The sequence below is a fragment of the Zea mays genome, chromosome 4 (assembly GCF_902167145.1).
Source record: "Zea mays cultivar B73 chromosome 4, Zm-B73-REFERENCE-NAM-5.0, whole genome shotgun sequence".
Classification (NCBI taxonomy): Eukaryota; Viridiplantae; Streptophyta; class Magnoliopsida; order Poales; family Poaceae; genus Zea; species Zea mays.
Window position 1 is genome coordinate 248,408,743 of NC_050099.1, and position 142,462 is coordinate 248,551,204.

A 142,462-nucleotide genomic window follows, 5' to 3' on the forward strand; every position below is an offset into this window, starting at 1 on the left:
CGATTGTTGCTTGCCCACGTAGTCGAAGCGAAGGTGATGCAGACAGGTATGAAGCGAAAGTGGATGCGAACGGGTACTCATCAAAAGCAGTGGAAACTAACATGCTATTTTTTAGAAGAATGTGAGATTTTATCTTTCGCTTGCAAATCCCACAAACCCCATATCTCAAAAAAATCAACATGTTAAACATGGTGGCTGTTAATATTGATCTTGCATCGAACAAATGAGATAATAGTGAAAAGCAATTAGAAGGGTGCAAATGAATCCAGCGTAGGCCCCTTTTCTACCTCGGGAACATATCTAGTTGAAAGGGAATTAGGCTTACACCTAGTTCCTAAATTATTTTGATGGTTGAATTGCCCAACACAAATAATTGGACTAACTAGTTTGTTCTAGTGTATAAGTTATACAGGTGCCAAAGGTTCACAACAAGCCAAATAAAAAGACCAATATTGGGTTCCAAGTAAAGAGCCAAAAGCATACCGAAGTGTGCACTGGTCTGGCGCACCGGACATGTCCGGTGCACCAGGGGACTCAGCGCTGAACTCCTCAGCTTCGGGAATTTTCAGAGCCGGCGCGCTATAATTCACCGGACTGTCTGGTGTACACCGGACAGTGTCCGGTGCTCCAAAGGGACGCGGCTCTGGAACTTGACAGCCTCGGGAAAATCAGAACGGCTGCTCCGCTATAATTCACCGGACTGTCCGGTGCAACTGCGGAGCAACGGCTACTTCGCGCCAACGGTCACCTGCAGGCGCATTTAATGCGCGCCAAAAGCGCGCAGAAGTCATGCATGCGCGCACTGGCACACCGGACATTGAACAGTACATGCCCGGTGTGCACCGGACATCGAGGCGGGCCCAGAAGACAGAACTCCAATGGTCAAATTCCAACGGCATTGGTGACGTGGCTGGCGCACCGGACATGTCCGGTATACACCGGACTGTCCGGTGCACCATACGACAGACAGCCTCCACCAACGGTCATGTTTGGTGGTTGGGGCTATAAATACCCCAACCACCCCACCATTCATTGCATCCAAGTTTTCCAACTTCCAACCACTATACAAGAGCTAGCATTCATTGCAAAGCACACCAAAAGAGATCAAATCCTCTCCCAACTCCACACAAAGCTTTAGTGACTAGAGAGAGTGATTTGTAGTGTTCATTTGAGCTCTTGCGCTTGGATCGCTTCTTTTCTTTGGCATTCTTTCTTGTGATCAAACACTCCATTGTAATCAAGGCAAGAGGCACCAATTGTGTGGTGGCCCTTGCGGGAAGTTTGATTCTCAAGTGATTTGAGAAGAGAAGCTCACTCGGTCCGAGGGACCGTTTGAAAGAGGGAAGGGTTGAAAGAGACCCGGCCTTTGTGGCCTCCTCAACGGGGAGTAGGTTTGCGAGAACCGAACCTCGGTAAAACAAATTCGCGTGTCACACTCTTTATTTGCTTGCGATTTGTTTTGCACCCTCTCTCGCAGACTCATTTTTATTTCTAACGCTAACCCGGCTTGTAGTTGTGTTTATATTTGTAAATTTCAGTTTCGCCCTATTCACCCCCCCCTCTAGGCGACTATCAATTGGTATCAGAGCCCGGTGCTTCATTAGAGCCTAACCGCTCGAAGTGATGTCGGGAGATCACGCCAAGAAGGAGATGGAGACCGGCGAAAAGCCCACTACAAGCCACAGGAGCACTTCATCGGAAGAGTCCCGCACCAAGAGGAAGGAGAAGAAAGACTCCTCCAAAGGGAAGGAGAAGAAATCTTCTTCACACAAAGAGAAGAAGGAGAAGTCTTCCTCCCACAAGCCGCAACAGAGTGGGGACAAGAAAAAGAGGATGAGGAAAGTGGTCTACTACGAGACCGATTCTTCATCAACCTCCACCTCCGGCTCCGACGCGGCATCCGTCACTTCTAAGCGCCAAGAGCGCAAGAAGTATAGTAAGATCCCCCTACGCTACCCTCGCATTTCTAAACATACACCTTTACTTTCCGTCCCATTAGGCAAACCACCAACATTTGATGGTGAAGATTATGCTAGGTGGAGTGATTTAATGCGATTTCATCTAACCTCACTCCACAAAAGTATATGGGATGTTGTTGAGTTTGGTGCACAGGTACCATCCGTAGGGGATGAAGATTATGATGAGGACGAGGTTGCCCAAATCGAGCACTTCAACTCTCAAGCAACAACAATACTCCTCGCTTCTCTAAGTAGAGAGGAGTATAACAAAGTACAAGGGTTGAAGAGCGCCAAGGAGGTTTGGGATGTGCTCAAAACCGCACACGAAGGAGATGAGCTTACAAAGATCACCAAGCGAGAGACGATCGAGGGGGAGCTCGGTCGGTTCCGGCTTCGCAAAGGAGAGGAGCCACAAAATATGTACAACCGGCTCAAGACCTTGGTGAATCAAGTGCGCAACCTCGGGAGCAAGAAATGGGATGACCACGAAATGGTTAAGGTTATTTTAAGATCACTTATTTTTCTTAACCCTACTCAAGTACAATTAATTCGTGGCAACCCAAGATATACACTAATGACCCCCGAGGAAGTAATCGGGAATTTTATAAGTTTTGAGTGCATGATCGAAGGCTCGAGGAAGATCAACGAGCTTGATGATCCATCCACATCCGAAGCTCAACCCGTCGCATTCAAGGCGACGGAGGAAAAGAAGGAGGAGCCTACATCAAGTAGAACACCCATCGACGCCTCCAAGCTCGACAATGAGGAAATGGCGCTCGTCATCAAGAGCTTCCGCCAAATCCTCAAGCAAAAGAGGGGGAAAGACTACAAGTCCCGCTCCAAGAAGGTTTGCTACAAGTGTGGTAAGCCCGATCACTTTATTGCCAAATGTCCATTATCAAGTGACAGTGACAGGGATAACGACAAGAAGGGCAAGAGGAGAGAAAAGAAGAGGTACCACAAGAAGAGGGGCGGCGATGCCCACGTGTGCCGCGAATGGGACTCCGACGAGAGCTCCACCGACTCCTCCGACGACGAGGACGCCGCCAACATCGCCGTCACCAAGGGACTCCTCTTCCCCAACGTCGGCCACAAGTGCCTCATGGCAAAGGACGGCAAAAAGAAGAAGGTTAAATCTAAATCCTCCACTAAATATGAATCCTCTAGTGATGAAAATGTTAGTGATGAGGAAGATAACTTGCGATCTCTTTTTGCCAACCTTAACATGGAACAAAAGGAAAAATTAAATGAATTAATTAGTGCTATTCATGAAAAGGATGACCTTTTGGATTCTCAAGAGGACTTCCTAATTAAGGAAAATAAGAAACATGTTAAGGTTAAAAATGCTTATGCTCTAGAAATTGAGAAATGTGAAAAATTATCTAGTGAGCTAAGCACTTGCCATGAGACAATAGACAACCTTAAAAATGAAAATGCTAATTTGTTAGCTAAGGTTGATTCTCATGTTTGTAATGTTTCAATTACCAATTCTAGAAATAATGATGATGATTTACTTGCTAGGATTGAAGAATTGAACATTTCTCTTGCTAGCCTTAGGATTGAAAACGAAAAATTGCTTGCTAAGGCTAAAGATCTTGATGTTTGCAATGCTACTATTTCTAACCTTAGAAGCGAAAATGACATATTACATGCTAAGGTTATAGAATTAAAATCTTGCAAACCCTCTACATCTATCGTTTAGCATGTATCTATTTGTACTAGATGTAGAGATGTTGATATTAATGCTATTCATGATCACATGTCCTTAATTAAGCAACAAAATGATCATATAGCTAAATTAGATGCTAAAATTGCCGAGCATAACTTAGAAAATGAAAAATTTAAATTTGCTAGAAGTATGCTCTATAATGGGAGATGCCCTGGCATTAAGGATGACATTGGCTTCCAAAGGGGAGACAATGTCAAACTTAATGCCCCTCCTAAAAGATTGTCTAATTTTGTAAAGGGCAAGGCTCCCATGCCTCAGGATAACGAGGGTTACATTTTATACCCTGCCGGTTATCCCGAGGACAAAATTAGGAGAATTCATTCTAGGAAGTCTCACTCTGGCCCTAACCATGCTTTTACGTATAAGGGTGAGACATCTAGCTCTAGGAAACCAACCCGTGCTAAGTTGCCTAATAAGAAAACTCCTAGTGCATCAAATGAACATAGCCTTTCATTTAAAACTTTTGATGCATCTTATGTGTTGACTAACAAATCCGGCAAGGTTGTTGCCAAGTATGTTGGAGGCAAACACAAGAGCTCCAAAACTTATGTTTGGGTTCCCAAAGTTCTTGTTTCTAATGCCAAAGGACCCAAAACCGTTTGGGTACCTAAAATCAAGAACTAAAATTGTTTTGTAGGTTTATGCATCCGGGGGCTTAAGTTGGATACTCGACAGCGGGTGCACAAACCATATGACAGGGGAGAAGAAGATGTTCTCCTCCTACGAGAAAAACAAGGATCCCCAACGAGCTATCACATTCGGGGATGGGAATCAAGGTTTGGTCAAAGGTTTGGGTAAAATAGCTATATCCCCTGACCATTCCATTTCCAATGTTTTTCTTGTTGATTCATTAGACTACAATTTGCTTTCTGTATCTCAATTATGCAAAATGGGCTACAACTGTCTCTTTACTGATGTAGGTGTCACTGTCTTTAGAAGAAGTGATGATTCAATAGCATTTAAGGGTGTGTTAGAGGGTCAGCTATACTTAGTAGATTTTGATAGAGCTGAACTCGACACTTGCTTAATTGCTAAGACTAACATGGGTTGGCTCTGGCACCGCCGACTAGCCCATGTTGGGATGAAGAATCTTCATAAGCTTCTAAAGGGAGAACACATTTTAGGACTAACCAATGTTCATTTTGAGAAAGACAGGATTTGTAGCGCATGCCAGGCAGGAAAGCAAGTTGGAGCCCATCATCCACACAAGAACATCATGACAACCGACAGGCCGCTTGAGCTACTCCACATGGATCTATTCGGCCCGATAGCTTACATAAGCATCGGCGGGAGTAAGTATTGTCTTGTAATTGTGGATGATTATTCTCGCTTCACTTGGGTGTTCCTTTTGCAGGAAAAATCCCAAACCCAAGAAACCTTAAAGGGATTCTTGAGACGAGCTCAAAACGAGTTCGGCTTAAGGATCAAGAAAATTAGAAGCGACAACAGGACGGAGTTCAAGAACTCTCAAATCGAAGGCTTCCTTGAGGAGGAGGGCATCAAGCATGAGTTCTCTTCTCCCTACACTCCACAAGAAATTGAGAAATGTCAAAAATTATCTAGTGAGCTAAGCACTTGCCATGAAACAATAGACAACCTTAGAAATGAAAATGCTAATTTGTTAGCTAAGGTTGATTCTCATGTTTGCAATGTTTCAATTCCCAACCCTAGAGACAATAATGATGATTTGCTTGCCAGGATTGAAGAATTGAACATTTCTCTTGCTAGCCTTAGAATTGAGAATGAAAAATTGCTTGCTAAGGCTAAAGATTTTGATGCTTGCAATGCTACCATTTCCGATCTTAGAAATAAAAATGATATTCTTCATGCTAAGATTGTTGAACTTAATTCTTGCAAACCAACTACATCTACCATTGAGCATGTCACTATTTGTACTAGATGTAGAGATGTTGATATCAATGCTATACATGATCACATGACTTTAATTAAGCAACAAAATGATCATATAGCTAAATTAGATGCTAAAATTGCCGAGCATAACTTAGAAAATGAAACATTTAAATTTGCTAGAAGTATGCTCTATAGTGGGAGACGCCCTGGCATCAAGGATGGCATTGGCTTCCAAAGGGGAGACAATGTTAAACTTAATGCCCCTCCTAAAAGATTGTCAAATTTTGTAAAGGGCAAGACTCCCATGCCTCAGGATAACGAGGGTTACATTTTATACCCTGCCGGTTATCCCGAGAGCAAAATTAGGAGAATTCATTCTAGGAAGTCTCACTCTGGCCCTAATCATGCTTTTATGTATAAGGGCGAGACATCTAGCTCTAGGCAACCAACCCGTGCTAAGTTGCCTAAGAAGAAAATTCCTAATGCATCAAATGATCATAACACTTCATTTAAAACTTTTGATGCATCTTATGTTTTGACTAACAAATCCGGCAAGGTAGTTGCCAAATATGTTGGGGGCAAGCACAAGGGGTCAAAAACTTGTGTTTGGGTACCCAAAGTTCTTGTGTCTAATGCCAAAGGACCCAAAACCATTTGGGTTCCTAAAGTCAAGAACTAAACTTGTTTTGTAGGTTTATGCATCCGAGGGCTCAAGTTGGATACTCGACAGCGGGTGCACAAACCACATGACAGGGGAGAAGAGGATGTTCTCCTCCTACGAGAAAAACCAAGATCCCCAACGAGCTATCACATTCGGGGATGGAAATCAAGGTTTGGTCAAAGGTCTTGGTAAAATAGCTATATCTCCTGACCATTCTATTTCCAATGTTTTTCTTGTAGATTCATTAGATTACAATTTGCTTTCTGTATCTCAATTATGTCAAATGGGCTACAACTGTCTCTTTACTGATATAGGTGTCACTGTCTTTAGAAGAAGTGATGATTCAATAGCATTTAAGGGAGTGTTAGAGGGTCAGCTGTACTTGGTAGATTTTGATAGAGCTGAACTCGACACTTGCTTAATTGCTAAGACTAACATGGGCTGGCTCTGGCATCGCCGACTGGCACATGTTGGGATGAAGAATCTTCATAAGCTTCTAAAGGGAGAGCACATTTTAGGACTAACCAATGTTCATTTTGAGAAAGACAGGATTTGTAGCGCATGCCAGGCAGGAAAGCAAGTTGGTACTCATCATCCACACAAGAACATCATGACGACCGACAGGCCACTAGAGCTCCTACACATGGATCTATTCGGCCCGATTGCTTATATAAGCATCGGCGGGAGTAAGTACTGTCTAGTTATTGTGGATGATTATTCTCGCTTCACTTGGGTATTCTTTTTACAGGAAAAATCTCAAACCCAAGAGACCTTAAAGGGATTCTTGAGACGGGCTCAAAACGAGTTTCGCTTAAGGATCAAGAAAATTAGAAGCGACAACGGGACGGAGTTCAAGAACTCTCAAATCGAAGGCTTCCTTGAGGAGGAGGGCATCAAGCATGAGTTCTCTTCTCCCTACACTCCACAACAAAATGGTGTAGTAGAGAGGAAGAATTGAACTCTATTGGATATGGCAAGAACCATGCTTGATGAGTACAAGACATCGGATCGGTTTTGGGCCGAGGCGGTCAACACCGCTTGCTACGCCATCAACCGGTTGTATCTACACCGAATCCTCAAGAAGACATCATATGAACTTCTAACCGGTAAAAAGCCCAACATTTCATATTTTAGAGTTTTTGGTAGCAAATGCTTTATTCTTGTTAAAAGAGGTAGAAAATCTAAATTTGCTCCTAAGACTGTAGAAGGCTTTTTACTTGGTTATGACTCAAACACAAGGGCATATAGGGTCTTTAGCAAGTCCATTGGACTAGTTGAAGTCTCATGTGACGTTGTGTTTGATGAAACTAACGGCTCTCAAGTAGAGCAAGTTGACCTTGATGAGATATATAGGTGATGAAGAGGCTCCATGCATAGCGCTAAGGAACATGTCCATTGGGGATGTGTGTCCTAAGGAATCCGAAGAGCCTCCAAATGCACAAGATCAACCATCCTCCTCCATGCAAGCATCTCCACCAACTCAAAATGAAGATGAGGCTCAAGTTGATGAAGAAGAAGATCAAGCAAATGAGCCACCTCAAGATGATGGCAATGATCAAGGGGGAGATGCAAATAAGGAAGACAAGGAGGATGAGGAACAAAGGCCGCCACACCCAAGAGTCCACCAAGCAATCCAACGAGATCACCCCGTCGACACCATCCTCGGCGACATTCATAAGGGGGTAACCACTAGATCTCGTGTTGCACATTTTTGTGAACATTACTCTTTTGTTTCCTCTATTGAGCCACACAGGATAGAGGAAGCACTCCAAGATTCGGATTGGGTGATGGCAATGCAAGAGGAGCTCAACAACTTCACTAGGAATGAGGTATGGCATTTAGTTCCACGTCCTAACCAAAATATTGTAGGAACCAAATGGGTCTTCCGCAACAAGCAAGATGAGCATGGTGTGGTGACAAGGAACAAAGCTCGACTTGTGGCCAAGGGATACTCCCAAGTCGAAGGTTTGGATTTCGGTGAAACCTATGCACCCGTAGCTAGGCTTGAGTCAATTCGCATTTTATTGGCCTATGCTACTTACCATGGCTTTAAGCTTTATCAAATGGACGTGAAAAGTGCCTTCCTCAATGGACCAATCAAGGAAGAGGTCTATGTTGAGCAACCTCCCGGCTTTGAAGACAGTGAGTATCCTAACCATGTCTATAAGCTCTCTAAGGCGCTTTATGGGCTCAAGCAAGCCCCAAGAGCATGGTATGAATGCCTTAGAGACTTTCTTATTGCAAATGGATTCAAAGTCGGAAAGGCCGATCCTACACTCTTTACTAAAACTCTTGAAAATGACTTGTTTGTATGCCAAATTTATGTTGATGATATTATATTTGGGTCTACTAACGAGTCTACATGTGAAGAGTTTAGTAGGATCATGACACAAAAGTTCGAGATGTCTATGATGGGGGAGTTGAAGTATTTCTTAGGATTCCAAGTGAAGCAACTCCAAGAGGGCACCTTCATTAGCCAAACGAAGTACACTCAAGATATTCTAAGCAAGTTTGGAATGAAGGATGCCAAACCCATCAAGACACCCATGGGAACTAATGGGCATCTCGACCTCGACACGGGAGGTAAGTCCGTAGATCAAAAGGTATACCGGTCGATGATAGGATCTTTACTCTATTTATGTGCATCTCGACCGGATATTATGCTTTCCGTATGCATGTGTGCAAGATTCCAAGCCGACCCTAAGGAAGCTCACCTTACGGCCGTTAAACGAATCTTGAGATATTTGGCTTATACTCCTAAGTTTGGGCTTTGGTATCCTAGGGGATCCACATTTGATTTGATTGGATATTCGGATGCCGATTGGGCGGGGTGCAAAATCAATAGAAATAGCACATCGGGGACTTGCCAGTTCTTGGGAAGATCCTTGGTGTCTTGGGCTTCAAAGAAGCAAAATTCGGTCGCTCTTTCCACCGCCGAAGCCGAGTACATTGCCGCAGGTCATTGTTGCGCGCAATTGCTTTGGATGAGGCAAACCCTGCGGGACTACGGTTACAAATTAACCAAAGTCCCTTTGCTATGTGATAATGAGAGTGCAATCAAGATGGCGGATAATCCCGTCGAGCATAGCCGCACTAAACACATAGCCATTCGGTATCACTTTTTGAGGGATCACCAACAAAAGGGAGATATCGAGATTTCCTACATTAATACTAAAGATCAATTAGCCGATATCTTTACCAAGCCTCTTGATGAACAAACTTTTAACAAACTTAGGAATGAGCTCAATATTCTTGATTCGCGCAATTTCTTTTGCTAGATCGCACACATAGCTCATTTATATACCTTTGATCATGTCTCTTTCATATGCTATGACTAATGTGTTTTCAAGTCTATTTCAAACCAAGTCATAGGTGTATTGAAAGGGATTTGGAGTCTTCGGCGGAGACAAAGGCTTCCACTACGTAACTCATCCTTCGCCGTCACTCCAAGCAACTCTCCATTCTTGGGGAGAATGTAACACGAGGGCTCTAATGATTCCGTTTTTGGCGATTCATGCCAAAGGGGGAGAAAGTAAAAGCCCAAAGCAAAAGGACCGCACCACCACCAATTTCAAAAACTTAGTGTTGAATATTTTCAATTGGTATCCTATTATGTTCAAAAGGGGGAGAAAATAGTATTTCAAAAAGTATAGATCAAAACCCTCTTGAACACTAAGAGGTGGATCTCATTTAGGGGGAGTTTTGTGTAGTCAAAGGAAAAGCATTTGAAACAGGGGGAGAAAATTTCAAATCTTGAAAATGCTTTGCAAAATCTCATTCATTTACCTTTGACTATTTGCAAAAGAACTTTGAAAATGATTTACAAAAGAATTTGCAAAAAAAAACATGTGGTGCAAGCGTGGTCCAAAATGTTAAATAAGAAAGAAACAATCCATTCATATCTTGTAAGTATTTATATTGGCTCAATTCCAAGCAACCTTTGCACTTACATTATGCAAATTAGTTCAATTATGCACTTCTATATTTGCTTTGGTTTGTGTTGGCATCAATCACCAAAAAGGGGGAGATTGAAAGGGAATTAGGCTTACACCTAGTCCCTAATTTATTTTGGTGGTTGAATTGCCCAACACAAATAATTGAACTAACTAGTTTGCCCAAGTGTATAGATCATACAGGTATAAAAGGTTCACACTCAGCCAATAAAAAGATCAAGTTTTGGATTCAATAAAGGAGCAAAGAGGCAACCGAAGGCACCTCTGGTCTGGAGGCACCGGACTGTCCGGTGTACACCGGACAGTGTCCGGTGCGCCACCGGACAGTGTCCGGTGCACCAGAGGACTCCAACTCGAACTCGCCACCTTCGGGAATTTCTCAGGCCGGCGCGCTATAATTCACCGGACTGTCCGGTGTACACCGGACAGTGTCCGGTGCTCCAAGGAAGCGCGGCCTTCGGAACTCACCAGCCTCGGGAACGCGCAGCAGCCGCTCCGCAATAATTCACCGAACTGTCCGGTGTGCACCGGACTGTCCGGTGTACCAGCGGAGCAACGACTATTTCGGCGCCAACGGCTACCTGCGGCGCAATTAATGCGCGCTCTGCGCGCGCAGAAGTCAGGCGCGCCCATACTGGTGCACCGGACAAGGAACAGTAGATGTCCGGTGTGCACCGGACATCCAGGCGGGGCCACAAGTCAGAAGCTCCAACGGTCAGAATCCAACGGCAGTGATGACGTGGCGGGGGCACCAGACATGTCCGGTGTGCACCGGACTGTCCGGTGCGCCATCGAACAGACAACCTCCCAACGACCACTTTTGGTGGTTGGGGCTATAAATACCTCAACCACCCCACCATTCATTGCATCCAAGTTTTCCACTTCCCAACTACTACAAGAGCTCTAGCATTCAATTCTAGACACACAAAAGAGATCAAATCCTCTCCAAATTCCACACAACGCCATAGTGACTAGAGAGAGTGATTTGCTTGTGTTCTTTCGAGCTCTTGCGCTTGGATTGCTTTCTTCGTTCCTGATTCTTTCATTGCGATCAAACTCACTTGTAATTAAGGCAAGAGACACCAAACTTGTGGTGGTCCTTGTGGGAACTTTGTGTTCCAAGTGATTGAGAAGAGAAAGCTCACTCGGTCCGAGGGACCGTTTGAGAGAGGGAAGGGTTGAAAGAGACCCGGCCTTTGTGGCCTCCTCAGCGGGGAGTAGGTTTGCAAGAACCGAACCTCGGTAAAACAAATCCGCGTGTCACACTCTTCATTTGCTTGCGATTTGTTTTCCATCCTCTCTCGCGGACTCGTTTCTTTATTACTAACGCTAACCCGGCTTGTAGTTGTGTTTATATTTGTAAATTTCAGTTTCGCCCTATTCACCCCCCCTCTAGGCGACTATCAATAGTGAGTACCCTAACCATGTTTATAAACTCTCTAAGGCGCTTTATGGGCTCAAGCAAGCCCCAAGAGCATGGTATGAATGCCTTAGAGATTTCCTTATCGCTAATGGCTTCAAAGTCGGAAAGGTCGATCCTACTCTATTCACTAAAACTCTTGAAAATGACTTGTTTGTATGCCAAATTTATGTTGATGATATTATATTTGGGTCTACTAACGAGTTTACATGTGAAGAATTTAGTAGGATCATGACACAAAAGTTCGAGATGTCTATGATGGGGGAGTTGAAGTACTTCTTGGGATTTCAAGTAAAGCAACTCCAAGAAGGCACATTCATTAGCCAAACAAAGTATACTCAAGACATTCTAAACAAGTTTGAGATGAAGGATTCCAATCCCATCAATACACCCATGGGAACTAATGGGCATCTCGACCTCGACACGGGAGGTAAGTCCGTGGATCAAAAGGTATACCGGTCGATGATAGGTTCTTTACTCTATTTATGTGCGTCTCGACCGGACATTATGCTTTCCGTATGCATGTGTGCAAGATTCCAAGCCGACCCTAAGGAAGCTCACCTTACGGCCGTAAAACGAATCTTGAGATATTTGGCTTATACTCCTAAGTTTGGGCTTTGGTATCCTAGGGGATCCACATTTGTTTTGATTGGTTATTCGGATGCCGATTGGGCGGGGTGCAAAATCAATAGGAAGAGCACATCGGGGACTTGCCAGTTCTTGGGAAGATCCTTGGTGTCTTGGGCTTCAAAGAAGCAAAATTCGGTCGCTCTTTCCACCGCCGAAGCAGAGTACATTGTCGCAGGCCATTGTTGCGCGCAACTGCTTTGGATGAGGCAAACCCTGCGGGACTACGGTTACAAATTAACCAAAGTCCCTTTGCTATGTGATAATGAGAGTGCAATCAAGATGACGGATAATCCCGTCGAGCATAGCCGCACTAAACACATAGCCATTCGGTATCATTTTCTTAGGGATCACCAACAAAAGGGAGATATCGAGATTTCATATATTAACACTAAAGATCAATTAGCCGATATCTTTACCAAGCCTCTTGATGAACAAACTTTTAACAAACTTAGGCATGAGCTCAATATTCTTGATTCACGCAACTTCTTTTGTTGATATGCACACATAGCTCATTTATATACCTTTGATCATATCTCTTTCATATGCTATGACTAATGTGTTTTCAAGTCCATTTCAAACCAAGTCATAGGTGTATTGAAAGGGAATTGGAGTCTTCAGCGAAGACAAAGGCTTCCACTCCGTAACTCATTCTTCGCCATCACTCCAAGCAACTCTCCATTTTTGGGAGAAACCATGAGCACCAAGCAAAAGGACTCCATCTTTGGTATAATCTTCACTCATTTATTTATGACCAAAGGGAGAGAGAGTAACAAGAGGGCTCTAATGATTCCGTTTTTTGCGATTCATGCCAAAGGGGGAGAAAGTATGAGCCCAAAGCAAAAGGACCGCACCACCACCCAATTTCAAAAACTTAGTTTTTTCAAAGAGTATTTTCAAATTGGCATCTTATTGTGTTCAAAAGGGGGAGAAAGTAGTATTTCAAAAATGATATATCAAAACCCTCTTGAACACTAAGAGGAGGATCTCATTTAGGGGGAGTTTTGTTTAGTCAAAGGAAAAGCATTTGAAACAGGGGGAGAAAATTTCAAATCTTGAAAATGCTTTGCAAAATCTTATTCATTCACCTTTGACTACTTGCAAAAGAACTTTGAAAAGGATTTACAAAAGAATTTGCAAAAACAAAACATGTGGTGCAAGCGTGGTCCAAAATATTAAGAATGAAAGAAATGATCCACGCATATCTTGTAAGTATTTATATTGGCTCAATTCCAAGCAACCTTTGCACTTACATTATGCAAACTAGTTCAATTATGCACTTCTATATTTGCTTTGGTTTGTGTTGGCATCAATCACCAAAAAGGGGGAGATTGAAAGGGAATTAGGCTTACACCTAGTTCCTAAATTATTTTGGTGGTTGAATTGCCCAACACAAATAATTGGACTAACTAGTTTGTTCTAGTGTATAAGTTATACAGGTGCCAAAGGTTCACAACAAGCCAAATAAAAATACCAATGTTGGGTTCCAAGTAAAGAGCCAAAAGCATACCGAAGTGTGCCCTGGTCTGGCGCACCGGACATGTCCGGTGCACCACCGGACATTCTATAGTACCTGTCCGGTGCACCAGGGGACTCAGCGCTGAACTCCTCAGCTTCGGGAATTTTCAGAGCCGACGCGCTATAATTCACCGGACTGTCCGGTGCTCCAAAGGAACGCAACTCTGGAACTTGGCAGCCTCGGAAAAATCAGAACGGCTGCTCCGCTATAATTCACCGGACTGTCCGGTGCAACTGCGGAGCAACGGCTACTTCGCGCCAACGGTCACCTGCAGGCGCATTTAATGCGCGCCAGAAGCGCGCAGAAGTCAGGCACGCGCGCACTGGCACACCGGACATTGAACAGTACATGTCCGGTGTGCACCGGACATCGAGGCGGGCCCAGAAGACAGAACTCCAACGGTCAAATTCCAACGGCATTGGTGACGTGGCTGGCGCACCGGACATGTCCGGTGTACACCGGACTGTCCGGTGCACCATACGACAGACAACCTCCACCAACGGTCATGTTTGGTGGTTGGGGCTATAAATACCCCAACCACCCCACCATTCATTGCATCCAAGTTTTCCAACTTCCAACCACTATACAAGAGCTAGCATTCATTGCAAAGCGCACCAAAAGAGATCAAATCCTCTCCCAACTCCACACAAAGCTTTAGTGACTAGAGAGAGTGATTTGTAGTGTTCATTTGAGCTCTTGCGCTTGGATCGCTTCTTTGCTTTGGCATTCTTTCTTGTGATCAAACACTCCATTGTAATCAAGGCAAAAGGCACCAATTGTGTGGTGGCCCTTGCAGAAAGTTTGATTCCCAAGTGATTTGAGAAGAGAAGCCCACTCGGTCCGAGGGACCGCTTGAGAGAGGGAAGGGTTGAAAGAGACCCGGCCTTTGTGGCCTCCTCAACGGGGAGTAGGTTTGCGAGAACCGAACCTCGGTAAAACAAATTCGCGTGTCACACTCTTTATTTGCTTGCGATTTGTTTTGCACCCTCTCTCGCTGTGGGGGATAGATATCCCCTGGGTCCACTAAAGAAGTAAAAGGCCTCACGAAAGGCCCAAGGGCCCAATAATTCGTAAGGTCATTCTTTCGTGGGCCTAGGGAAAGACAACCAACAAAGAAGAGAAGACGTGAGACCCGGACGGCCCACAACGTCGAACGAATGAATCACAACAGAGACCCGACTTTCCCGCGCTGAAGCCCCCATGCAGCAGAGCCATGCGAGGATAAGTCGGCGAGGGTTACGTAGGGATAAACTCAAGAGGTTCACTATCTTTTAGCTACTTGTTGTTATCATATCACATGTACTGCCCCACGGTCGAGTATATAAGGCCTAGGGGGCACCCCTTCAGAACGATCGACCCTGTTCTACTTAGCCACCCACAAAAACTCTCTGCGCCCTCTATCCAGAGAATTCTCTTGTAACCACGCTCATAAACTCACCAGGACGTAGGGTGTTACGCACTTCTAAGCGGCCCGAACCTGTAAATCTTGTCCATTGTCCCTCGTGCGATAGGCACGAACCATTTTGCTACAGTCGTTGACACCGTCCTACTCCTAAAAACACCTTGAGGGGCAACCCCGGGTGTGCGGTCGGACCCAAAACACCGACAGGCTTGTGGGGGATAGATATCCCCTGGGTCCACTAAAGAAGTAAAAGGCCTCACGAAAGGCCCAAGGGCCCAATAATTCGTAAGGTCATTCTTTCGTGGGCCTAGGGAAAGACAACCAACAAAGAAGAGAAGACGTGAGACCCGGACGGCCCACAACGTCGAACGAATGAATCACAACAGAGACCCGACTTTCCCGCGCTGAAGCCCCCATGCAGCAGAGCCATGCGAGGATAAGTCGGCGAGGGTTACGTAGGGATAAACTCAAGAGGTTCACTATCTTTTAGCTACTTGTTGTTATCATATCACATGTACCGCCCCACGGTCGAGTATATAAGGCCTAGGGGGCACCCCTTCAGAACGATCGACCCTGTTCTACTTAGCCACCCACAAAAACTCTCTGCGCCCTCTATCCAGAGAATTCTCTTGTAACCACGCTCATAAACTCACCAGGACGTAGGGTGTTACGCACTTCTAAGCGGCCCGAACCTGTAAATCTTGTCCATTGTCCCTCGTGCGATAGGCACGAACCATTTTGCTACAGTCGTTGACACCGTCCTACTCCTAAAAACACCTTGAGGGGCAACCCCGGGTGTGCGGTCGGACCCAAAACACCGACAGCTGGCGCGCCAGGTAGGGGGTGTGTCGACGATCCAAGCTAGCTCAATGGCCGTCACCTTCCACAGCAAGATCACCATGCGTCCCGGATCCATATTCTGCTTCGGGACAATCTCATCCGTGGCGGACGAAGAAGGAATCCTACACCGCCTCGCGGATCTACCGGAACAGAAGTCTCCTCCAACAAACTCCGAAAATGCTGGAAAGACGATACCTCCGGCTCTTCGGAAAAAGATCGTCTCCGGGGAGGCTGGGGCGAGAAGCTCGCTGACCCGGAAGACTCCGCTGTCTACTTCCCCGACGAAAGAATGGACACGGGTCGTGAGAAAGAAGGAGACCAGGGGGAGGCCAGTCGTTCTTCCCGTTCCTCCGACCTCAAAGGAGAACGGAAAGAAAGTCGCCGCGGCAGCAATACCGTTCTACCCCGACGTCCTCTTCATCGGGAGAGCAGAGTCGCCCGCCATCTCCGACGATGAACCGACCGCGCCTGGAGAAGAACCGCCTCAGCGAGAATCCCGCCGACGAAGGAATCGATGCAGGAACGTTCGACGACATCACGCAGCTGGAGAACGGGATCCGGAGCAGCCTGTCTCGCGAGACGAGGTCTCAGAGATAGGAGAAACTCCGGAAGAACGCGTCTTCAGGGAACGAAGGAACTCCCGACGACGAGATCGCCGTCGGACTCAGGAGCAAGCCGAGCAAGATGCAAGGCAACGACGCGAGAATCCGCTCTTCGGGCGCAACCTGAACCCCGACTTCGCCCGAGCTATGAATACGCCGAGCGAAGTCGGAGGCGTTCTAGCCCGGATAGCTGACGGACTTCCTCGGACCCCCGACGCCGAGGGATACCGACGCCTGTTCACTCAGGCAGCCAACCATCTTCTACCGCTCGCTCACCCGCCGAACGATCTGCGACACGCCATCAACAGTCGCCGAGACGCGCGAAGCTCTATCAATGCTTCGCGCGAACGACGGCACGAGAACGAAATTCGCCGTCGGGAGGAGTATGATCGAGATCATGGCTTCCCGACTCAAAGCCAGGCCACCCGAACTGAGTCGGCAACAGCTTCAACTGGTGGAACCACCCGGGGACGGTCGAGGAACCACCACCGCCACTCCCCTCCCCGGGACAGACGACATCCTCGACGACAGGAGGACACGTGCGGAGTATCTGCCCTTACTCCGCGCCTTAGGGCCATCCAATGGCCTCCCAACTTCAAGGTATCCAATGTCGACAAATATGAACCTAAGCAGGACCCAGGGGGCTGGTTGGCCGTCTACACCACCGCTGCTCGGGCTGCCGGGGCATCCGAGGACGTCATGACTGCGTATCTGCCCATCGTCCTCGGGCAAGACGCGCTGCAGTGGCTACGACATCTACCCCGACACTGCATCGACGACTGGGGAGACTTCAGTCGACGTTTCACCGCCAACTTCCAGTCTCTCTCCGACAAGCCAGCGCAACCATGGGACCTCAAATCCATCAAGCGCCGGGGGGATGAGACTCTCCGGTCATACCTTAAAAGGTTCCAGACCATGAGAAACTGCATCCCCGAGGTCACGGAGGCGGCCGTGATCGAGGACTTCTACAGAGGATCTAACGACTCGGCTTTCGTCCGAGCCATACTGCAAAAGGCGCCGACTACCTCCGAAGAGCTGTTCCGGGAAGCCGACCTCTACATCACCGCTGACGAGCGGGCCCAGGACCTCATCGGAGGAGCAAAGCCCGCACCGGCGGCACCACGACGCGACGCGAACCAGCCGCCCGACAAGCGCTGGGAGAAGAGGCCTCGCGAAGAGGTACACGCCGCCGGACCACCCGCCTCTCGCGCCCGAGGAGGACCTCGTGGAGGCGAACGCACGCTGGACGACATCCTCGACGCCCAGTGCCCGTACCACAAAGATATGCGCCACACTCTCCGCAACTGCCGGGATTTCAAGCACTCCGTCGGGCATGGCCGACCCTTCCAACCTCTACCACCTCCTCCGCCGAGGGGAGGACCAGATGAACCACGACAGCCCCATCAGCCGGAGGAGGGGGGAGGAGGAGCTTTCCCGCGCGTTGACAGGGAGGTCAACGTCATCTTCGGCGGACATGGGTCGCAGGAGAACAAGAGACAACAAAAGCTCAACGACCGCCAGATACTGGTGGCGACCACCGGCCCTCCCGCCCCGTACCGGTGGTCGGAGCACCCAATCACGTTCACTCGGGAGGATCAATGGCTCAACTTCGACCACCCGGGCAAATACCCGCTCCTCGTCGATCCGGTGATCCGAGAGAGCCGGGTGAAGAAGGTGCTAGTGGACGGGGGGAGCAGCATCAACGTCACCTTCCCCCGTACGCTTCAAGGCTTGGGAGTTCACCTCAAAGAGCTCCACGAGTCAGACACTCCTTTCTTCGGCATCGTGCCGACGGAAGGGGAATACCCGCTGGGCCACATCTACATGCCGGTCACCTTCGGGACTCCGGATAATTACAGAACCGAGTTCCTGAGGTTCGAGGTGGCGAACTTCGACTGCGGGTACAACGCCATCATCGGAAGGCCAGGGCTGGCCAAGTTCATGGCCATCCCACACTATACGTACATGACACTGAAGATGCCAGGACCACAAGGAATCATAACTGTGCGCGCCGACTTCCAAGGCGCCGCAGAATGTTTCCGAGTGGCCATCCAAGCAGCCCTCACCACCAAACCGTCAACGGTTCCTTCTACACCGGCGAACTCTAAGCCTGAAGAAGACCTCGCCGTGCCGGCAAACGAAGCTCAGGCCGCGACCTCTATGCGGCCGACTGAGGACACCAAGCGGATCAACCTGGGGTTCGCTGATGAGCGCAAGACGGCCATCATCAGCTCCAGTTTGAGCGACAAATAGGAAAGCGCGCTCGTCCAGTTCCTGCAAGATAACCGAGACGTATTCGCATGGCAACCTGCGGATATGCCAGGAGTCCCGAGGGAATTGGCCGAGCACAAATTGAAAGTCTATCCTCAGGCGAGGCCGATCCGGCAAAAGCTGCGTCGTTTTACGCCCGACAAGAGAGAGGCCATTCGTGCCGAGTTAGCTCGCTTGGTCGCGGCCGGATTTATTAGAGAAGTATTACACCCCGAGTGGTTAGCCAACCCTGTTCTTGTACTCAAAAAGAATAAAGTGGATTGGCGCATGTGCGTCGACTATACTGATCTCAACAAACACTGTCCGAAGGATCCCTTCGGGCTCCCGAGGATAGATCAGGTGGTGGATTCCACCGCTGGATGTTCGATGTTGTCTTTCTTAGATTGCTATTCCGGGTATCATCAGATTAGTTTGGCAAAAGAAGACGAGGAAAAAACGGCGTTCATCACCCCGTTTGGTGCTTTCTGTTATACCTCCATGCCGTTCGGCCTCAAAAACGCTGGAGCGACTTATCAGAGAGCTATTCAAACATGCTTAGCCGATCACTGGGGCAAGCGTGTGGAGGCTTACGTAGACGACGTGGTGATTAAAACGGAGAATCCGGAAAACTTCATTGAAGATTTACAGCTGGTTTTCAATAGCCTGAGAAGATATAGATGGAAGCTCAATCCTGAGAAATGCGTCTTCGGGGTACCAGCAGGAAAGTTACTCGGATTTATTGTCAGCCACCGGGGAATTGAAGCTAATCCAGATAAGATTGAAGCTATCATGAAGATGGAAGCTCCTCGATCGCAAAAGAAGGTTCAGCGACTCACTGGATGTATGGCAGCCCTGAGCAGATTCATATCCAGGCTGGGAGAAAAAGGTCTGCCATTTTATAAACTGCTGAAGAAGGTGGATAAGTTTCAATGGACTTCAGAGGCACAAGAAGCTCTAGATGCACTGAAGAAATTCCTGACAACACCGCCAGTATTGAAACCGCCCCGGCGAGCTGCGCCGACTCAGCCGGCTGAAGATCTGCTGTTATATATCTCTTGCACGACTCACGTGGTGAGCACTGCGTTGGTAGTCGAGCGAGCGGAAGAAGGGCATGCCTACCCGGTACAACATCCTGTCTACTTCATCAGTGAAGTTCTAGGCCCATCGAAGAAAAAGTATCCTCAAGTTCAGAAGCTATTATATGCAGTACTTCTAACTGCCCACAAGCTGCGCCACTACTTTGACGACCACAAAGTCATAGTAGTTACTGGTTTTCCAATAGGGGACATTCTTCACAACAAGGAAGCCATTGGCCGAATAGCCAAGTGGGCTTGCGAGTTGGGGTCCCATGATATCGAGTTTCGACCTCGCACTGCCATCAAAACTCAAGCACTGGTCGATTTCGTATCAGAGTGGACAGAACAGCAAGTGCCGGATAATCCAGAAACCGCAGAAGTATGGCGAATGTATTTTGATGGCTCGCTGAAGCTGCAGGGAGCAGGAGCAGGAATTCTTTTCACTGCACCTGGAGGCGAGCACCTCAAATATGCTCTCCAGTTGCTATTCCCGGCCTCTAACAATGCTGCCGAGTATGAAGCTTTGATACACGGATTAAACATCGCCCTATCACTGGGTGTCAAGAGACTGATGGTGTACGGAGATTCTCTGGTAGTCATCAGTCAAATAAACAAGGAATGGGATTGCTCAAGTGATTCAATGGGAAGATACTGCGCCGCCGTCCGAAAGCTAGAAGATAAATTCGAAGGTCTGGAGTTTCATCATATAGAAAGAGATCGGAACACGGCGGCTGATGTACTGTCCAAGCTTGGATCCGGTCGGACTCAAGTCCCGCCCGGGGTCTTCGTGCAAGAAATTCTCCAGCCAAGCATCTCGACGGATCAAATAGAAGAGTGCATTATCATAGATCAACCCGAGTCAGACTCTGATGACTGGAGGCAACCGATTATTAAATATATAAAGAATGAAGAAGAGCCAGATGACAAGAACTCGGCAGAGCGCATTGCCAGACAATCAGCTCACTATACACTCATTGGGGAGGTATTATACAGGAGGGGCGCGTCAGGCGTCCTCATGAAGTGCGTTCTCCCGTCCACCGGGAAGCAACTTCTGGAGGAAGTCCATGCAGGGTAGTGTGGAATACACGCAGCATCCAGAACATTAGTCGGGAAGGTTTTCAGGTCAGGATTCTATTGGCCGACGGCGAAGAATGATGCAGCCGAGTTAGTTCAGAGATGCGAAGCTTGCCAATACCTGTCAAAGCAACAACACATGCCAGCACAACAGCTACAAACCATACCAGTAACTTGGCCTTTCGCATGCTGGGGATTGGATATGATTGGACCTTTCAAGAAAGCTCAAGGAGGATACACCCATGTATTAGTGGCAATTGACAAATTCACTAAATGGATAGAGTTCTAGCCCATTGCCTCTTTAACCTCTGCTAAAGCCGTGGAATTCATACAAAGCATAATATTCAGATTTGGGATACCAAACAGTATCATCACTGACTTGGGATCCAACTTCACCAGTTCAGAATTCTTTGACTTCTGCGAGCAAAAAGGCATTCAGATCAAGTATGCATCTGTAGCCCATCCAAGAGCCAACGGGCAGGTTGAGCGAGCCAACGGAATGATATTGGAGGCACTTAGAAAAAGGGTCTTTGATAAAAATGAAAAATTCGCAGGAAAATGGATAAGAGAATTGCCTTATGTTGTTTGGAGCTTGAGAACCCAACCTAGCCGGGCCCTGCATGGAAACACTCCTTTCTTCATGGTCTATGGGTCGGAGGCAGTGCTACCTGCTGATCTCAAGTTTGGGGCGCCAAGATTGACCTTCGAAAGCATAGCAGAAGCCGAGGCCACTAGGATGGAGGATATTGACGTACTTGAGGAAGAACGACTGAATGCAGTGATTCAATCAGCACGATACCAGCAGACTCTAAGGCGCTACCACGACAAAGCTGTGCGGCAACGTTTCTTTTCGATGGGAGACCTCGTCCTCCGCCGAATTCTAACGGGGGAGGGACGGCACAAGTTATCGCCCTTATGGGAAGGACCTTTCATAGTAGCAGAAGTCACTCGTCCCGGATCATATCGCCTCACCCAAATGGATGGCACGGAAGTTGGGAACTCCTGGAACATAGAGCACCTCCGAAAGTTCTACCCCTAGCTGTATTTCAAAACAGTCGGAGCGACCATGTATTCTGTATAATGGAAATATGTCATCAATAAAGAGAGATTTCAAAGATACTTGGCTCATTTATGATTGATTCTTACTTAACTCGGGGTGACCACTATGCCCTACAAACGGAGCAATCGACTTAAGTCGGCAACGACTTAAGGCGGTGCAACATGCTCACGCTTACTCAACTCGGGGTGACCACTATGCCCTACAAACGGAGCAATCGACTTAAGTCGGCAACGACTTAAGGCGGTGCAACATGCTCACGCTTACTTAACTCGGGGTGACCACTATGCCCTACAAACGGAGCAATCGACTTAAGTCGGCAACGACTTAAGGCGGTGCAACATGCTCACGCTTACTCAACTCGGGGTGACCACTATGCCCTACAAACGGAGCAATCGACTTAAGTCGGCAACGACTTAAGGCGGTGCAACATGCTCACGCTTACTTAACTCAGGGTGACCACTATGCCCTACAAACGGAGCAATCGACTTAAGTCGGCAACGACTTAAGGCGGTGCAACATGCTCACGCTTACTCTACCGGGGGTGACCACTATGCCCTACTAACGGAAGTTACCGGCTAAAAGTAATTGACGGCTTAAACCAGAATAGCATACTCGCGCTTATGCAGTTCAAGGGATGATCTCCATATCCCACAAACAAACTTCATAATCATCGTGCAGCGTTACCACAAACTTGCGAACTAATAAAATCTGATACAATAAGGGAGTAATCATGTCATTCGAATGATAAGCCGATAACCTCTAGCGAGTACTTGATTATGCTAACTGCGCGCTCAGAGCACGCGAACTGTTTCTTTATTTCCCAATGTCTCTTTCAGGAACGACTGATGAAGAGGGGCGATTCGAGGAATCAGGGGCAGCATTCACGTCGGCTCTTATATCTTCGGGGACAACCACGCCGGGTCTTCTCATCAAGATTCGTCCCGCCCGAATGGCTTTGTCCAGGGCCTTATCACGTTGAGCTTTGAAAGTGACAGCAGCTTCTTCAGCAACTTTAACAGCCTGCTGAGCAGTTTCTAACTCCTGAGCAATGGATTTCTTAGAAGCTCGGAGTCCCTTGATGGTGGCATCCTTTGCCGATAGCAACTGTGTAAGGCGGGCCACTTCCTCCGAGGATTCTTGCAGTTGACGGCGCTGGTTGTCAAGCTCCTCCATCGTAAAACGGTGGCTCCTCTCCAAGATGGTCAGCGAGTTGCTGGAATCTCGGTACAATCTGTCCAAGTTGTCGCGAGAAGCAGCAAGGATGCGTTTTTCTTCCTACAAGCAAAAACCAATTCATTCAGAATCCAAGAGCATGATAAGGCGAAGCACAGGTTCAAAAGCTACCTTCTCAGAGTCAAGCTGAGCATGAAGAGAAGAACTCAGAGCGTTGGCATCATCCAAAGCCGCAGAGACCTGACTCAACTCGATCTGACTTTGAGAATACTTCTCCTCGAAGTCAGCGCGTCGTCGAGCCATTTCAGCTTGATCTTGAGAGTGTTTTTCTTCAAGAACTGTGATCTGCCGAGTCATCCCTATCAAGAGGTATCCAAACAAAATGAGGTCAGAAGGTAAAACAACCCACGGGCAAGAACAAAGAAGAAGAAAGGACACTAACCAGCATTGGTGGCCTCCAACTCAGATACACGACCCCGAAGCAACACCGGATTCCAACGCTCAAGAGATGAAGCCACCTCCGGGATGGAAGCACCCTGTGACTTCAGCTGGCCGACCATTCCATCCACCAAAGCCTGATAAGAAGAGCGGATGAGCATAATGGCAACAATTCATGCAACATAAAGATCAAACTAAAGCACAGCACAGCACCTGGAGGTTGGAGAAAAGCGAAGGGATCCCCAAGTCAGGAGAAATCAGCTGATGATCAGGTGCCAGACCACCGCTCGAAGCAGCTTGCAGCAGACCGGCAGGAACGAGCTCAGTACATTCAGCAGAGCTTAACGCCAGACCAGTGGGGATGCTGCCCTCCAAAGCGACCCCCTGATCCGGAGTTTGAGCCACCATCATGCCGCCAGAGTGTGGAGGTGAACCCACATGAACATCCATGGAAGTGCAGGAGGGAGACCTCGCTCGGACACCCTCGGGGGCTGGGTCAAGGTTGGCACTGCCCACTCGAGCCGGGTCACCCCCGGCAACACCCTCGGGGGCTGGGTAGTGGCCTACACTCCTCACCTGAGCTGAGTCCTCCCCGGCGACACCCTCGGGGGCTGGGCACATGTCAGCGCTATTCAAGGGATCCAAGCTCTCTGCCGTGACCACCTCTAAGGTTGACGGGCCTTCAGTTACTTCCATAGGATCAGGACGATCCAAATCATCATCCCGACCCTCGAGATCGTGCTCTAAGGTCGACGAGGCACGGGACGACCTCAACCCAGCATCTGGCACGGCTGCACAAGTTTCTGTTGCATCAACGTCTGCAGGTTCCAACAACAAGTTCTCAGGGACCATATCCTCTAGAGCTTGATCAAAATTGGCCATGGACAGTTCTTGCAGACCAATAAGAGCAGACAAGGCAGGAGAAGGAACCCCACTACTACCACCGCTAGCGACGAACTGCCGACTGTTTTTCCGAGTTAATGGAGTTTCATTCTCTTCCTCCTCATCTTCCACAGCAACAGCACAAACAGCATCCTCATTGGGGTCAGCAGCAGGCGGAGCACACCCATTGGGATCAATGTCAGCAAGGCCAGTTGCAGTCATTTCTTCGGCAGCGGGAGCTAAGGTGCTGGCATCCTCGTCAAAGCTGGACACTCGCCGGAGGCGTCTTCTTTTCTTCTTCTGCTCATCAGCAGAAGGCTCGGGCTGACTGGTTCGGCTAGGACGCCTCGGGCGAGTATTGACAGGTTTCGAGACATCCAAGGTCGCATCAACCTCTAAAAGGGGCACCACTGCCAATGTGCCACCCGGAGCAGTATCAGATGAATCCTCAGCTAGCAGATCGAGCATGTCATTTATGTCTGCATCACTGGGGTTCAGGGGCACTTCAAAATAAACCTGCCGTTCATCATCAGGTATTTCCCCGAGCGAAGCAACTAAGGAACGGACCTCTTCAGCAGAAGGTCGCACTCTAAGACCCAAATTGCTATCTGTCACGGGCGGATTAGACACAAAAAGAGTGAAATCTTTGGGAGAAGGCAGGTTCCAAGCCGAGTATGCCACTGGAGCTCCAACGTTTGAAACTTTACCCCTGAGGATCATTTCGAGTCGGCTCACCAAATCAACCCTTAAGGGATATTCTTGAGCCAAATACCTTTTCAAAAGTGCCCAGTCACCACCCGGCGGTCATCTCCGAAATCCCAGCATGCCACGTGGATATCCAACAGTTATTTCCAAGAAAGCCAATGTGCCACCTCATCACTCGGTCATTTTCCTCAAAGTAACTTGAGAAGCTGGCTATCACTCGGCGCTGCCTCTAAAACGCCGACCACGTGCTCACTCGCTCGGCATTACTTCTAAAATGCCGACGCTGACCTTCAATCACTCGGCGCTGCCCCTAAAACGCCGATCACGTGCTCAATCGCTCGGCATTACTTCTAAAATGCTGACGCCGACCTTCAATCACTTGGCGCTGCCTCTAAAACGCCGACCACGTGCTCAATCGCTCGGCATTACTTCTAAAATGCCGACGCCGACCTTCAATCACTCGGTGTTGCCTCTAAAACGCCGACCACGTATTCAAACGCTCAGCATTACTTCTAAAATGCTGACGCCGACCTTCAATCACTTGGCGCTGCCTCTAAAACGCCGACCACGTGCTCAATCGCTCGGCATTACTTCTAAAATGCCGACGCCGACCTTCAATCACTCGGTGTTGCCTCTAAAACGCCGACCACGTGTTCAAACGCTCAGCATTACTTCTAAAATGCTGATGCCGACATTTAATCACTCAGCATTATTTCTAAAATGCCAGCCGCGTATTTTGTCGCTCGGCATTACTTCTAAAATGCCGACGCCGACCTTCAATCACTCGGTGTTGCCTCTAAAACGCCGACCACGTGTTCAAACGCTCAGCATTACTTCTAAAATGCTGATGCCGACATTTAATCACTCGGCGTTATTTCTAAAATGCCAGCCGCGTATTTTGTCGCTTAGCATTACTTCTAAAATGCCGATGCCGACCTTCTATCATTCGGCATTGCCTCTAAAACGCTGGTCTTGTGTTCGATTGCTCAGTGTTACTTCTAAAACGCTGATGTCAATCTTCACATCGCTCGGCGTTGTTCCTACTATATCAAAAAGAATCAGTTCAACATTCAGCAAAAGCAATGACAAGTCATCAATAAGAGGGGATAAACGACAGATGTTGGAGACTTGTTCTCAAGTGCTATGAGTTAAGAACAAGGCAACATAACAAATGTTAATCGTTAAAGTCCTTCGTCCTCCGAAGCCTTATTTCCCTTAGGATGTAATGGCTTGCGGACGAAGGTTATGAAGGACATACCTTCATAAATTCATCAAACAATGACGAAGGATGAAATATAAAGAATGTAAAAGATAACTTGCACAATCATATATTATTATCAAGCATAAACGAAAACATCGTTGAATTACAAATGTACCTTCAATCGGAAGGAGATTACAGTACAAGCGTGACACAAAGAGTGAATGCCAAGTCAACGTGAACAGTACGGGGGTACTGTTCACCTATTTATAGGCACAGGGTACAACCCATACAAAATTACATACATGCCCTTTGCATTTGGTGATAATTCTATAGCAATCTATCGAGGTTTAAATGGCCTTTTCATCTTTAAGTCGGTTCCCTTTTCTGCGAACATGCCGAAGCTTTCCTGCTTCACAGCTTCGGCGCTGTGTCAACCTTCGTATCTTTTGAGCTTCTCCCTTTCTGATACGAGTCCGAAGATACCTGCTCACACATTATACTCTAAAAACACTGTTAAATCATGTTTTTGAGGACCTTCGGAAGCCGAAGGCCCCCAACAGTAGCCCCTCGCAATATTAATTTGTTAAAATAATAAATTTAGATTGCGACATGGACGAAGGCTTTACGCCGAAGGTCCGAAAAAACACCTTCCCTTTGCTAGAATAGCAACATTCACTGACAAGTGGGGGCTTTGAATTTTCAACGCACTGAGCGTATAAATACGGCCATACCGCAAACTCATTTAGCACGCTTTCTGGCCAACTACTCCCGCTCACTCAATTTTTAGCTCTTGTGCACTGTGATTTGCTAAGCTTTTAGCTTTGAAGCTTCGGATTTGAAAACAGTTTTTTAGCGTTTCCGAAGATGTCTGAAGCTGCTAAGAAGGCTGCTGCTGAGATGAAGCTGAGTCTTGATGAAGAGAAGAACTTGGGATTTCTTATAGCGATGTCGAAAACCAACACAGAAAAAATTACCAAGGAGATTTTGGAAGGTCTGTCTGAAGATACTGGTGACAGTGAAAGTTATGATGTGGACAGTGGTGGCGAAGACTCCGAAGATCGCCCCTGGCGACCAAGCCACTCAGTTTATGGTAAATCAACTATCAAAGAGAATCATCTTGTTAACATGAGAGGAAGGTATTTCCGGGATTTGTCCGTTGTTAGGGCCGACGAGGGGGAGAAGACTTGTCCACACCCCGAAGAGAATGAAGTCGTAGTGTTCCGAAGCTTTTTGAAGGCTGGGCTGCGATTTCCCTTGAACAGCTTCGTCGTGGAGGTGCTGAAAATTTTCGAAGTCTACCTTCACCAACTTACCCCCGAGGCAATCATAAGGCTGAACATCTTCGTGTGGGCCGTGCGAAGCCAAGGTCTGAAGCCTGATGCAAAAAGTTTCTGCAATATGCACGAACTATTATATGAAACAAAGCCTTGGGGCAAAGAACAGTACCATAATAACTTTGGCTGCTACAGTTTCGTTTCTCGGTCCGGGGCAAGCTGTCCCGTACCAACCTTTCGGAAAAGATGGCCCGGGGATTGGATGACAGAATGGTTTTATGTGAAGAATGACCTATCAGCACGAGAAGACATCAAAGGTATAATTATGCGTCCTATTTGGCAAAGCTTCGGCCTTCGGAGGCCGAAGGTTGAAATAAATGAAGCTGCCGAAGAATGCCAGAGAGCCTTCGGCGTTGTCTGCTCTTTTATAGGGACAAGGGACTTAGTACAAGAGCATATCGCCTTCAGGGTGTGGCCGCTTGCGGAGAAATGGGAAATGCCACAAGATACCATAAAAGAGGCCGACGAAGGTGGACTTATCAGGTTTAAGTACACTTTCAAATTTGGAGATAAATTTATTGAGCCAGATGATGAGTGGTTGAAAAGCATTGACAATTTAAGTGATGAGCTGCTTGGGACCTATTCGAAAGCCGAAGACACTGCAATGTCAGCAGCCTTCGGAGGCCGAAAAAAGAAGAGGCTGAATCGGGTATTTGATGCAATCGGGTTTGTCTACCCTGACTATTGCTATCCCATCCGAAGGCAAAAGAGAAAGAACACAACCTCTGTGATGGAAGAAACTGCAACTGCTCCTAGTGAGCCAGAACCGAAGAGAAAGAAAATAAAGGTTCTTACGCATCGGCCGCGCTATATTGAACCAGCTTCGGTGCCCGAATTTACCGGAGAAACTTCTTCGGCCACCGAAGCTGAAAAACCAAGTGAGCCAGCCTTGTTACCAGAAATCGCAGAAACGGCCGAAGTGCCAACAAAGATAGAATTGAAACAATCAAACATTTTGTTGTCGGAAACAAAAGAGAAAGCCGAAGCGCCGTCCACAGAAAAAATTGAAGAGGTAAAAGAAGCAACTGAGGGCTCCAAAACATCCGGAGTTTTGAGTCCTTCAGCAAACATTGAGACAGTAAAGAATCAAAAAGTGCCAGCCATGACTCCGAAAAGAAAAAGGATGGCCAATGTGCTAGATGTACTGGAAACAATCAAATCTTCAAGCACACCTCCAAAGAAAGCTGCTGTCACTCCTGAAATAGCAACTAAAATTTCTGGTTCTATAGCTCCAGAGCAAGAGATTGAAACCAAAGCTGGGCCCTCAGAGCCCGCAAAGATAAAACCCTTGGAAAGTGCGGCCGAAAAAATAACAAAGCCAGCTTTTGTTGAAGAAACTGGTGTTGTTACCCCCGAAGCATCCCCCAAAATTCGTGATTATATTTTTCGTCATGCTTCGGGGAAAAAATTATCAGAAAAGGAAGAACAAGAGGCCGAGCACTATGCCCAAAAATTGAAATATCCAAAGGGGGCGTTGATATTTAATGGCAGTGGAGAAGAAGATTTCTTGTATTGTCTTCCCGACAGCAAGGAGATTTCTGTCTGCCGGGAGATGAGCAAGAGCTTCGGATTCCCAACCTTAGAAGACGGGCTCTCGGTACTGTCGAAGAACGATCTAGCTGACAGCTTGGCTTACAATAGCTTAAAGGTGCGACAAATGAAATTTTTGTATTTTTTGCTGAGTCCAAAAATTTTTCGTTTGATAAAACCTATTGACGCACACATATTTCTTTTTGCAGGGCCTGATACTTAGCAATGCCCTCAGGGCACAGAAAGATGCTGAAGACGAAGGGTGTACTATAGCCCTGAGCAACCTTCGTTCCGAAGTAATTGAACTGAGGAACGAAGGTCTCGAAAAAGATAAAATATTATACTCATTGATAAATAAAATAAAGGAAGACGAAGCTGCTTTTAAAAGTCAAGCTGAAGCTCAGAAACGCGAAATTGAAGACCTTCGGAAACAACTGGCCAGAGTCAAGGAAGAACGCATACTTGAAGAAACAAAGCGTGAACTCAGCGATCAATGGGCAGATCACCTAGAAGTGACTTTTGAAGAGCTTCGTTCGTCCAAAAAGAGATGCTACAACAAATCTATAGATTGTGTTAAAAAATTAAAGGCTAGCTTCGCCAAGGTCGGCGCATTCTCAAGTGAGGAAAACTTTTCGAGAGGCAATCCCGAAGGTGTCATTGAATGGATTGACCACGAAGCTGAAGCCTTCGAAGAAATTTTAAATAGCCGAGGAGATATATGTGCCTTCTCTGGCGCCAGAGGGATTGCCACCATCTTAGAGAAGAAGGGCTGCGAACATGTAAAAATTTTAGCACAGTCCGAAGCTGCCTTGTCCTTTGAAGATACAAGAGATCCTTCGGCCGAAGCTAGCATAATTGGTGGAAAGTTTTTTACCGATATCTGGGATAATGGTGGCCGAGAAATGGCCGGAGAAATTATTCGAAGAAGTGAAAAGGGCATCCACGATGCTAGAGAAGTAGCTGAGGCTACTGAAAAGAGCGCAGAGGCCGAAGGTCAATTAGGTATTAAATAATAGTTTTTATCGTGTTGTAATCTTAGGCTTTTAAGATTTGTTTGCGATTTGTAATAGCGATGTAGCCGTGTCCTGTCCTTCCTCAGATCCTACTGAAGTATCTCCGGGTGCACGGCCTAAGGGTGACGATGAAATTAAAAAGATGGCTGAAGCTATTATGGATGAAGTTGTCGACCGACTGTTGAACGAAGCTGCAGAAGTGGTACTTAGGGAAGACTGAATGCTATTGTAAAAACATTTTAAATGTAACATGTGTACTATCTTGCAATCCTGTATGTAATATATTTGTTTTATTTTTCTTTATGGTTTAATTCTTTACGATGCATGAAACTTTACATACGTACCGTTTTTGAGTCTTTGGCGAAAAAACACCTTCCCTTCTTTTCATGCTTCGTGAAGAAGAATTACCATTTATCACAACAATATCCGAAGTATCCTGAAAAGTGTTGAAGCTTCGTAGAAACATTCTTCAAGGCTATACTTCAGAGATCAATATTGTTTCTCCTTGTAACTTGGCATGATTTGCCCCTTTTTCAAAGCGTTTTCCCAAAAATTGATATCATATTTCTTTCTTATGCCACATGTAGTATGATGTATGATGCTTATGTTATGCAAAGATGATGTGATGATGTTATGCTATGTAAGGTGATATTCCGAAGATACACGCATATCTGCACGATAAAACACATAATCTTTTTGTGAATCAGCGTTGACTTTTCGCTGTAAGCTCTGCATTCCCTTAGGAACGTCTTTGGAGCTTCTTCGCCTTTTACTTAGGCGGTATCAGCGTTGACTTTTCGCTGTAAGCTCTGCATTCCCTTAGGAACGTCTTTGGAGCTTCTTCGCCTTTTACTTAGGCGGTATCAGCGTTGACTTTTCGCTGTATGCTCTGCATTCCTTTTGGAACGACTTTGGAGCAGAAAACTTACACTGCGCTCCCTTCGGAACGACTTTTTGTGACTTCGTCAAACTTACTCTGCGTTCCTTGGAACGACTTTTCGTTGCTTCGAAGAATTTTTTCGATAATTCGAAGGTCCTCTTTGCTATGACAAATCTTTAAACTTCAACAACTGAAGCCTGTGAGAAAAATATATGTCCTTTATTTTCATGACAAATCCTTAAACTTCAACAACTATTTGCATGAAATCTAAACAATGTCCTTTATTACACGAAAAAATAAAACTGAATGAAAGAGATTACTATCAAGGTAGGATATTTGTCAATAGATGTGCTTTGATTCTGGCACAGTGCTGTTGACCGTGCGAGCTTCGGACTGTTCTCTGAAGTCCCTTTGATGCGGAGCATATTGGCTCCCTTCTGGCTGCTGGCCTTGTTGCAACGGAGGTGGAGGCGGAGGCTGTTGCCAGGAAGCTTGAGGCTGACTCGCCGAAGCGGCAGAGACTGCAGGATGGTTGCCCACATATTCTGGGATGTAGGGTGAATGATACGAAGCTGTATGCATGACCTGCTTTGGCTGGGCTTGTTGTGCTGCTGCTTCAGCTATTTCCTTTTGCTTCTGAATAGTAACATGGCACATCCTGGTAGTATGGCCTTTGTTCTCACCGCAGAATAAGCAAAAGATTCTTCTCGGTTGATCGCCGAATCTTCCTCCGAAGCCCCTGGCGCCTCTGCCTCTTGGAGCTGGTGGTCGGAAGGAGCTTTGCTGTTGTCCAGAAGCCTGCGAGGAGCATTGTGGCCTTTGCTGTTGGCTTCCTCTGTCATCATTTTGTGTAGAATTGTGAATTGATCTCACATGCCTCGGGTAAAACCTCCCTCCGAAGCCCCTGGTCATTTCAGAAAACCTGAAAGCCTCCTCCCTTCTTTGGCGAAAATCATTGTCGGCCCGAATATATTCATCCATTTTCTGGAGAAGCTTCTCCAAAGTTTGAGGAGGCTTCCTGGCGAAGTACTGAGCTGACGGACCTGACCGAAGCCCCTTAATCATGGCCTCGATGACAATTTCATTGGGTACCGTTGGAGCCTGTGCCCTCAAACGCAAGAACCTTCGGACATATGCCTGAAGGTATTCTTCGTGATCCTGAGTGCACTGGAACAGAGCCTGAGCGGTGACCGGCTTCGTCTGAAATCCTTGAAAGCTGGTTAACAACAAATCCTTCAGCTTCTGCCATGAAGTGATCGTTCCTGGTCGAAGGGAGGAATACCAGGTTTGAGCAACACTTCTGACAGCCATAACGAAAGATTTGGCCATGACTGAAGCATTGCCACCATACGAAGACACTGTTGCTTCGTAGCTCATCAAAAACTGCTTCGGGTCTGAGTGGCCATCGAATACGGGGAGCTGAGGCGGCTTGTAGGACGGGGGCCAAGGTGTAGCCTGCAGCTCAGCGGACAGAGGAGAAGCATCATCAAAAACAAAATTCCCATGATGGAAATTGTCATACCAGTCATCTTCGTTGGGAAAACCCTCCTGATGAAGATCTTGATGCTGAGGCCTTCGGTGTTGCTCATCCTGAGCAAGATGACGAACTTCTTCAGAGGCTTCGTCTATCTGCCTCTGCAGTTCAGCTAGCCTGACCATCTTTTCCTTCTTGCGTTGAACCTGCTGCTGAAGAATTTCCAGATTATGAATCTCCTGATCTAGATCATCCTCCGGAGGTGTTGGACTGGTAGCCTTCCTTTTCTGGCTTCGTGCCTCCCTAAGAGAAAGGACGTCTTGATTGGGGTCCAGCGGCTGCAGCGTGCCAGCCCCTGGTGCTGAAGCCTTCTTCGGCGGCATGACGAAGGTGGTGCTTTCCGAAGGTGTTGAAAAGCTCAAGGAATGGAAGTGAGTTCACCGGAGGTGGGCGCCAATGTTGGAGACTTGTTCTCAAGTGCTATGAGTTAAGAACAAGGCAACATAACAAATGTTAATCGTTAAAGTCCTTCGTCCTCCGAAGCATTATTTCCCTTAGGATGTAATGGCTTGCGGACGAAGGTTATGAAGGACATACCTTCATAAATTCATCAAACAATGACGAAGGATGAAATATAAAGAATGTAAAAGATAACTTGCACAATCATATATTATTATCAAGCATAAACGAAAACATCGTTGAATTACAAATGTACCTTCAATCGGAAGGAGATTACAGTACAAGCGTGACACAAAGAGTGAATGCCAAGTCAACGTGAACAGTACGGGGGTACTGTTCACCTATTTATAGGCACAGGGTACAACCCATACAAAATTACATACATGCCCTTTGCATTTGGTGATAATTCTATAGCAATCTATCGAGGTTTAAATGGCCTTTTCATCTTTAAGTCGGTTCCCTTTTCTGCGAACATGCCGAAGCTTTCCTGCTTCACAGCTTCGGCGCTGTGTCAACCTTCGTATCTTTTGAGCTTCTCCCTTTCTGATACGAGTCCGAAGATACCTGCTCACACATTATACTCTAAAAACACTGTTAAATCATGTTTTTGAGGACCTTCGGAAGCCGAAGGCCCCCAACAACAGACTTCATTAAAGGGAAGTTAACGAGCTTACAAACCAACTCTTTACGAGTTGGTACTTCCCTAATTCTACTCTACATTACCACTACTACTAAATTACACTAATTACTACTACATTATTCTAGCTATACTAAACTATACTAATATCTAAGAAGACCAGTGGCGTCTAGCCACTGGCCCTGCCCCTGCCGCCGCCGCCGCCCTTGGTGCTGCCCCTGCTGCTGCCCTTGGTGCTGTCCCTGCTGCCGTCGCCGCCGCCCCTGCCACTGCCGTCGCCGCCGCCCCTGCCACTGCCGTCGTCGTCGTCGTCGTCGTCGTCGTCATCTTCACCCTCGTCGCCGCCGTCCGAGTCCTTCTCATCCGAGGAGTACTCCGACTCATCCGAGCCTTTGAGCCCGGCGCGCTCGACGGCCCGGATGTACGTCCAGACCTCCGCGGCTATCCCCTGGGAGTCGTCCGAGTCATCGGACGACGCCGGGGGAGAGACGGGAGCCGGAGACCCCTCGGGCTCGGAGGAGAACTCCTCCTCCGAGTATTCCGAGTCACCAAACTCCTCCGATGGAGGAGTCGGCTCACGCTTGCGCTTGTTGTTCTTGCCCATGGTTGAAGCTTTGGAAGAGAAGAAAGGGAAGAGGCAGTAAGGAGCAGCGAAGAGATGTGAAGAAACCAGAGAAGCAAAGGGGTTTATTTATAGAAGGGAAAGGCAACCGCTCACTTCTAACCGCGGTCACTGAACAGTCGCAAGGCATTCAATAAGCACTTCCACCCACCCGAAGACACGTCGGACGACAGACGCCGTTTCATGCAACACTACACCCATTGGGACTCCAGTCAACAGCGCAAAGGATATGATTACACTAGTCGTCCCATCGCATTACTACTCAGAGGCAACCGGCTAAAACACTCAGCGTACCAAGCCGTCCCTTGCCCACACCCATTGGGGGGGGACGCCCAGGAATTATCAGTATATTTTTCAAACGGTCACATCCGTGCAGGGCATGCAGTGAATACCTCAAGACAAAAATGAGATATCAGTAAGGATCAGAGGAAAGCCAAATATAACCAGCAAAGTACAAGATATGGCCGACAGAAACGACGTGAAGACTAGACAGAGAACGTCCGTCAAACGTCCAATCAATCGCAGAAGCAAATAAATTGCACTACCTAGCAAGATATGGATGGATCGCGAACTCGGCTGCTAAAGACAAAATATACGCTGACCTTTGCAACAAAATATTGATGACATAATGCTGACCTCTAAAGCGTAATGCAAGATAGCCTCATGCCAGTTTCCACAAGCGAAAGAAAGACCTTCGAATGGATTATCCTTAAAAAATCCATTTGAAGGTCGGGGGCTACACCCATTGGGTGCACCTCCGGTGCACCCCATGGAATATTGTTCTAAACCGACATAGCGCCGACTTCTAAGGCGTAGAGCAAGATTGAAAAGATTAATCCTCAACCGAGATGCAGGAGCGCGAATGGAGATAACCTTTGGAAGAAGACCTTCGAGTAGATTATCTTCTGAAATCTACTCAAAGGTCGGGGGCTACACCCATTGGGTGCACCTCTGGTGCACCCAATAAAATCCAGGGTCTTACAATCCAAAAATGCCGACCTCTAAGGCACAAGCACAAAACCAAACTTTGGTCGGACGAGCGATCAGAGTCAAAGAAAACAGCAGGAAGTCATTTTTTTGGACCTTGGATCTTTGGGTTGATTACCTCTAAATCAACCCAAAGATCGGGGGCTTGTGGGGGATAGATATCCCCTGGGTCCACTAAAGAAGTAAAAGGCCTCACGAAAGGCCCAAGGGCCCAATAATTCGTAAGGTCATTCTTTCGTGGGCCTAGGGAAAGACAACCAACAAAGAAGAGAAGACGTGAGACCCGGACGGCCCACAACGTCGAACGAATGAATCACAACAGAGACCCGACTTTCCCGCGCTGAAGCCCCCATGCAGCAGAGCCATGCGAGGATAAGTCGGCGAGGGTTACGTAGGGATAAACTCAAGAGGTTCACTATCTTTTAGCTACTTGTTGTTATCATATCACATGTACCGCCCCACGGTCGAGTATATAAGGCCTAGGGGGCACCCCTTCAGAACGATCGACCCTGTTCTACTTAGCCACCCACAAAAACTCTCTGCGCCCTCTATCCAGAGAATTCTCTTGTAACCACGCTCATAAACTCACCAGGACGTAGGGTGTTACGCACTTCTAAGCGGCCCGAACCTGTAAATCTTGTCCATTGTCCCTCGTGCGATAGGCACGAACCATTTTGCTACAGTCGTTGACACCGTCCTACTCCTAAAAACACCTTGAGGGGCAACCCCGGGTGTGCGGTCGGACCCAAAACACCGACAGCTGGCGCGCCAGGTAGGGGGTGTGTCGACGATCCAAGCTAGCTCAATGGCCGTCACCTTCCACAGTAAGATCACCATGCGTCCCGGATCCATATTCTGCTTCGGGACAATCTCATCCGTGGCGGACGAAGAAGGAATCCTACACCGCCTCGCGGATCTGCCGGAACAGAAGTCTCCTCCAACAAACTCCGAAAATGCTGGAAAGACGATACCTCCGGCTCTTCGGAAAAAGATCGTCTCCGGGGAGGCTGGGGCGAGAAGCTCGCTGACCCGGAAGACTCCGCTGTCTACTTCCCCGACGAAAGAATGGACACGGGTCGTGAGAAAGAAGGAGACCAGGGGGAGGCCAGTCGTTCTTCCCGTTCCTCCGACCTCAAAGGAGAACGGAAAGAAAGTCGCCGCGACAGCAATACCGTTCTACCCCGACGTCCTCTTCATCGGGAGAGCAGAGTCGCCCGCCATCTCCGACGATGAACCGACCGCGCCTGGAGAAGAACCGCCTCAGCGAGAATCCCGCCGACGAAGGAATCGACGCAGGAACGTTCGACGACATCACGCAGCTGGAGAACGGGATCCGGAGCAGCCTGTCTCGCGAGACGAGGTCTCAGAGATAGGAGAAACTCCGGAAGAACGCGTCTTCAGGGAACGAAGGAACTCCCGACGACGAGATCGCCGTCGGACTCAGGAGCAAGCCGAGCAAGATGCAAGGCAACGACGCGAGAATCCGCTCTTCGGGCGCAACCTGAACCCTGACTTCGCCCGAGCTATGAATACGCCGAGCGAAGTCGGAGGCGTTCTAGCCCGGATAGCTGACGGACTTCCTCGGACCCCCGACGCCGAGGGATACCGACGCCTGTTCACTCAGGCAGCCAACCATCTTCTACCGCTCGCTCACCCGCCGAACGATCTGCGACACGCCATCAACAGTCGCCGAGACGCGCGAAGCTCTATCAATGCTTCGCGCGAACGACGGCACGAGAACGAAATTCGCCGTCGGGAGGAGTATGATCGAGATCATGGCTTCCCGACTCAAAGCCAGGCCACCCGAACTGAGTCGGCAACAGCTTCAACTGGTGGAACCACCCGGGGACGGTCGAGGAACCACCACCGCCACTCCCCTCCCCGGGACAGACGACATCCTCGATGACAGGAGGACACGTGCGGAGTATCTGCCCTTACTCCGCGCCTTAGGGCCATCCAATGGCCTCCCAACTTCAAGGTATCCAATGTCGACAAATATGAACCTAAGCAGGACCCAGGGGGCTGGTTGGCCGTCTACACCACCGCTGCTCGGGCTGCCGGGGCATCCGAGGACGTCATGACTGCGTATCTGCCCATCGTCCTCGGGCAAGACGCGCTGCAGTGGCTACGACATCTACCCCGACACTGCATCGACGACTGGGGAGACTTCAGTCGACGTTTCACCGCCAACTTCCAGTCTCTCTCCGACAAGCCAGCGCAACCATGGGACCTCAAATCCATCAAGCGCCGGGGGGATGAGACTCTCCGGTCATACCTTAAAAGGTTCCAGACCATGAGAAACCGCATCCCCGAGGTCACGGAGGCGGCCGTGATCGAGGACTTCTACAGAGGATCTAACGACTCGGCTTTCGTCCGAGCCATACTGCAAAAGGCGCCGACTACCTCCGAAGAGCTGTTCCGGGAAGCCGACCTCTACATCACCGCTGACGAGCGGGCCCAGGACCTCATCGGAGGAGCAAAGCCCGCACCGGCGGCACCACGACGCGACGCGAACCAGCCGCCCGACAAGCGCTGGGAGAAGAGGCCTCGCGAAGAGGTACACGCCGCCGGACCACCCGCCTCTCGCGCCCGAGGAGGACCTCGTGGAGGCGAACGCACGCTGGACGACATCCTCGACGCCCAGTGCCCGTACCACAAAGATATGCGCCACACTCTCCGCAACTGCCGGGATTTCAAGCACTCCGTCGGGCATGGCCGACCCTTCCAACCTCTACCACCTCCTCCGCCGAGGGGAGGACCAGATGAACCACGACAGCCCCATCAGCCGGAGGAGGGGGGAGGAGGAGCTTTCCCGCGCGTTGACAGGGAGGTCAACGTCATCTTCGGCGGACATGGGTCGCAGGAGAACAAGAGACAACAAAAGCTCAACGACCGCCAGATACTGGTGGCGACCACCGGCCCTCCCGCCCCGTACCGGTGGTCGGAGCACCCAATCACGTTCACTCGGGAGGATCAATGGCTCAACTTCGACCACCCGGGCAAATACCCGCTCCTCGTCGATCCGGTGATCCGAGAGAGCCGGGTGAAGAAGGTGCTAGTGGACGGGGGGAGCAGCATCAACGTCACCTTCCCCCGTACGCTTCAAGGCTTGGGAGTTCACCTCAAAGAGCTCCACGAGTCAGACACTCCTTTCTTCGGCATCGTGCCGACGGAAGGGGAATACCCGCTGGGCCACATCTACATGCCGATCACCTTCGGGACTCCGAATAATTACAGAACCGAGTTCCTGAGGTTCGAGGTGACGAACTTCGACTGCGGGTACAACGCCATCATCGGAAGGCCAGGGCTGGCCAAGTTCATGGCCATCCCACACTATACGTACATGACACTGAAGATGCCAGGACCACAAGGAATCATAACTGTGCGCGCCGACTTCCAAGGCGCCGCAGAATGTTTCCGAGTGGCCATCCAAGCAGCCCTCACCACCAAACCGTCAACGGTTCCTTCTACACCGGCGAACTCTAAGCCTGAAGAAGACCTCGCCGTGCCGGCAAACGAAGCTCAGGCCGCGACCTCTATGCGGCCGACTGAGGACACCAAGCGGATCAACCTGGGGTTCGCTGATGAGCGCAAGATGGCCATCATCAGCTCCAGTTTGAGCGACAAATAGGAAAGCGCGCTCGTCCAGTTCCTGCAAGATAACCGAGACGTATTCGCATGGCAACATGCGGATATGCCGGGAGTCCCGAGGGAATTGGCCGAGCACAAATTGAAAGTCTATCCTCAGGCGAGGCCGATCCGGCAAAAGCTGCGTCGTTTTACGCCCGACAAGAGAGAGGCCATTCGTGCCGAGTTAGCTCGCTTGGTCGCGGCCGGATTTATTAGAGAAGTATTACACCCCGAGTGGTTAGCCAACCCTGTTCTTGTACTCAAAAAGAATAAAGTGGATTGGCGCATGTGCGTCGACTATACTGATCTCAACAAACACTGTCCGAAGGATCCCTTCGGGCTCCCGAGGATAGATCAGGTGGTGGATTCCACCGCTGGATGTTCGATGCTGTCTTTCTTAGATTGCTATTCCGGGTATCATCAGATTAGTTTGGCAAAAGAAGACGAGGAAAAAACGGCGTTCATCACCCCGTTTGGTGCTTTCTGTTATACCTCCATGCCGTTCGGCCTCAAAAACGCTGGAGCGACTTATCAGAGAGCTATTCAAACATGCTTAGCCGATCACTGGGGCAAGCGTGTGGAGGCTTACGTAGACGACGTGGTGATTAAAACGGAGAATCCGGAAAACTTCATTGAAGATTTACAGCTGGTTTTCAATAGCCTGAGAAGATATAGATGGAAGCTCAATCCTGAGAAATGCGTCTTCGGGGTACCAGCAGGAAAGTTACTCGGATTTATTGTCAGCCACCGGGGAATTGAAGCTAATCCAGATAAGATTGAAGCTATCATGAAGATGGAAGCTCCTCGATCGCAAAAGAAGGTTCAGCGACTCACTGGATGTATGGCAGCCCTGAGCAGATTCATATCCAGGCTGGGAGAAAAAGGTCTGCCATTTTATAAACTGCTGAAGAAGGTGGATAAGTTTCAATGGACTTCAGAGGCACAAGAAGCTCTAGATGCACTTAAAAAATTCCTGACAACACCGCCAGTATTGAAACCGCCCCGGCGAGCTGCGCCGACTCAGCCGGCTGAAGATCTGCTGTTATATATCTCTTGCACGACTCACGTGGTGAGCACTGCGTTGGTAGTCGAGCGAGCGGAAGAAGGGCATGCCTACCCGGTACAACATCCTGTCTACTTCATCAGTGAAGTTCTAGGCCCATCGAAGAAAAAGTATCCTCAAGTTCAGAAGCTATTATATGCAGTACTTCTAACTGCCCGCAAGCTGCGCCACTACTTTGACGACCACAAAGTCATAGTAGTTACTGGTTTTCCAATAGGGGACATTCTTCACAACAAGGAAGCCATTGGCCGAATAGCCAAGTGGGCTTGCGAGTTGGGGTCCCATGATATCGAGTTTCGACCTCGCACTGCCATCAAAACTCAAGCACTGGTCGATTTCGTATCAGAGTGGACAGAACAGCAAGTGCCGGATAATCCAGAAACCGCAGAAGTATGGCGAATGTATTTTGATGGCTCGCTGAAGCTGCAGGGAGCAGGAGCAGGAATTCTTTTCACTGCACCTGGAGGCGAGCACCTCAAATATGCTCTCCAGTTGCTATTCCCGGCCTCTAACAATGCTGCCGAGTATGAAGCTTTGATACACGGATTAAACATCGCCCTATCACTGGGTGTCAAGAGACTGATGGTGTACGGAGATTCTCTGGTAGTCATCAGTCAAATAAACAAGGAATGGGATTGCTCAAGTGATTCAATGGGAAGATACTGCGCCGCCGTCCGAAAGCTAGAAGATAAATTCGAAGGTCTGGAGTTTCATCATATAGAAAGAGATCGGAACACGGCGGCTGATGTACTGTCCAAGCTTGGATCCGGTCGGACTCAAGTCCCGCCCGGGGTCTTCGTGCAAGAAATTCTCCAGCCAAGCATCTCGACGGATCAAATAGAAGAGTGCATTATCATAGATCAACCCGAGTCAGACTCTGATGACTGGAGGCAACCGATTATTAAATATATAAAGAATGAAGAAGAGCCAGATGACAAGAACTCGGCAGAGCGCATTGCCAGACAATCAGCTCACTATACACTCATTGGGGAGGTATTATACAGGAGGGGCGCGTCAGGCGTCCTCATGAAGTGTGTTCTCCCGTCCACCGGGAAGCAACTTCTGGAGGAAGTCCATGCAGGGTAGTGTGGAATACACGCAGCATCCAGAACATTAGTCGGGAAGGTTTTCAGGTCAGGATTCTATTGGCCGACGGCGAAGAATGATGCAGCCGAGTTAGTTCAGAGATGCGAAGCTTGCCAATACCTGTCAAAGCAACAACACATGCCAGCACAACAGCTACAAACCATACCAGTAACTTGGCCTTTCGCATGCTGGGGATTGGATATGATTGGACCTTTCAAGAAAGCTCAAGGAGGATACACCCATGTATTAGTGGCAATTGACAAATTCACTAAATGGATAGAGTTCCAGCCCATTGCCTCTTTAACCTCTGCTAAAGCCGTGGAATTCATACAAAGCATAATATTCAGATTTGGGATACCAAACAGTATCATCACTGACTTGGGATCCAACTTCACCAGTTCAGAATTCTTTGACTTCTGCGAGCAAAAAGGCATTCAGATCAAGTATGCATCTGTAGCCCATCCAAGAGCCAACGGGCAGGTTGAGCGAGCCAACGGAATGATATTGGAGGCACTTAGAAAAAGGGTCTTTGATAAAAATGAAAAATTCGCAGGAAAATGGATAAGAGAATTGCCTTATGTTGTTTGGAGCTTGAGAACCCAACCTAGCCGGGCCCTGCACGGAAACACTCCTTTCTTCATGGTCTATGGGTCGGAGGCAGTGCTACCTGCTGATCTCAAGTTTGGGGCGCCAAGATTGATCTTCGAAAGCATAGCAGAAGCCGAGGCCACTAGGATGGAGGATATTGACGTACTTGAGGAAGAACGACTGAATGCAGTGATTCAATCAGCACGATACCAGCAGACTCTAAGGCGCTACCACGACAAAGCTGTGCGGCAACGTTTCTTTTCGATGGGAGACCTCGTCCTCCGCCGAATTCTAACGGGGGAGGGACGGCACAAGTTATCGCCCTTATGGGAAGGACCTTTCATAGTAGCAGAAGTCACTCGTCCCGGATCATATCGCCTCACCCAAATGGATGGCACGGAAGTTGGGAACTCCTGGAACATAGAGCACCTCCGAAAGTTCTACCCCTAGCTGTATTTCAAAACAGTCGGAGCGACCATGTATTCTGTATAATGGAAATATGTCATCAATAAAGAGAGATTTCAAAGATACTTGGCTCATTTATGATTGATTCTTACTTAACTCGGGGTGACCACTATGCCCTACAAACGGAGCAATCGACTTAAGTCGGCAACGACTTAAGGCGGTGCAACATGCTCACGCTTACTCAACTCGGGGTGACCACTATGCCCTACAAACGGAGCAATCGACTTAAGTCGGCAACGACTTAAGGCGGTGCAACATGCTCACGCTTACTTAACTCGGGGTGACCACTGTGCCCTACAAACGGAGCAATCGACTTAAGTCGGCAACGACTTAAGGCGGTGCAACATGCTCACGCTTACTCAACTCGGGGTGACCACTATGCCCTACAAACGGAGCAATCGACTTAAGTCGGCAACGACTTAAGGCGGTGCAACATGCTCACGCTTACTTAACTCAGGGTGACCACTATGCCCTACAAACGGAGCAATCGACTTAAGTCGGCAACGACTTAAGGCGGTGCAACATGCTCACGCTTACTCTACCGGGGGTGACCACTATGCCCTACTAACGGAAGTTACCGGCTAAAAGTAATTGACGGCTTAAACCAGAATAGCATACTCGCGCTTATGCAGTTCAAGGGATGATCTCCATATCCCACAAACAAACTTCATAATCATCGTGCAGCGTTACCACAAACTTGCGAACTAATAAAATCTGATACAATAAGGGAGTAATCATGTCATTCGAATGATAAGCCGATAACCTCTAGCGAGTACTTGATTATGCTAACTGCGCGCTCAGAGCACGCGAACTGTTTCTTTATTTCCCAATGTCTCTTTCAGGAACGACTGATGAAGAGGGGCGATTCGAGGAATCAGGGGCAGCATTCACGTCGGCTCTTATATCTTCGGGGACAACCACGCCGGGTCTTCTCATCAAGATTCGTCCCGCCCGAATGGCTTTGTCCAGGGCCTTATCACGTTGAGCTTTGAAAGTGACAGCAGCTTCTTCAGCAACTTTAACAGCCTGCTGAGCAGTTTCTAACTCCTGAGCAATGGATTTCTTAGAAGCTCGGAGTCCCTTGATGGTGGCATCCTTTGCCGATAGCAACTGTGTAAGGCGGGCCACTTCCTCCGAGGATTCTTGCAGTTGACGGCGCTGGTTGTCAAGCTCCTCCATCGTAAAACGGTGGCTCCTCTCCAAGATGGTCAGCGAGTTGCTGGAATCTCGGTACAATCTGTCCAAGTTGTCGCGAGAAGCAGCAAGGATGCGTTTTTCTTCCTACAAGCAAAAACCAATTCATTCAGAATCCAAGAGCATGATAAGGCGAAGCACAGGTTCAAAAGCTACCTTCTCAGAGTCAAGCTGAGCATGAAGAGAAGAACTCAGAGCGTTGGCATCATCCAAAGCCGCAGAGACCTGACTCAACTCGATCTGACTTTGAGAATACTTCTCCTCGAAGTCAGCGCATCGTCGAGCCATTTCAGCTTGATCTTGAGAGTGTTTTTCTTCAAGAACTGTGATCTGCCGAGTCATCCCTATCAAGAGGTATCCAAACAAAATGAGGTCAGAAGGTAAAACAACCCACGGGCAAGAACAAAGAAGAAGAAAGGACACTAACCAGCATTGGTGGCCTCCAACTCAGATACACGACCCCGAAGCAACACCGGATTCCAACGCTCAAGAGATGAAGCCACCTCCGGGATGGAAGCACCCTGTGACTTCAGCTGGCCGACCATTCCATCCACCAAAGCCTGATAAGAAGAGCGGATGAGCATAATGGCAACAATTCATGCAACATAAAGATCAAACTAAAGCACAGCACAGCACCTGGAGGTTGGAGAAAAGCGAAGGGATCCCCAAGTCAGGAGAAATCAGCTGATGATCAGGTGCCAGACCACCGCTCGAAGCAGCTTGCAGCAGACCGGCAGGAACGAGCTCAGTACATTCAGCAGAGCTTAACGCCAGACCAGTGGGGATGCTGCCCTCCAAAGCGACCCCCTGATCCGGAGTTTGAGCCACCATCATGCCGCCAGAGTGTGGAGGTGAACCCACATGAACATCCATGGAAGTGCAGGAGGGAGACCTCGCTCGGACACCCTCGGGGGCTGGGTCAAGGTTGGCACTGCCCACTCGAGCCGGGTCACCCCCGGCAACACCCTCGGGGGCTGGGTAGTGGCCTACACTCCTCACCTGAGCTGAGTCCTCCCCGGCGACACCCTCGGGGGCTGGGCACATGTCAGCGCTATTCAAGGGATCCAAGCTCTCTGCTGTGACCACCTCTAAGGTTGACGGGCCTTCAGTTACTTCCATAGGATCAGGACGATCCAAATCATCATCCCGACCCTCGAGATCGTGCTCTAAGGTCGACGAGGCACGGGACGACCTCAACCCAGCATCTGGCACGGCTGCACAAGTTTCTGTTGCATCAACGTCTGCAGGTTCCAACAACAAGTTCTCAGGGACCATATCCTCTAGAGCTTGATCAAAATTGGCCATGGACAGTTCTTGCAGACCAATAAGAGCAGACAAGGCAGGAGAAGGAACCCCACTACTACCACCGCTAGCGACGAACTGCTGACTGTTTTTCCGAGTTAATGGAGTTTCATTCTCTTCCTCCTCATCTTCCACAGCAACAGCACAAACAGCATCCTCATTGGGGTCAGCAGCAGGCGGAGCACACCCATTGGGATCAATGTCAGCAAGGCCAGTTGCAGTCATTTCTTCGGCAGCGGGAGCTAAGGTGCTGGCATCCTCGTCAAAGCTGGACACTCGCCGGAGGCGTCTTCTTTTCTTCTTCTGCTCATCAGCAGAAGGCTCGGGCTGACTGGTTCGGCTTTGACAGGTTTCGAGACATCCAAGGTCGCATCAACCTCTGAAAGGGGCACCACTGCCAATGTGCCATCCGGAGCAGTATCAGATGAATCCTCAGCTAGCAGATCGAGCATGTCATTTATGTCTGCATCACTGGGGTTCAGGGGCACTTCAAAATAAACCTGCCGTTCATCATCAGGTATTTCCCCGAGCGAAGCAACTAAGGAACGGACCTCTTCAGCAGAAGGTCGCACTCTAAGACCCAAATTGCTATCTGTCACGGGCGGATTAGACACAAAAAGAGTGAAATCTTTGGGAGAAGGCAGGTTCCAAGCCGAGTATGCCACTGGAGCTCCAACGTTTGAAACTTTACCCCTGAGGATCATTTCGAGTCGGCTCACCAAATCAACCCTTAAGGGATATTCTTGAGCCAAATACCTTTTCAAAAGTGCCCAGTCACCACCCGGCGGTCATCTCCGAAATCCCAGCATGCCACGTGGATATCCAACAGTTATTTCCAAGAAAGCCAATGTGCCACCTCATCACTCGGTCATTTTCCTCAAAGTAACTTGAGAAGCTGGCTATCACTCGGCGCTGCCTCTAAAACGCCGACCACGTGCTCACTCGCTCGGCATTACTTCTAAAATGCAGACGCTGACCTTCAATCACTCGGCGCTGCCCCTAAAACGCCGACCACGTGCTCAATCGCTCGGCATTACTTCTAAAATGCTGACGCCGACCTTCAATCACTTGGCGCTGCCTCTAAAACGCCGACCACGTGCTCAATCGCTCGGCATTACTTCTAAAATGCCGACGCCGACCTTCAATCACTCGGTGTTGCCTCTAAAACGCCGACCACGTGTTCAAACGCTCAACATTACTTCTAAAATGCTGACGCCGACCTTCAATCACTTGGCGCTGCCTCTAAAACGCCGACCACGTGCTCAATCGCTCGGCATTACTTCTAAAATGCCGACGCCGACCTTCAATCACTCGGTGTTGCCTCTAAAACGCCGACCACGTGTTCAAACGCTCAGCATTACTTCTAAAATGCTGATGCCGACATTTAATCACTCAGCGTTATTTCTAAAATGTCAGCCGCGTATTTTGTCGCTCGGCATTACTTCTAAAATGCCGACGCCGACCTTCAATCACTCGGTGTTGCCTCTAAAACGCCGACCACGTGTTCAAACGCTCAGCATTACTTCTAAAATGCTGATGCCGACATTTAATCACTCGGCGTTATTTCTAAAATGCCAGCCGCGTATTTTGTCGCTTAGCATTACTTCTAAAATGCCGATGCCGACCTTCTATCATTCGGCATTGCCTCTAAAACGCTGGTCTTGTGTTCGATTGCTCAGTGTTACTTCTAAAACGCTGATGTCAATCTTCACATCGCTCGGCGTTGTTCCTACTATATCAAAAAGAATCAGTTCAACATTCAGCAAAATCAATGACAAGTCATCAATAAGAGGGGATAAACGACAGACTTCATTAAAGGGAAGTTAACGAGCTTACAAACCAACTCTTTACGAGTTGGTACTTCCCTAATTCTACTCTACATTACCACTACTACTAAATTACACTAATTACTACTACATTATTCTAGCTATACTAAACTATACTAATATCTAAGAAGACCAGTGGCGTCTAGCCACTGGCCCTGCCCCTGCCGCCGCCGCCGCCCTTGGTGCTGCCCCTGCTGCTGCCCTTGGTGCTGTCCCTGCTGCCGTCGCCGCCGCCCCTGCCACTGCCGTCGTCGCCGCCCCTGCCACTGCCGTCGCCGTCGTCGTCGTCGTCGTCGTCGTCATCTTCACCCTCGTCGCCGCCGTCCGAGTCCTCCTCATCCGAGGAGTACTCCGACTCATCCGAGCCTTCGAGCCCGGCGCGCTCGACGGCCCGGATGTACGTCCAGACCTCCGCGGCTATCCCCTGGGAGTCGTCCGAGTCATCGGACGACGCCGGGGGAGAGACGGGAGCCGGAGACCCCTCGGGCTCGGAGGAGAACTCCTCCTCCGAGTATTCCGAGTCACCAAACTCCTCCGATGGAGGAGTCGGCTCACGCTTGCGCTTGTTGTTCTTGCCCATGGTTGAAGCTTTGGAAGAGAAGAAAGGGAAGAGGCAGTAAGGAGCAGCGAAGAGATGTGAAGAAACCAGAGAAGCAAAGGGGTTTATTTATAGAAGGGAAAGACAACCGCTCACTTCTAACCGCGGTCACTGAACAGTCGCAAGGCATTCAATAAGCACTTCCACCCACCCGAAGACACGTCGGACGGCGGACGCCGTTTCATGCAACACTACACCCATTGGGACTCCAGTCAACAGCACAAAGGATATGATTACACTAGCCGTCCCATCGCATTACTACTCAGAGGCAACCGGCTAAAACACTCAGCGTACCAAGCCGTCCCTTGTCCACACCCATTGGAGGGGGACGCCCAGGAATTATCAGTATATTTTTCAAACGGTCACATCCGTGCAGGGCATGCAGTGAATACCTCAAGACAAAAATGAGATATCAGTAAGGATCAGAGGAAAGCCAAATATAACCAGAAAAGTACAAGATATGGCCGACAGAAACGACGTGAAGACTAGACAGAGAACGTCCGTCAAACGTCCAATCAATCGCAGAAGCAAATAAATTGCACTACCTAGCAAGATATGGATGGATCGCGAACTCGGCTGCTAAAGACAAAATATACGCTGACCTTTGCAACAAAATATTGATGACATAATGCTGACCTCTAAAGCGTAATGCAAGATAGCCTCATGCCAGTTTCCACAAGCGAAAGAAAGACCTTCGAATGGATTATCCTTAAAAAATTCATTTGAAGGTCGGGGGCTACACCCATTGGGTGCACCTCCGGTGCACCCCATGGAATATTGTTCTAAACCGACATAGCGCCGACTTCTAAGGCGTAGAGCAAGATTGAAAAGATTAATCCTCAACCGAGATGCAGGAGCGCGAATGGAGATAACCTTTGGAAGAAGACCTTCGAGTAGATTATCTTCTGAAATCTACTCAAAGGTCGGGGGCTACACCCATTGGGTGCACCTCCGGTGCACCCAATAAAATCCAGGGTCTTACAATCCAAAAATGCCGACCTCTAAGGCACAAGCACAAAACCAAACTTTGGTCGGACGAGCGATCAGAGTCAAAGAAAACAGCAGGAAGTCATTTTTTGGACCTTGGATCTTTGGGTTGATTACCTCTAAATCAACCCAAAGATCGGGGGCTTGTGGGGGATAGATATCCCCTGGGTCCACTAAAGAAGTAAAAGGCCTCACGAAAGGCCCAAGGGCCCAATAATTCGTAAGGTCATTCTTTCGTGGGCCTAGGGAAAGACAACCAACAAAGAAGAGAAGACGTGAGACCCGGACGGCCCACAACGTCGAACGAATGAATCACAACAGAGACCCGACTTTCCCGCGCTGAAGCCCCCATGCAGCAGAGCCATGCGAGGATAAGTCGGCGAGGGTTACGTAGGGATAAACTCAAGAGGTTCACTATCTTTTAGCTACTTGTTGTTATCATATCACATGTACCGCCCCACGGTCGAGTATATAAGGCCTAGGGGGCACCCCTTCAGAACGATCGACCCTGTTCTACTTAGCCACCCACAAAAACTCTCTGCGCCCTCTATCCAGAGAATTCTCTTGTAACCACGCTCATAAACTCACCAGGACGTAGGGTGTTACGCACTTCTAAGCGGCCCGAACCTGTAAATCTTGTCCATTGTCCCTCGTGCGATAGGCACGAACCATTTTGCTACAGTCGTTGACACCGTCCTACTCCTAAAAACACCTTGAGGGGCAACCCCGGGTGTGCGGTCGGACCCAAAACACCGACACTCGCGGACTCATTTTTATTTCTAACGCTAACCCGGCTTGTAGTTGTGTTTATATTTGTAAATTTCAGTTTCGCCCTATTCACCCCCCTCTAGGCGACTATCACTAGTGCAAATCAACCCCTCCATACAACCGTGTAAACTTCTAATCTGGACATGGTTGTACGGAGGCGTCGGCCCCTTTCTATCTTTCATCTCTATTCTTTTTACAAGAATGATGGAAGGGAAGGTTTTTATTATTTCTCATGGTGAAGTTTGTATTTACAAATGGCCCTTAATCATCATTTCACATGCCTCTTAACTATATAGTTAGAGTCTGAAAGCTACTAACATGCAATACACCCTAACATCGGACTCAAAGCAAGCATACATTGAATTATGTGATAATTTCTCAAAAGATGTTAGAAAGGAAAAAATAAAAAAAAGGATAATATGGACTTTTATTTGTTGGCCCATCTAAAAGCCCACAAACCCAAATTGCACCAGACCCACATGTTTCTTTAACCTAACCTTTCAACTGCTGCAGCGAAGGCACACAGCCGCCACCGTTTCTTCATCTCCCAGCATCTTCTTCCTCGCAGACTCGCAGTGCCGGCGCTCCATCTTCCGCTCCCTCCCTTACACGTGCTCGGCACGCAGGCGACGGCGGCTACGTTCGGGCTCGGGCTCTCAGCAACCGCGTCAGCAGCTGCCCCTCCCGCTTCTCGCCAGTCGCACCGTGCCCTCGCCTCCGGTCCTCAGCACACCAGCCGTGACCCTGCGTGCGTGCCTCTCTCTCTCTCTCCTCCCGCCTCCTGTGGATCGTGAACGACACCCGGCCCCCGCTGCTGCGCCGCGTGCGGCCTGAGGGCAGCGGGAGCTAGCAACCGCAGCTCCACCAAGGTGGTCGCGCCGCTTTGGGAGCGCTTATGCCCCAAAGCTCAAGCGTTACCCGTCCTCTTAGCGCTTCAGCCCGCTGAAGCGTGCGCTTAGTGCCGCATTTTTGGAACCCTGATCAGCCCAGTACCAATACGTGTATCCGTATCTATGCTGCGCAAGCGCAAACATTCACTTGCAATCGTATGCTTCTTCATTGGGAACAGGTCATAACAGCGGTACAAGGGTGAACAAAGAACATCGAGAGGAAGACAATATGCCGAAGAAGGGGACTAAATCTAAGAAGGAGAAGGTGGACGATGTGCCCAATGAACAAGAAAATAAGCTTCCAGACTACCTGGAGCTCCAGCGCACACGTGTCGTCTGCAATGCTGATGCCCCCATTCATGTAGACACATTTACTACTCTTCTTTCGTGTATTTGCTGATCACCTTCAATATTCACTGATTTTCGCATGAAATTAGTCTTGCATACGGACTTAATTTCTCATAGATGCACATATATTTTACGTTATGCATCTAATTGATTACTTCACAGGATATGGAAAGTGGTTTTTTACAATTAATTTTGTGTGCAATTTTTTCTTCTGATAAAGGACTGAACATGTTACTCTTTACCAATACCTTTTTTGCCATCTTGTTAAGTGCACTGTTGAATTTTCTGCTATTCATACAAATTTTCTGTGAAAAATAATCATTTTGGTTCTTACTGTTTTTTTAGTTTGATTTTTTTTGTGTACTCGTGTAAATTGTTTATATTGTTTTGTTTTATTATTTTTTGGAAGAATTTTCTCTTTGTTGATATTGAATTTCATTCATTTCTATTATTGGCCTCATATATCATATTTTATGTTTCTCTTGTATCTTTAAAAGACTCAAGGTTTCCAATACTCGGGTGCATTTGCTGCTATGGGAATTGATAATAGCGTGTCAGTGGATAAATTTTGCAAGAATTTCAAAATTGAAATAAATCGTCTCACTGAAGATTATATGGAGTTCGATATGATTGGTATTGATGCATCAATAGCCAATGCTTTCCGGAGAATCCTCATTTCAGAGGTATTTGCATGTTTTCGTGTGTACAATGAGATAACTGAAATTTGTCTATTTTAGCACTTCATATATATTAGAGTCAATTATTTAGTTTAATACTTCCTCTGAACTAATAGGTTCCAACTATGGCAATTGAGAAAGTCTTCATGGCTGACAACAACTCAGTTATAGCAGATGAGGTTCTTTCACATAGACTAGGACTTATTCCACTTGATGCAGATCCAAGACTCTTTGAATATATCTCAGGTAAGTACCTTCAATTGCTTTGGCTTCACCTTAATATATTTAACACAAGAGACATTTTATTGTTCATTTTTCTTTTCACAGAAAACGATGTCCCAAATGAAAGGAATACTATTGTTTATAAACTGCACGTTTCTTGTCCAAAGAATTCTCAACGAATTACAGGTATGCCTTATCTTCCTGCAATGTCTGATGATTACAGATTCCTGCCATCTTTCAAAATGAAACGTCATGCCCTATGTTAAAATTGTAAAGATCTGTTAAGCTCTTGTGGACTTATGTGACATCTATTAAACGATTTACTTTTGTAAGTGTACTGTGGTGACAAGTTTCCATTTGTACTTCCCTTGTTGATGGATTTTACTTACCTCAAGTTGGCATCCTATGTGCTTTGTCAATATAAAATTATTTTTAAAGTTAAAAAATATATCTGTGATAATTGAACTTTATGATCCTTTGCCTCTTTATTTCTCTTTTTCTTGTCAGCACAAACCAGATTTTCTCGTTGACTGTTTGGTTGTATGTGACAGTGAAATCTAGTGAACTAGAGTGGTTACCAGAAGGTAGCCAATTAAGCATGTCAGCCCCTGCACAGTCTGGAGACAAACAGAAGACTTTCACTTCCTTCAGTCAAAGCCAAAAGGAGATCTTAGAAAAGCCTCTTGGTGTGAAGTATAAAGATATTACTATTGCCAGGCTTGGGCCAGGACAGGTAGCTGTTTAACTTGTTTCCTTGGCACCATTATGATATGAGTAGGTTTACCTACAATCTACATTGATTCAATATATGGGTTAAGACACTTTGTTTTAATTTGTGCAGACAATACCTTTTCCTTAACTCATGTCATAGAAATACACTACTTTGGTGAATTCATTGTGTGACGTTGTGTGAATGCCAGATATAAACTTTGTAAACATAACTTGGCTATTATACCAGTTCTTTTTTCCTCGAAGGATCTATTATTTCCATTGGGGTAACTGTACTTTGTAATTTGATTTGTTCTTCTTTAGGCTATCGAGCTCGAGGCACATGCTGTTAAGGGAACTGGGAACGTTCACGCCAAGTGGTCTCCAGTTGCTACAGCCTGGTACAGAATGCTCCCTGAGGTAACATTGTTTCACTACCCGCATTTACCACAAGATGGTTAATAACTGTATATATGTTGCTCGTGTCCTGATGCTATATTATCAAGTAGGTTGTTATTCTTAAAGAAGTTGAAGGCCCTCAGGCAGAGGAGCTGGTGAATAAGTGCCGGGTTAATGTTTTTGACATCGAAGACCTGGCTAACGGTAATTTCTCTTTCGCTTTCTTTTTAAAGAGGTTGAAGTCAGTAGTATTTAGCTGTAGGGGCAGTCATCGAGATGTTATACATATATATATCGATTGCTGGAGCAAGTTGATTGTTCAAAAGCATTGTTTTAGTAGAAGTTTATGACGATTATTAGCTGGAAGTTTGAACAACGAAAGCAAGGAGAAATAGAAATGTAATATCCTAGTTTTTTCATTAAGTTCTCATTTGGAAACTGTATTAGGACATGGTTGATACCATTGGGGTTTTAGTCTTCTACAAATCGGACTCTAAGCTTTCGTTATGATAAATCTGCCATCCACATTAACCCTTCCATTGTTTTTTTGTTTTTGTATAAAAAACACAGGTGGAAAGAGGGCTGTTGTTGCGAGGCCAAGGGCATGCACGCTCTGCAGAGAATGTGTGATGGGACCAAATGAGAAACAAGTGGAGCTACGGCGTGTCAGAGACCATTTCATATGTAAGTAAAGAACAGTACCCAATAGAACAGAAGAGTGTTGTACTTCCGCTGCAAGCAACATTCTAATCCCTCCGTGTGTGTTTGCTCGCTAGTCACCATCGAGTCCACCGGAAGCATGCCCCCGGAGGTGCTGTTCACAGAAGCCGTGAAGATTTTGGAAGAGAAGTGCGCGAGGGTCATATCTGAGCTATCCTGAGAGGCCGGCGGCACTGTGCAGCACTGGAGTTAGAGTAAACCAGCTCAGGCTGCAGTATCTGCTGTTTTTGATGGAGACTAGTGTGCGCCATTAAACATTTTTTTTGTGGTGTTGGATATTTGGGTCAGCAAATGTAAGCTGTTTATATCATGTAACGCAGTGTAATGTTAGATTAAACTGTGGCAGGTGATCGAAATGGCAGCTGTATCAAAGGTAGACGTCGGCTGTTAGTCCGCAAGCACTGTATTTTTGCGTTTAGGTAGGTGACTCGGCCCAGGTTACATGGAAAATGAATTATTTTTTTCTTGAGAAAAATGAAAATTGCTTGAAAAAACGGGGTTGTCAAAATAGCCTTAAGTGAGAAACTTTGCAGATGTGTGGATAAATTCTATATCGATTAAATAAGGATCTGTTTGGTTAGAGACGGAATAGAGGAGATTAAATCCCTTACTATTCAAGTTTGAATAGAAATTATGTGTTCTGAAAAAGGCATTACAAAAGCAAGACGCTGGAAGCAAGAGTCCCAGCGTCGCAGTCAACATGCGTGTTGCTGCCGGGCGAGGTTAGATACTTGTGCAGACATTTGGCGCAGGTGCAAGCATCGCCACTTTGACTCGATGCACTTGTTAGGGCATGTCACGATGATCCGCTTCAGATTTTTGATAGATCCAGCAACGATAAAGTCAACACGTTCAGCACAAGATCTTCTTCAGTATAAACTCGTCGTCCTTTTCCCCCCACCAATGGTTAACAGAAAAACAACAACACATACACAAAAACCGTCCTCTTCCTTTGTTCCTTTTGCGAAAAGAAAAACACGTTTTTGATTGAATGGTTATTCCTTTCTTCTAGCACTTTTTTTTAACTATTACACTATTGGCTACAACTTACAACAACAGCGGCCGCCATGCAAGAACAGCACGCGAACCAGGCCAAAAAAAAAAAGACGCCATTTACATGAAGAATCGTCACCACCCTGCCGGAGCGTCATCGCGCGGGCCTGGCGTTGTGGCCGTTGGCGGCGGGCCTGGACGCGGCACGGGCACCGCCACCGACGCGCGGCGACCGGTGGTGCGCCGCGGCACCGGCGCGGCCAGACCCGGACCCGGACCCGCCGCCGCGCGCCCGGCTCTTCACCGCCTCCACCCGCTCCAGCGTCTCCACCACCTCCTTCATCGAGGGCCGGCTGCGGGGGTCGCCGGCCAGGCAGCCGAGCGTCAGCTGCGCCGCCTGGAACGCCTGCCTGGAGTTGTACTGGCCCTCGAACCGCGGGTCCATGAGCCGCGCCAGCCTCCGGCGGTCCGCCAGGTACGGCTTCGCCCAGTCGGCCAGGCTCAGCTGCCCGCTCGGCCGGTTCGGGTCCAGCGCTCGCTGCCCCGACAGCATCTCCAGCATCACCACGCCGAAACCGTACACGTCGCTCTTCACGTACAGATGCCCTGTTCGCCAATATGGATGGACATGGCGGTTTCTTTCGCGGTCAGTCAGCAAACATCAGCAGCTATTTCTAGGAATTCAGAATTCCAGATGTGCTTCAACTATATAGGAGTATATATATAAAAAAAAACAGGTTGCCCATTTTCTCTTGGAAAGTGACAAGGCACTGGAATGGCCGTTCATGATTCTTGTGCGATATTTATCCACTTGGCCGCAGCAACTGCTGGTGCAGGTCGTTTTTACTAGTGCCCCACTACTCTAGGAATTCAGTGACAGCAAATCGACTCTGCTCCCTCCCCTTCTACTACTAGCAGTTAAGAGTATGAAACACATCAGTTCTGCAATCCGGATTCTGTTCCTACACCCAATGCCCATTGTCCAGTGTCTGCATTTTCCAGCTGCTCACGTTTTCAGTGTCCGCTCTGTGCACACTGAAAACGTGAGCAGCTGGATGGAGACTACCAAAGGTGTCAATATAACTCAAAGTGACGTGAACGATGCATATGCCTGCTGTTTCACACAATCAAGTGTGGAAAGGTCTGCAGGGCGAGAACAACCGCGTTATACTGATTGTGGCGGACAGACAACCGAGTCTGCGTCGCGGTGTATGTTTCTGCTTCGAAACGACTAGCGCGTGGAGGAAGCGTTGACAGTTCATTATAAGGAAGAAGGGTATGATCATACCAGCTTGTTACGTGGGAGAAATGAGGACACGTACCGGTGGCTACGTACTCTGGAGCTGCATACCCATATGTCCCCATCACCCTGGTTGTGATGTGCGAGTTGCTACCAGTTGGCCCCAGCTTAGCAAGGCCGAAATCAGAGAGCTTTGCGTTATAGTTCTGCCTCCCCACACCAAAAAAACACTGTCAACATTTGACCTCAGTAGCGAATTGATATACTAAAGGTACATTGCATATCATCGAACTTACCGCGTCTAAAAGGATGTTAGACGCCTTGAAATCACGGTAGATTACTTGTTTTTCCGATGCATGCAAGAACGCGAGTCCTCGAGCTGCACCAATGGCTATCTTCAGCCTCAGCTCCCAGGACAGGGGGGCACATCCTCCTGAAGGGAAATGCAATTGATTGGCTCCACAATATCAGTGTTTTTTTTTCAGTCAAGTATATGCCCCATGAGATTCAAGTGTAATGAAATGTATTTACGTGTATGCAGTTTCAGATTTGAACCTCTGGAAAACTATGCGACCACATGGATCCTACATCCCTACTACTACAAAATGTATTGCATAGGCAAAAAATATGTGGAGCGCATAAGCAAGGTGATTTCCAAAACTTGTTAAGTGAAACGTGCACGGAGCTTTATCCGTAAGAACTCACTCCTGAATAGGTGGTTTTCCAAGCTCCCTTTGGCCATGAATTCGTACACGAGAAGAAGTTCCTTGTCCTCCCAACAGTAGCCCAAGAGCTTCACTAGGTTCGGATGGGAGAGCCTTCCTAGAAAATTTATCTCCGACTGCAGGTAGGCATCGAGAAGTCTCCATTAGATATGTTTACTAACATTTAGCAAAACAAAGATAAGCCACAATAATTTGCAAGAATGTGTGGCACGTTGCTGAACTTGTTGTGTTTGCTGAAGACGACACAGCTCAGAAAACAATTTTTTTCCCTTCTCAAAGGCATGGCAACAAACAAAAAGTAACTGCGTTGTGATAGACATGTGGCTAGTTGTAATATTGTACAACACTTCCAACAATATGTTCCTGGTCAGCATTGGACCATCGGCACTACCGAGTAATCGTAGCTGAATTAAACAATCAGCCATCACACATGTACCAAACTGACAGGTCATCAGCATTAAAACAAAGCATAAAGAACCATAAAGGGTGCAGTGGTCAGGAGAACCTTCAAAATCTTTGTGCTCCTTTTAAGCTCTCTGCATTAGTGCTGTATGAGCAGAAATTGAACTGCATCTGTAGCTAACAACAAAGCAATTGTTTTGCTTGTACTACCATGTACCATCATCAGGAGCAATCAAAACCAAGTCAAGGCCCCGATCTTATACTAATCTTATACTAGGCACCCTCTATTGCAAGATTATTGTCATTGTTATTTAATACGTAGTACTAGATCATATAGAAGCGAAAAAAGGAGCAGGATTTTGTTTACCTGCCATTCCTCAAACCCCTGCATGCTCTCCGAGTTGAGCTTCTTGACCGCAACAACCATGCCGGTGCTGTTCCTGGTCGGCGCCATGGTCTTCTCATCCACCCACCCTTTGTAGACTCTCCCGAACCCTCCTTCGCCAAGGACGCTGTCCGGCCGGAAGTTCTTGGTGGCCGTCTTGAGCTCTACGAATGTGAAGGTGCGGAGGTTGGGCGCCTCGAGGATCTGGCCGTCGGAGTACTTGGCCCCCTCGTCGAACCCGCCGCTGGTGCTGCGGCTGCTGGCGGACGCCATGAAGCTGCTGCCCACGGAGGAGAGCTTCCCCGTGGTGCTCAGGCTGGTGGTTATGCTGCCGCTCGTCTTGGAGGTCATTGTTGTCCCTGTCACACGATTAGGAAACGATTCGTAAGCGTGGTTACTGATTAGGGTGGGGATTAGTGAAGAACGTAGAGAGTTCAGGAAAAAAAAGCTAGCCTTTTCCCACCCTTGCTAGTGGATAAAAACCGCGAATCTCTGATGAAATAAATAGAAGTGAAGAACAAAAATTGAGACCGGAGAAGTGCTGCCCCGGCCTCTAAACAAGCCATGATACATTCAAGGGACAAGAAATCTTAATCTAGGATCTAAACAAGGCATGCATCTTTAGCTAGTGGAACTTCAGAATGAAACTTGCAAGAAACAAAATTTAGCAGAAGGCAGGAAAGCTTCCTCGACCAGGACAGGCCGCCCCAGCCTCAGGATCCATGAATCGGAAGAATCGGATGAAAAGCTAGAGGAGAAAGAAGACGACAAAGAAGGGAAAAACAAAACAAAGCGGCCGGGTGCTTGATTGATGCAGGCCCTCACCTGGGCTAGACGGCCTGAAATCCTCGGCCACCCGATCCTTCCCGGAGCCACCGCAGATGTTCCCCATCTCCGGTTCTCTCAGAGCCCGCTCCCTCTGGACCCTCTCTCTGGGTTCTCTCTCTGTACAGGGGAGGAGGAAGAGGAGGCAGCCAGGAAGAGCCCAGAACAAAGCGTAGCAGAGGGGGATGGCGAAGTCAAGGAGGGGGATATATAAGTATATGCAGGGAGAGTGACTGACGAAGAGAGTGCAGCTGACCGACAAGAAACCGAGCTCTCGCCGCTCGGCCTCGGCGAAGTCTCCGCCCCGTTTCAGTTGCCTGCCTGCACTGCACTGCCGCATGTGGCTGGCCTACCCTGGACCGGAAGTCCTGAACTGAACCCAGTTTCAGCTGTCATTTTTTTTCCTTCTTCTCCTCCGTTGTCACAAACTGCAACCTAATTTGAAACGTTTGTTTAGAGCTTTAGCTCTAAGAAAATTCAAACAAGGACTAAAAAGACCTGAAATATCCTATTATGCTAGATCTGGGCGCTTTCGTGTACAATTTACGTCCCTTTTGAGCTAGGCAAAACCCTGCTTCTCCACCATTGGGTATAGTTTTGACAAAACTCTTGCCAAATTCACGTTAAAAACAAAAACAATCTGTCCAAAAGTCAACTGTTAGGTCAGGACCCAAGAGGGCCTGCCATAGTAACGCCGGCACTGTACCACGGTATCAGATTGCTTTGGTAAAGATAGACTAGTTTAGATAAGATTAGAATTAGAGATAAGATTAGATTTAGTACTTAGGGGTCAAGTAACCCTCTCTATAAAAAGGAGAGAGATTGTATCAATTGAAGGTAAGCAATAGACTAGAAGAAAATCATTCTTCTCTTGGTGGCCATGGGTAAAGCCATGCGTCAGGTCTCCCCAACGCCTCCTAACCCTAGCCGTAAACATTGGCAAAGCCTTGCGGCCGGTCTCTTCAACGCCTCCTAACCCTAGCTGCAAGTTCTCTCTAGACCGGCCCGTGCATAGCCCCCTCGCTTTCGTCGATGACAACGCAACCATTACCTCCTTCTAACTTCCCTCGCTTGCAGCCCTAACCCACCCTTATCACTCCCCTCGCTTGCAGCCCTAACCCATGTACCCATGGATACTGTAGCATAGGGTATTGCATCACAGAATAGTATGGGTGGTACTATAGCATCGGTAGTGCCCCATCCATCTATAACATCAATGGTGTCATTCATTTGTGAACGGAGATAGTCATATGTAATACGATAGCTTAGACTGTGTCAAACACAACACCTGTACTCATGTTTTTTTTTATAAAAATCTCTCGAGTATCAGAGTGTGGAACAGTGCATTGTGATTGGTCCTTGAGTGTGAGTATAGACAAATCTAAAACCACGATGTTCAGTCATTGCCATATCTTTTCTCTTCAAGGTGACGGAAAAAAAAAAAGAGGATGCGTCGCTATAGACCTGGGCTGTGCGTACAACATTTGACTTGATCTTATCTTTACCATTCTCTTCTCTGTTCGAGGCGAATGTTGGCGGTGGTAAATATGGAATAGAACTGTCAAGTGTGTTTAAATAGGTTCACCCCTTTTACCATCTTGGAGATCTGGAAGAAACGGAATGCAAGAATTTTCAGAAAGTGCGGAACGAGCTCTCTGTCTGTCTGTCTGTTTTTTTTTGGTTGCACAAATAAAAGCCGATCTATAGCAGGAGAAAGAAAGAAGTAGCGATTCTTTATTTGTTTTATTTTCTTTCCTTTCCCCGTTAAAACAGGATATCTGTTCATCTCTTCTACATCAACGAAACATGCACACACTCGTAACTCATTTGATTTTTTTCTTACAAAAAAAAAACTAAAGCCCCCCTTCCCCTATAAAAAAATTAGTTTGGTTTTTACGAAAAGGCGTAATATTAACCTAAGATAGTCACTAGTACACACGGCCTCTATAGTGGCGGTTCTAGAGACGTTTTCACTGGCGCTTTTCAGTGCCGCCATTTCCACTGGCGGTTATTCAAGAACCGCCAGTGGAAATGCTATTTTCACTGACGGTTTTCTTAAGATCCTATTACACCAACCGCCAGTGGAAACATCCTATTTCTACTGGCGGTTGTGTTAAGATAACCGCCAGTGGAAATAGGTTTCCACTGGCGGTTCCCAAGCCGGGCCCACCTCGTTTTTTTACTGGCGCGCGATAACTGAAACCGCCAGTGATAATTTATGGGTGCCGTAGTGAAAGTCGCCTAGAGGGGGGGGTGAATAGGGCGAAACTGAAATTCTCAAAAATAATCACAACTACAAGCCGGGTTAGCGTTAGAAATACAATAGAGTCCGCGAGAGAGGGTGCAAAACAAATCGCAAGCGAATAATAAAGTGAGACACGCGGATTTGTTTTACCGAGGTTCGGTTCTCTCAAACCTACTCCCCGTTGAGGAGGCCACAAAGGCCGGGTCTCTTTCAACCCTTACCCTCTCTCAAACGGTCCCTTGGACCGAGTGAGCTTTCTCTTCTCAATCACTTGGAACACAAAGTTCCCACAAGGACCACCACAAAATTGGTGTCTCTTGCCTTAATTACAAGTGAGGTTGATCGCAAGAAAGAATCAAGAAGGAAGAAAGCAATCCAAGCGCAATAGCTCGAAAGAACACAAGCAAATCTCTCTCTCTAATCACTAGAGCGTTGTGTGGAATTTGGAGAGGATTTGATCTCTTTGGTGTGTCTAGAATTGAATGCTAGAGCTCTTGTAAGTAGTTGGGAAGTGGAAAACTTGGATACAATGAATGGTGGGTGGTTGGGGGTATTTATAGCCCCAACCACCAAACTAGCCGTTTGGTGAGGCTGTCTGTTCGATGGCGCACCGGACAGTCCGGTGCACACCGGACATGTCCGGTGCGACAGCCACGTCACCAAAGCCGTTGGGATTCGACCGTTGGAGTTCTGACACTGGGCCCGCCTTGATGTCCGGTGGCGCACCGGGCATGCACTGTAGATTGTCCGGTGCGCCTGTTCCCGCGTGCCTGACGATTGCACGCTTCTGGCGCGCATTAAATGCGTCGCAGGTAGCCGTTGGCGCCGAAATAGCCGTTGCCTCGCTGTTGCACCTGACAGTCCGGTGAATTTTAGCGAAGCAGCAGAAGTGAATTCCCGAGGCTGGCGTGTTCCGGAGGCCGCTCTTCCTTGGAGCACCGGACATGTCCGGTGTACACCGGACAGTCCGGTGAATTATAGCGGAGTTGCCATCGAAAATTCCCGAAGGTGAGCAGTTCGGAGTTGGAGTCCTCTGGTGCACCGGACATGTCCGGTGGCACACCGGACAGTCCGGTGCGCTAGACCAGAGGTGCCTTCGGTTGTCCCTTTGCTCTTTTGTCGACCCCAATACTTGGTCTTTTTATTGGCTAAATGTGAACCTTTTGCACCTGTATAACTTATACACTAGAGCAAACTAGTTAGTCCAAAGATTTGTGTTGGGCAATTCAACCACCAAAATTAATTAGGGACTAGGTGTAAGCCTAATTCCCTTTCAATCTCCCCCTTTTTGGTGATTGATGCCAACACAAACCAAAGCAAATATAAAAATGCATAATTGAACTAGTTTGCATAATGTAAGTGCAAAGGTTGCTTGGAATTGAGCCAATATAAATACTTACATGATGTGCATGGATTGTTTCTTTGTTTTTAACATATTGGACCACATTTGCACCACATGTTTTGTTTTTGCAAATCTTTTTGTAAATTCCTTTTTAAAATCCTTTTGCAAGATAGTCAAAGGTAAATGAATAAGATTTTTCAAAGCATTTTCAAGTTTGAAATTTTCTCCCCTTGTGTCAAATGCTTTTCCTTTGACTAAACAAAACTCCCCCTCAAATAAATTCTCCTTTTAGTGTTCAAGAGGGTTTTAAGATATCAAGTTTTGAAAATACTACTTGCTCCCCCTTTAGAACACAAAGAGATATCAATTTTGAAATTTTCCATCCAATTGAAAATCATTAATTTTAAAATTAGGGAGGGTGGTGCGGTCCTTTTGCTTTGGGCTCATACTTTCTCCCCCTTTGGCATGAATCGCCAAAAACGGAATCATTAGAGCCCTTCGAATCACTTTCTCCTCCTTTGGTCATAAAATAAATGAGTGAAGATTATACCAAAGTTGGAGAGATGCTTGGAGTGACGGCGAAGGATGAGTAGTAGAGTGGAGTGGAAGCCTTTGTCTTCGCCGAAGACTCCAATTCCCTTTCAATATACCTATGACTTGGTTTGAAATACACTTGAAAACACATTAGTCATAGCATATATCAAAGAGACATGATCAAAGGTATACTTATGAGCTATGTGTGCAAGTTTAGCAAAAGAAGTTCCTAGAATCAAGAATATTGAGCTCATGCCTAAGTTTGGTAAAAGTTTGTTCATCAAGAGGCTTGGTAAAGATATCAGCTAATTGATCTTTAGTGTTAATGTACGAAATCTCGATATCCCCCTTTTGTTGGTGATCCCTAAGAAAATGATACCGAATGGCTATGTGCTTAGTGCGGCTATGCTCAACGGGATTATCCGCCATGCGGATTGCACTCTCATTATCACATAGAAGAGGAACTTTGGTTAGTTTGTAACCGTAGTCCCGCAGGGTTTGCCTCATCCAAAGCAATTGCGCGCAACAATGGCCTGCGGCAATATACTCGGCTTCGACGGTAGAAAGAGCAACCGAATTTTGCTTCTTTGAAGCCCAAGACACCAAGGATCTTCCCAAAAACTGGCAAGTCCCCGATGTGCTCTTCCTATTAATCTTACACCCCGCCCAATCGGCATCCGAATAACCAATCAAATCAAATGTGGATCCCCGAGGGTACCAAAGCCCAAACTTAGGAGTATAAGCCAAATATCTCAAGATTCGTTTTACGGTCGTAAGGTGTGATTCCTTAGGGTCGGCTTGGAATCTTGCACACATGCAAACAGAAAGCATAATGTCCGGTCGAGATGCACATAAATAAAGCAATGAACCAATCATCGATCGGTATACCTTTTGATCGACGGATTTACCTCCCGTGTCGAGGTCGAGATGCCCATTTGTTCCCATGGGTGTCTTGATGGGCTTGGCATCCTTCATTCTAAACTTGCTTAGTATATCTTGAGTATACTTCGTTTGGCAAATGAAGGTACCCTCTTGGAGTTGCTTGACTTGGAATCCTAGAAAATATTTCAACTCCCCCATCATAGACATCTCGAATTTCTATGTCATGATCCTACTAAATTCTTCACATGTAGATTCGTTAGTAGACCCAAATATGATATCATCAACATAAATTTGGCATACAAACAAATCATTGTCAAGAGTTTTAGTGAATAAAGTAGGATCGGCCTTGCCGACTTTGAAGCCATTAGCAATAAGGAAATCTCTAAGGCATTCATACCATGCTCTTGGGGCTTGCTTGAGCCCATAAAGCGCCTTAGAGAGCCTATAAACATGGTTAGGGTACTTACTATCTTCAAAGCCGGGAGGTTGCTCAACATAGACCTCTTCCTTGATTGGTCCATTGAGGAAGGCACTTTTCACGTCCATTTGATAAAGCTTAAAGCCATGGTAAGTAGCATAGGCCAATAATATGCGAATTGACTCAAGCCTAGCTACGGGTGCATAGGTTTCACCGAAATCCAAACCTTCGACTTGGGAGTATCCCTTGGCCACAAGTCGTGCTTTGTTCCTTGTCACCACACCATGCTCATCTTGCTTGTTGCGGAAAACCCATTTGGTTCCTACAACATTTTGATTAGGACGTGGAACTAAATGCCATACCTCATTTCTAGTGAAGTTGTTGAGCTCCTCTTGCATCGCCACCACCCAATCCGAATCTTGTAGTGCTTCCTCTACCCTGTGTGGCTCAATAGAGGAAACAAACGAGTAATGTTCATAAAAATGTGCAACACGAGATCTAGTAGTTACCCCCTTATGAATGTCGCCGAGGATGGTGTCGACGGGGTGATCTCGTTGTATTGCTTGGTGGACTCTTGGGTGTGGCGGCCTTGGTTGTTCATCCTCCTTGTCTTGATCATTTGCATCTCCCCCTTGATCATTGCCGTCATCTTGAGGTGGCTCATCTCTTTGATCTTCTCCTTCATCAACTTGAGCCTCGTCCTCATTTTGAGTTGGTGGAGATGCTTGTGTGGAGGAGGAAGGTTGATCTTGTGCACTTGGAGGCTCTTCGGATTCCTTAAGGCACACATCCCCAATGGACATGTTCCTTAGCGCGATGCACGGAGCCTGTTCTTCACCTATCTCATCAAGATCAACTTGCTCTACTTGAGAGCCGTTAGTCTCATCAAACACAACGTCACAAGAAACTTCAACAAGTCCTGAGGACTTGTTAAAGACCCTATATGCCCTTGTATTTGAGTCATATCCAAGTAAAAAGCCTTCTACAGTTTTAGGAGCAAATTTAGATTTTCTACCTCTTTTGACAAGAATAAAACATTTGCTACCAAAAACTCTAAAATATGAAATATTGGGCTTTTTACCGGTTAGAAGTTCATAGGATGTCTTCTTGAGGATTCGGTGTAGATATAACCGGTTGATGGCGTAGCAGGCGGTGTTGACCGCCTCGGCCCAAAACCGATCCGATGTCTTGTACTCATCAAGCATGGTTCTTGCCATGTCCAATAGAGTTCGATTCTTCCTCTCCACTACACCATTTTGTTGTGGGGTGTAGGGAGAAGAGAACTCATGCTTGATGCCCTCCTCCTCAAGGAAGCCTTCAATTTGAGAGTTCTTGAACTCCGTCCCGTTGTCGCTTCTTATTTTCTTGATCCTTAAGCTGAACTCATTTTGAGCCCGTCTCAAGAATCCCTTTAAGGTCTCTTGGGTATGAGATTTTTCCTGCAAAAAGAACACTCAAGTGAAGCGAGAATAATCATCCACAATAACTAGACAGTACTTACTTCCGCCGATGCTTATGTAAGCGATCGGGCCGAATAGGTCCATGTGTAGGAGCTCCAGTGGCCTGTCACTAGTCATGATGTTCTTGTGTGGATGATGAGTCCCAACTTGCTTTCCTGCTTGGCATGCGCTACAAATCCTGTCTTTCTCAAAATGAACATTTGTTAGTCCTAAAATGTGCTCTCCCTTTAGAAGCTTATGAAGATTCTTCATCCCAACGTGGGCTAGTCGGCGATGCTAGAGCCAACCCATGTTAGTCTTAGCAATTAAGCATGTGTCGAGTTCAGCTCTATCAAAATCTACCAAGTATAGCTGACCCTCTAACACACCCTTAAATGCTATTGAATCATCACTTCTTCTAAAGACAGTAACACCTACATCAGTAAATAGACAGTTGTAGCCCATTTGACATAATTGGGATACGGAAAGCAAATTGTAATCTAATGAATCTACAAGAAAAACATTTGAAATAGTATGGTCAGGTGATATAGCAATTTTACCCAATCCTTTGACCAAACCTTGATTTCCATCTCCGAATGTGATAGCTCGTTGGGGATCTTGGTTTTTCTCATATGAGGAGAACATCTTCTTCTCCCCTGTCATGTGGTTTGTGCACCCGCTGTCGAGTATCCAACTTGAGCCCCCAGATGCATAAACCTACAAAACAATTTTAGTTCTTGACTTTAGGTACCCAAACGGTTTTGGGTCCTTTGGCATTAGAAACAAGAACTTTGGGTACCCAAACACAAGTCTTAGAGCCCTTGTGTTTGCCCCCAACAAACTTGGCAACTACCTTGCCGGATTTGTTAGTTAAAACATAAGATGCATCAAAAGTCTTAAATGAAATGTCATGCTCATTTGATGCATTAGGAGTTTTCTTTCTAGGCAATTTGGCACGGGTTGGTTGCCTAGAGCCAGATGTCTCACCCTTATACATAAAAGCATGGTTAGGGCCAGAGTGAGACTTCCTAGAATGAGTTCTCCTAATTTTGCTCTCGGGATAACCGACAGGGTACAAAATGTAACCCTTGTTATCCTGAGGCATGGGAGCCTTGCCCTTAACAAAGTTAGATAAATTCTTTGGAGGGGCATTAAGTTTGACATTGTCTCCCCTTTGGAAGCCAATGCCATCCTTGATGCCAGGGCGTCTCCCATTGTAGAGCATACTTCTAGCAAATTTAAACTTTTCATTCTCTAAGTTATGCTCGGCAATTTTGGCATCTAATAATGCTATATGATCATTTTGTTGTTTAATTAAAGCCATGTGATCATGAGTAGCATTGATATCAACATCTCTACATCTAGTGCAAATAAAAGTGTGCTCAACGGTAGATGTAGAGGGTTTGCAAGATTTTAATTCTACAACCTCAACATGCAATATATCATTCTTAGTTCTAAGGTTGGAAATAATAGTATCAAAATCTTTAGCCTTAGCAATCAAATTTTCATTTTCTATTCTAAGGCCAGCAAGAGAATCGTTCAATTCCTTAATCTTAGCAAGCAAATCATCATTATCATTTCTAAGATCGGGAATTGAAGCATCACAAACATGAGAATCAACCTTAGCAATTAATTTAGCATTTTCATCCCTAAGGTTGGCAATAGTGTCATGGCATGTGCTTAGCTCACTAGATAATTTCTCACATTTTTCTACCTCAAGAGCATAAGCATTTTTAACCTTAACATGCTTTTTGTTCTCCTTAATAAGGAAGTCCTTCTCATGAATAGCACTAATCAATTCATTTAATTTTTCCTTTTGTTGCATGTTAAGGTCGGCAAAAAGGGTACGCAAATTATTTTCCTCATCACTAGCATTATCATCACTAGAGGACTCATATCTAGTGGAGGATTTGGATTTAACCTTCTTTCTTTTGCCGTCCTTTGCCATGAGGCACTTGTGGCCGACGTTGGGGAAGAGGAGTCCCTTGGTGACGGCGATGTTGGCGGCGTCCTCGTCATCGGAGGAGGAGTCGGTGGAGCTCTCGTCGGAGTTCCACTCGCGGCACACGTGGGCATCGCCGCCCTTCTTCTTGTGGTACCTCTTCTTTTCTCTCCTCTTGCCCTTCTTGTCGTTATCCCTGTCACTGTCACTTGATAATGGACATTTAGCAATAAAGTGACCGGGCTTACCACACTTGTAGCAAACCTTCTTGGAACGGGATTTGTAATCCTTCCCCTTCCGTTGCTTGAGGATTTGCCGAAAGCTTTTGATGATTAAGGCCATCTCCTCATTGTCGAGCTTGGAGGCGTCAATTGGTTGTCTACTCGGTGTAGACTCCTCCTTCTTCTCCTCCGTCGCCTTAAAGGCCACCGGTTGTGCCTCGGACGTGGAGGGTTCATCAAGCTCGTTGATCTTCTTTGAGCCTTTAATCATACATTCAAAGCTCACAAAATTCCCGATTACTTCCTCGGGAGTCATTAGTGTATATCTAGGATTACCACGAATTAATTGAACTTGAGTAGGGTTAAGGAAAATAAGTGATCTCAAAATAACCTTAACCACCTCGTGGTCGTCCCACTTCTTGCTCCCGAGGTTGCGCACTTGGTTCACCAATGTTTTGAGCCGGTTGTACATATCTTGTGGCTCTTCCCCTTGGCGAAGACGAAAACGACCGAGCTCCCCCTCGATCGTTTCCCGCTTGGTGATCTTGGTGAGTTCATCACCCTCGTGCGCGGTCTTGAGTAGGTCCCAAATCTCCTTTGCATTCTTCAACCCTTGCACCTTGTTGTATTCCTCCTTGCTTAGAGAGGCGAGGAGTATGGTTGTAGCTTGAGAGTTGAAGTGCTCGATTTGGGCCACTTTGTCCGTATCGTAGTCTTCATCCCCTACGGATGGTACCTGTGCTCCAAACTCAACAATATTCCATATACTTTTGTGGAGTGAGGTTAGATGAAATTTCATTAAATCACTCCACCTAGCATAATCTTCGCCATCAAAGGTTGGCGGTTTGCCTAATGGAACGGAAAGCAATGGAGTAGGTCTAGATGTACGGGGATAGTGTAAGGGGATCTTACTAAACTTCTTGCGCTCTTGGCGCTTAGAAGTTACGGACGGCGCATCGGAGTCGGATGTCGATGTTGATGAAGTGTCGGTCTCGTAGTAGACCACTTTCCTCATCCTCTTGTGCTTGTCGCCTTTCCGATGCGACTTGTGAGAAGAAGATTTTTCCTTCTTCTCTTTGTGGTGAGAAGAGGAAGATCTTTTCTCCTTCCGTTTGGAGGAGTCCTTCTTCTTCTCCTTCCTCTTGGTGCGGGACTCTTCCGATGAAGTGCTCCCTTGGCTCGTAGTGGGCTTGTCGCCGGTCTCCATCTCCCTCTTGGTGTGATCTCCCGACATCACTTCGAGCGGTTAGGCTCTAATGAAGAACCTAGCTTTGATACCAATTGAAAGTCGCCTAGAGGGGGGGGGGGTGAATAGGGCGAAACTGAAATTCTCAAAAATAATCACAACTACAAGTCGGGTTAGCGTTAGAAATACAATAGAGTCCGCGAGAGAGGGTGCAAAACAAATCGCAAGCGAATAATGAAGTGAGACACGCGGATTTGTTTTACCGAGGTTCGGTTCTCTCAAACCTACTCCCCGTTGAGGAGGCCACAAAGGCCGGGTCTCTTTCAACCCTTACCCTCTCTCAAACGGTCCCTTGGACCGAGTGAGCTTTCTCTTCTCAATCACTTGGAACACAAAGTTCCCACAAGGACCACCACAAAATTGGTGTCTCTTGCCTTAATTACAAGTGAGGTTGATCGCAAGAAAGAATCAAGAAGGAAGAAAGCAATCCAAGCGCAAGAGCTCGAAAGAACACAAGCAAATCTCTCTCTCTAATCACTAGAGCGTTGTGTGGAATTTGGAGAGGATTTGATCTCTTTGGTGTGTCTAGAATTGAATGCTAGAGCTCTTGTAAGTAGTTGGGAAGTGGAAAACTTGGATACAATGAATGGTGGGTGGTTGGGGGTATTTATAGCCCCAACCACCAAACTAGCCGTTTGGTGAGGCTGTCTGTTCGATGGCGCACCGGACAGTCCGGTGCACACCGGACATGTCCGGTGTAGAGATGGCAATGGGTAAATACCCAACGGGTATTACTACCGCATACCCATACCCACGACAAAAAAATAACCCCAACGGGTCACCCATATACATTGGTGGGTATGGGTTTATCCCCATACCCATACCCACGTGGGTATGGGTCACCCATCGGGTCACCCGTACCCACAAAAAATAAATATCTATCAAAATATTATATTATACAAATTAAGTATATCTATCTAAATAACATTATAAAATTTCCAGCATCATTTAACCATCCATTCAACACACATTGGGTGAATTACATGTTCCATTACATGGTCATTAAATTATCATTAAGCCTTCTATGATATAATGGTCTAAAAGGTTATTAAATAGTAAAAAAGATGGATGACTAAAGTCTAAGTTCATGATTGGGCTAAGTTTATATTGGGTATTTTATACCCACGGGTTAACGGGTATGGGTGAAGGTGGAACGTTCTAATACCCGTTTACCCATTGGGTGAAGATTTTTGCCCAATAACAGACCCACGGGTAGAATATTTAGCCCATATACATACCCTAATGGAGTAAATACCCATCGGGTATCGGGTCGCGGGTACCCATTGCCATCTCTAGTCCGGTGCGACAACCACGTCACCAAAGCCGTTGGGATCCGACCGTTGGAGTTCTGACACTGGGCCCGCCTTGATGTCCGGTGGCGCACCGGACATGCACTGTAGATTGTCCGGTGCGCCTGTTCTCGCGTGCCTGACGACTGCACGCTTCTGGCGCGCATTAAATGCGTCGCAGGTAGCCGTTGGCGCCGAAATAGCCGTTGCCTCGCTGTTGCACCGGACAGTCCGGTGAATTTTAGCGAAGCAGCAGAAGTGAATTCCCGAGGTTGGCGTGTTCCGGAGGCCGCTCTTCCTTTGAGCACCGGACATGTCCGGTGTACACCGGACAGTCCGGTGTACACCGGACAGTCCGGTGTACACCGGACAGTCCGGTGTACACCGGACAGTCCGGTGTACACCGGACAGTCCGGTGAATTATAGCGGAGTTGCCTCCGGAAATTCCCGAAGGTGAGCAGTTCGGAGTTGGAGTCCTCTGGTGCACCGGACATGTCCGGTGGCACACCGGACAGTCCGGTGCGCCAGACCAGAGGTGCCTTCGGTTGTCCCTTTGCTCTTTTGTCGACCCCAATACTTGGTCTTTTTATTGGCTAAATGTGAACCTTTTGCACCTGTATAACTTATACACTAGAGCAAACTAGTTAGTCCAAAGATTTGTGTTGGGCAATTCAACCACCAAAATTAATTAGGGACTAGGTGTAAGCCTAATTCCCTTTCACGTAGGCTATGAGCTCTTTTCTACTGGTGAGTCTAGCTGAGCGAAATTGAAATGGGCAGCGCGAAGTGTTGCAATTATGCATTTTTTTTCTTCGAGAGACTGCCGGGTGTCACGGGCAATCTGGTATATAGTCTAAATAGCTATAAATATTTATCCTCTCTCTAGGATCGCGAATATGTTTAGATCATAGCTAGAGGGGATTATTAAAGATTTAAAATTGTTAGCGCTATCAGCGGCAGCAGCAGTTTGTTCGGCCATTTATTTGGTGACATAGAAATGACATTGTGTGTAAATGTAAACATGTGACAAATTCTTTGCAGGTTCTTCATCTGGCTATTTACTGGCTTCATTCCTAGGCTGTGCTATAGAAGCCTATATTCTTTCAGGAGTTGGTTTTAACTACCTATTAACGTTTGGATCAAGTTGTCAGAGAGTTTTTTTTTACCTAGACTCATAGGTGGCGATCTAGTTTAGAATTGACCACTACTAGCGAAGGTGTCCGTGGTTGACATTAGCCTCATAGGTTCTGAAAACACTCCATATTATAGTGAAGATGTTCATGGTTTTTCTCTTCGTATTAAAGAGTTTTCTATGTAAATCTGTGTGTCATGCTCTGTGATTTATTGATTGATTTACTTCGTTTTGCCTGTTGTTTCTGCTAATAGTTAGTAGAAGTTGAATGTGTGCAAAGACAAAGCGTAAGCAGCCAAGCAATCACAAGCAGCGTGATGCAAGCAAGCGAGCATCGCTTTATCTGCTGCCTGAGAACTGCACTGCACCCCACTTGTACCTACCCAGCCGCTGGGAACAAGAACAACAGTGGTAGCTAGCTCCATCACTTGCAACCCAGTGGTTGACATTCTGTCTTGGCATCACACTACACACCGATCATTTCATACATGTGTATATATAGCAAAAGGACAAACCTAAAAGCCTAGCATATTTAGTGCTTCTTATACTGATCCATATATGATCGGTAGGAGAGCCAGACGAGATCATGTATGTTTATATAAATGGGTAGCTGTGACTGCCTAACAGCACGTAGTTGAAGCCTGCATGCAGAAACCGCATGCTAGCTAACGATTTGACTTGGCGCAAACAGGTCAGACGAGGAGATGTGAAGATATCTATATATAATTTGGGCTGATTAAACTCCACTAGCAGAAAGCGTTTTTGCATATCTTATCTCCTGATGTTGATGCTTTACATTACCCATTGGAAATGATAACTTTTCCCTTTTTTGTTTTCTCTTTTGCTCTTTTCGAACACAAGTTGCCCTCTTGCGGTTTAGGTTTTGTTTGGATACTTTAGGTGTATACTATATTATCTGAACAAAACCTTAGGGATCTCAGAATCATTAATATACTCGCGTATATATATCAAACCTAAAGGTTATATCAGCATGGTGCTTGGTATACTGATCCATGGTCAGCGGGGTTCTAAGGCACCTAAAGATTAGTCCATTTTTTTTAGTCTTACCAAACAGTTCGACTAAAACATGGACTAAACTATTTTAGTCTCTAGTCCCTCAAGAGATGACTAAAAGGAACTAAACCATATAATTCTACCTTTTGCCCCTCCTTTGTTTTAGTTGTACTAATTGTGGGAGAATGCTAAGGACTATTTTAGTACTCTTATGATTCATTTAATGTGTTTTGAATAATTTTAGGCTCTAAAACTAAATAGGGTGGGGGCTAAACTTTAGCCTTCTAACTAAATTTTAGTCTCTAGACTAAAGTAACCAAGCGGGACATAAGGAAGACAACTTAAGTATGTGGGGAAAGGTGACTGCCTAACAGCATGTGGTTTCAAGTATGCAGCGAACGCATGCCTTGGCAAGTAGGCGCAACTGATGGTTGGGTTGACTTGACAAAAGGCAACTGAAAGAGAGAGAGGAGGAGAGCAGAGCAGACCAGAAACAGATGTGAAGATATGATTGGCCCCAACGCCACTACTCTACTGCGTCAGCAGATTGAGCACTCACTAACACAACCCGGCCGGGAGGAAAATGCCAGCTTCCCCCTTTTCCCCCCTTTTTTCTTCACTTTTGATGTTTCTGAAATCTGAACTGAAGCACTTGCGCTTTATTCGCGATCGAACGGATTTGGGACGGTGGCTGGGAGATCGGCAAGGTAGGATAGTTAGTTAGGTTTCATGCGCTATATACCGCATGCATGCCGGTGAAGTTAGCTAGCTAGCTAGCTCCGAGGGAGAGTCGGAGAGAGCGACGAAGATATTCAGAGGAAGCGGACGACCGGACTTTCTTGAGCCATGGAAAGCTGCATGCAGCCGGAACGGAGACTGACACTGGCCACGCAGCTACCTGAAGGACGGACGGACGGTGCAGGAAGGAGACAAGTAACTTTCAGAGAAACATCGAACTAAAAACGCCCCGGGGGGGGGGGGGGGGGGGGGGGGGGGGGGGGGGGGGGTGTTTGATGGGATCGACAGCGACCTCGCAACCGCCACCATCTTCAGAGCCGCCGTCGATTAAGCTAGCGAGCAGCTACGGAGTACGCTTACTAACCTGTGGTTCAGACCCGCTTCCCATCGTATTGATCAGTGGTACCGTATCATGGCGTGGTTTGTCAGAATGTCTTCTTGCCCGCTTCCACACAATCACACGCACAGTGTTGGCGTGTTCCTTTCTTTTTTTTTTTTCTTCTTCTAAGCTATGTTTTCTCAAGAGGCGCTACTGTTGATGCCTCAAGATCGAATTTTGCAGTTCCAAAGGAAACAGATACCCTTAGTTCCGTTCCGTCATTTGGTGTTTGTCGCATTTAATCTTAGCATTCCTCTGGTGGACAGGAAAACGAATGTGTGAGGCCAGTTTTGAAGAAGGAAAGAGAACAACAATACTGGAGATCGATGCTAGTGCATGGTCACACTAGTTACAACTCCTGGACAATCTAAGGGACGCATAATAAGTTGATGACAAAGCATTCTGATGGCACCACTGATGTTTCGAACATTTCTTTTACTCAGGATGTCAATGGCCCTGAGGACCTTCAGATGAGAATCAGCCAATCAGCAAGGAGGCTCGCTTCAGTAAGTGGTGGATCATTTTTCGCCTCCTCACCCCCTGAACAGGCACTATGGACTTATGGAGAACGTTCATTGTCCAGTTTTGTTTGAAAATAATGAAGGAAATTTATACACGTATTTTACTTCGAGGAGGGGAAACAATTTACACACCACATTTCTGCTTATTGTCCAAAAAGAAATTGCTGTGCCTTGAACCCAAAAAAATAATATTGTCCCAGCAACCACCATCTCAGCATGCATCTAATCATAGGTTATTTCAATTGCATATCTAGCCAGCATGGACCTCAAAATGTCAGTAGATTATGTAATCCATTCCTCTGAAATCCGGCACACTCCATAAGTGCCCCCCCCCCCCCCCCCCCCCCCCCCCCCCCCCCCCCCCCCCCCCCCCCCCCCCCCCCCCCCCCCCCCCCCCCCCCCCCCCCCCCCCCCCCCCCCCCCCCCCCCCCCCCCCCCCCCCCCCCCTGTCTGCTAGAAACAGAAAAGCTCATTCTTTGGCAGGAGAAACGGCTTCCAGTAGCTCTATATCCAGTTCAAAAGGAGCGTCAGGCTGCAACCAAGCATGGAACCACACAAAACAGCTTCAGAACATGAACGGTGCTAACCAGTAACCAATCTGACTGACCAATGGAATTTTGGTAAATCGAAACACAGTACCGGTATCTCACTCATTCCCCTCTTCCCATACCCCAGCTCTGGAGGGACAATCACTCTCCTCTGCATGACCAACAGCACAACAAAGATGGAGTTAGCAGTATAATAATACACTAGAGGCAGAAAGGCTGAATTACTGACCTACCTTTCCCCCCACCTTCATCCCCTCGGTTATGGTGTACATGGCGGCCGGAGGCTTCGGAGCCGCCTGCGCCGAGTACAGCCCGTTGGCGTTGTCCGCGAAATCCCGCTTGCGTTCTTTCCCAGGCAGCGACCCAACGATGAACTCGTAAGGCTACTAGAAGAAGACACACAAGCATCTTAACCCTCCTTGTTCTTTCTAGAGCAGGCAGGAAACACCACCGGAATCGACACACGAGGATCAGGTGCAGTATTTGCCGCGTCACCTACTCACCTGGGCGATGCTCCGGTTCCCCGCCAGGAGCTTCGACTCACGGCTCGACACCGCGGTGATGCCACGGTAAATGCAGTCGAAGTGGACCTTTATAAGAGTTGAGATGAGAAGACCATTACTTCCGGTTGAGAAGGGAGTGCGACGGGCACTGAACTGAAGCGTGGGCGACTGATGAGTTAGTTACCAGCACGGTTGAGCCCTTCTCAGCAGTTGGTCCCTTCCCTTCGACAAGATCGTAGTACTTGAGACCATCGGCTGCTTTCAGAACGTCATCACGTCAGATCATTCGCGGGAACTCGAAATGGAATTTCAATCGGTCAGTTAACACAGGGAATACTCAGGTAGGGTATGGCGTTGCAGACGCATACGAGTTAGAAGCACCAGCATTATTTGCAGTAAAAGAAAAGGATCCTGGTCTTAACCAGGAAAAAGGTTGTGATTAGCTGAAATTCAGTCAGTCGCTCGCAAAAAAAGGTGCCAACTTTAGCCGAAAAGAAGAAAAAAAACGAGCGCGGATGCAGAAACCAGCAGCGCCAGGAAGCAGGCACGCCTACGTACGTGCAGTGGCGTAGTCCTCCGGTGGCACGACAACGCGTCCCCTCCTCGCGGCGAGCGACGGCGGCGGCGCGACGGCGGTCAGGAACCCGGCGGAGAGGAGCCGCACGGCTGCTCGCCGCCGGGAGACGGCGCCGGGGGCGAAGGTCTCCGTCGCAGGGTGGCACGGCGTAGACGAGGGGAGCGCGCGGCGGTGCAAGGTTCTGGAAGGCAGGGCGGAGGAAGCCATGGGAGAGTGGAGCTGGAGTGTAGGGTCCGGAATGGCGCGCCCACAACGGCCGCCTCATAGTCATCATCATCGTTATCCATAAAGAAAGCACAGGTGGAAGCCTGGAAGGGTACCAGGAATGGAATATCCCATTTCCACCCCTCTCTTTCTTTTTCTGAAACCAACTATTGCCGTCAAATATTTTTTTTGTCTATACTATTTTCCATATTCCATCAATTCTGAGTTTTCGTTTCTTCATTTTCCAGGGCGTGCTGGATAGCTGGAGTTGCCCCCAAAATTACAATGCCTGGTGTTTAGAGAATTGGTAACTGGTCATCTGTCATATTCTGAGTGTTGTCTCCATACAAACATATAATCCAATGACGAGAGAAATCTGAAAGAACAAATCAACTGAAACAAACATATATTCCATTCACAATGGTTCGTGAACAAGGGTTGACTACTTGACTCACTCTATACAATTTGACAGTTCTGCCAAACTCGGACGACTTGTTAACCGTGGGCGGTTGGGGTGCTAAAAACCAACAAATACAATCCACTACACAGCCTTTGGCTCTAATTTCCTATACATAATATATATGAAGGACGCATAGATTGGCCCAAAGATGATGTATCCCAGGTAAAAAACGTATACACAAGCACTAGCTTTCTACATCAATATCAGCCCCAGGACGGTTACTCATCGGCATCGTTGGCATTGAACTTCTCGAGAGGCTCATGGCCCGCTTTTTCTTCGGTGGCGGCTGCTTGTCATCGGCGAAAGAGATGAATTTTCGGAGACTGCGCTTCGACGTCGACGACCCTGCGTCCACGGAGATCGCTGGTCCCGGCTGTTCGTGTCTCAGGTACTGGCGTATCGTGATGCCGAGGTAGATGAGCAGGGCGAGGACGCATGCCGCGCCGCAGATGAGGAACAGGCCCATGAAGCTCTCGAGGCGGAGCTGGTTCGAGTCCACGAACTCAGCATTGTCCGTTGAGCAGTCGCCTGTCTTGAGCCACTTGTCATGGATCCGCTGCAGCTCCCCGTTCTCCGACAGTGTCAGGATTGCGGTGGACAGGTCTATTTGCAGAGGGGAGTCCCTTGGAAATGCCTGACAAAGTGAGTTTTGTAAGAGCTATGTTTAAATTAATAATGAAACAAAGTTGCTGAATTCTGGATATTAGACTTCTACTGCAAATAAGTGCAAGGAAGGCTCCATAATCTTAGAGAATGTGACCCTTTCTAGGGATGACCCGCGGGTACTCGCGTGTTTCGTATCCGATGTATGTGGGCACAAGCATGAAAGCTTACCCACAGGTACGCTTTCAGGCTGGTAAAAGTTAGGGTCGCAGGTATACTCGCGTGCGGATAAATACTTTACCGCACCATACCCGACCCGCTGCCATCCCTAGCCCTTTCTCTTAAGAAAAACTAACCTTAGAGTGTACCATAAGCTATGTGAACAGTAGACGGGTTGCTCGTAGTTAATGCTGTGACACTACTCTGATAATATTGAATGGCTTATAAGATATGTTTCTATTTATATTTCTACTAGAATAGAATGTATTTCAGGACAACTTAAAGTTCAATGCACTTACAAAGCCCCATCCACCGCTGGTGAAATCTGAGCCAGCAACAGCAATCTTGCAGTAAGTTGACAAAAACAGCTCAACATAGGGGCGCTCATCAACAATAGCCATAACACCTCCTTTCTTGGGACCTAGCTTGAGATTTTCAGCATACTCTTCAGGAGAACCAAGAGCTTTTAGCCTCGACTGTGAGATGTTCAGTTCCTTAATCATGTATTCTTCGACAAAAGAACCAACTTGGAAACCAATAGGATAATCACTATTTTTCAGGTCATCAAGTCCTCTTATAGATGTATCAAGCTGTTGCACGGTTAGGATGGAAGTAAGACTTGCAGTGTAGCTTGATTGAATGATCAATACAACAAATAGCCATATGAGCAAAACACCACGTCCTAAGGTACTCATTGTGTTTTCTCCTGGTAATAAAAAAATAAGAGTAGAGGTACCACGTGAGAACAGAGGGTCAGTTACTCAGTTATACTGAAGGACAGAACAGGAAAGGCTAGTTTACTCACTATGTGCAAAAAACAGAGTCGAAAAACTGAACCTGCAGAAAATAAATCACATCTTAAGAATTACTTTCAGAGGAAAGAATCAAGCAATCAGACAAGCATTTAAGAATATGTGTGAAGAAGTACATTGACAGGCAAAACTAAACAAATAGAAGTTAATATACCATAATATCACATGAAATACATTATGATAGTGCAGACATATTTTCTTCAACCAATCTAAATTACAAGATTTAAGTTCCTTGTTCATTGCTAGATGTTCCATTTGGACAAAATGTCAATGTTGAAAAACACAGTTTAAGGCTACCAATAAAGTGTAACATGTTGCATGGAAACAATAACATTTGAAAGTGAAAATAAGATGTGTGTATAGTGAGTGCAAAAGATGCGATTCAGATCCTTACCAAACAATAGTTATTATTTGTTGTCGCGGCGAGCCGCGGAAATCATTATTTATTCGATGCTCAAGAATCCAAATAACCACACCCACAACAAGAAAAGACAACCCTGTAACACACCACATCCCCAATGTAAATGGCTGCAAGAATGCCCAAGAATTTGTTATATGCTTTTTTATTGGAGACAAGATAACCAGGCCTGACTCAATGAAGGGCTGGGTGAAATCAACAGCTTTAGTTCGGCTCATTGTAATTACGATATCCCCTATTGCTGCATCAAAATCCTGCAGAATAAGTTTACTCTTATCACTACTATACATGATGAAATGTGGAGGGAAAAAATGCATGTCCACACTTACATTGTCAGCAACCATCTGCACAAGTTGGCTATAATGAGGGTTTTCAGTACCATTGCCAAAAGGTATAAACCTGTATGTAACTGGATAAGGAAGCAATGCCAATGCTTGAGTGAAGACATCGATGCAATAGCCCTTCATTGACCCAGTAGCATTATCTTTGCTAACAAAGTCTTTAAAGCTAAATCTGTTAGGGACACCAATTTTCAACTCCTTGGCATTGGAAGGAAAAGCCCAACCTCGAGGCCTCTGTGCAGTCTCACCAGGCCAAATGACATCATAGAGTTGTTGGTTGGCAAGCGAAGTATTAGGAGGCTTCGAATATAGGTCTTCAGGAAGGACGGTCGATAGCAATCTTGTATAGTTTGACCAAAAACCAATGGTCCGCATGCCGTTGCCAATTATGCTTATGATATCATAGGCAGGATGAATGAGTTCAAACTGAGCATTAAATTGCACTTGGCCAGACACCCCAGTGAAGTTCACATTTCTAATCTTATTCAGTAATTTGTTTCCCATGTCAAAAACACTCATGGCTTCAAGGTGAAGAGTTCCCCCGGTTTCGTCACGCAGCCTTGAGTCATTTGTAAAGGAAATCCTCCCACCATCATCAAAGAAGGCATCCAGGGCCCGAGCTACAGTCCACACACTATCATAAACATAAAAACCGTAAGCACTGGTGCGGAGATCGCTGTGGTTGTATTTCTTGCTTAAGCTGCTCCACTTGGACACCAGATTACTCTTCACCTTTGATTTAGGGGTGTGTGGACGTACAGTCAGAACACCTTGCATGCCATTTATAGTTTCAGCAGATACCGATGAATTAGCATCAAGATAAGCAGAAAGCCAATCAGTAGCAATCCATACATAGCCGTTGCCCATCATGTTTAGTCCATTAGCAAGTGACAGAAGCTTGAGTCCAGGTTCCGAACCAGTATGGAGAATAATAACACGAGACTCCATATTACTAACAGTAACCAACAGATTCAGAAGATCACTTTTTTTAGCATTGGAACGGAACCCAATCTTGAATGAAATTTTGCAGCGTCTTGCAGTAAGTTCATCATCCAAAGCAGCAATGCCGTTTCGGCCATAATCATCATCAACGTATATGGCAGTGACTATCTTCCATTGGTAGTAATCAATAACTGCCGCCACAGCTGCCATTTGGTAGAGATCGCTGGGCATAGTCCGCACGAAGAACGGGAACTGGATTGATGACAGAGTTGCATCCGATGCAAAGGACATCAAAGGAACTTGGAGCTCATTTGCGACATACGAAATGATATGTGCAATAGGAGAGCATTGTGGCCCAATGATCGCAATAACATCAGTCTCCATGAACTGCAAAGCTGAAGAAAGAAATATTGTATCGTCATCACAAGTATAATAAAATGGAAGCACAGAGTATTGAACACTGGAAAAAAGGGGAGGGGTACGGTGTTAAAGATAGTCTACCTTGAACCATGCCAAGAAAACCGTCGTCGCAGTTTGTATCCCTCGTTTGAACATGTAACGTTGTTCCATTTAGAACTGTGGGGTCTGAGTTGATATCCTCCACTGCTGCACGGATGGCAACATCTGAAACACCTCCAGTGGTGGAGTTCAACCGAAGAATCGACCCAATATTCACGACCGAAGGCCTTGCGGCTAAGCTTTTGCCGATCCCATTAGGGAGGAGAAACAGGGAGAGAACCAACAGCACGAGAAAAGCTATCCTCATTTTGGCCAAAATGTTACAGAGGCTGCTACGAACTTATGCAGAAGTTGGCAAATTATCGATGTGTGTGCGAGCCCTATCGGAAGAGAAAAACATAGAGCCACCTTCTTATCAGGGTGAACATGTGCAAGAGAACGAATACATAGGGTGGTTACTTGTAAAGCGAAATGAAAACAATAAGAGAGAAGGAGATGAACAAGCATAGACAGCAAGAAGCAAATATAGGAATAACATGAACATAATGAACCAAACGTTTTAAATAAAAGCAACTTGGTGATTACACCAGATATATCATGAACGGGAAAAGAAAGAACTCACATCTAATATGGTACAAAATGGTTTGATAGACACCAATCATGACATCCACTTCTCCTATTTCCAGAAGGAAGAGAAAGAGAAGGCGCAAAGCGTAATCCCAGCACCGATCGACCCCCCAGCAATTGAAGCTTGAAAATGGGTCATGGGTTCTTCTGGCAGTCAACATCCAGAACCTAACTTTGCTCGTATGGCCCTATCCCACAACCAAGATGCAATGCAACGTGTGGTCCAGATTGAAGCTGGACATTCAGACCATGGCACTCTGCAAGGTATCGATTCCATTCCTTGTGTCGATCAGACAAAAAAAAAAATCCACGGTCCACGCTACTATGATGATGAGGTTGGCCGGGTATTGCCGAGCGCGGTTGCCACGACCCACGAAGTGCTACGCTTCCTTCCATACACACACTAGCTGTACGCTCCAGCGAACTCTCAGGGAGGGAGGGAGGGGGCTTGGCGAAAGAAGTGCAGCGATGCCTAGCCTGAATCGTCCATGCGGTTCGTGCTCGTTTTACTGTTTTAGCGAGTGAGGGTGAGCAGGACGGGCCTGAATCGCAGATCTTCTGGCGAAATCCGTCGCTGGGTGCTGGCAAATGTTGGTACCGCCAGGACTAGGAGACGGGGAAGCAGCAGCTGCCGCCTGCCGGGAGGCAGAGGATGAACAGGGATGCGCAGCGCAGGAACTAGCTAGTAGGTAGTCCAAGAGGGCGACTTTGACTTTTTGCTCCGAATCGCTGCGGCCATTGGCAGCTGGGGACGCGGGGATTTGCTCGGCTGGCTCCAGGAGCGGAATGGTGGAGAGGAGAGGAGGTTGTGCTAGTTCGGAAACAGCATGAGGAGGAGAGAAGAGGACTTACGTCAGGTCGGGGTCGGCGTTGGTGCTCGTGCTCGTGCTCCCCTCGGAAAAGAGGAAATCTTGGTCGTCTCCGACCGTGGGAGCGTGCCGCGGCTTGTCGACACCCCAGGAAGAGGAGGACGAGGAGTAGGCGGCGGCGGCCTTCCCTGAAGCTCATTTCGTCAGGCCATTTTATCTTGGAGGTGAGCTGCCTGTATTATACTATTATTGTTGGAAAAGACAGAGGAGGGAGATGAGATGGATGGGGGGGGACTGTATACATGGAGGCAGCTGGGCCCCACACGATTAACGATGGCCGTACGTGGTGTACCACGTCAGCCGTGAGCCCATCGAGATCGTTCATTAGTCAAGAACAAGCAGGATTAGGTGTGATTCCATGATGAGAAGGAGCCTAATTTGTCTACCACAAGTTCTACCCTCTATGTTGACTTGGGTCAATAGTGAGGACTTAATTATAATATAAATTATACACACACGCTCAGTCTCTCTGTCCCAAAAATATTCTACCTCCGATCTTTTTTATTTGTCATTTGTTAGTGTAAAATTTAACTATCCGGCGTCAGATATATAAGATTGAAGGGAGTATTATATAAAACTCGCTTCTAGACAACGAGTGCAATTCAGTCTCAAACTCTTTCTGATCTTGGTTGGTTGCTAGTCAGGGCGAAGAAAGAAATACATGCAATGCCAATACTAGTCAGGGTTAACAAAATATGAGTAATATAACAGCTAATGCTAACAGCCCATATTTGATTTTTATCATTTTCGGAATATACTATACGTACATACACATGCAAATAAACGTGGTCCACGACCACGAGTAGTATGATACACATCATTGTCACTCAGGTCTACCTCTATCGTTCACCTTTCTCCTCTATCTTCCATGCATGTTACGACGACACTGTACGTTCTCTCCAGTTTCCATTTCATAATTCTTTCTCTTCTCTATATAAGAATGACCACTACTCTTAATGTACGATGGTAATATCAACGGATCGACAGTAAGAATATTAGTCTAGATCTATATTATCATAAGTTAATATCGTGTGTTGTTCATATATACATCTTGCTATATCAAACCTTCGTTCTAGAGGTTGTGTCGCTTCAGATTAAAGACAACTATTTAGACTGTTGCAAGTGTAATCTATAGATATAAAACACTGTAAAAATAATAGAAAATGTTATAAATTAAAGCCAAACAAATTATCTGTAATTTATAATCCGTTTGAATTTTTTACATAAGATTTGACCGGCTCGTCATATTAAAAAAAATATCATAACTATCATCAATTTTTACTATGATATCTTTAACATATAATATACTTAAAATATAGATTTGAATTATTCATTTTATCGCAATAAAATGAATAAGCCAAGCCGGTAAAATTTGATTCACAAAAGTTAAGCGTATTATAAATTGAGACAAAAGGAATATAATTTATTGAAGATGGAAGTAACTCCTCCTGAGAGTAGAAAAAATGCACAAGGGCAAGACAGACAATTGGATCTCGGTATTTGCTCTCCTGAATAAATAGATTCCAATTCGAAGCCATAAACGACGACATCGACAATGTTTTTATAAACTTATTAAACAAGACGCTTTTACACGTAGGAAATGTAGAATAAAGAACAAATAAAGGAAGGACGCTGAAGAAATAAAACTGACCCTTAGTAGCAATCTGTGAGCAGCTGTCGAGATCAGAGACGAATATGCATGCCTCTCTTTTTTATTACTTAAGGAACAGGAAAAGAGCATTTTTATTGCTTAAGGAACAGGAAAAGAGCAAGTAAAGACGCGGCGGTGCATGTGAAACCAGACACGAATATGCATCTGAATCTGATGCTGCCCGACCGAGAATTCTTTTGCATGCGTGCTTGTGACTGTGAGAAGAATATGTATGAAGTCACTCACCCAGTTAATTAAGCCCGAAATGATATCATACAATCTTGCATGCATTTTCATATACACATGTAGATTCTTGCTTCGTTGCCAAGAACTATAGTAACTAACGTGCGTGTCGTTGCCAAGAACATATTCTTCTCATTTGTTCAGGAGGAGAAGAAAAAAGAAGACAATTATCCTAAAGTAGTCTAAGCCATCAGCCCGATCTGGGTTCGCCACCGACCTTCATAAAACTGGGAAACAATTTACCCCCAACTAAGGCCTTGTTCGGTTAATCCCGTTACCCATGGATTGGATGAGATTGAAAAAATTTAAGAAGAAATTTGACTTGCTTAGGGCTTGTTCGGTTAGCTCTCAATCCATGTAGATTGAGTGGGATTGGGTGGGTTTAAATCCCAAACAAGTCAAATTTCTTCACAATTTTTTTCCAATCCAATCCAATCCATAGATAACGGGATTAACCGAACAAAGCCTTAGGATTTAAACTCATCCAATCTCACTCAATCCACATGGATTGAGAGCTAACCGAACAAACCCTAACAATTATGTGTCGTGACTACATAATTAAGCACGGCGGTAAAAATATAGTCCATAATGAAATTCTTGCCTGCAAAGAAGCAAAGTAAGCATGGCATGAATGCGTCGCGGCGGGCCCAGTCAGGGTTCTGGCGACTGGTGAGAGAATTCCTTAACGAGCCAAATAAATGATCCGCAAAGGAAAACAAACAAACAAAAAACTAGTATCATGTTGAACCATTTTCTAAGTTATCAAGTAAGTATTAGAGAGGGCAACAAGCCCGTTTAGCTAGCTAGCTGCAAGACGACCTTACACGAAAAATGTCTCCCTGTCCTCTTTTTTACCTCCCGGAACTAAATCATGCTAGTCCACCTTTTTGCTGGCTTTGGAACCATCACCATCTTGCTCTCCTTCTGCACCGCCTTCCTCCGCCTCAGCTTTTGACTCGTCGAACTCCAGCAGCTGCATTTGTAAGAAACGTGCTCACAACTCAGAAAGTCCTGAATTCTCATACATATTTTTTTATAGCATGCTTACCCTTTTTTTGGGGGTGGGAAACAGGAAGGATCATAAAACTTTGCAAAGCACACCTCGCCCCCACCCACCCGTACAAAAAATAAAGATGATAAAAATGAAACAGATGACCAGGAGATGGAACTACAGATCGCCATCAAGGCATCAACGTTCTTGAGTTCAATCATCAAACAAGTGCATAAAGACAAATCTTTTTCTCTGGAACGGTAGCTGCAGTAAGTATTCAGAATCTGACCTGTTTCACTTCTCCGTACCAGAGACAGTGTACGGCGACGAATCCGATCACACCTGGAACGAGATACAGTAGAGCCGGCTGCAATAAGCCACCCCCCCCCCCCCAAATAACCATAGTATTAATATCACAGAGGTGACAGAAACAAGGGGAAACAGGACCATATAAACCTGAGCAACAGAACTCACCTGTGCAGCTTGAAACCAGTTCATTACAATGATGGTCACCGCCATACCCACGGCGTATCCCGAAAATGCGCTGTTGAAGTAACGCTTCTTGATACCTCTTGAGACATCAAAGCGCAAGGCAAGTGCAACAAAAATGCCTGCAAGCAAAAGTACAGATACATATTATGTGCTGGATGGCTTGGAAACTGCCTACATTCAGATTCAAATATCACATTTCTGTATGCAGCTTGAATCGATTGAAATTATAATTGGTTTTTGTTGATGCATGTTGTGTGGTCCTCCAGGGGCCAGGAATGGACACATATGTTGGTTGTATTGACAATAACTTAAGACTGCATGCAACGAGATGGACTGAAAGTATAGCTGAGCATGGACCTAACAATATGGTCCAGAGCATGATCTCAAACCAATAAGACCAGTTCTAGTTACAACATTGACTCTCTGTCAAAGTGCTACAGAGAATATATAGAAACCATAAGTAACCATACCATAAATTCTGTTCAATCCCCATGAATCAACAAAAGCAAGAGCTCCACTGATACATCATATCAGCAAATGCTCCTTATAGACATTCTAATAATGTTGCAATATATAGCAGCTTGGTACAGATAATCTATGCAGAACAAAGTTGGCACTTGACAATCCTACAGGGGCTGATATTACCGTTCAATAAGGGGGGCAAAATCTACATCACTGCAAAGCAGAATGTAACATAGCACAAGGAAATAAATTTTTATTACTAACCAGGTATTACAATGTCACCAAGGCCAAGCATGGAGAATGGCCGTGCATCATCCGCAGTAGGAAACAGAAGCTGTACATAACCAAACAAAGCCAGATCAGCTGAAGCATCAAGATGAGAAAAATGGAACCAACTAACTGAGTGACTGACAATGGTATTAACAAAAAAAGGTTCAGTATGAAAGAGTGCTGACCTTTATAGGAGCATCAAAAGATTTAGCCACACTGACCATAACTGGAGTGAAGAACACCCAGAAAATGTCATACACAAAAAGTCCACCCTGGAAATGGAAAAGGACAATTGCATTCACATATGCATGTAATAATGAACAGAGAATGATTCACTGGCACAATGTTGAAACAAGTAGAAGAAATCAACTCAGTCATAACTGATGAAATGGTTGTAACCATTATTTTCAGAAATAGTCAAATACTGCAGTCAAAGTGCAAGGACCCAGCCCCAATTACTTCAGAACTACTCCCTCCGTCCCAAATTAAAATTTGTTTTACCTTTTTACTGGATTAATACAATAATTAATGTGTGTGTTCTATATATATGTCTAGATTCATAATCATCCATATGAATATGGACATAAAAATCTAGAGCTAAAACGACTACTATTTTGGGACGGAGGGAGTATTAATCAATTATACATGAGACACAGGTTCCATATTATAATATTCATGATATAATATGATCACAATTCAATGCTTGCTAAAGAAGTATATGACAAAGTGCATGCTAAAAAAACCCACATCAAGCAATACTTGTTGCTCAATACAATTTGACAAGAATAAGAAATTGTACACATTTAAATCCACATACAAACAACAAGCAATACTTTTAGCTATAGTGCATAAGAGATAGCTCCTTTCATAGACAAATGAAGTAAAGATATATTAAGACCAGATGATCCGTAATAAACCATAGATATAATATTATAATGTTTCAGTGGTGATTATGATAGTGCAGAGATAATAAAATAAGGACAGGTTTGTGATTGAAATAGTGATGATGTGTTCTTAGAAGTTATAGCAGAAAATAGAAGTATATAGTGTTCAGGCCAAATCAAGCAATCATTGAGAAAACACTTACCAAGAGAATGGCTCCGGTTTTAAATGATCCCAATGACAGCATCTCAATCCCCTGAGAAAGTGAAGTGTTAAGGTTCTAGTAAACTAAAAAATGGAGCGTAAAACAAATCAAATGATTTTAGGTTTCATTCCATAATCTTTAGTAATGCATATTAATGTTGAACCATGCAAACAAACCTGAATACAGAAAGCCAATCCCAGAACATTATTTGCAAGCCAATGCTTCTTTGACGCATACCACAAGCAGAAGAAAAATCCAGGTATTGAAGCAACAATCTGGGACTTTGTGAACTCCACCGAGAGTGCTGAAATAAAAAACCCATGGACTTAAACCATCTTCAAGAATAAAGATTGTAAAGGGAAGCTACTGGGATAGTTAGATCCAATACTCCTTGTACTTGTTATAAATTAAGAGTCTAAGACTCATAAGAAGTCAATATCAAATGCAAAGGTCGTATGAACAGTTAACACAATGACAGCCATTGTACTCGAAATGTTGCAATACATCTATTTCAGAAGGAGAAATGGAAGCTTCCATGTCCATATATATGCTGTAAACAAAGAATATACTTTCATGCAGTATTTAGATTTTCTAATTTCACAAAAAATGGAAGCTTCCATATCCACAAGGAGAAATATCACTTTGTCAGTAGCATTGAAAGAATCAATGGTGGAAAAATCGAGTTCATTCAGTACACAAAATAATATATCGACTCTTAGTCACCAGTCACCACATGTTTTTTGAATGTACAACAGTACTTAAAAACATGTGTAGTAATATTTCAAGATCTGCATAACTGAATCAACAAGACTAAGCACCAAAGAAAGGGGAGTTGGGATCATACAGTGGAAAAGTGGAGCACGCCAGACAATGAGATTATCATTCCACTCTTTTGGAAGAAAACGTTTTATAGAAGGAAGCAGTGTTGCACTGCATAAAACGGTACTCATAAGTAGAGCAACTAAACAGCTTAACATGTCTGAAAAAGCTGTTACAAGAAAAAAAAAATGAACCTACGAGAGAGCAACAATGCCTAGAATGAAAAAGTAGGCAGTGAGCACAGCGTTGACCAAGTCTTTTGAGAGAAACTTGAATAGAAGAAACAGTGATAAAAGCATAGCACTTCCAACTAAGGGGAACCGCATCGCATGCTCCTTGGACATGGTCTCCTGCATAATACAATTGCAGAAACAAATCAGTTGGTCACATGAGTTACAAGTCACAAGAATAGCAAGCAGATACATTGACACATATTACTTACAGAGGGTGGAGTTGGTTTAACAGAACGGTAGCAACCCACATAGACAGTAAGGCATGCTGTCAGTACCACATTCACATTTGGGTTTACATTAACCACAAGCGGCGCCAAGCTCAGACCTGCATATTATAAAATACATATGCTGCTGAGGTCAGCACGGGATCATTATATCAAAGGGAAAGGAAGAAGGTAAGGAGCGCTGTAAAGGCAGTGATGGCTCAACTAGTCAACTACATAATTAACGTACCAGCAAGAGCCAAATTGGCAGCCCATTCATGTGTCATCATTATTAGGAAGCAATCTGGAAGAAGACTAGCAAGATGCCCTGCCAAGATGATGAAAAAGAGGTGTTATCACCAGTGACATTTCTCATCTGAAGCAGCTAGTGTTGAGTTTTTGATCAAATAATCATTAAGGGCTAGTTTGGTGACCAAGGAAATGGAGGGGGTCCATGGGGGAGGAATAGCCCCTCCATTTCCCCGGTCACCAAGCTAGCCCTAAGGGTGACAGTGGAGGAAACATCTAACAGTAGCACAGATGTAATTTTATCCAAGTTGTTTTCCGTACGCAGACCACAATCCAGAAGCTGAGTGTTTTGTTCGGCAGTACTGTAAGGCCAAAGAACGCTTCAGCTATTCACACTTTAACCCACAAGTCCAGCAAGCAAAACTTGGGAGCTAGGACAGCATTGAGGATTCCAAGTTCCCAAGTAAAATCATACAGTAATGCAGCAGCAAGTTGTCACGGTTCTCATGTCTTCCATCTCATAACTCAATTCCCAATTTTTTCCACATGGCTAACAGAATCGATTTCTCCTGAAAACCAACTTAGGATAAGCAACTCCCAAAGATCTCCTTTGCAAAACCCAGAAGCATAATTTCATTTTATTTTCAACACATATATGAATAACTGGTCCGCAAAACCCAGAGGCGTAATCTCATCAGCTGGGATTGCCCAGTCCTACGGGGTCAACCGAGATTTTTCAAGATATTAGGGGGGAAGTGTCGAGCAACTGGGTTCGATACAGCGAGCCCTACAAGAGGATAATCGAGCAGTGATCACAACAATCCGCCGGCCGCAGCAAAACAAACGCATTACCGAACTATAACCGGACTGACGCAGAGAGTAAGATTATTTATTTATGAATCGAAACCCGCAGCCGCGGCAGAGAAAAAATGGGGAGATCTCGCCGCACGAAACGAACCCGCAGAACATAGAGCGACTAGGGATTACTCACCGAGAAACAAAGGAGATCAGTCACCGGATCTCGAGCTGTTGTCGACCCCGCGCTGCCGGTGCAGCCCCGGCAGAGGAAAGTATTGGCGCGGGCGGCGAAGGGAGGACGAAATCGAAATCCGGGGCGGAATGGGAGCAGGGGAACGGGGGGTGTTTTGATGGAAAAGAAATCTGGGGCTGCGTCTGTCTGCGTTTTCCTTGCGGCTCAGTCACACAGTACTTGTGACGAACAGTTGAAAGGGGATATGTGAAGAATTGTATTGAATAAATTAGTGGTTTAAATATACTCTTCCAAATCGTTTAAAGTGAGAGGTGTTTGAATGCACTAGAGCTAATAGTTAGTGGCTAAAATAAGTTGAGATATTCAAACAGCCTATCTAATAGTTCAGCTATTAGCTGTTTTTGGTAAATTAATTAATAGTTAGGTAGCTATTTGTTAGCTAGCTAATTCCACTAGCAATTTTTAGCTAACTAATTATTGGCAATGACTGTTGTGCAAGCAGTCCTTCTGTGCAAGCGTGCAAGCAAATCATCTGATCTGTTAGATCGTAATACAACCGTATGTCACATTTAATAATTAAACCCTTCCACCACCATCTCAATAATCTTTATAAAAAAACTCCTAACAAACCGTGGTTGTATATGTGGTTGGATCGTAATTTAATGGATCAGATGGTTTGCTTACACAGAAGGACTGCTTACACAACCGTCATTACCCTAACTATTAGTTTTAGTGCATTCAAACACCCCTAAAATGTGACAATTGGCGTGGTCAGTTGAAAACATGCCACTTAATTTTTTTTAAAAAAATTGAAAACTAGTTAATTTTCACGCCACTTCATGGCATTAACATGAACTACCTATCTAATTTTATAAAATTTGTTTTATAAAATTTGAGTAGCATGTATATAATTATTTCTTTTATTTTTCTATAATAACTGAGTTCTATAGACTATTGCACATATAATTGTTTATATACTTCACCCGTCTCAATTTATAAATCATTTAACTTTTTTTACTAAGCTTGACCGGCTCGACTTATTCAAAATTTCTAGCTTGGCATGGCAGTCCAAGTGTATTAGCAAATTGCGTCTTCAATCAAAGATGCACAGCCTTTGGTGATGATATTCTATCGAAATACATATGATCTTCTGTGATCTTTGACCAATTGACCTAAACTTTGATCGAAATGCATATGATCTTTTGCGATCTTCTATCTAAAATGCACATCATCTTTTCCCAAAAAAATGCATGTAATCTTTGATGCTGTCATTGACCAACATGCAGTCATCAAACTATACTCAGTACTCAACAACAAGACCTTAGAATAGAAGCATTCAAATTTCCTATAGCCCCTGACATGATAATTCAACCGGCCGTTTTAAACTGTAGTTCATCGGTATGCAAAAATTGATGTCCAGTTGCTTTCTCTACAGATCAGTCTAAGCTTTTGTTTACAGGAAATATGAGTGCAACACAAACAATCAGAATTGGCAGCTGCATGTCTCTCTAAATGGTGTCAGGGACTACTAGAGCTGTGTTCTTTAACATTTTCCAACCTGTCGCCTGTTTTGCTTTTTGCGAAACAACGACCTGCCCCCGGCATGTCATAGCTCATCATCAATCTGGATGGTAGCACTGGAATGAAAAGGAAACAGAGAGCATACTTTAGAGCAGCTACATTAGGAGAAAAGTGTGCGTGATATGTGAATGTAAAAACATTATGCACTGTTGTTTTACAAGTGTGTTAAAGAATCTAACAGATGACATGGCATTGTGATAAAATGTTGTTTCGAAAATTAGGCTGGAAGGAAAGGATTATTTTGTTTGAAATGCCACAATAACACGCATGCTCACTGAAAATCTTTATATGCAGGCACAAAAGGCCATTATCAGGTATGACATACCTTGTAGATCGGCAGTGTTTGCTAATATCTTCACAAAGGGCCTTGCTTACATATTCTGATTCTGTGGAGGTTGTTTTGATCCACTCAGAGAGCTGCGGGTGAACCAGAAAAAACGAATCAAAATTCATATAAGATCATGTTCTGACTAAGTGACATGAAAACCATATAATTCAAAAAATAGAACACGGCTATTAAGCATGCTAAAGATTAGGTTTTACTCCGTATATGCTAAAACAAAAGTGCAGTCAATTCCACCCAACAAGCCTACCTCATCCTCCGTTTCCTCCAGTAGCCTGTGTAGCAAGTGAAGCTGGTTAGCTCATTCAATCAAACAGTTGGTATAATTATTACATAAATCGCAGAAAGTCGTGTTATCTTTACACAACCAATAAAGTTATGCTTTAAAGCACACGGTGCCTGAAGAGTTTGTTTAGCCATGCGGGCATGCGGCCATGCCTTCAAGTCCAGTAAACAAGAGCGAAAAATAAAAGGTGAAAAAATAATAATCAGCAACTAGGAAAAGGCATGCATGATTGTATGAACAAACATGTTTTGGAAGGGAGGGGATGTAACTGCCCAAGACACATACAAATTTTGCATCCACGCAAATGAGAACAAGATTATGTGTATAGTGTATGTTCTTCCAGCTAAAATATTTAAAAAAAAAACTGAACATTCGGAACAATATATGATGCCTACTCTAAGTCAAATTTTAAAATTACTGGAAAATCATGTACCTTCCACAGAAGGTGGACAATTTTTTGGAGTGAGCTCTTGCTGCTGCCTTATTTTCTGCCAAAAGAACGAGATAAACAATAAAGTGTCAGGTATTAGAAACAGCCCTTATAGACAGATAGATGTTTTATTACAGTGAAGCAAATCAAACGCAAAGGTCGTGCTTGTTCTTTGCTTGTTAAAAAATACTCGGACTGGGAGGGAAAGACCACCCTCCCGGTATATATTAAGAAGAGACCAAAACATGGTCCCGACTGAGAAAATCCCCGAACTCTGGCCCTCATCACTAGCATGCCGTCACCGCCCACTCTGCAACGGTCCAACCGGAAGGTGGCGCCCAGGACGTAATCCGGGCGGGGCACAGCGAGGAGATTATTTTAACCAAGTCCGAATTCGCCACCGAGGAGGATCGAACCAAGGACCTAGAGGTGCTACTCGAAAGCCTTAACCATTACGCTAGAGGTCCTTTCGCATTCTTTGCTTGTTAAGCATTCAGCATTGTGTGTTTTACCATAAGAAAATGCCAAGTTCATTTCCTTGTCAGGGATCAATTTATAAAACAATTTTTTTCTGTAATATTCTCCAAGATTATATATTCACATCATTGAATCTGAATCGCCTGTAAAAGTCTATTGTGTAACGACATTTAGTAACTATAACAAACACAGTTATAACCCTGGTGCCTGCATTTTCTGTGATGATACATGTAAGAGAACGGTTAAGCATACAGAATCACAGAATGCATTAGCATAATTATGAAACTATGGATTAACATTGCAATTCGGGCTCTCAGTTTCAATATAGTAACAGGCCATTTGAAGAGTAAACAAGTGTCATGGGTGCGCGCCAAAAGCGAGAGGCCGCAGGGGGCGCTGGCAGCAGCGCGCGCAAGGAAGGCACGGGCGCTGGCAGCGCCCCCTGCGGCCTCTCGCTTTTGGCGCGCATGGGTGCGGCCCCACATGAGTGACCGCTCCCTATGATGCCCATGACAACAAGAGCCATAAAACTGGTAAAAATTACCAGTTTGAAAGCTATTCCAGTCTGTTACTTTAACCCATCCCTTTTCGCCTGATTCCAACTGCATACAAAAAACATGTTAGGTAGCTAAATGTTTAGCGTATTCAAAGTGCGCTAAAAAGTGAAAAAACAGTTCATATTTATGGCATGTTTATAACACTTGATACATAGAAAAGGGATGCAGCACCAATAAGATAGTGTCAAGTGCAAATTATAAAACAATTATAAATCTTTAATCCCTGCCTTCTTTAAGGTATAATCTTGCATCTTATCGCATAGGCCATCCAGAAGTTCCACAACCCGAAGCTCACTGACCCTGCACCATGTATACAGAACAAAGTACATAACATGACAAAAGTAAGCAACAAAATATGTCGATAAATTGCTATAAGTATGTGAGGCCAAACGATGTGTGTCAAGATCAAAGGGTCTCCATGTGGAATGTTAAATCATGAATTGTTCCACTAAATATTTTCCCAATATGCATCGCTTTTGTCACTAAAAATAAGTATGTGATCATGCTGTTTTTTTACCTATAATCAATGACCTTCCCCTCCCTCTGGCCTTTAGAATTTAAGCGGTTGCGCAAGTCCAAGTGATTTCTCGGCTTCTCCTGCATTAGAGGATCCAGGAATAAAAAATATGATCAAATGGTGCCAACACCAAGAAACTAATATGGTAATATGCTGCTAAGATTATGGAATGATTGCTTTGTCAATTGTTAAAAAAAATACTTCCGTACTTGAGAAGTATAATAAATGTACTATTTAATAGAAATAAAACCGTAATCAGCATTGCAAAAAAATGGTTGGAAACTAAGAGTCACTAATGCCGTGTTTGGTTCCGCCCCAGTTAGCTGAAAGTATTACGTAGCATTGGGGTGTTTGGTTCTCTAGATAATGAACTAGCTAATACAAACAAAAGGACATGAGTACCCTTTTTATTTGGCGCCACCAGTGAAAATCATGGTTATACGGGTCAATTACCCAATATTATCTGTCATTAGCTGAGGTTAAAAAAAGATAATAAGTTAAAGAAATCAGGAGTCTAGCTAAAGTTTATCTAGTTCATTATTTAGACAATTGGTTTCAAGGTAGCTAAAGTTTAACGAATACTACCTCCGTTCTCGAATATTTGTCGCTCGCTAGTTCATTTTTGAACTAAACCGTGACAAATAAAAAGAACATAGGGGTACTGATTATCTGGATGTAACCAAACAAAGCCTAAATTAAAGGCAACTGAAAGAGAAGTTGTAGATTCACTTACACTCGAAATTCCAATCTCTAGCTCCGCCTGGAAAGAAGATGAAGAGGCACGTCAGAAAGCGTGTGTCTCAAATTGCTGGGACAAAATTGAAACATATGAAACACAGATCTCATTTGCTGGCAGTAGGTAGGCACTTCCATATGCGGATATGCCACTTGAACCCAAATTGAGTCTTTCATACAGAATGGCGTATTTCCCACTACTCAGTGCAGCATCGCGCGAATCTATCCAGCGATTTCAAGTTACCGACACGATGGTGCTTGCCAGGTTTGACTCCAGCAGCATCGAAATTACAGAGAGAACGCTAAGATCCGAACTCGAGGTACATATATAGGGAAGCGGAAGAGGGAACTCACAGCAACGGCCTTGCAGGCGGCGCACTTGTCTCCGATGGCGGATGCAGGGATGACGACCTCCGCAAGGATGGCGGCGAGGAGAAGGAAGGCGCCGGATCTGTAGATTGCAGATCTCGGCTCCATCTCCGGCGGTCTCGTCTCCGGTCTCCCTCCCGATTTCCAGTCTCCGCTTCCGCGTGAGGGGTGGTCGTTTTACAGATGTGGCCTCGAGATCCTGTACATGTTCAAACACGTCCGTACTATTTCAGCTGCTACAGAAGTTTCCGGAACTGCGGTGTCTTCAACTCTTCAACAAGACAACAAGGGCCTCTAAGAGCAACTTCAATAGTTCTCTAAACAACTCTCTAAATCTTAAATTTAAGAAATGAACAGAAAAATGCTTCTCCAATGGTTCTCTAAATAGACTTGCTAAATTTACTTAGTTGCTATTCAACTCTATTTACTCTCCACATTTAGCAACTCGGTAGGAACTCCGTAAATGCAGTTGACGTCAATTTCTTCATACTAGCGTGATTATTTTTCTCTTTCCCACCCAGTAAGATAGCCAGGTATAGCACGCTCTTTTTTCATTTTCTAGCATAATGAGGTAGCTAGGTCAAACACGCATGACACAAGTTTATCCTTCACCGTCGAACCTAACTTCCTCATAGGTTACGCCACCGGACCACCACTCATCCATAGTTTATATCGACGACCTTTTTTCTTCCGCCCTCACATCCTCTGCTCTCAACCTTATTATCAGACAGATCTCATAAGGGCAGGGCCACTAAAGATAGATTCGAAATCGAACTACTTTGTAAATATGAGCAACTATTGGAGACTAAGTTATTTTTTACTTCCAATAGCTATTTAGCAACTTGCTAAACATGATTTTGGCAAGCTATTTTTTAGAGAACTACTGGAGTTGCTCTAAATTTAGAGGTTCACACCCTCCTGCAAATATTCGATATTGTGGTCTCTAAAATTTAGTGTTCCAAATGGCATCAGCTAAGAACATCTCTAAAAGCTCCCTAAAAATAACTATCAACATGTTTTAAGTATCATCCTATAATCTATAAAGAATAGATTTTAATATGTTCTCCAACGGTCACCTTAAAAGTATATATAGAAATTTTAAACTACGTTAAACCAACCTTGGACCTATGTTGATCAAACATAGTATTGTCATTTTCCATAGTCAGTCCAGCCGCTTCATTCATCTACGTGCTATCAAGGTATGATTTTCTATTCAATTGACATGTCTCAGTCACTTGTAGGCATAGTGATCAATGCATATGGTGACGTTGGGACAGTGGAAGAGGTGGGCTGCAGCAACCATGTGCACGGGAAGCGGTAAAAAGGGTAAAATCAACTCAACTTGGCGGCGACTCGCCCAGAAAAATTCCTGTTTCTAGCTATAAATGAGTGACTTTTAAGAGAAATTAAAAAAATAGGGCTAATTCAAGGGGAACTGTTTTTACGTTTTCCAAAAAAAAATAATTTAGAAGAGACTTATAGAAACCTTTTAGATATCTCTAAATGTGGCCACTCGATACCTACTCTCACGCCATTTCAACGACATACTACATTACTATTGCATTTTTTATTTCTCGTAAAGGAATGTGGTATACTTAACATGATTACTAACTAAGTGAGTACACGTGCGTTGCAACGAGAACATATTATACCATGATAACTTATATACAACACTAGGTGTATGTCCGTATGTTGCTACGGACTCAACATGTACTGGTAAGATGCAATGAGATGTATAAGCACTATGATAAAATACATTGATATGCAAAACAATTATTGTTATTCTATACTTTTGTTAGTTACATACCTAAAAAATATAGTACAATGGTTGTGCGTTGCAATGACACACAAATTCGATAAAATGTTAATGTACAATAACTGCACAAAAAACGAATAGCGTACATTATTATAGATCTAAATTTTTCACATCCTATTTTTATATCAGACTTCCATCTTATTAATATTTTGTTAGACGAGAAACAGACATGTTAAGAAAACTTGGTCCAAAACCTCTATAAAAGCCCCTCCAGCCATCTTCATCAAACAACGGCAAGCAACAGTCTGGTAGTTTTCATGACTGAAGGCCTACTCTTACCATAGTTGTCCATAACCTGAAATCACATGAAAATAATAAAACACCCGGTGATGGAATTCTCACAATTACCATGCATGATAATAGTTCCTTCTATGACTGTAGTTAGCTACTTAGTTGTACTAACTTTAAGTTCGGGTACATACCTATGTAACAAAGGTGATATGATAAACAACCAACTTCTGCAAAGATCAAGAAAGCGTAGATGTAATGCTCCAAGATGGATCACCTTTTTTCAAATACCGAAAAAGGAAAAAAACAAAGTATATTGGTGCAAAGAGCATAATAAAGGTGCGCTAAGATACGCATAATCGCACAGTATGTTCTAGGATCAATGCACTTCAATAGTCATGTTAACGATGGGGAAAGTCATGGAATGACAAACATACATTTATCAATAGGTTCAATACAAGTGGACCAATAAATTGAGAAGCATCATTGCCAATCTACAATGTTGAGAGAGAGAGATGATGATGATGATGAGCTACTGAGAATATCACAAAGTGTTTATAATGGGAAAAATATTAAAACTTTAATTAAAAGCCACATCATCTAAAGAGAATGTTCCATAGTTCTTCTAGCACCTCGAGTAGGTAGTATATATAGGAGATGTGCATCAGTACAAACCATGGACCTTTCTTTCGCTCATCCGTGAATTGCTTGCTACAGGGTACGGTGTGCGTAAAGAAACAAAAAACCAGTTTCGACAGACAGACATATACATACAGTTGAGGTGATTTGAATAATAAGGAAGACAAGAAAAAAAATTGATGACAAACATCTTTTTTGTGCACAAAGCAACAAATAAGCATATATGCAATAGCACTAAAACCAAAGATAAACTAATAAACGAGTGAGATTTCATTTGAACCGGGGTAGAGCTTATCCAGTTAACCAGTTACCATATTACAAGACAACTATTAAAAACATAAGCAACTCCACTACTTAATGGAACCTAAAGAAGATATACCCCTAATTTAGAACCATTCTTATATTCAGACATTAGCATTTTATATAACTCAAGCAGTCATACAAGAAGATGATGAGCTATCTCAACAATCCATTTTTTTAATACCCAAGCCCAAATTGCTAGCCTCTTATAACATAAGAATAGATAGAACAGTGTTGTATTTTTTAACATATTTACATGCAAAAAAATATTTAATGCCTTAAATCATGGGCAAAATGTTGTCAATAAACAAAAAACAAACATGTGCCAAAGTATATGTAACACCAGCAATGCCAAAAAACTCTGCTCTCTTTAAAGCATGTCTGCCAAATGATTTACAACAAGCAGGCTACTAATAAATTAAGTTACATGACATTGCGATATAGATACCTCTGAATAAATCCATTGCATATGCTCTGCATCATCACCATCAAAAGGTTTTCCAGGATGAACCTAAAAAAGTGAATATAACAGTTAGTAGTGTTGGGTAAATGTCTAGAGAAAAATAATGTGCAGAGAATATAGTACTGAAGCGTCCCCAATCCTCTGGGACTCAAATGTGTTACAATTACTAGTCTCAGGAGGCTAGTAAACACATTTATACATCAGATGATTCCAGATCTGCTTAAACGAGACAAACCTATAAAGGTGGCGATCAACTTTAAGAGTTGGTCCACAACTCGAGACATATCATCAGAGTAGGGCTGAAGCAGCCCGATATACGCAGCGAAGCAAATCAGTGGTCCAACAGCCACAGGCAAGGTTGGGAACATTCGTAACTCTTACCCGATCTCCTTTTTCTGAAAAACAACAAATAAGCAAGGGTGAGTACAAACGTACTCAGCAACCCACCTTCACCCGCGGAATGGGGAAATCAGATATAATGCATGGAATATGTGGAGCTCAGGATATTTTGCAGAAACAGCAATATTTTATGCAGAGTTGTTTTTGAAAAACATTTTGTATTTTTGCAAAGCGCATCCTCTCCAAAAGGAGCAGGAAGTTTTTCAGTATTATAACAAAATCCCCTGGACTAAACCATCCAGGTATCTCAACAGTTTCCCACTGGTTTTCCTTTTCAAAAACAGCTACTGGACTTCCCGTCCACCATAGCTCACGGCTCAACCGCCGAACCTTTTAAAAACCACTTTTCTCAAAACCATCTCTTTTTTTGGAAAACAAAACATTAATTACCATACCAGACTCGTCCATTCCTGTGGACACAGACTATTCGAATAAGTTTGAACTCTGCGCAGAGGTGTACACTTTACCCACTAGTCCGGCTCTGCGATCTCATAGCTAGTGAGACCCGAATCCGACTCTCTTTCTTTCCCCGCACGTCCTAACCTTAACGATTATTCGGAAGGAGTCAGGCCACCACCATGTCCAAACCGGACAAAACTTTCCCCCTCCTTATCCTCCTGGTGCTCCCCAGCCTTCATAACCCTGGGGTTGGACCGTACGAGTTCAGATTGAGTGACTGCCCACACAGTCTCGAGTGGTTGTACTATTAACGAGTACAGGTAGTGAAGATGACAAACCGGTCCTTATATGAGGGGACAATCCTTCTGCTCACGCCTAAACCAGCTGAGCCAACACCTTAGGCCCTCCCCTAAACCAGGGAGTCCCGGATTATCCCACTCACAAGGTGATAAGGGTGAAAACCCTTCATCACACACATTTTGAAAAGCATTTTCTTTTGAAAACTCACATCTGTTCTCAAATCATTTGGAACATATATATCAGGGATTGATTGCGGCAAGCGGCTGGGTGGCCATAATAACTTGTCTCAAAATCATATCATGCATAAAATAACAGGCTGAGGGTTGTGGTTGAAAAATCATAGGTAATTTATGCATCAAAGGGATCCAGTGAGCTTGTCGTGCTTATTCGGCGAAGGGGGAAGGGGAGGTCGTGGAACTGGCTTCTGGCTCCACCGCCTAGCGTAGACTCGCAGATCTGGCCTCCACGAGACGGCACGAATGCTTCGATAACTATGCAACATGAACAAGCAAACATACAAACCAGCAAGTATACCAACAAATATTTAGTATAGTGGTCAGAATAGCGATATATGGATGGGTAGAGTCTTGAGTAGAATCTGTGTCATGTGGTGTTGTGATATTACTGGTGGTGGAGCGAAGGTGCTTACCAGAAGGGTGGACTGGAGGCGAAGCGACACTATGCGTGTAGCCGGAAGAGCGAAGTAACTGAGTGGGTGGGGTGTTTGCCTTGGTTGAGGGTGTTGAGTGTGTGTGGAGAGGGAGAGGGTAGCTAGGTGTATTTATAGCTGGGTGTATGTGGTGTAGCACGGTAAAGTTCACTGTTGGTGAGAATAGTGACGAATGAACCGTCTGACTTAGTATGAACAGAAGAGTTATAAGCAGAATATGGGACAAGAGTATTTTGGGAGTTTTCTGGAATATGGACCATGCTTAAGGGATGACATGGTTGGATAGGGAATAGTTTGATAAAAATTTAGAAACAAGAATTATTGGAATCGGAGTTTGGAAGCCTGGTTCGAAGGAATCTTAAAGTTAAGCGTGCTCAACTTGGAGAAACCTAGGATGGGTGACCAGATGGGAAGTTCCCACTGGAAGGAAAATCACAGTCACCGGAGTTCGTATGACTGGAATATGGGTCTGGCTGGTCTTAGGTGCACTGGACCACATGATGGATGAGTAGTTGAAATTTGGGGTGATCGGATGAATAGTAATGATGAATAGTAATGATGAATAGTTCGTATGAACGAACGATGAATAGTGACGATGAACGAACGATGAACGATGAATAGGAACTATGAACGAACGGACGAACGATCGAATGATCGGACGAACGAACGATCGAAATTTCGGCAGCATAACGACAGGACAAAGATTATCTAGAAGAATGATGAATAGGGACCATGAACGAACGATGAACGATGAATAGGAACTATGAACGAACGATGAACGATCGAATGATCGAACGAACGAACGATCGGAATTTCGGCAGCATAACGACAGGACAAAGATTATTTGGATGAATGAACGGACGAACGATCGAATGATCGGACGAACGAACGATCGGAATTTCGGCAGCATAACGACATGACAAAGATTATCTGGAAGAACGATGAATAGGGACTATGAACGGACGATGAACGATCGAATGATCGAACGATCGAAATTTTGGCAGCATAACGGTAGGAAAAAGATTATTTGGATGAACGAACGATCGATCGAACGATCGGACGAACGGACGAACGAACCAAGAACAGGGGACGAACGATCGAAGAACGATCGAACGATCCTTGTGCTAGTGTGTGCTTGTGTGGAACATGGAGTGGGTGTGTGTGTGGGGGGGAAGAGAGTTGCCATGAAATGGCTTGGGGTGGGATGAGAGGAGGCTCTTGCCCCTCTATTTATAGCCATGGTGGGGGGATTAGGGGAGGGATGAGAGAATTAGTGGGAGGATGAGAGGATTAGTGGGAGATTAGCATGTATTTGTCTTGTATAAGTGAGATTAGCTTGTAGAGCTCACCGTATGACACCGAAGGCATACATATACGTATGGGCATGAGGAAAGTTATGAAGAAAATATTTGTGGGGACTTCAAAAATGATTCAGAAGGTATTTCTCAGGAGGAAAATATTTGGAGGAATATTGGTGGAATATCTGGGCAGTATTTCTAGAAAGAATCAGAGGGGATCACTGGGGAAATATCTGGGCAGTATTTCTGGAAAGAGTTTGAGGGTGATCACTGGGGAAATATTTGTAGAATATTTTGAGGAGGATTTTGGAAACAATATAGACCACTATATTTTATTTGCTGATATCAACTTTCAAACAAACATTTTGAAATGAAATTTGAAATTCATTTTGAATTTAGAGCAAGTTTGAGAAAATTCCAAGATTTGAATTTTTGGGATGCTACAAATCTACCTCACTTAAAATGAATCTCGTCCTCGAGATTCGACTTAGAAGGGTTATGGGTATAGCTTTACTTCAGCTACATATCTTCACTTTGCAACTCTTCGAGGAGATGGAACTTCAACAAAATCCGGCCTTTGAGGAGCATCTGGTTGCTGATTGCAAACACTGATTCTGGTTACTCAAAGATCATCTTCAGGCTTCTAGGTTTCGCTTGGCAGCTAGCTTATTGAAGAAGCAACGATGCCAACACGCAAACCTTCTTCTTGCGAACTTATCCATGGGTCCCTTCCTTGATTGCTCTTCTAGTGCTTCATCAACGGAACTTGGGTGACCACTTCTCATCCAGAAACTTATAAGCTTCGATGATCTGGTCCTCCACAAGCTTGCTATAGGCCTTCTTCTTTTTCTCCATAGCAGGAACTTTACTGGAACACTACCCCACTTAAAATGAATGAGGGTAGATCTCTTGAATCTTGGGGATTTGAACTCCTTGAAGTACCACATAACAAGGGTGTTACGGGTCCTTCTTGCTGCTATTACTGCTTGAGCAGGCTGCGGAGGGATGACTGGCACAGGGTTGATTCTGGGAGAACCTTCTTCTTATCTTCTCTTCACTATCTTCTTTTTACTGACCCTTTCTTTCTCTTTGCTCTTCCCACTGGAGGATTCTATCAAAGAGTATTACCATCATACAGAGGAGGAAACCGAAGATTATGAACCATGTGCAATAGTCTTCAACCCAAGAATCACCAAGCATTGTGATCTTAGGGGCGAGGGAGTGGAAAATGGAGTTGCTTGGGATTTGGCAGAGGGGATTTTATCAGGTGGGTGTGTGCTTTGCTTTGAGCGTGATGGGAGTTGAGGGAGCTGGTGGGGGGGGGTTTTATAGGCGAGCGGGGGTGCTCGGTTGCGGAGTGGCGGTGATGGAGCAGGTGCTACGCGGCAGCGGGTGCGACAAGGGGAGGGGGCCTGGTGTTGCCGGCGATGATGGAGGCGGTGGGTGCGCTGCAAAGGGGGCGTGGGGCGGTGGTAGTGCGCATGGAGGCGGGCACGCGTGCGAGGGGCACAGGTGAGTGGTGGGGTCAATGACCCTGATGTTTGTGGTCTCTGGTTCCAAGAATATTTGCCTCTCTGTATGGTAATAACTCCTTCTGTCCTCTTTTCCTGTTTACTTTGACTCAGGGGCAGTGCTTTGATTCTCACGGTCGGTCCTTTTGACTGAGCGGCTGGACTGGTTTCTTCTGTAGCTTGTTCCAGGCTTCAAAGGTAAGCTTCCTGGTATCTTCTTGGGTAAGGCACTTTTCTCTTGAGATGGGTTAAGATGAGAATGGAAGCATAAGGTGAGGATTAGATCTAATTTGTGATCTATGTTTTTAGAGAAAACCTTTCTTAAAAAAAGAAAACACACAAGCTCAGCAATGATAAGCACAAACAAATAAAATGTTTTGAATAAGGGAAGGATAGAGTTTTTCCAAAGCACGGACTACTCAGATTCGGGGGCTAAGCATAACTACTATTGCTTGGCTCCTGAATTGAAAACTATGCTAAATGCAACTTATGAGCACTAACGTTAAAGCATCACATATGCACTCAAAAGGGAGGAAAACATCAAGCGAAATTCATTTTGAAATGCCCTAGGGGGCAACACAATTAGAGTTTTTCAAAACACGAGTCTACACGATTACCTCTCATACATGCAGGGCTCTGGCCAAAGTGAAGACAAACTTCACTACCTAATGCATGCAGAGGACTGGGCATAACTAACTCAGATCTGGCAGCTTCTCTTCTAGCGAGGCTTGCACACAACTTCAATCTGAGACATCTCCTAGATGGGTCAAGAGGGAGCTGATGTTGATGACTTCTTCTGGCAGTGATTGAGATGGCAAGACAGGGTCGAACTCTTCTTCAAGCGGGGCTGGCTCTTGTAGCTCCTCAGAGGGCGGCGGTGCTGGCGGGGTGCTTGCAGCTTCTTCCTTGACTTCAAGGGATGGTGCTGGAATCTTCTTCATGGTGAGGGGCTCACACAACTCCGGCGGGGGATCTTGGGAGGACTCGAGGTGCTCTTGCTTATCCATAGCCTGAGGGAAGACAGGAATTCCTTCCAAGACTATGGCACCTTCCGGGAGTTCCCAAGCCTTCTTTTCTCCTCTGGTAGAGATCTGATGACCTTCAAGAATCTGGGGATCTCTCATGGGTTGAACTGGGCTGGATGAAGCGGGCTCTTGGATCCGTAGGGCTCTACGTTGGTTGTGGGTTACCAAGTAGGCCTCCATCAGCTTCTGGACATGCTCATCCTTGGCTTGCTTCAGGGCTTCAACAGCAATGACTTCACGACTCTCCAAGGCAGTTGCACGGGCTTGAGCTGTGGTGAGATCCACATGCAGCTGACGGTTGCGCTTCTCTGTGTCTTCTGCTCGAGCAATCATCTGACGGTGGTGCCGAGCCAAGAAATCATACTGCGCATCTAGGGTGAGCAGGTATGCAGTGAGCTACACGACTGTGGGGTCGTCCTCAAGCAACTGCTGCCCTTCCAATGCACGCATCCTGGCCATCCAAACGGGACGATTTCTCTGAAGGGGCGGAAAGAATCTGAGCGGGGTGTCGGCCACTTCTTCTTCATAGATCTGACACAGGGCCCTCAATGCCTTGCGGGCGACGACTTGGCAGGTGTCTTTGAATCTGTGCCCAGCAGCAGTGACACTCCATTCCACATGGTGCGGACTGGATCCAATATATACAGTCACGACACACTTCTCTGTGCCATGCTCGACGAATTCACGACCATCATACTCTGGCTGACTCCTAATTTCGAGGCGAACTGTGCATTCTCTCAGCAACTTGGGGAAACCATCTTCATTCTGGCAAAGGCTGGTTTGGCAGCGAACCTCCATCTGACTTCTGAGAGAAGGAAAGGGGGAAAGCATTTTTGAAATGAATGGATGAGAGCAAGATTTTTTTAAGAAAATAGTTTGGACTCAAAAACTTTTGGATCAGGCTAAGGGTTACGTCATGCGGCCAACCTAACAGCTCTGATACCACCTGAAGCGTCCCCAATCCTCTAGGACTCAAATGTGATACAATTACTAGTCCCAGGAGGCTAGTAAACACATTTATACATCAGATGATTCCAGATCTGCTTAAACGAGACAAACCTATAAAGGTGGCGATCAACTTTAAGAGTTGGTCCACAACTCGAGACATATCATCAGAGTGGGGCTGAAGCAGCCCGATATACGCAGCGAAGCAAATCAGCGGTCCAACAACCACAGGCAAGGTTGGGAACATTCGTAACTCTTACCTGATCTCCTTTTTCTGAAAAACAACAAATAAGCAAGGGTGAGTACAAACGTACTCAGCAGCCCACCTTCACCCGCGGAATGGGGAAATCAGATATAATGCATGGAATATGTGGAGCTCAGGATATTTTGCAGAAACAGCAATATTTTATGCAGAGTTGTTTTTGAAAAACATTTTGTATTTTTGCAAAGCGCATCCTCTCCAAAAGGAGCAGGAAGTTTTTCAGTATTATAACAAAGGGAAATTTGGATCCATACCATTAAAAGATCACCACTTTGGATCCATACCATTACTATCTCACTTACATGTGGGTCCACATGAGTCAATGACATGTGGGGTCCATGGTATATATCTAAAGTTTGGATCTTTTAATGGTATAGATCCAATTGTTCCTATAACAAAATCCCCTGGACTAAACCATCCAGGTATCTCAACAGTTTCCCATTGGTTTTCCTTTTCAAAAACAGCTACTGGACTTCCCGTCCACCATAGCTCACGGCTCAACCGCCGAACCTTTTAAAAACCACTTTTCTCAAAACCATCTCTTTTTTTTGGAAAACAAAACATTAATTGCCATACCATACCAGACTCGTCCATTCCTGTGGACACAGACTATTCGAATAGGTTTGAACTCTGCGCAGAGGTGTACACTTTACCCACTAGTCCGGCTCTGCGATCTCATAGCTAGTGAGACCCGAATCCGACTCTCTTTCTTTCCCCGCACGTCCTAACCTTAACGGTTATCCGAAAGGAGTCAGGCCACCACCATGTCCAAACCGGACAAAACTTTCCCCCTCCTTATCCTCCCGGTGCTCCCCAGCCTTCATAACCCTGGGGTTGGACCGTACGAGTTCAGATTGAGTGACTGCCCACACAGTCTCGAGTGGTTGTACTATTAAAGAGTATAGGTAGTGAAGATGACAAACCGGTCCTTATATGAGGGGACAATCCTTCTGCTCACGCCTAAACCAGCTGAGCCAACACCTTAGGCCCTCCCCTAAACCAGGGAGTCCCCGATTATCCCACTCACAAGGTGATAAGGGTGAAAACCCTTCATCACACACATTTTGAAAAGCATTTTCTTTTGAAAACTCACATCTGTTCTCAAATCATTTGGAACATATATATCAGGGATTGATTGCGGCAAGCGGCTGGGTGGCCATAATAACTTGTCTCAAAATCATATCATGCATAAAATAACAGGCTGAGGGTTGTGGTTGAAAAATCATAGGTAATTTATGCATCAAAGGGATCCAGTGAGCTTGCCGTGCTTATTCGGCGAAGGGGGAAGGGGAGGTCGTGGAACTAGCTTCTGGCTCCACCGCCTAGCGTAGACTCGCGGATCTGGCCTCCACGAGACGGCACGAACGCTCCGATAACTATGCAACATGAACAAGCAAACATACAAACCAGCAAGTATACCAACAAATATTTAGTATAGTGGTCAGAATAGCGATATATGGATGGGTAGAGTCTTGAGTAGAATTTGTGTCATGTGGTGTTGTGATATTACTGGTGGTGGAGCGGAGGTGCTTACCAGAAGGGTGGACTGGAGGCGAAGCGACACTATGCGTGTAGCCGGCAGAGCGGAGTAACTGAGTGGGTGGGGTGTTTGCCTTGGTTGAGGGTGTTAAGTGTGTGTGGAGAGGGAGAGGGTAGCTAGGTGTATTTATAGCTGGGTGTATGTGGTGTAGCACGGTAAAGTTCACTGTTGGTGAGAATAGTGACGAATGAACCGTCTGACTTAGTATGAACAGAAGAGTTATAAGCAGAATATGGGACAAGAGTATTTTGGGAGTTTTCTGGAATATGGACCATGCTTAAGGGATGACATGGTTGGATAGGGAATAGTTTGATAAAAATTTAGAAACAAGAATTATTGGAATCAGAGTTTGGAAGCCTGGTTCGAAGGAATCTTAAAGTTAAGCGTGCTCAACTTGGAGAAACCTAGGATGGGTGACCAGATGGGAAGTTCCCACTGGAAGGAAAATCACAGTCACCGGAGTTCGTATGACTGGAATATGGGTCTGGCTGGTCTTAGGTGCACTGGACCACATGATGGATGAGTAGTTGAAATTTGGGGTGATCGGATGATCGATGAATAGTAACAATGGATAGTAACGATGGTGAATAGTAATGGTAAATAGTAATGATGAATAGTAATGGTGAATAGTTCATATGAACGAACGATGAATAGTGACGATGAACGATGAATATGAACTATGAACGAACGGACGAACGATCGAATGATCGGACGAACGAACGATCAGAATTTCGGCAGCATAATGACAGGACAAAGATTATCTGGAAGAATGATGAATAGGGACCATGAAGGAACGATGAACGATGAATAGGAACTATGAACGAACGATGAACGATCGAATGATCGAACGAACGAACGATCGGAATTTCGGCAGCATAATGGCAGGACAAAGATTATTTGGATGAATGAACGGATGAACGATCGAATGATCGGACGAACGAACGATCGGAATTTCGGCAGCATAACGGCATGACAAAGATTATCCGGAAGAACGATGAATAGGGACTATGAACGAACGATGAACGATGAATAGGAACTATGAACGAACGATGAACGATCGAATGATCGAACGAACGAACGATCGGAATTTTGGCAGCATAACGGTAGGAAAAAGATTATTTGGACGAACGAACGAACGATCAAACGATCGGACGAACGGACGAACGAACCAAGAACAGGGGACGAACGATCGAAGAACGATCGAACGATCCTTGTGCTAGTGTGTGCTTGTGTGGAACATGGAGTGGGTGGGTGTGTGGGGGGGAAGAGAGTTGCCATGAAATGGCTTGGGGTGGGATGAGAGGAGGCCCTTGCCCCTCTATTTATAGCCATGGTGGGGGGATTAGGGGGAGGCATGAGAGAATTAGTGGGAGGATGAGAGGATTAGTGGGAGATTAGCATGTATTTGTCTTGTATAAGTGAGATTAGCTTGTAGAGCTCACCGTATGACACCGAAGGCATACATATACGTATGGGCATGAGGGAAGTTATGAAGAAAATATTTGTGGGGACTTCAAAAATGATTCAGAAGGTATTTCTCAGGAGGAAAATATTTGGAGGAATATTGGTAGAATATCTGGGCAGTATTTCTAGAAAGAATCAGAGGGGATCACTGGGGAAATATCTGGGCAGTATTTCTGGAAAGAGTTTGAGGGTGATCACTGGGGAAATATTTGTAGAATATTTTCAGGAGGATTTTGGAAACAATATAGACCACTATATTTTATTTGCTGATATCAACTTGCAAACAAACATTTTGAAAGGAAATTTGAAATTCATTTTGAATTTAGAGCAAGTTTGAGAAAATTCCAAGATTTGAATTTTTGGGATGCTACAAGTACCTCATCCCATTTGATCAAGTGAGCATACTCAATGCAGTGAGCTGCAGTTCTTGGTGTCTAAGCGAGAGTACATAAAGGGAACTCAATTATTTAGAGACAGAATACCTAACAAAAAATGGTATGGAAAAAGCATACCTAAGAAATCATAAGCCGCATAATTTATATTCCCATACCAATTGAATCCAGACCAAGGACAATTATGTGGAACTGACTGTAAAAATCTATCTCTTTATCTCCAATCCTGCAAAAATGAGGAACAATGTTCACCCCATTAACCAACTCCATAACCCTCTTCGCTGCTACTTCAGCCTTGGACTTCCCAATATCTTGAACTTTGTACAACAGACAACCAGCTCCAGTTGAGACAATAAAGATGACAAGCAAATTTATATAAAAAATATATATCTTACAAAGGCACAAAATAGTTGCAGGTGCAATGAAGTGAGGCTTCAGCTTGTGTGCTCACCATAAAAGACAATACAAATTTAGAGCTCTGTCTTGATGTTTGATTGTTTCGTTCCACTTTCCAACCATTAGTAGCACATTGTTGCAGAAACAAAACGCTCATAAGCAACAAGAAATGTTTGTGCTCAGACAAAAGATTACAACAACAAGTGTACCTGATCATCTGTGTCAGTTTCTGAAATTGCACACGAGACTGATGAGGTCATAGCAGCAATGCTGTTGCCAGGGACTGAACTATGCCTGTGAAGTTTGATTATGGAAGGGAAATGTATGGCAAGTTTCCTCGGCTACCTAAAGGGATGGATTCAATACCTTTGGTTGGTTACTTGGTTGTTCATGGGCAATCAACGAAGCAATAACAGCATCAAATGAATCACATGTGGCAGGCACCTGCGACATTGGCGAAGAACCCATTCCCCCCAACTGCCGGGCGCGACGTCGAGGGAGCTTGTGGCCGCTTGGAGGAGGCCAGGGACTACGCATGCGCCTATTGGCTAGTTGTTTGTTATCATGGTGGGTCATAATTGCCAAGGCAGTATGACTGGACTCCAAAGCAGAGAAAACCTAGAGGATTACTACATGAAGGAGCGAGGGAGTACATGAACAGATGATGATGAAGTTGCATTCTCATATATAAACGACCGAATGAGCTACCTAAGCGCTTCAACAGGCGAGGCATCCGACGACATGCTTTGAGTCTGAGGCTGTGCAGCAGGATCACCTGGTGCGGCAGGAAGCGAAGAAGTGACATGAAAGCTGACGAGGGACACACTGATGGAGCCAATCTCGGTGGCGCCCGAGAACGCCTCATCAGCATGCGCACCACTGTCGAAGACCACCAGAGCGGTAGAGTTGTCTGCCCAGACCTCCTTGACAGGCCCGAATCGGAGGAAGATCGTGGCCAGGTGACGCGCGGAAGGCACGACATGTGCGTTGCTGAAGTTGAGCACGAGCCCGACCCCGACTTCGTGGTCACCATTGTCGTCCTTGCGTGCCGGCGGAAGCTGCTCGTGTGCTACCGCTACCGCGCACCTCACCATGTGTGGTGCTGGCAGTACGGCCGTCGGAGGTGGAGGAGTAGAGCAGTTGTCGTCGTAGGCCGTCGTGGCCCTGAGGATCACCGGCGAGAGCGACATGTTCTGCGCGGCGCGACTCATGAGCTTCCCGATCCTCGTGGGCGTGGGCGTCTGCTAGGCCGGTGTGCGCAGCGGGAGATCCTCAAGCTCCAGCGCTTCGTAGTCGCTGGTGTCACAGGCTGCATTCCCTTTTGTTGCAGTGATGCGAGTGTTCTTGCCCACCCTCCGTTTGGCAGGAGCAGGACCGTCAACTCCGGTCGACGGTGGCCTCCTTCGCTTGGCTTTGGCTCTCCCAGGGGTGGTGACAACGGCACCATCGATGCCGTGGACGATCGTGTACTCAGGAAGGCCCCTCGTCGAGACCTTCCATCGGCCAAGCGCCCCGAGCTGTGCCGTGGCGACGGCGAGGTCCACCCTGTCGCCCCTGGAACGCGGGCTAGTGGCCAGCGCGGAGAGGTACCCGAGGAGGGCCTCGGCCTGGAGCGTGCACCTGGCAAAGGCCACGTCCACTACCGCCCTGGGCGCGCCATCACAGACGCCGACGTGCTGGGCACGCTCCTCATGCAGAACCCGTTGCTACGCGTCCTCTCTATGGGCGCCCTGATGCCAGCGCCACCACCGAAGGCACCGCGCGTCCTCTCACCCACCCAGTTGTCGTTGCACAGCTCGAACATGCCCCTGTTCTCCTGCTGGTCCAGGATCGCCTGCGCGAGGGAAGGGACGGGCGTGAGGACACGGCAGGACGCCGAGACACAATGCATAATTAATCAGGGATACGCGCACGACACGACAGGGTGGGTGACGCCGTCTCGGCGCTCACCTCGTAGGCCTCGCTGATGGCCTTGAAGTGCGCCTCGGCCTCCAGCCTGGATGACGGCGGGTGCTTGTCGGGGTGCCACTTCTTGACGAGGTTCTTGTACGCGACGTAGATTTCACGCGGGGAGGTGTCCGTGGGGATGTGAATCCGTGCCCGAGGCTGGCGTGGTGAGGACGGTCATCTCCCTGTCACCGGTGGCGATGCAGTGCGAGAGGACGACGGCCTCCAGCCTTGGGCAGACCGCCATGAGCGCCTCCAGACCACGACAACCGGCGCCACTAGCCCGCGTGAGGCGCACCTAGCGGACGGACAGTGGCGGCTCCTCGGGCAGTGTGGCAGCACAAGGAATGGCCGACAACGCCAGCACGAGCCTGGAGTGTGTAGAAGTCGGTGGAGGAAGAGAAGGAGGCGACATACCTGACCTCGCCCACGCTCACCTCCACGGAAATTTAGATCTAACCGACCTCGTCCAGCAGTATATGCCTCCTCCCGGACTCTGTTCCGATGCTCATTCATCCTCCATGTCCCACCGTTATGAAAGCGAGGCGCTCGATGTCGTCGGGGAGCGGGCTGGAGAAGGTGTCGTAGGAGAGGTTGAGAGATCAGGTGGTGTCGTAGGAGGCAGGGCGGGCGTGGATCTCTGGGTTGGCGTTTATGGCGGATAGGCGGATCCGCGGCATCCGCTTACGCGTTGATGGCGGGGAGAGGGTAGGGGATCTGCGACGCAGGCATGCACTGCATGTTGATGGCGGGGAACAGAGGGCGCGTGTGCGTTGATGGCGGGGAGCAGAGGGGGAGGAGGGCGGGGGATTCGCACCGCGTTGACGGCAGAACGTGCACCAAAAAGAACCATGCACCAAAAAGTTTGTGGATGCCTACAATAACGTCTTAAGTAGTAGTAGAGATGTGTCTTATATTGTTATAAGAAATTGTTTCATAATCCATTTGTGATCCTAGTCATACATAAATTTTATTATTTTAATTTAGCTGTTTCACTACTACATTGCAACCGTCAGTATCATGCAGACTTCGATATATGTCACCATTTGCATGGTCTCATCATTGGAGAGCACGTGCCACACCTGCCGGTAGAAGTTCCGTCATACATCGTTAGTCATCAGGCACGCACCACCATACACGCTTGCTTAAACAAAAAGGCAAGTGTGTGTTTGCGAAGAGAATTAAAGGCAGACCGGTACAAAAGCTACCCCAACGATGGCGAGTGGTCATTGTTGTCGGTCCTCCTCTACGTCACCTCCGGCACCGAGAGGACGCCACAATCCTTGATATAGTAGTCGTCGAACGCGCGCGGCATGGTGAGTACCGATAACTCTTGGTTGGGCTGCCAAATGAAGTGCACCCCGGGCTCATCAACGGGGGTAGTACACCTGGTCGTTGCACCACCGGATGTGCTACTCCTCTACATACATCTTGTTCGAGGACACTCACACAGCAGCAACAATGGTCGTCATCCCATCGCACAAGAATTCATGGTCGGTCAGTAGCAACTTACGTGGCAGGTTGGGCTTCAGGTGGATGATGAGTTCGACGGTGTGATGGCGTCGTCGTCGGTTACGGTGCCTAGAACAAACTAGGAGTCGTCGACATTGGCGACGACCATGAGGTCCCCCTGTTTGGCGATGGACAGCGCGGTGCAGTCGCTCTAGATCGCGTCTGTCGGAGAGGAAAATCTTCGGCCGGGTGGCGGAACGCACCCGCCCTAGATCCTAAGATGAGGAGGGGCCTAAGCGTTTTGCTTGTCTGCTAGATGGTCGATGAACACAAGTGAACACGAGGATTTAGAGTGGTTTAGGCCACCGGAGCGTAATACCCTACTCCACTGTCTCTGTGTTGTATTGAGTTTGTGGGCTTGAGAGAGCTTGTGAGCCTGTCTTGTATCGTTGTGTGCCTTCCCTTTTATAGCTCAAGGGAGGCACATACAAGGATGCTGAGCCCCGACATGTGGGCCCAGGAGCATAACGGTAGGAATACATTATAGGAGTAACTAATGCAAGTAACACATGAGCTATCTCTGGGTGCCATGATGTCCGCAGTCCATGCAGTATTGATATGCGGCGGCTGCTTCCTTGGTAACGTGCGAGTAATGATGAGCGTAGTGCACGCGGCAGTATGGGCACGCCGCCTGCCAATGGAATGGATAGGCACGCCGCCTGTGGAATGGACAGGTCGCCGCTTGCCAGCGGAATGGACAGGTCGCCGCCTGCCAGCGGAATGGACAGGTCTCAATAAATGTAGAGGCAGCACACCACCTGCCAGTGGAATGGACAGGCGACGCGCCTTATCCTCAATAAATGAGGAGGCCACATAGCCCATAGGCCTTACATCAGGCTCGGCCCGTTGGCTTACGTCACGTGCGGTAGACCACGCGGCAGCATCGGGTCTCCGCCTGGGCGGGGAGCAGAAGTATATACGGTAAGGTCCGGACACGTGTCGGCTCCGGACCCCCGCCTAGACTTGATTAAGGCCTAGGTATTCTCTGTCCCAGAATCCCGGGACCCTGCTATGAGTGGCCCGGACCCCACACAGAGGGGTCCGGATCCCATCCTAGGGGTCCGATTTGCGCCCGTGGAGGTCTCGGACCCTACCCGGAGGCCCGGTCTATATATACAGGGGTCCGGCACCTCCGCATGGGGGTCTGGGCCCGCTGGTGATGCCCAGAGTGTGCAGCTCTCTAGACACGCGGCTGTACCGGATCTGCCTAGGTGGGGAGGTCGGTGCTGTTGCTGGCCTAGAGTAATCGCCCGATGCTTGGGCGGGTCATGGCCTGGTCCCACGTACAGCCTTTTTACCACGTGACTAAAGGTAGTCGCGTGGGTACTGTGCCTTCATACAGTAGTAAGGGGTACCCTAGTTTTAGGGTACCGACAGTGGCCCCTGGGCCCACCTCAGGGGAGGATGCGAGCCTGCAGGTGGGGCCAAAGCTTGTACTTCGCCTCAACATGGTTTGTTTGGTGATTGACGCGCCGTTTCAGTGTGTGCTGACGCACTCACTGTCAATCCGCCTTTGGACACGTCAACTGCCATATTTGTCCCCGTGGCTGACTGACCCATGGCCCCCACGCCTGGTGGTTTCGTCGGGCCACGCGCGGGCCGCCTCGATACCGCTGCATTGGTTTTAAAAATTTTCCTTCTGCCTTCTACCGCGGCCCCGAGGAGGCGCACTACCGGCGTGGGCGGCGGTTCACTCTTTCTGCACCCGAGATTCGGCACCCAAGGAGTATGACCTGTGGGCCTAGGCCCCCATGTCATAGACTGGGTTGTTGTCTCTTGCGGCGGAAATGAAGAGGCGCGCTACCGCATGCGGCGGTTCGCTCTTCGAGCGCGCACGACAGTTTGTTCCTTTTGCACCCAAAATCCGACTCGCAAGGTGTATGACCTGTGGACCCAGGCCCTCGTGTCATAGACTGGGCTGCCTGGATCTAGGTGCCCGTCGCACGTGATCTCTGCGGCGATTGAGGGGCACGCGATAGGGTTTCCTTGAGCGAGGACTCTGGTTTCCTTGTAAAAGGGTTCTCCTCCACGTGCAACAGTTACCCTTTTGCATTCTCTTCCAATCGACCGCGCCCTTTCGCCTTCGTGCTCCTCTGTGCCCCTTTGCCTTCGCGCTCCTCTGCTTTGCGCCGCCGTAGTTGCCACACAAGCCATGACTTGTCTTGGCCATCCCGAGTGTTTCCAGTCTGAGGGGGCGCTCAACCTGGTGCGCAACCTGCTCAGATGGAGCGCGCCGGTGCTCGTCAGAAGAATCCGCGCTGGCGCCGCTCCCCTTGGTGATCTCGGCGCCGGGGAGTTCGTGTTGTTTGTCTCCTACCTCTCCTGCGGGTTTGCGCTGCCGATCTCGCCTTTCTTCTTGCTGCTGTTGGAGGAGTTCGGGCTCCAGCTTCAGCACCTTACGCCCCACTCTATCCTCCAAGCGGCCATCTTCATCCACCTCTGCGAGATGTTCGTAGGGGTGGCCCCCTGCACTTCCCTCTTCCGCCATTTCTTCGTGCTGGTCAAGTTTGGGAAGGCTAGGGACCATCTTGGTGCCTACTACTTTTAGACGAGGCTAGATTCGACCGTAGCCTACATCTCCACCTTCGGCGGCGTGAGGTGGGAAAACTGGCGCGCCGGCTGGGTGATCGCCAGCGCCGATGCCAACGACCGCCTCGTCCTGTCGAGTAACGAACCAGCCCTCGACCGCAAGCACTGGAGGACCAAGCCATCCCTGGCGCCGGAGCTCCTGCCCGTACTGGACAGGATCAAGACCTTGGCAACCGGTGGCCTGACGTTGATGCACGTGGTCGGCGACTTCCTAAAGCACCGGATTGTGTCGCTGCAGAGGAGGGCGCGCCTATGTTGCTGGTTCACTGGCCCGAACGACATCGGCCGGATCCAGCGTGGGCCGGGTACCGACCTGTCCTGGGAGGAGCTGGAAATCCTGGTGAAGGGGATTACTGGTGAGTCCTTCGTCCCTGAGTCCCTGATCCTCCCCCAGTGCATCCCTGCGCTCTGCGACGACTCAGGGTTGAGGACGGCGATCTTGGCCATGCTGCCGACCCTCGATGAGAGCGGCGTGACGGTTTGTCAGACCGGCGGCCGGGACCCCCACCGCGGGATCCGGATCTACGATGCGTCGGCTAGAGGCCCCCAGCCTGTCGGCACGCCGATGGGTCGTTTGTTTCGGACCCCCCCCTCAGAAGCGTCAGAGGACTGCTAGCGGGGCCGAGGAGGTCGGCTCCCAGGCCTAGGGCACGCAAGGGCGCGTCAGTCCGCCGCCACCACCACCATCGGGTCCGCCGCCACCACAACCACCACCACCATCGATCCCCCCTCCACCACCACCTGGGGGTGATCTCCCCCAAGGGCACCAGCAGCAACAGCAACAACAACAGTAGCAGCAGCAACAGCAGCGGTTGTCCCGCTTCCAGGGTCGCTGGAAGGTCCATGGCCCTAAGTAAGTGTAGCCCCTTTCTTCCACGAGTCTAGTTATCATGTCTATGGGTCTTAACCCATCCTTTGTTTTCCAGGGCTTCCTCCCCTTCTACTCCCAAGGTCGTGCCTCCTCAACCAGATACCATGCCCGCCGACGGGTCTGGCTCTCAACGGCCCGCCGAGACAGCGCCATCGGGCTCCCATGCTCTAGCTAGGGGTCCGGCAGCAGCGGCGCCAACGTCAAGCGGCATCGCAGCGGCGGAGGAGGTCCCAACTGCGCTGACGGCTACCACAGCCTCAACGACGGCGATGCCATCGAGTACATCGTCGGCAGCGGCGGAGGAGGTCCCAACTGTGCCCACCCCCACCATCGAGGGTGACGTGGGGGGCGCGTCCAACTCCATCCCACCGCCCACTATGAAGGAGACGGAGGTGGTTTTTGGGCGGCGGCTCCGGTCCAGTGCCGAGCCAGAAGCAACGCCAGTTCCCCTCCCCTGGGTGCTGTCTCGTGCCCATCAGGCTCTTCATGAGACTGAGGCGGCGATCCTGCGGGAGTGGGAGGCGCTTGAGGCCGAGCACCAGCGCCTCAACGACTGGCGCACCCAGCTGGAGGAGTGCACCAAGGCGGCGTCCCGCCAGTTTGCCTCCGAGCGGTCCGAGCTCGAGCGAGACCGCAAGGATTGCAAAAGGGACCTCCAAAAGGTGTACACCCGGGAGCTGGAGGTGTCCCGGAGCGAGAAGAAGTTAGCCAGGAGGGAGGAGGTCGTGTCTCAGTGGGAGGTGAAAGGGAAATGTGCCTTTGGGCCATTTCTAAGTATTTTGGTGATTAAGTGCCCAACACAAATGGTTTAAGTGTAAATCGTGCAAAATGGTGGATGAAGTGCAAATCATCAATAAGGTATGATTCTAGACTTAGTACATTGTTTTTTGTGTACTAACATATTTGTCTAAGTGCTAGAATCAGAGAAAATACAAAAGGAAAAAGACTTGGCTGGAGCAGCCAAGACTCTGCGCAGTCTGGGTGCACCGGACTGTCCGGTGGTGCACCGGACAGTGTCCGGTGCGCCAGGCTGGAGTCTGGTCAACTGGCCGCTCTCGGGAATTCATCGGCGGCGTACGACTAAAATTCACCGGACTGTCCGGTGGTGCACCGAACTGTCCGGTGGTGCACCGAACTGTCCGGTGAGCCAACGGTTTGCCGCGCCAACGGTCGGCCGCACAATCCGCGCGTGATGCGTGACCGAGCCAACGGTCTGATGGGGGCACCGAACTGTCCGGTGTGCACCGGACAGTGTCCGGTGCGCCAATGGCTCCAAATCTTCAACGGTCGGCTGCGCCAATTTAGGAAAGCAATCCGCACCGAATACTGAACAGTGCATGTCTGGTGGCACACCGGACTGTCCGGTGCGCCACCCGACAGAAGGCAAGAATTGCCTTCCTGGATTGCTCTCAACGGCTCCTAGCTGCCTTGGGGCTATAAAAGGGACCCCTAGGCGCATGGAGGAGCACACCAAGCATACTCTGAACATTCTAAGACTCCCGCACTCCATCCTCGCACACTCGATTGACATTCTTAGTGATTTGAGCTCCGTTCTAGTGGTGAACTTGTTGTGTTTCATTTGAGCTCAAGTCTTGGCTTGTGTGTGTGCGTATTGCTGGGATTTGTGTGTGTTGCTTCCCTCCCTTACTCTAGTGCTTTCACTTTGATATTTGTTGTAAGGGCGAGAGACTCCAACATGTGGAGATTCCTCGCAAATAGGAAAGGTGATAAGAAAAAGGAACACCGTGGTATTCAAGTTGATCAAATGATCACTTGAGAGGGGTTGAGTGCAACCCTCGTCCATTGGGACGCCACAATGTGGAGTAGGCAAGTTTTGTACTAGGCCGAACCACGGGATAAACCACTGTGTCTACTTTGTTATTTCTCTCTGTGGTTTCTATGTTTCGCAAGTACTCCTCTCCAGCCACTTGATCCTATTGCACTAACACTTAACCAAGTTTTTGTGGCAATAAGTTTTAAGTTTTACATGATCACCTATTCACCCCCCTCTAGGTGCTCTCAATTGGTATCAGAGTCGTTCTCTTCACGAAAGGGACTAATCGCCCGAAGGGATGGATCCTAAGGGAAAGGGGATGGTGATAAACGACAAGGAGAAGGAGTCCTTCATCAATGAGCCAAAAGATGACAAGCCCACTGACTTGGGCTCAAGTCACAAGAAGAAGGATGGGAAGAAGAAGAGGCGCATAAAGAAGATAGTCTACTACGACAGCGACGAGTCCTCTTCTTCCCAAAGAGACGATGACGACGAGAAAAAGAAAACGGTCAACTCAAACTTTTCTTTTGATTATTCTCGTATTCCGCAAAATTCCAATGCTCATTTGCTTTCCATTCCTCTTGGTAAACCTCCACACTTTGATGGAGAGGACTACGGATTTTGGAGTCACAAAATGCGTAGCCACTTGTTCTCTCTTCATCCAAGTATATGGGAGATAGTAGAAAATGGAATGCAATTTGATAGTACGGATAATCCCATGTTTATCAATGAACAAATTCACAAAAATGCACAAGCTACCACTGTTCTTTTAGCATCCTTGTGCAGAGAAGAGTATCATAAGGTGGGTGGCTTGGATAATGCCAAGCAAATTTGGGACACCCTCAAGATCTCACATGAGGGGAACGACGCCACCATGATCACCAAGATGGAGTTGGTGGAAGGCGAACTAGGAAGGTTCGCAATGATGAGGGGGGAGGAGCCAACCCAAACGTACAACAGGCTCAAGACCCTGGTCAACAAAATCAGGAGCTATGGAAGCACGAGATGGACGGACCACGACGTCGTCCGGCTTATGCTAAGGTCTTTCACTGTCCTTGATACTCATCTTGTAAACTCTATCCGTGAAAATCCTAGGTACACCAAGATGACGCCCGAGGAAATACTCGGAAAGTTTGTAAGCGGACGAATGATGATCAAGGAGGCAAGATATGTTGATGAGGCGTTGAATGGCCCACTGCCGATCCACGAGCCTCAAACCGTTGCTCTCAAAGCAACAAGTAGCTGGGAGGCACTACTTAGCAAGGTGGCGCAAGTTGAGGCGGCCGGGCTAAATGAGGATGAAATGGCCCTCATCATCAAACGCTTCTAGACGGCGCTCAAAGGTCGCAAGGAGCATCCCAACAAGAGCAAGACGAAGGGAAAGTGCTCCTGCTTCAAGTGTGGTAAGATTGGTCACTTTATTGCTAACTGTCCCGATAATGATAGTGACCAGGAACAAAGAAAGAATGGGAAGAGAGAGAACAAGAAGGTTTACAAGAAGGCTAAGGGCGAGGCACACCTTGGAAAAGAGTGGGACTCGAATTGTTCCTCGTCCAACTCCGACGACGAAGGACTCGCCGCCATGGCCTTCAACAAATCGTCTCTCTTCCCCAACGAGCATCACACCTGCCTCATGGCAAAGGAGAAGAAGTGATAGTCGCCTAGAGGGGGGGTGAATAGGGCGAAACTGAAATTTACAAATATAAACACAACTACAAGCCGGGTTAGTGTTAGAAATAAAAACGAGTCCGCGAGAGAGGGTGCAAAGCAAATCTCAAGCAAATAAGGAGTGTGACACAAGGATTTGTTTTACCGAGGTTCGGTTCTCGCAAACCTACTCCCCGTTGAGGTGGTCACAAAGACCGGGTCTCTTTCAACCCTTTCCCTCTCTCAAACGGTCCCTCCGACCGAGTGAGCTTCTCTTCTCAAATCAAAACCGGGAACAAAACTTCCCCGCAATGGCCACCACACAATTGGTGCCTCTTGCCTTGATTACAATGGAGTTTTGATCACAAGAACAAGTGAGAAAGAAAAGAAGCAATCCAAGCGCAAGAGCTCAAAAGAACACGACAAATCTCTCTCGCTAATCACTAAAGCCTTGTGTGGAATTGGAGAGGATTTGATCTCTTTTGTGTGTCTAGAATTGAATGCCTAGCTCTTGTAAGTGGTTGAAAAGTGGAAAACTTGGATGCAATGAATGGTGGGTGGTTGGGGGTATTTATAGCCCCAACCACCAAACTAGCCGTTTGGTGGAGCTGACTGTCGTATGGTGCACCGGACAGTCCGGTGTACACTGGACATGTCCGGTGCGCCAGCCACGTCACCAAAGCCGTTGGGTTCTGACCGTTGGTGCTCTTACTTCTGGGCCCGCCTGGATGTCTGGTGGCGCACCGGACATGTACTGTAGAGTGTCCGGTGCGCCAGCATGGGCGTGCCTGACTTCTACGCGCGCTGGCGCGCATTTAATGCACTCGCAGGTAGCCGTTGGCGCCGAAGTAGACGTTGCCCCGCAGTTACACCGGACAGTCCGGTGTACACCGGACATGTCCGGTGAATTATAGCGGAGCAGCCGTTGCGAATTCCCGAGGCTGCCAGGTTCCAGAGCCGCGTCCTCTTGGAGCACCGGACACTATCCGGTGTACACCGGACAGTCCGGTGAATTATAGCGCGCCGTCTCTGAAAATTCCCGAGGCTGAGGAGTTCAGCGCGGAGTCCCCTGGCGCACCGGACACTGTCCGGTGGCACACCGGACAGTCCGGTGCGCCAGACCAGGGAGCCTTTCGGGATGCCTTTAGCTCTCTATTTTGAACCCAACATTGGTCTTTTTAATTGGCTTGTTGTGAACCTTTGGCACCTGTATAACTTATACACTAGAGCAAACTAGTTAGTCCAATTATTTGTGTTGGGCAATTCAACCACCAAAATTATTTAGGAGCTAGGTGTAAGCCTAATTCCCTTTCAATCTCCCCCTTTTTGGTGATTGATGCCAACACAAACCAAAGCAAATATAGAAGTGCATAATTGAACTAGTTTGCATAATGTAAGTGCAAAGGTTGCTTGGAATTGAGCCAATATAAATACTTACAAGATATGCATGGATTGTTTCTTCATTTTTTAACATTTTGGACCACGCTTGCACCACAGATTTTGTTTTTGCAAATTCTTTTGTAAATCCTTTTCAAAGTTCTTTTGCAAATAGTCAAAGGTAAATAAATAAGATTTTACGAAGCATTTTCAGGATTTGAAATTTTCTCCCCCTGTTTCAAATGCTTTTTCCTTTGACTAAACAAAACTCCCCCTAAATGAGATCCTCCTCTTAGTGTTCAAGAGGGTTTTGATATATCATTTTTGAAATGCTACTTTCTCCCCCTTTTGAACACAATAAGATACAATTTGAAAATACTCTTTGAAAAAACTAAATTTTTGAAATTGGTGGTGGTGCGGTCCTTTTGCTTTGGGATCATACTTTCTCCCCCTTTGGCATGAATCGCCAAAAATGAAATCATTAGAGCCCTTTGAATTACTCTCTCCTCCTTTGGTCATAAATAAATGGGTGAAGATTATACCAAAGATGAAGTCCTTTTGCTTTGAACTCTCCCCAAAAAGATGGAGATGCGCGGAGCGACGGCGAAGGATGAGTTACGGAGTGGAAGCCTTTGTCTTCGCCGAAGACTCCAATTTCCTTTCAATACACCTATGACTTGATTTGAAATAGACTTGAAAAACACATTAGTCATAGCATATGAAAGAGATATGATCAAAGGTATATAGAAGAGCTATGTGTGCAAATCAACAAAAGAAGTTCCTAGAATCAAGAATATTTAGCTCATGCCTAAGTTTGTTAAAAGTTTGTTCATCAAGTGGCTTGGTAAAGATATCGGCTAATTGATCTTTAGTATTAATGTATGAAATCTCGATATCTCCCTTTTGTTGGTGATCCCTAAGAAAATGATACCGAATGACTATGTGTTTAGTGCGGCTATGCTCGACGGGATTATCGGCCATTTTGATTGCACTCTTGTTATCACATAGCAAAGGGACTTTGGTTAATTTGTAACCGTAGTCCCGCAGGGTTTGCCTCATCCACAGCAATTGCGCGTAACAATGGCCTGCGGCAATATACTCGGCTTCGGCGGTGGAAAGAGCGACCGAATTTTGCTTCTTTAAAGCCCAAGACACCAAGGATCTTCCCAAGAACTGGCAAGTCCCCGATGTGCTCTTTCTATTGATTTTACACCCCGCCCAATCGGCATCTGAATAACCAATTAAATCAAAAGTGGATCCCCTGGGATACCAAAGCCCAAACTTAGGAGTGTAAGCCAAATATCTCAAGATTCGTTTTACGGCCGTAAGGTGAGCTTCCTTAGGGTCGGCTTGGAATCTTGCACACATGCATACGGAAAGCATAATATCCGGTCGAGATGCACATAAATAGAGTAAAGAACCTATCATCGACCGGTATACCTTTTGATCCACGGACTTACCTCCCGTGTCGAGGTCGAGATGCCCATTGGTTCCCATGGGCGTCTTGATGGGTTTGGCATCCTTCATTCCAAACTTGCTTAGAATATCTTCAGTATACTTTGTTTGGCTTAGGAAGGTGCCTTCTTGGAGTTGCTTCACTTGAAATCCTAAGAAATACTTCAACTCCCCCATCATAGACATCTCGATTTTTTGTGTCATGATCCTACTAAACTCTTCACATGTAGATTCGTTAGTAGACCCAAATATAATATCATCAACATAAATTTGGCATACAAACAAATCATTCTCAATTGTTTTAGTAAAGAGTGTGGGATCGGCTTTTCCGACTTTGAAACCATTTGCAATAAGAAAATCTCTAAGGCATTCATACCGTGCTCTTGGGGCTTGCTTGAGCCCATAAAGCGCCTTAGAGAGTTTATACACATGGTTAGGGTACTCACTATCTTCAAAGCTGGGAGGTTGCTCAACATAGACCTCTTCCTTGATTGGTCCATTGAGGAAGGCACTTTTCACGTCCATTTGATAAAGCTTGAAGCCATGGTAAGTAGCATAGGCCAATAATATGCGAATTGACTCAAGCCTAGCTACGGGTGCATAGGTTTCACCGAAATCCAAACCTTCGACTTGGGAGTATCCCTTGGCCACAAGTCGAGCTTTGTTCCTTGTCACCACACCATGCTCATCCTGCTTGTTGCGGAAGACCCATTTGGTTCCTACAACATTTTGATTAGGACGTGGAACTAAATGCCATACCTCATTCCTAGTGAAGTTGTTGAGCTCCTCTTGCATCGCCACCACCCAATCCGAATCTTGGAGTGCTTCCTCTACCCTGTGTGGCTCAATAGAGGAAACAAAAGAGTAATGCTCACAAAAATGTGCAACACGAGATCTAGTAGTTACCCCCTTATGAATGTCGCCGAGGATGGTGTCGACGGGGTGATCTCGTTGAATTGCTTGGTGGACTCTTGGGTGTGGCGGCCTTTGATCTTCATCCTCCTTGTCTTGATTATTTGTATCTCCCCCTTGATCATTGCCATCATCTTGAGGTGGCTCTTTTGCTTGATCTTCTATTTTATCAACTTGAGCTTCATCCTCATTTTGAGTTGGTGGAGATGCTTGCGTGGAGGAGGACGGTTGATCTTGTGTATTTGGAGGCTCTTCGGATTCCTTAGGACACACATCCCCAATGGACATGTTCCTTAGCGCGATGCATGGAGCCTCTTCATTACCTATCTCATCAAGATCAACTTGCTCTACTTGAGAGCCGTTAGTCTCATCAAACACAACGTCACAAGAAACTTCAACTTGTCCAGTGGACTTGTTAAAGACTTTATATGCCCTTGTGTTTGAATCATATCCTAGTAAAAAGCCTTCTACAGTCTTAGGAGCAAATTTAGATTTTCTACCTCTTTTAACAAGAATAAAACATTTGCTACCAAAGACTCTAAAATATGAAATATTGGGCTTTTTACCGGTTAGGAGTTCATAAGACGTCTTCTTGAGGATTCGGTGTAGATATAACCGGTTGATGGCGTAGCAGGCGGTGTTGACCGCCTCGGCCCAAAACCGATCCGAAGTCTTGAACTCATCAAGCATGGTCCTTGCCATGTCCAATAGAGTTCTATTCTTCCTCTCCACTACACCATTTTGTTGTTGCGTGTAGGGAGAAGAGAACTCATGCTTGATGCCCTCCTCCTCAAGGAAGCCTTCGATTTGAGAGTTCTTGAACTCCGTCCCGTTGTCGCTTCTAATTTTCTTGATCCTTAAGCCGAACTCGTTTTGAGCTCGTCTCAAGAATCTGAGAGCACCTAGAGGGGGGGGGGGGTGAATAGGTGATCCTGTAAAACTTAAACTTATAACCACAAAACTTTGATTAGGCGTTAGCACAGTTTATGCCAAGTGGCTAGAGAGGAGTCAAAAATACAATAACCACAAGAATTCAATCACAGAGATGACACGGTGGTTATCCCGTGGTTCGGCCAAGTACAACACTTGCCTACTCCACGTTGTGGCGTCCCAACGGACGAGAGTTGCACTCAACTCCTCTCAAGTGATCCAATGATCAACTTGAATACCACGGTGTTCTTGCTTTTCTTTTCTCAATCCCGTTTGCGAGGAATCTCCACAGCTTGGAGCCTCTCGCCCTTACAAAAGATGTTCACAGAGAATCACGGAGCAAAGGAGGGATTAGCAACTCACACACGACACAAAGATCACAGCGAATACGCACACACAAGACCTAGACTTAAGCTCAAGAGACTAGCACACTAGAACGGAGCTCAAATCACTAGAATGTCGAACAAGTGTGCAAGATTGATGTGTGAGTGATCAAGAGTGCTCAAGGAATGCTTGGTATTCTCCTCCATGCGCCTAGGGGTCCCTTTTATAGCCCCAAGGCAGCTAGGAGCCGTTGAGAACAAATCTGGAAGGCCATCCTTGCCTTCTGTCGTCGGGCGCACCGGACAGTCCGGTGCACACCGGACACTGTCCGGTGCCCGATTTCTTTCCTTAACAGACGCAGCCGACCGTTGCCGACCGTTGCAGATCTGGCGCACCGGACAGTCCGGTGCACACCGGACAGTCCGGTGCCTCCTTCCGACCGTTGGCCAGACCACGTGTCGCGCGCAGATTCCGCGGCCGACCGTTGGCTCGGCCGACCGTTGGCTCACCGGACAGTCCGGTGAATTTTAGCCGTACGCCGTCGGCAAATTCCCGAGAGCGGCGTCTTCAGGTCGAGGCAGCCTGGCGCACCGGACACTGTCCGGTGAACCACCGGACAGTCCGGTGCCCCAGACCGAAACAGCCTGTTGGCTGTACACAGCCAACATTCTCCTTTTCTTCTTCTCTCTTTTTCTAACACTTAGACAAATATATTAGTACACAAAACCAATGTACTAAGGCTTGGAAACATACCTTTACTTGTGATTTGCACTTTGTTCATCCATGGGCATAGATTCACATTTAAGCACTTGTGTTGGCACTTAATCACTAAAATACTTAGAAATGGCCCAAAGGCACATTTCCCTTTCAATCTCCCCCTTTTTGGTGATTTATGCCAACACAACATAAAGCAACTCGAACAAGCGCAAAATCACTTCAAATAGAACTCAAATCTATTTTGATTCATTTTTGGCATATATGGATCATCCTTTGCCACCACTTGGTTTGTTTTTGCAAATCAACCTCAAATCTCTATCTCTAAGTCAAACACACATGTTGAAGCATAAAGAGAGTCATTCCAAAAGAGATTGATCAAAGATTTCAAAAACTCCCCCTTTTTCCCATAATCAACATTTCTCCCCACAAGAAACCAACTTTTGATAAAAGAGACAATACAAAGAGTTTTGAACAAACTAAAAGCTCTATTCTACTATTTTCACAATCTCTCAAGTGGTAGCTGATCCATTTATTGCTTTGGCCTTTATTTTCTCCCCCTTTGGCATCAAGCACCAAAACGGGATCAACTTTGGCCCTATAACCCCATTGCCTTACCAAAATCTTCAATTAAGAGCAAATGGCAATAAGAGTTCATGAGATGAACTTGGAATAAGTTACCCTCTCATCGGAGTGCAGTGGAAGTCTTTCATGGTCCAAGTCCACCTTTTCCCTTTCAATTCTCCTTCGAGACTAAATCAAGCAAACTCAAGCATATGGTTAATCTCAAAGGGTCAAGTTGTAACACATCTCCCCCTAAACATGTGCATCACTTTGCAACGGACTTGTGAGGTCCAGGGAGTGTTTGTACAACTTGAGCACCAAAATAAGCAACAAAATGCAGAATGAACATGATCAAAGGCATAAACACATGTATGCTACAATTCAATCCAAGTTCCGCGAATCTAAGACATTTAGCTCACTACGCAGCCTGCAAAAGGTCTTCTCATCTAGAGGCTTGGTGAAGATATCGGCTAGCTGGTTCTCGGTGCTAACATGAAACACTTCGATATCTCCCTTTTGCTGGTGGTCTCTCAAAAAGTGATGCCGGATGTCAATGTGCTTTGTGCGGCTGTGCTCAACGGGATTTTCCGCCATGCGGATAGCACTCTCATTATCACATAGGAGTGGGACTTTGCTCAGATTGTAGCCAAAGTCCCTGAGGGTTTGCCTCATCCAAAGTAGTTGCGCGCAACACTGTCCTGCGGCAACGTACTCGGCCTCAGCGGTGGATAGGGCAACGGAGGTTTGTTTCTTAGAATTCCATGACACCAGGGACCTTCCTAAGAATTGGCACGTCCCCGATGTACTCTTCCTATCGACCTTACATCCAGCATAGTCGGAGTCTGAATATCCAATCAAGTCAAAGGTAGACCCCTTTGGATACCAGAGCCCAAAGCAAGGCGTAGCAACTAAATATCTAAGGATTCGCTTCGCTGCCACCAAGTGACACTCCTTAGGATCGGATTGAAATCTAGCACACATGCATACGCTAAGCATAATATCCGGTCTACTAGCACATAAATAAAGTAAAGACCCTATCATTGACCGGTATGCTTTTTGATCAACGGACTTACCTCCTTTGTTGAGGTCGGTGTGTCCGTCGGTTCCCATCGGAGTCTTTGCGGGCTTGGCGTCCTTCATCCCAAACCGCTTTAGCAGATCTTGCGTGTACTTCGTTTGGGAGATGAAAGTGCCATCCTTGAGTTGCTTCACTTGGAACCCAAGGAAGTAGTTCAACTCGCCCATCATTGACATCTCGAATTTTTGCGTCATTACCCTGCTAAACTCTTCACAAGACTTTTGGTTAGTAGAACCAAATATTATGTCATCGACATAAATTTGACACACAAACAAATCACCATCACATGTCTTTGTAAAAAGAGTTGGATCGGCTTTCCCAACCTTGAAAGCATTAACAATTAGAAAGTCTCTAAGGCATTCATACCATGCTCTTGGGGCTTGCTTAAGTCCATAGAGCGCCTTAGAGAGCTTACACACATGGTCGGGGTACCGTTCATCCTCGAAGCCAGGGGGTTGCTCCACGTACATCTCCTCCTTGATTGGCCCGTTGAGGAAAGCGCTCTTCACATCCATTTGGTACAACCTGAAAGAATGATGAGCGGCATATGCTAGCAAGATACGAATTGATTCTAGCCTAGCCACAGGAGCAAAAGTCTCCTCGAAATCCAAACCTGCGACTTGGGCATAACCTTTTGCCACAAGTCGAGCCTTGTTTCTCGTCACCACTCCGTGCTCGTCTTGTTTGTTGCGGAACACCCACTTGGTTCCCACAACATTTTGCTTAGGACGAGGCACCAGTGTCCAAACTTCATTCCTCTTGAAGTTGTTGAGCTCCTCCTGCATGGCCAACACCCAGTCCGGATCTAGCAAGGCCTCCTCTACCCTGAAAGGCTCAATAGAAGAGACAAAGGAGTAATGTTCACAAAAATTAACTAATCGAGACCGAGTAGTTACTCCCTTGCTAATGTCACCCAGAATTTGGTCGACGGGATGATCCCTTTGAATCATCGCTCGAACTTGGGTTGGAGGTGCTGGTTGCGCTTCTTCCTCCATCACATGATCATCTTGTGCTCCCCCTTGATCACACGCCTCCTGTTTATCGTCTTGAGTTGGGGGATGCACCATAGTTGAGGAAGAAGGTTGATCTTGTTCCTGTGGCCGAACTTCTCCAATCGCCATGGTTCGTATAGCGGCCGTCGGAACATCTTCTTCATCTACATCATCACAATCAAAAACTTGCTCTCTTGGAGAGCCATTAGTCTCATCAAATACAACGTCGCTAGAGACTTCAACCAAACCCGATGATTTGTTGAAGACTCTATACGCCTTTGTATTTGAGTCATAACCTAACAAAAACCCTTCTACAGCTTTGGGAGCAAACTTAGAATTTCTCCCCTTCTTCACTAGAATGTAGCACTTGCTCCCAAATACACGAAAGTAAGATACATTGGGTTTGTTACCGGTTAGTAGCTCATACGACGTCTTCTTGAGGAGTCGATGAAGGTAGACCCTGTTGATGGCGTGGCAAGCCGTGTTCACGGCTTCCGTCCAAAAACACTCGGGGGTCTTGAACTCTCCTAGCATCGTTCTTGCCATATCGATGAGCGTCCTGTTCTTCCTCTCTACCACACCATTTTGCTGTGGTGTGTAGGGAGCGGAGAACTCGTGCTTAATCCCTTCCTCTTCAAGGAACTCCTTCACTTGAAGGTTCTTGAACTCGGACCCGTTGTCGCTCCTTATCTTCTTCACCTTGAGCTCAAACTCATTTTGAGCTCTCCTGAGGAAGCGCTTGAGGGTCCCTTGGGTTTCAGACTTATCCTGCAAAAAGAATACCCAAGTGAAGCGGGAAAAGTCATCAACGATAACTAGACCATACTTACTTCCTCCTATACTCAGATAGGCAACGGGTCCGAAGAGGTCCATATGCAGCAGCTCCAGAGGTCTTGAAGTGGTTATCACATTCTTGCTGTGATGTGCTCCTCCCACTTGTTTACCTGCTTGACATGCTGCACAAGGTCTATCTTTTTCGAATTGAACGTTAGTCAGACCTATCACGTGTTCTCCCTTTAGAAGCTTGTGAAGGTTCTTCATCCCCACATGTGCTAAGCGGCGATGCCACAGCCAGCCCATGCTAGTCTTAGCAATTAAGCATGCATCTAGACCGGCCTCTTCTTTTGCAAAATCAACTAAATAAAGTTTGCCGTCTAATACACCCTTAAAAGCTAGTGAACCATCACTTCTTCTAAAGACAGACACATCTATATTTGTAAATAGACAGTTATATCCCATGTTGCATAATTGACTAACAGATAGCAAATTATATCCTAGAGACTCTACTAAAAACACATTAGAGATAGAGTGCTCATTTGAAATTGCAATTTTACCTAACCCTTTTACCTTTCCTTGATTCCCATCACCGAATATAATTGAATCTTGGGAATCCTTATTCTTGACGTAGGAGGTGAACATCTTCTTCTCCCCCGTCATATGGTTTGTGCATCCGCTATCAATAATCCAGCTTGAACCCCCGGATGCATAAACCTGCAAGGCAAATTTAGGCTTGGGTCTTAGGTACCCAACTCATGTTGGGTCCTACAAGGTTAGCACAAATATCCTTAGGGACCCAAATGCAAGTTTTGTCTCCCTTGCATCTTGCCCCTAATTTTCTAGCAATTATCTTCCTATCCTTTCTACAAATAGCAAAGGAAGCATTTAAAGCATGATATATTGTGGAAGGTTCATTAACTTTCCTAGGAACATTAACAACATTTCTCCTAGGCATATTTCTATCATGCACATAGGAAGAACTAGAAGCAAACATGGCATGAGAATCAAAAGCATCATATGCATTATAACTCCGATAAGCATTTCTAGATTGTCTCCTATCATGATACAAAAAGGCATAGTTCCTTTTAGTACTATTAGCCATAGGGGCCTTCCCTTTCTCCTTGGCGGAGATGGGAGCCTTATGGCTTGTTAAGTTCTTGACTTCCCTCTTGAAGCCAAGCCCATCCTTAATTGAGGGGTGTCTACCAACTGTGTAGGCATCCCTAGCAAATTTTAGTTTCTCAAAATCACTTTTGCTAGTCTTAAGTTGGGCATTAAGACTAGCTACCTCTTCATTTAATTTAGAAATGCAAGCTAGGTGTTCACTATAAGCATCAATGTTAATATCTTTACACCTAGTGCACGCTACAACATTTTCTACACAAGAGGTGGATTTACTAGCAATCTCTAACTTAGCATTCAAATCATCATTAATGCTCCTTAATTTAAAAATTGTCTTATGGCAAGAAGATAATTCACAAGAAAGCATTTCATTTCTTTTAACTTCTAGAGCATGAGATCGTTGTGCCTCTACAAATTTGTCATGCTCTTCATACAAAAGGTCCTCTTGTTTTTCTAAGAGTCTATCTTTTTCATTCAAGGCATCAATCAATTAATTAATTTTGTCTACTTTAGTTCTATCCAATCCCTTGAACAAACTAGAGTAATCTATTTCATTGTCGCTAGACTCATCATCACTAGAAGAAACATAAGTGGTGTCTCGAGTACTTACCTTCTTCTCCCTTGCCATAAGGCATGTGTGACGCTCGTTGGGGAAGAGAGATGACTTGTTGAAGGCGGTGGCGGCGAGTCCTTCATTGTCGGAGTCAGAGGAGGAGCAATCCGAATCCCACTCCTTTCCGATGTGTGCTTCGCCCTTGGCCTTCTTGTAATGCTTCTTCTTCTCCCTTTTGTCCCCTTTTTCCTGGTCACTTTCATTATCGGGACAGTTAGCAATGAAATGACCAATCTTACCACATTTGAAGCATGAGTGCTTCTCCTTGGTCTTGCTTGGCTGTCCCTTGCGACCTTTAAGCGCCGTCTTGAAGCGCTTAATGATGAGGGCCATCTCCTCATTATTTAGCCCGGCCGCCTCAACTTGCGCCACCTTGCTTGGTAGCGCCTCCTTGTTCCTTGTTGCCTTGAGAGCAATGGGTTGAGGCTCATGAATAGGACCGTTCAACGCGTCGTCCACGTATCTTGCCTCCTTGATCATCATTCGCCCGCTTACGAACTTCCCAAGAATTTCTTCGGGCGACATTTTGGTGTACCTGGGATTCTCACGAATATTATTCACCAAATGAGGATCAAGAACGGTAAAGGACCTTAGCATTAGGCGGACGACGTCGTGGTCCGTCCATCGCGTGCTTCCATAGCTCCTTATCTTGTTGACAAGGGTCTTGAGCCGGTTGTACGTTTGGGTTGGCTCCTCCCCCCTTATCATAGCGAATCTCCCAAGTTCGCCCTCCACCAACTCCATCTTGGTGAGCATGGTGACATCGTTGCCCTCGTGAGAGATCTTGAGGGTGTCCCATATCTGCTTGGCATTGTCCAAGCCGCTCACCTTATTGTATTCTTCCCTGCACAAAGATGCTAAGAGAACAGTAGTAGCTTGTGCATTTCTATGGATTTGTTCATTTATAAGCATAGGGCTATCCGAGCTATCAAATTTCATTCCATTCTCTACAATCTCCCATATGCTTGGATGGAGAGAGAATAAGTGACTACGCATTTTGTGACTCCAAAATCCGTAGTCCTCCCCATCAAAGTGTGGAGGTTTGCCAAGAGGAATGGAAAGCAGATGCGAATTCGAATTATGTGGAATACGAGAATAATCAAATGAAAAGTTCGAATTGACCGTCTTCCTGTAGTCGTTGTCGTCGTCCTTTTGGGAAGAGGAAGATTCGTCGCTGTCGTAGTAGACAATCTCCTTGATGCGCCTTGTCTTCTTCTTCTTCCCATCTTTTTGTCTATGGCCCGAGCCCGAGTCATTGGACTTGTCATCCTTAGGTTCGTTGACGAAGAACTCCTTCTCCTTGTCGTTGATCACGATTCCCTTCCCCTTAGGATCCATCTCTTCGGGCGATTAGTCCCTTTCTTGAAGAGAACGGCTCTGATACCAATTGAGAGCACCTAGAGGGGGGGTGAATAGGTGATCCTGTAAAACTTAAACTTATAGCCACAAAACTTTGATTAGGCGTTAGCACAGTTTATGCCAAGTGGCTAGAGAGGAGTCAAAAATACAATAACCACAAGAATTCAATCACAGAGATGACACGGTGGTTATCCCGTGGTTCGGCCAAGTACAACACTTGCCTACTCCACGTTGTGGCGTCCCAACGGACGAGAGTTGCACTCAACTCCTCTCAAGTGATCCAATGATCAACTTGAATACCACGGTGTTCTTGCTTTTCTTTTCTCAATCCCGTTTGCGAGGAATCTCCACAGCTTGGAGCCTCTCGCCCTTACAAAAGATGTTCACAGAGAATCACGGAGCAAAGGAGGGATTAGCAACTCACACACGACACAAAGATCACAGCGAATACGCACACACAAGACCTAGACTTAAGCTCAAGAGACTAGCACACTAGAACGGAGCTCAAATCACTAGAATGTCGAACAAGTGTGCAAGATTGATGTGTGAGTGATCAAGAGTGCTCAAGGAATGCTTGGTATTCTCCTCCATGCGCCTAGGGGTCCCTTTTATAGCCCCAAGGCAGCTAGGAGCCGTTGAGAACAAATCTGGAAGGCCATCCTTGCCTTCTGTCGTCGGGCGCACCGGACAGTCCGGTGCACACCGGACACTGTCCGGTGCCCGATTTCTTTCCTTAACAGACGCAGCCGACCGTTGCCGACCGTTGCAGATCTGGCGCACCGGGCAGTCCGGTGCACACCAGACAGTCCGGTGCCTCCTTCCGACCGTTGGCCAGACCACGTGTCGCGCGCAGATTCCGCGGCCGACCGTTGGCTCGGCCGACCGTTGGCTCACCGGACAGTCCGGTGCACACCGGACAGTCCGGTGAATTTTAGCCGTACGCCGTCGGCAAATTCCCGAGAGCGGCGTCTTCAGGTCGAGGCAGCCTGGCGCACCGGACACTGTCCGGTGAACCACCAGACAGTCCGGTGCCCCAGACCGAAACAGCCTGTTGGCTGTACACAGCCAACATTCTCCTTTTCTTCTTCTCTCTTTTTCTAACACTTAGACAAATATATTAGTACACAAAACCAATGTACTAAGGCTTGGAAACATACCTTTACTTGTGATTTGCACTTTGTTCATCCATGGGCATAGATTCACATTTAAGCACTTGTGTTGGCACTTAATCACTAAAATACTTAGAAATGGCCCAAAGGCACATTTCCCTTTCAGAATCCCTTTAAGGTTTCTTGGGTTTGAGATTTTTCCTGCAAAAAGAACACCCAAGTGAAGCGAGAATAATCATCCACTATTACAAGACAATACTTACTCCCGCCGATGCTTATGTAAGCAATCGGGCCGAATAGATCCATGTGGAGTAGCTCAAGCGGCCTGTTGGTCGTCATGATGTTCTTGTGTGGATGATGGGCTCCAACTTGCTTTCCTGCCTGGCATGCGCTACAAACCCTGTCTTTCTCAAAATGAACATTGGTTAATCCTAAAATGTGTTCTCCCTTTAGAAGCTTATGAAGATTCTTCATCCCAACATGTGCTAGTCGGCGATGCCAGAGCCAGCCCATGTTAGTCTTAGCAATTAAGCATGTGTCGAGTTCAGCTCTATCAAAATCTACCAAGTATAGCTGACCCTCTAGCACACCCTTAAATGCTATTGAATCATCACTTCTTCTAAAGACAGTGACACCTACATCAATAAAGAGACAGTTGTAGCCCATTTTGCATAATTGAGATACGGAAAGCAAATTGTAATCTAATGAGTCAACAAGAAAAACATTGGAATTGGAATGGTCAGGGGATATAGCTATTTTACCCAAACCTTTAACCAAACCTTGATTTCCATCCCCGAATGTGATAGCTCGTTGGGAATCCTGGTTTTTCTCGTAGGAGGAGAACATCTTCTTCTCCCCTGTCATATGGTTTGTGCACCCGATGTCGAGTATCCAACTTGAGCCCCCGGATGCATAAACCTACAAAACAATTTTAGTTCTTGACTTTAGGTACCCAAACGGTTTTGGGTCCTTTGGCATTAGAAACAAGAACTTTGGGTACCCAAACACAAGTGTTGGAGCCCTTGTGTTTGCCCCCAACAAACTTGGCAACTACCTTGCCGGATTTGTTAGTTAAAACATATGATGCATCAAAAGTTTTGAATGAAATGTCATGATCATTTGATGCATTAGGAGTTCTCTTCTTAGGCAACTTAGCATGGGTTGGTTGCCTAGAACTAGACGTCTCACCCTTATACATAAAAGCATGATTTGGGCCAGAGTGAGACTTCCTAGAGTGAATTCTCCTAATCTTGCTCTCGGGATAACCGACAGGGTACAAAATGTAACCCTTGTTATCCTGAGGCATGGGAGCCTTGCCCTTTACAAAATTAGACAATCTTTTAGGAGGGGCATTAAGTTTGACATTGTTTCCCTTTTGGAAGCCAATGCCATCCTTGATGTCAGGGCGTCTCCCATTATAAACCATACTACGAGCAAATTTAAATTTTTCATTCTCTAAGTTATGCTCGGCAATTTTAGCATCTAATTTTGCTATATGATCATTTTGTTGTTTAATTAAAGCCATGTGATCATGAATAGCATTAATATCAACATCTCTACATCTAGCACAAATAGAAACATGCTCAACAATAGATGTAGAGGGTTTGCAAGATTTTAATTCTACAACCTTAGCATGTAACATATTATTCTTAGTTCTAAGGTCGGAAATAGTAGCATTGCAAACATCAAAATCTTTAGCCCTAGCAAGCAATTTTTCATTTTCATTTCTAAGGCTAGCAAGTGAAATGTTCAATTCTTCAATCCTAGTAAGTAAATCATCATTATCATCTCTAGAATTGGAAGTTGAAACATTACAAACATGAGAATCAACCTTAGCTAATAAATTAGCATTTTCATTTCTAAGGTTGGCAATAGTGTCATGGCATGTGCTTAGCTCACTAGATAGTTTTTGACATTTTTCTATTTCTAGAGCATAAGCATTTTTAACCTTAACATGTTTCTTATTTTCCTTAATTAGGAAGTCCTCTTGGGAATCCAAAAGGTCATCCTTTTCATGAATAGCGCTAATTAATTCATTTAATTTTTCCTTTTGTTCCATGTTAAGGTTGGCAAAAAGGGTACGCAAGTTATCCTCCTCATCACTAGCATTATCATCACTAGAAGACTCATATTTAGTGGATGATTTGGATTTAACCTTCTTCCTCTTGCCGTCCTTTGCCATGAGGCACTTGTGGGCGACGTTGGGGGGAAGAGGAGTCCCTTGGTGACGACGATGTTGGCGGCGTCCTCGTCGTCGGAGGAGTCGGTGGAGCTCTCGTCGGAGTCCCACTCGCGGCACACGTGGGCATCGCCGCCCCTCTTCTTGTGGTACCTCTTCTTTTCTCTCCTCTTGCCCTTCTTGTCGTTATCCCTGTCACTGTCACTTGATAATGGACATTTAGCAATAAAGTGATCGGGCTTACCACACTTGTAGCAAACCTTCTTGGAACGGGATTTGTAATCCTTCCCCTTCCGTTGCTTGAGGATTTGGCGAAAGCTTTTGATGATTAAAGCCATCTCCTCATTGTCGAGCTTTGAAGCGTCGATTGGATGTCTACTTGGTGTAGACTCCTCTTTCTTCTCCTCCGTCGCCTTGAATGCCACCGGTTGTACTTCGGATGTGGAGGGATCATCAAGCTCGTTGATCTTCTTTGAGCCCTTGATCATACATTCAAAGCTCACAAAATTCCCGATAACTTCCTCGGGAGTCATTAGTGTATATCTTGGATTGCCACGAATTAATTGTACTTGAGTAGGGTTAAGGAAAATAAGTGATCTTAAAATAACCTTAACCACCTCGTGGTCATCCCATTTCTTGCTCCCGAGGTTGCGCACTTGGTTTACCAAGGTTTTGAGCCGGTTGTACATATCTTGTGGCTCCTCCCCTTGGTGAAGACGGAAGCGACCGAGCTCTCCCTCGATCGTTTCCCGCTTGGTGATCTTGGTGAGTTCATCACCCTCGTGCGCGGTCTTGAGTAGATCCCAAATCTCCTTCGCATTCTTCAACCCTTGCACCTTGTTATATTCCTCTCTACTTAGAGAGGCGAGGAGTATGGTTGTGGCTTGGGAGTTGAAGTGCTCGATTTGGGCTACTTCATCCTCATCATAGTTTTCATCCCCTACGGATGGTACCTGTGCACCAAACTCAACAACATCCCATATACTTTTGTGGAGTGAGGTTAGATGAAATCGCATTAAATCACTCCACCTAGCATAATCTTCACCATCAAATGTTGGTGGTTTGCCTAATGGGATGGAAAGTAAAGGTGTATGTTTAGGAATGCGAGGGTAGCGTAGGGGGATCTTACTATAATTCTTACGCTCTTGGCGCTTTGAAGTGACGGACGTCGCGTCGGAGCCGGAGGTGGATGCCGATGAAGAATCGGTCTCGTAGTAGACCACCTTCCTCATCCTCTTTTTCTCATCCCCACTCTGATGCGGCTTGTGGGAAGAGGATTTCTCCTTCTTCTCTTTGTGGTGTGAAGAAGATCTCTTCTCCTTCCCTTTGGAGGAGTCCTTCTTCTTCTCCTTCCTCTTGGTGCGGGACTCTTCCGATGAAGTGCTCCCGTGGCTTGTAGTGGGCTTTTCGCCGGTCTCCATCTCCTTCTTGGCATGATCTCCCGACATCACTTCGAGCGGTTAGGCTCTAATGAAGCACCGGGCTTTGATACCAATTGATAGTCGCCTAGAGGGGGGGTGAATAGGGCGAAACTGAAATTTACAAATATAAACACAACTACAAGCCGGGTTAGTGTTAGAAATAAAAACGAGTCCGCGAGAGAGGGTGCAAAGCAAATCTCAAGCAAATAAGGAGTGTGACACAAGGATTTGTTTTACCGAGGTTCGGTTCTCGCAAACCTACTCCCCGTTGAGGTGGTCACAAAGACCGGGTCTCTTTCAACCCTTTCCCTCTCTCAAACGGTCCCTCCGACCGAGTGAGCTTCTCTTCTCAAATCAAAACCGGGAACAAAACTTCCCCGCAAGGGCCACCACACAATTGGTGCCTCTTGCCTTGATTACAATGGAGTTTTGATCACAAGAACAAGTGAGAAAGAAAAGAAGCAATCCAAGCACAAGAGCTCAAAAGAACACGACAAATCTCTCTCGCTAATCACTAAAGCCTTGTGTGGAATTGGAGAGGATTTGATCTCTTTTGTGTGTCTAGAATTGAATGCCTAGCTCTTGTAAGTGGTTGAGAAGTGGAAAACTTGGATGCAATGAATGGTGGGTGGTTGGGGGTATTTATAGCCCCAACCACCAAACTAGCCGTTTGGTGGAGCTGACTGTCGTATGGTGCACCGGACAGTCCGGTGTACACCGGACATGTCCGGTGCGCCAGCCACGTCACCAAAGCCGTTGGGTTCTGACCGTTGGAGCTCTGTCTTCTAGGCCCGCCTGGATGTCCGGTGGCGCACGGGACATGTACTATAGAGTGTCCGGTGCGCCAGCATGGGCGTGCCTGACTTCTGCGCGCGCTGGCGCGCATTTAATGCACTCACAGGTAGCCGTTGGCACCGAAGTAGCCGTTGCCCCGCAGTTACACCGGACAGTCCGGTGTACACCAGACATGTCCGGTGAATTATAGCGGAGCAGCCATTGCGAATTCCCGAGGCTGCCAGGTTCCAGAGCCGCGTCCTCTTGGAGCACCGGACACTGTCCGGTGTACACCGGACAGTCCGGTGAATTATAGCGCGCCGTCTCTGAAAATTCCCGAGGCTGTGGAGTTCAGCACGGAGTCCCCTGGCGCACCGGACACTGTCCGGTGGCACACCGGACAGTCCGGTGCGCCAGACCAGGGAGCCTTTCGGGATGCCTTTAGCTCTCTATTTTGAACCCAACATTGGTCTTTTTAATTGGCTTGTTGTGAACCTTTGGCACCTGTATAACTTATACACTAGAGCAAACTAGTTAGTCCAATTATTTGTGTTGGGCAATTCAACCACCAAAATTATTTAGGAGCTAGGTGTAAGCCTAATTCCCTTTCAAGAAGGTAAGCACTCGAAATACTATTATATATGCTTCTTCAAGTGATGATGAAGTAGACTATGCAAGTTTATTCAAAGGTTTAGATAGAACTAAAATTGATAAGATCAATGAATTAATTGATGCTTTGAATGATAAGAATAGATTATTAGAAAAGCAAGAGGATCTTTTATATGAAGAGCATGATAAATTTGTAAGTGTACAAAAGTCTCTTGCTTTAGAAGTTAAAAGAAATGAAATGCTTTCATGTGAATTATCTACTTGTCATGAGTCTATTTCTAGTCTAAAGAGTATCAATGATGACTTAAATGCTAAGTTAGAAGCAGCTAATAAATCTAGCTCATGTATTGAACATGTAGTAATTTGCAATAGGTGTAAGGACTTTAATGTTGATGCATGTATTGAGCACCTTACTTCTATTGCGAAATTAAATGGTGAAGTGGCTAGTATTAATGCCCAACTTAAGACTAGCAAAAATGACTTTGATAAACTAAAATTTGCAAGGGATGCCTATACTATTGGTAGACACCCCTCTATTAAGGATGGACTTGGCTTTCGAAGGGAAGCCAAGAACTTAACAAGTCATAAGGCTCCCATCTCCGCCAAGGAGAAAGGGAAGGCCCCTATGGCTAATAGTGGTCAAAAGAATCATGCTTTCATTTATAGTGATAGAAAATTCTCTAGAAATGCTTATAAGAACTATGCTTATGATTCACATGCTATGACTGCTTCTAGTTCCTCTGTTGTGCATGGTAGAAATATGCCTAGGAAAAATGTTGTTCATATGTCTAGGAAAGTAAGTAATGAACCGTCTACAATTTACCATGCTTGTAATGCTTCCTTTGCAATTTATAGTAAGAATAAGAAAGTGATTGCTAGAAAGTTGGGGGCCAAATGCAAGGGAGACAAGACTTGCATTTGGGTCCCTAAGGCTATTGTTACTAACCTTGTAGGACCCAACAAGAGTTGGGTACCTAAAACCCAAGGCTAAAATTGCCTTGCAGGTTTATGCATCCGGGGGCTCAAGATGGATTATTGACAGCGGATGCACAAACCATATGATGGGGGAGAAGGAAATGTTCACCTCCTACGTCAAGAACAAAGATTCCCAAGATTCAATCATATTTGGTGACGGGAATCAAGGCAAGGTTAAAGGACTAGGAAAGATTGCTATTTCATCCGAGCATTCTATTTCTAATGTGTTCTTAGTTGAATCGCTCGGGTATAACTTGTTGTCCGTTAGTCAACTATGTAATATGGGTTACAATTGTTTATTTACAAATGTAGATGTGTCTGTCTTTAGAAGGAGTGATGATTCATTAGCTTTTAAGGGTGTACTAGACGACAAACTCTATTTAGTTGATTTTTCGAAGGAGGAGGCCGGTCTAGATGCATGCTTAATCGCTAAGACTAGCATGGGCTGGTTGTGGCATCGTCGTCTAGCACATGTGGGGATGAAGAACCTTCACAAACTTCTAAAGGAAGAACATGTGTTAGGTCTAACAAATGTGACTTTCGAAAAAGATAGACCTTGTGCAGCTTGTCAAGCAGTTAAACAGGTGGGAAGTACTCATCATAGCAAAAATGTGATGACCACATCAAGACCTTTGGAGCTACTTCATATGGATCTCTTCGGACCCGTCGCCTACCTCAGCATTAGGGGAAGTAAGTATGGTCTTGTTATTGTTGATGATTTTTCCCGCTTCACTTGGGTATTCTTATTGCAGGATAAAACAGAAACCCAAGGGACCCTTAAGCGCTTCCTAAGGAGAGCTCAAAACGAATTTGAGCTCAATGTGAAAAAGATAAGAAGCGACAACGGGTCCAAATTCAAGAACCTTCAAGTGGAGGAGTACCTTGAGGAGGAAGCAATCAAGCACGAGTTCTCCGCTCCCTACACACCACAACAAAACAGTGTGGTAGAGAGGAAGAACAGGACGCTCATAGACATGGCGAGGACGATGCTTGGAGAGTTCAAGACGCCCGAGCGGTTTTGGTCGGAAGCCGTGAACACGGCTTGCCACGCCATAAACCGGGTCTACCTTCATCGCCTCCTCAAGAAGACGTCGTACGAACTCCTAACCGGTAACAAACCCAACGTGTCGTACTTTCGTGTATTTGGGAGTAAATGTTATATTCTAGTGAAGAAAGGTAGGAATTCCAAATTTGCTCCCAAAGCTGTAGAAGGGTTTTTGTTAGGTTATGACTCAATTACAAAGGCGTATAGAGTCTTCAACAAATCATCGGGTTTGGTTGAAGTCTCTAGCAACGTTGTATTTGATGAGACTAATGGCTCTCCAAGAGAGCAAGTTGATCTTGATGATGTAGATGAAGAAGATGTTCCAACGACCGCAATACGCACCATGACGATTGGAGATGTGCGACCACAGGAACAAAAGGAGCAAGATCAACCTTCTTCCTCAACAATGGTGCATCCCCCAACTCAAACTGATGAACAGGTTCATCAAGAGGAGGCGTGTGATCAAGGGGGAGCACAAGATAATGATGTTATGGAGGAAGAAGCACCTCAAGCCCCTCCAACTCAAGTCCGAGCAACGATTCAAAGGAATCATCTCATCGACCAGATATTGGGTGATATAAGCAAGGGAGTAACTACTCGCTCTAGATTAGCTAATTTTTGTGAGCATTACTTGTTTGTCTCTTCTATTGAGCCTTTCAGGGTAGAAGAGGCCTTGCTAGATCCGGACTGGGTGTTGGCCATGCAGGAAGAGCTTAATAACTTCAAGCGAAATGAAGTTTGGACACTGGTGCCACGTCCCAAGCAAAACATTGTGGGAACTAAGTGGGTGTTTCGCAACAAACAGGACGAGCACGGGGTGGTGACTAGGAACAAGGCTAGACTTGTGGCAAAAGGTTATGCCCAAGTCGCAGGTTTGGACTTTGAGGAGACTTTTGCTCCTGTGGCTAGGCTAGAGTCTATTCGCATATTGTTAGCCTATGTCGCTCACCATTCCTTCAGGTTGTTCCAAATGGATATGAAGAGCGCCTTCCTCAATGGGCCAATCAAGGAGGAGGTGTACGTAGAGCAACCCCCTGGCTTTGAGGATGAACGGTACCCCGACCACGTGTGTAAGCTCTCTAAGGCGCTCTATGGACTTAAGCAAGCCCTAAGAGCATGGTATGAATGCCTTAGAGACTTTCTAATTGCTAATGCTTTCAAGGTTGGGAAAGTCGATCCAACTTTATTCACTAAGACTTGTGAAGGTTACTTATTCGTGTGCCAAATTTATGTCGATGACATAATATTTGGTTCTACTAACCAAAAGTCTTGTGAAGAGTTTAGCAGGGTGATGACTCAAAAGTTTGAGATGTCGATGATGGGCGAGTTGAACTACTTCCTTGGGTTCCAAGTGAAGCAACTCAAGGACGGCACCTTCATCTCCCAAATGAAGTACACACAAGATTTGATCAAGCGGTTTGGGATGAAGGACGCCAAGCCCGCAAAGACTCCAATGGGAACCGACGGACATGTCGACCTCAACAAGGAGGTAAGTCCGTTGGTCAAAAGGCATACCGGTCTATGATAGGTTCCTTGCTTTACTTATGTGCTAGTAGACCGGATATTATGCTAAGCGTATGCATGTGTGCTAGATTTCAATCCGACCCAAGAGAGTGTCACCTTGTGGCCGTTAAGCGAATACTTAGATATTTAGTTGCTACGCCTTGCTTTGGGATCTGGTATCCAAAGGGGTCTACCTTTGACTTAATTGGATATTCAGACTCCGATTGTGCTGGATGCAAGGTTGATAGGAAGAGTACGTCAGGGACGTGCTAATTCTTAGGAAGGTCCCTGGTGTCTTGGAGTTCTAAGAAACAAACTTCCGTTGCCCTATCCACCGCTGAGGCCGAGTATGTTGCCGCATGACAGTGTTGCGCGCAACTACTTTGGATGAGGCAAACCCTCAGGGACTTTGGCTACAATTTGAGCAAAGTCCCACTCCTATGTGATAATGGGAGTGCTATCCGCATGGCGGATAATCCTGTTGAACACAGCCGCACTAAGCACATAGACATCCGACATCACTTTTTGAGAGACCACCAGCAAAAGGGAGATATCGAAGTGTTTTATATTAGCATCGAGAACCAGCTAGCCGATATCTTTACCAAGCCTTTAGATGAGAAGACCTTTTGCAGGCTGCGTAGTGAGCTAAATGTCTTAGATTCGCATAACTTGGATTGATCTAGAGCATACATGTGTTTATGCCTTTGATCATGTTCTTTTTGCATATTGTTGCTTATTTATGGTGCTCAAGTTGTACACATGATCCTCGGACCTCACAAGTCCATTTGCAAGTGATGCACTTATTTAGGGGGAGGCATGCTACAACTTGACACTTTGAGACTAACCATGTGCTTGAGTTTACTTGTTTTAGTCTCAAAAGTGTATTGAAAGGGAAAAGTGGACTTGGATCATGAAAGACTTCCACTGCACTCCGATGAGAGGGTAACTTACTCCAAGTTCATCTCCATGCTCTTATTGCCTTTTTACTCCCAATGGAAGATTTTGGTGAGGCAATGGGGTTAAAGGGCCAAAAATGATCCCGTTTTGGTGCTTGATGCCGAAGGGGAGAAATTAAGGCCAAAGCAAGCAAATGGATCAGCTACCACTTGAGAATTTTGAAAATAGTAGAGTTAGAGTCTTTATTTTGTCAAAATTCTCTTATTGTCTCTTTTTGTCAAAAGTTGGTCTCTTGTGGGGATAATGTTTGACTATGGGAAAAAGGGGGAGTTTTTGAATCTTTGATCAATTTCTCTTGGAATACCTCTCTCTATGCCTCAACAAGTGAATTTGACTTAGAGATAGTAAATTGAGTTTGATTTGCAAAAACAAACCAAGTGGTGGCAAAGGATGATCCATATATGCCAAATTTGAATCAAAAACAATTATTGTTCTCATTTGCATTAATGTTGCACTTCTTTTAGTTGCTTTTTGTTGTGTTGGCATAAATCACCAAAAAGGGGGAGATTGAAAGGGAAATGTGCCTTTGGACCATTTATAAGTATTTTGGTGATTAAGTGCCCAACACAAATGGTTTAAGTGTAAATCGTGCAAAATGGTGGATGAAGTGCAAATCATCAATAAGGTATGATTCTAGACTTAGTACATTGTTTTTTGTGTACTAACATATTTGTCTAAGTGCTAGAATCAGAGAAAATACAAAAGGAAAAAGACTTGGCTGGAGCAGCCAAGACTCTGCGCAGTCTGGGTGCACCAGACTGTCCGGTGGTGCACTAGACAGTGTCTGGTGCGCCAGGCTGGAGTCTGGTCAACTGACCGCTCTCGTGAATTCGTCGGCGGCGTACGGCTAAAATTCACCAGACTGTCCGGTGGTGCACCGAACTGTCCGGTGAGCCAACGGTCGGCCGCACCAACGGTCGGCTGTGCAATCCGCGCGTGACGTGTGGCCGAGCCAACAGTCTGATGGGGGCACCGGACTGTCCGGTGTGCACCAGACATTGTCTGGTGCGCCAACGGCTCCAAATCTTCAACGGTCGGCTGCGCCAATTTAGGAAAGCAATCTGCACCGGACACTGAACAGTGTCTGTCCGGTGGCACACCGGACTGTCCAGTGCGCCACCCGACAGAAGGCAAGAATTGCCTTCCTGGATTGCTCTTAACGGCTCCTAGCTGCCTTGGGGCTATAAAAGGGACCCCTAGGCGCATGGAGGAGCACACCAAGCATACTCTAAACATTCTAAGAGTCCCGCACTCCATCCTCGCACACTCGATTGACATTCTTAGTGATTTGAGCTCCGTTCTAGTGGTGAACTTGTTGTGTTTCATTTGAGCTCAAGTCTTGGCTTGTGTGTGCGCGTATTGCTGGGATTTGTGTGTGTTGTTTCCCTCCCTTACTCTAGTGCTTTCACTTTGATATTTGTTGTAAGGGCGAGAGACTCCAACTTGTGGATATTCCTCACAAACAGGAAAGGTGATAAGAAAAATGAACACCGTGGTATTCAAGTTGATCATTGGATCACTTGAGAGGGGTTGAGTGCAACCCTCGTCCATTGGGACGCCACAACATGGAGTAGGCAAGTTTTGTACTTGGCCGAACCACGAGATAAACCACTGTGTCTACTGTGTTATTTCTCTCCGTGGTTTCTGTGTTTCACAAGTACTCCTCTCCAGCCACTTGATCCTATTGCACTAACACTTAACCAAGTTTTTGTGGCAATAAGTTTTAAGTTTTACAGGATCACCTATTCACCCCCCTTTAGGTGCTCTCAGGAGGCCCTCGCAACAGAGCTCCGGCCCAAGCTGAGTGCCCTGGACAAGATCCTGGAAGAGCAGCGGATCCAGCAGACAACGGTTGTGGAGAGGCTGCAAAAGCTGCAGCAAGAGCTCGAGGGCAAGGCCAGCGACGCCACCCTCGCCGAGGAGAAACTTAAAGCTAGAGGAGAGTCCTTGGACAGGTGGGAGACTGACCTCGCCAGGC

At 46.4% G+C, this 142,462-nt stretch overlaps 6 protein-coding genes across 10 annotated transcripts; 1 reads left to right on the forward strand and 5 right to left on the reverse strand.

The window, feature by feature from the left end:
* Positions 1-49,397: 49,397 nt before the first annotated feature.
* LOC100191943 (uncharacterized) lies at positions 49,398-53,296 on the forward strand. The gene is made up of 10 exons (NM_001137367.1): positions 49,398-49,612; positions 49,934-50,115; positions 50,600-50,785; positions 50,896-51,025; positions 51,107-51,187; positions 51,553-51,734; positions 52,034-52,129; positions 52,219-52,312; positions 52,679-52,792; positions 52,885-53,296. Exons 2-10 carry the CDS (start codon positions 49,984-49,986, stop codon positions 52,986-52,988), a joined length of 1,119 nt encoding a protein of 372 aa, NP_001130839.1. The 5' UTR covers positions 49,398-49,612; positions 49,934-49,983; the 3' UTR covers positions 52,989-53,296.
* Positions 53,297-53,735: 439 nt separating this feature from the next.
* Positions 53,736-57,560, reverse strand: LOC100280731 (serine/threonine-protein kinase Cx32). 2 transcript variants are annotated; one of them, XM_020551528.3, is made up of 6 exons: positions 57,027-57,377; positions 56,556-56,932; positions 55,767-55,902; positions 55,358-55,494; positions 55,144-55,267; positions 53,736-54,427 (listed from the first exon to the last, which is right to left on the reverse strand). In XM_020551528.3, the coding sequence occupies exons 2-6, from the start codon at positions 56,922-56,924 to the stop codon at positions 53,976-53,978; spliced, it is 1,218 nt and encodes a 405-aa protein (XP_020407117.1). In that variant the 5' UTR covers positions 56,925-56,932; positions 57,027-57,377; the 3' UTR covers positions 53,736-53,975. The 2 variants fall into 2 exon arrangements, with proteins under 2 accessions (XP_020407117.1, NP_001147123.2); NM_001153651.2 differs by lacking the exon at positions 57,027-57,377 and adding an exon at positions 57,399-57,560 and having other exon boundaries at positions 53,922-54,427.
* A 15,613-nt stretch (positions 57,561-73,173) lies between these two features.
* Positions 73,174-74,616, reverse strand: LOC103656044 (peptidyl-prolyl cis-trans isomerase FKBP18, chloroplastic). 2 transcript variants are annotated; one of them, XM_008682692.3, is made up of 6 exons: positions 74,350-74,616; positions 73,976-74,046; positions 73,792-73,878; positions 73,522-73,671; positions 73,380-73,439; positions 73,174-73,272 (listed from the first exon to the last, which is right to left on the reverse strand). In XM_008682692.3, the coding sequence occupies exons 1-6, from the start codon at positions 74,573-74,575 to the stop codon at positions 73,210-73,212; spliced, it is 657 nt and encodes a 218-aa protein (XP_008680914.2). In that variant the 5' UTR covers positions 74,576-74,616; the 3' UTR covers positions 73,174-73,209. The 2 variants fall into 2 exon arrangements, with proteins under 2 accessions (XP_008680914.2, XP_020408551.1); XM_020552962.2 differs by having other exon boundaries at positions 73,180-73,272; positions 73,518-73,671.
* Positions 74,617-74,949: 333 nt separating this feature from the next.
* On the reverse strand, positions 74,950-80,531 carry LOC100275125 (uncharacterized). 2 transcript variants are annotated; one of them, XM_023302174.2, is made up of 7 exons: positions 79,449-80,278; positions 78,869-79,206; positions 77,414-78,762; positions 77,061-77,338; positions 76,660-76,691; positions 76,154-76,560; positions 74,950-75,666 (listed from the first exon to the last, which is right to left on the reverse strand). In XM_023302174.2, exons 2-7 carry the CDS (start codon positions 79,131-79,133, stop codon positions 75,217-75,219), a joined length of 2,781 nt encoding a protein of 926 aa, XP_023157942.1. In that variant the 5' UTR covers positions 79,134-79,206; positions 79,449-80,278; the 3' UTR covers positions 74,950-75,216. The 2 variants fall into 2 exon arrangements, with proteins under 2 accessions (XP_023157942.1, NP_001336839.1); NM_001349910.1 differs by lacking the exon at positions 79,449-80,278 and adding an exon at positions 80,306-80,531 and having other exon boundaries at positions 74,964-75,666.
* Positions 80,532-82,840: 2,309 nt separating this feature from the next.
* LOC100272510 (uncharacterized) lies at positions 82,841-88,256 on the reverse strand. 2 transcript variants are annotated; one of them, XM_023302165.2, is made up of 13 exons: positions 88,014-88,256; positions 87,344-87,591; positions 87,024-87,101; positions 86,780-86,895; positions 86,536-86,687; positions 86,363-86,448; positions 85,695-85,822; positions 85,519-85,569; positions 84,617-84,703; positions 84,426-84,495; positions 83,682-83,818; positions 83,497-83,574; positions 82,861-83,189 (listed from the first exon to the last, which is right to left on the reverse strand). In XM_023302165.2, the coding sequence occupies exons 3-13, from the start codon at positions 87,061-87,063 to the stop codon at positions 83,091-83,093; spliced, it is 1,044 nt and encodes a 347-aa protein (XP_023157933.1). In that variant the 5' UTR covers positions 87,064-87,101; positions 87,344-87,591; positions 88,014-88,256; the 3' UTR covers positions 82,861-83,090. The 2 variants fall into 2 exon arrangements, with proteins under 2 accessions (NP_001140451.1, XP_023157933.1); NM_001146979.1 differs by lacking the exon at positions 87,344-87,591 and having other exon boundaries at positions 82,841-83,189; positions 88,014-88,146.
* A 1,007-nt stretch (positions 88,257-89,263) lies between these two features.
* Positions 89,264-93,835, reverse strand: LOC100272679 (uncharacterized). Its single transcript, NM_001348051.1, has 9 exons — positions 93,294-93,835; positions 92,938-92,964; positions 92,205-92,284; positions 91,915-91,987; positions 91,675-91,732; positions 90,657-90,711; positions 90,188-90,212; positions 89,920-90,011; positions 89,264-89,650 (listed from the first exon to the last, which is right to left on the reverse strand). Exons 1-9 carry the CDS (start codon positions 93,414-93,416, stop codon positions 89,620-89,622), a joined length of 564 nt encoding a protein of 187 aa, NP_001334980.1. The 5' UTR covers positions 93,417-93,835; the 3' UTR covers positions 89,264-89,619.
* Between the last annotated feature and the right edge of the window lie 48,627 nt (positions 93,836-142,462).

What these genes read in the sequence shown, in the direction of transcription:
- LOC100191943 (NM_001137367.1), top strand. Translation starts at nt 49,984, where the DNA reads ATGCCGAAGAAGGGGACTAAATCTAAGAAGGAGAAGGTGGACGATGTG. An exon ending in CCAGGCTTGGGCCAGGACAG is followed by an intron (nt 51,735 to 52,033) that starts GTAGCTGTTTAA and finishes GTTCTTCTTTAG; the next exon opens with GCTATCGAGCTCGAGGCACA. An exon ending in TGTCAGAGACCATTTCATAT is followed by an intron (nt 52,793 to 52,884) that starts GTAAGTAAAGAA and finishes TTTGCTCGCTAG; the next exon opens with TCACCATCGAGTCCACCGGA.
- LOC100275125 (XM_023302174.2), bottom strand. Translation starts at nt 79,133, where the DNA reads ATGAGGATAGCTTTTCTCGTGCTGTTGGTTCTCTCCCTGTTTCTCCTC. An exon ending in TGCAGATGGTTGCTGACAAT is followed by an intron (nt 77,339 to 77,413) that starts GTAAGTGTGGAC and finishes CTTATTCTGCAG; the next exon opens with GATTTTGATGCAGCAATAGG. An exon ending in CCAGCGGTGGATGGGGCTTT is followed by an intron (nt 75,667 to 76,153) that starts GTAAGTGCATTG and finishes TCACTTTGTCAG; the next exon opens with GCATTTCCAAGGGACTCCCC.
- LOC103656044 (XM_008682692.3), bottom strand. Translation starts at nt 74,575, where the DNA reads ATGGCTTCCTCCGCCCTGCCTTCCAGAACCTTGCACCGCCGCGCGCTC. An exon ending in AGAAGGGCTCAACCGTGCTG is followed by an intron (nt 73,879 to 73,975) that starts GTAACTAACTCA and finishes ACTCTTATAAAG; the next exon opens with GTCCACTTCGACTGCATTTA. An exon ending in GGAACCGGAGCATCGCCCAG is followed by an intron (nt 73,672 to 73,791) that starts GTGAGTAGGTGA and finishes TTCTTCTAGTAG; the next exon opens with CCTTACGAGTTCATCGTTGG.
- LOC100280731 (NM_001153651.2), bottom strand. Translation starts at nt 57,465, where the DNA reads ATGGGGAACATCTGCGGTGGCTCCGGGAAGGATCGGGTGGCCGAGGAT. An exon ending in TTTCAGGCCGTCTAGCCCAG is followed by an intron (nt 56,933 to 57,398) that starts GTGAGGGCCTGC and finishes ATCGTGTGACAG; the next exon opens with GGACAACAATGACCTCCAAG. An exon ending in TCCAGAGTACGTAGCCACCG is followed by an intron (nt 54,428 to 55,143) that starts GTACGTGTCCTC and finishes ATTGGCGAACAG; the next exon opens with GGCATCTGTACGTGAAGAGC.
- LOC100272679 (NM_001348051.1), bottom strand. Translation starts at nt 93,416, where the DNA reads ATGGAGCCGAGATCTGCAATCTACAGATCCGGCGCCTTCCTTCTCCTC. An exon ending in TTGTCCACCTTCTGTGGAAG is followed by an intron (nt 90,213 to 90,656) that starts GTACATGATTTT and finishes CTTGCTACACAG; the next exon opens with GCTACTGGAGGAAACGGAGG. An exon ending in AAACACTGCCGATCTACAAG is followed by an intron (nt 89,651 to 89,919) that starts GTATGTCATACC and finishes TTTTCATTCCAG; the next exon opens with TGCTACCATCCAGATTGATG.
- LOC100272510 (NM_001146979.1), bottom strand. Translation starts at nt 87,063, where the DNA reads ATGATGACACATGAATGGGCTGCCAATTTGGCTCTTGCTG. An exon ending in GATTGGCTTTCTGTATTCAG is followed by an intron (nt 85,570 to 85,694) that starts GTTTGTTTGCAT and finishes TCACTTTCTCAG; the next exon opens with GGGATTGAGATGCTGTCATT. An exon ending in CTTTTGATGCTCCTATAAAG is followed by an intron (nt 84,496 to 84,616) that starts GTCAGCACTCTT and finishes GGTTATGTACAG; the next exon opens with CTTCTGTTTCCTACTGCGGA.